Below are 144179 nucleotides of genomic sequence, written 5' to 3'. Positions count from 1 at the left end.
TGGCTTATGCTTACAAAAACAATCTAACAATGCTTACACCTTTATAGAGAAGCTTCTAAGGTCATACTGACGAAAGGAGAAAAGCATTAAAAGAGAAATTAGAAAAAGGCTTAGAGAAGAGAACATACAAGAATGATTATGCTTACACTGCAATCACAATGCGAGGAAAATTAGCTTTCGATGCATTACACATAGGGAAGCTTTGTGTATATATAGGCCAAAGTCATGCACTGACACTTTATTTGTGGGTACGAGTGAATGTAGGCATGGGTTTTGTTTCAGAGTAAATGGACCTTTATGCTGAATGGTCAGGACCCTGTAATTCCGGGTATCTACTATATTTGTGGACTTAATGCTTATTACCATCTTCCCAGAGGATGGTATGGGACTTGTTAAGATTTACCAGACAGAGGATTTGAAAAAGTTTCCGAAATTGACTGAATTACATCATAATAGACAGAGGAGGGAATCCTCTTCTGAAATAGTGGGAGATATATTTGGTGCAGTGATTCCTTCACTAGAAGTCATCCTAAACTTGATCAAGACTTAAATGTTGTCTACTATTGTGGATAACATATACTCCAAAAGGTGGTGCACTGCAAACTAAATAAGAAACAGTATACAAATAGCCAGAGCCAGTGTGACAATATAAAGAACAAAAGTTTCTAATTTAATACTTCATTGACAGTCCAAGATATTGACATTGTGTCACCCGAAAGGGCAGTGTGAACAATTATTAACCAGAAAATAAGTAGACGATGAGTAGTCTGTGGTGAATTCTTAGGCAGAAGGTAAGTAGACGATGAATAGCCAACGCGTTTCGCCCAACATTGGGCTTCTTCAGGGCTGAAAAGTAACCAGAGAGAACATATATATTCTGTCCCTAGTGCAGAGAGAAGCAGGTGGATGTAGAAGTGTACAGAAGCCATAACCGGAGATGAGAAAAAAATGAGAGTACAGGGAAACCAGTCGAAATTATCAATTAAAAAATCTATAATGTGAACAAACCCATGCATAGTGTATTCAAGATCATGCTTTTTAGATAATATGCAGTGCACGAACCATAATATAGCAGGAAACCAGGTGATGTCGATAGGATATGTATAGCAGGTAGTGAAACGTATACTATAAAACGTAAGTGACAACAGTAAGGAAAAAAACGAAGCAACGTACCCTATAAAAATATTATTGTTTTTAGGTCCAATCAAAAATAACGCAAAATGTGTTAATATATCCGTCACCTGAAAGATAAATTCCAATATAAGTATGATAGTTTGTACAGGCGACAGGACAATGAGATACCAGATCAATATAATCTCATGGTCCAGAAAAAAAGTCCAAGAAAAATAGGTAAAAAATGGGGAGAGAAGAAAAGAGGCTTACCGCTTATGAAAAATGTCAAAAAAGTAACTTTGCAGGAGGAAAATTCCGATAAGGCATGGGGAGAGAAAGTAACCAACCCCACAAGTAGCGCAGATTTGAAATGGTATAAACCTAAAATTAAAAAAACAAGCCCATAAGAAATATGCAGTAAAAGTGAAGGGTACATAGAGTACCCGAGGACCAGTAGAAAAGTATAAACAATGTGGGGTTGAGAAAACGCTTACCGTCCGTTAGTGCAAAGACGAAAAAGTAGCTCCGAATGGGGATACTCTCAAATGCGGTCCAAGCGGCCGCCCGAACGCGCGTGTGTCAGGCAACTCACGAAGTTGCCGGCAGGAATGCCGAAAGTCAAACACCGATCGAAAGCCGGTCCCGGAAGCCACAAATTATGTGTCCGGGACCCGGAAGTGGGAGTACCAGTCTCCCTATCCTAAAAATAAACGACGGACTAAAAAACGCCGCCATATTTGGTGTGGACTCACGGTAAAAAAACACATCAAAATCATGAAAATTAAATAAATAGGTGTGAAAAAGGAAGGTAAAGGCCAAAAATTGTATACCATTGAACCCAAAAAGGGGCAGAAAAGTGAATAAACTAGAAAAAATTATAAATTAAGAAGTAAGATCAAATTGAATAAAATGGAAGCAAAAGTGCATATAAGAAAGAGTTATTGTGAAAACAAAGATAGGTGTAGCCGGAACATAAAAGAAGTGTGTTGTGATAATGTCAAAAGAACAGCTGTACTAGACCCAAGGTTGTTGTAGATAAGGGTAAGATATAAGTGCTAGAAGCAATAAGAGAGAGTGAACCACAAATAGTAATGATAGTAAGAAAGGAGAGAAAAAAAAGGTGACTAGAAAGGAAAAAGAGACCCAACATAGGTGATGTGTTTATATGACCCTAATTTGAAGAAGTGTAATGTGGTACATACACTATATACACAATTAGGTAAAACATGCTGAAAACAGATTCAAAACATTTGAGATAGTGAATGAATCCAAGTACCCACAATAGTACAACATGGTGCATCAATAGAACGAAAAACAATATGCTTGCACAAGGATAGGCAGAGATTGCTTTACAACAAGTACAAAGGAAAATTGAATGAGTATAACCATGAGAACATGAATTATAAAAGAAGTAAACAGGTTATAAAAAGAAATGAAGCTCATGATCCGTATTGTGGCCTCGGTCCACCGCTTGCCGGCGACAGATCCAGGCCGCCTCATTACGGCGTAAAATAATTTCTCTGTTGCCCACTCTTGGATGGGCAGGGACAAATTCAATGCCATGGAACCAGATTCTTGGATCATTAGGATGAACAAGTGTCATGTGTGTAGCAAGTGGATATGTAGAATCTTGATTTTTTATGGCTCGCAATTGTTCTTGTATTCTGAGTTTTAATGGGCGTATGGTGCTACCTACATAGATCTTATTACAAGCGCAACCCAAGATGTAGACAACAAATTTGGTGTTGCAATTAATAAATTGATGAATAGTGAAACTCCTCACATTGTGATAACAAAAGTCCTTAATTTTATCGCAACCATAAATACAAACATTGCAACCAAGACAGACATAAAAACCCTTGGGTTTTGTTGGGAGCCAAGTGGTAGTGCAAGTAGAAGCAACGTAACTAAGACATAAGTGATCTCTAAGGGTAAGTCCTCTTCTGTAGGTGATCCTGGGTGTGTTAGATATTATTCCTTTCAAGCCTGGAACATCAGTTAATAAGGACCAATGACGTTTGAGAATTTTATAAATACCCTGGCTACGGGCAGTGTAACGAGTCACAAAAGATAGAATATTCTTGCCAGTCTGCCTGGGCCCTTGTGTCCTAGTCACCAAAGTGTCCTTCCTGGGGGTGTTCATAATGCGATGAACTGTTTGTATTAGATCATGTGCATCGTAACCCCTGTTGATGAACCAGTGTCGTTTATGTTGGATTTGTGTCCTAAAAATGTCATCGGTACTACAGTTTCGTCTGACACGTACCATTTCCCCATAGGGGATGTTGTGAATAACCGAAGCAGGGTGGGCACTGGTGGCATGGAGAAGACTGTTACATGCAGTGGAATTTCTGAAAAGAGCACTCTGTATACTGTTATTGTGTGTGAAGAAAGTAATATCCAAAAAATCAATGGTATTGTTGTTATGCTGTAAGCTAAGTTGTACATTGTAAGGGTTGTTATTGAGAAAGGCATGGTATTCATTGAGCTGGTCGATGGTCCCATTCCAAATGATAATGATATCATCAATATATCGTCCCCAGAAGACAATCAAGTTGGTCCAGGGCGATGCCAGTTGCCCCCAGGCATGTGTTTTTTCCCACCAGCCCATAAACAGACAGGCATATGATGGGGCAAATTTAGAACCCATCGCTGTCCCTTGTATCTGGTGATACCATTCGTTGTCATGCAGAAAGTAATTCCTGGACAAAATAATGTCAATCATTTGAAGAAGCATCTGATTATGTGCATAACAGTCAGCAGACCTGGTGTTGAGAAACATAGTGACTGCCTGGATTCCAAAAGGTTTACGTATGCACGTGTATAAGCTATGTACATCCATGGTTACAAAGAGGAGGTCCTCGGACCAGGTAAAGTCATCAAATTTATTGAGGATATCTTTACTATCCTGTATATAGGAAGGCAAGTTGGTAACAAATTTCTGTAGATAGAAATCAACATATTCAGCAATTTTTTCTGTAGGGGAGTCAATCCCAGAGATAATAGGTCTTCCAGGGGGGAAAGTGCCACCTTTATGTACTTTGGGAAGTATATAGATACACGGAAATTTAGGGTTAGAGACATGTAAAAATTTAAATTTGTCATCGGAAAGTAATCCTAATTCATGCCATCCCCATAGTTTGTTATTGATAAAATCAATTAAACCACCAATAGGATAGTGTGTAAGATGTTTGTAGCAGGTGGTATCTGCTAGTTGCCTATTAATTTCTTCCATGTACTCCCTGTGGTTCATAACCACCACGTTGCCCCCCTTGTCAGCCTCACGTATAGTAATGGATCGGTCGTTCTTGAGATTCCGAAGAGCTTCCCTCTCTGTAACCGACAAATTGTTCACATGGCGCCAGTTTCGAATACGAGCATTTAATGTATGATGTAAATCAGCAGAGACTCTTTTTGTAAATAGCTCAATATTGCTATGAGTGTTAGCCGGTGTAAATTTGGATTGAGGTTTAAATCTCGTAATTCTTTCAGGTTTTTCGGAGATCCCTAGGTCAATCCTGATGTCTTCTATTGCCCTGCTGTCATCATCTAGGGACATAAGTAACTGCACATCGTGTAGATCAGAGACTGACTGAATCGAGGAACCAGTTTCAGAAATGGGAGTTGCTGAGTCATCTGTCACTAAATGGAGTGTACCTTTGTCAATAGTAGGTACGGATGAAAAGTGGTTTCGAAGTTTGAGAAGACGTGTAAATTTAAACAAATCAACGAATACTTCAACGGGGTCATTGGTCTGGGTGGGGCAGAAACCAAGGCCCTTACTCAAGAGCTTGCAGTCGGTAGCACTCAGAATTCGATCAGATAAATTGATAATAGTCAAGTCACCCTCAGTAGGATTAAGCACAGACATAGTGGGTGCTAGTCTTTCTTGGATCTGGTTCTGACCCCGAACTGGCAGTATCTTTGTTTCCATCGTTTCCCACCCCTTCTAGTCTTGTGTCTTTGCGGATCATTTTTGTACCCTGGCGTAACCGTTCCATTTCTACTAAAAAATTGCTCTTAGAAGTGTTATGAGTGGGCTGTATTGCTTTTGAGGTACGACTATCAATTGAAGAGGTGGAGCTCCCACTGGATATATCAGTATCATCAGTATCACGTCCCCTGGTTGTTGAGGGTTCAGGGAATTTCACATTGTCATATTTACGGGCAAAGGTGTATATCCTGCCTAATTTGTAATCTAGATCATCACGTTTTACTTTCCGTAATTTTGTATCCCTTAAATACATTTGGTAATCATCAATTATTTTGTCAAGAATCTCATAGTTCTTTTTTACTAGGTCTGTTTGAGTAATGTCATCAATTTCTCTTTCTAAAGTTTCAATATCATTCTGAAGTTTAGCAACCTTCTTATCGGTGTGACGAATTAATATACGCATCATGTTAAAGGATGCATTTTGAAGATTGGCCTCCCATTCCTTCAATGAGTCATCATCAAGATCCTCATATGTGGGTAAAATCAGGATTCTAAGACCTCTAGGTATTTTTTGATTGTCCAGGTATTTTTGTAGTGTAATCCCGTCCCACCATCTTGCTAATTCTTGTTTCTTAAGCTTCTCCAACCTATGGAATTTAGCTTTCAAACTGTGTGTCCTCAATGTTGGTGCATCAGAAGAACCAATATTTGGTGATAGACTGAACAGATCTTTTGCTAATTCCTTGCGTTTGTCCTTAGAACGTGACATAGTATTGGGAGTAGGGAGTGCGTTCGAGCCTTAATATACTGTACAAAAACGGTATGCAGTAAGCTCATCAGCGACGCACCTACCCAAAAAGTACCCACTAGTACAAGGCAATATGTCAGTAAGTGAGCAGAGACAGTTCACAAGTATCAGAGAGCGTGCAACAACACCATAGTTCCTACTGCAACAAGGAACTCAACGAGGCTGAAAGGACAGCTCCACTAAGAAATACTCCAAAAGGTGGTGCACTGCAAACTAAATAAGAAACAGTATACAAATAGCCAGAGCCAGTGTGACAATATAAAGAACAAAAGTTTCTAATTTAATACTTCATTGACAGTCCAAGATATTGACAATGTGTCACCCAAAAGGTCAGTGTGAACAATTATTAACCAGAAAATAAGTAGACGATGAGTAGTCTGTGGTGAATTCTTAGGCAGAAGGTAAGTAGACGATGAATAGCCAACGCGTTTCGCCCAACATTGGGCTTCTTCAGGGCTGAAAAGTAACCAGAGAGAACATATATATTCTGTCCCTAGTGCAGAGAGAAGCAGGTGGATGTAGAAGTGTACAGAAGCCATAACCGGAGATGAGAAAAAAATGAGAGTACAGGGAAACCAGTCGAAATTATCAATTAAAAAATCTATAATATGAACAAACCCATGCATAGCGTATTCAAGATCCTGCTTTTTAGAAAATATGCAGTGTATGAACCGTAATATAGCAGGAAACCAGGTGATGTCGATAGGATATGTATAGCAGGTAGTGAAACGTATACTATAAAACGTAAGTGACAACAGTAAGGAAAAAACGAAGCAACGTACCCTATAAAAATATTATTGTTTTTTGTCCAATCAAAAGTAACGCAAAATGTGTTAATATATCCGTCACCTGAAAGATAAATTCCAATATAAGTATGATAGTTTGTACAGGCGACAGGACAATGAGATACCAGATCAATATAATCTCATGGTCCAGAAAAAAAGTCCAAGAAAAATAGGTAAAAAATGGGGAGAGAAGAAAAGAGGCTTACCGCTTATGAAAAATGTCAAAAAAGTAACTTTGCAGAAGGAAAATTCCGAAAAGGCGTGGGGAGAGAAAGTAACCAACCCCACAAGTAGCGCAGATTTGAAATGGTATAAACCTAAAATTCAAAAAACAAGCCCATAAGAAATGTGCAGTAAAAGTGAAGGGTACATAGAGTAACCGAGGACCAGTAGAAAAGTATAAACAATGTGGGGTTGAGAAAACGCTTACCGTCTGTTAGTGCAAAGACGAAAAAGTAGCTCCGAATGGGGATACTCTCAAATGCGGTCCAAGCGGCCGCCCGAACGTGCGTATGTCAGGCAACTCCCGAAGTTGCCGGAAGGAATGCCGAAAGTCAAACACCGATCAAAAGCCGGTCCGGGACCCGGAAGTGGGAGTACCAGTCTCCCTATCCTAAAAATAAGCGACGGACTAAAAAACGCCGCCATATTTGGTGTGGACTCACGGTAAAAAAACACATCAAAATCATGAAAATGAAATAAATAGGTGTGAAAAAGGAAGGTAAAGGCCAAAAATTGTATACCATTGAACCCAAAAAGGGGCAGAAAAGTGAATAAACTAGAAAAAAATAATAAATTAAGAAGTAAGATCAAATTGAATAAAATGGAAGCAAAAGTGCATATAAGAAAGAGTTATTGTGAAAACAAAGATAGGTGTAGCCGGAACATAAAAGAAGTGTGTTGTGATAATGTCAAAAGAACAGCTGTACTAGACCCAAGGTTGTTGTAGATAAGGGTAAGATATAAGTGCTAGAAGCAATAAGTGAGAGTGAACCACAAATAGTAATGATAGTAAGAAAGGAGAGAAAAAAAAGGTGACTAGAAAGGAAAAAGAGACCCAACATAGGTGATGTGTTCATATGACCCTAATTTGAAGAAGTGTAATGCGGTACATACACTATATACACAATTAGGTAAAGCATGCTGAAAACAGATTCAAAACATTTGAGATAGTGAATGAATCCAAGTATCCACAATAGTGCAACATGGTGCATCAATAGAACGAAAAACAATCTGCTTGCACAAGGATAGGCAGAGATTGCTTTACAACAAGTACAAAGGAAAATTGAATGCCTGCTCGGGCCATGCTACGAGGTGGTGAGCCCAGGCTAGTTAAAAGTGTGTTTGTGACTTACCTTGACTAGGATTGTGGTTCCTGCTTGGGCAGGGTGCATGCCCCTGCCAACCAGAAACCCATTTTCTAACACTGGTGATCAGTAGTGAGGATAGGACTTGTGTATGTGCAGTTCCATACAGTAAATTGGTGTTCACTACCATTTCATACATAAGATCAGTTTGAGTAAATTCTTCCTGATTGGCCTTTTTGATTTTTCCACATTCATTCTCTCCCTAGCTGCCTGTTGAGACTGGAACTACCAGAAACAAAACAGAGAGGGCTAGTGTGTTGGGAGTTTTAGAACAAAACAAATGGCCCTGTGTACAGTACTCCTATCAAGCGTGAACAAAAAAGAAAGTACACAGTTCCAGAATGAAAAAGGATAATAACACAACAAATAAAGAGATGTTCCTGTGAGACTGGAACTACACCTGGAAAAGATGGAGTTTGAGCTGGGCAACCAGGAGAGTTACACTGTGGCCCAGATCAAGGAATTTTGCCAGGATAGAGGGTTGCCTGCCAAGAGGATAATAAAGAAGTCAGAGCCCAAAGAGGCTGTGAAGGTATAGACAGAGGCTCACCAGGCTCCAACAGAAGATGAGGAGGAAGAGTTGGACAAGGAAAAATTGGACCAGGATCAGCCGGAGAACATTGGAATATAGCCTGTTGAGGAGGGGGGCAAACTACTCGCAGGATTGAAAGTTCCCTTCTGTGCAGGGAGCAGTGTATCTTTCAGGGGGCTCACCCCAAATTAACTGGAGGGCAGAAGGGAAGAAAGGAAACAGGTGAAGCTGGTCAAACTGAAGATGTAAATAGAGGTCAAGCAGGCTGAAGGACCATGTCTGAGAAAAAAAACTACTTTTGGAGCATAAGAAACACATGAGAGAGCTGGAGCTAAAACATAGGAAAACAAAGGACCCATCAGTGATGGTGGCAGCATACCAACAGTGTCTGCTGGTGAGATGATGGTGTGCATACCCCGGGAGCTGGTGCCTAACTATGTGATGAGAGATGATAGAGACAAGTGGTTTGGTGCTTATGAAGTCGCACTCAGGGTACATAAGGTTTCAGAGGAGTACTGGGAGGGTACTATAGTCTATGGAAATACATGCCCACGGTGGGGAAGAACACACTCTTAACACTAGAGGCAGAGGATCAGACAAGGTACACCCACAGGAATGCAATCCTGGTTGTTAAGTGTGGGCTTACCCCTGAAAAGTAACATCAGAGGTTTAAGGACAGCCACAAGCTCGAAGGGCTGGGTGAGGGACAGCAAAGTGGATGATTTTAATGGGCTGTATAACCTATTGCTCATGGAGTACATGCTCAATACTTGTTTTAGAGAGCTGCGTCAACAACTAGTAGATAGCAAGCTTACTGACCCTAGGAACCTTACAGAGGAGGCAGACCTCTAGTTCAGCACCAAAGTGTCTAAGAAGATGTCTGAGGGAGGCTCCCAAAAGGGCGGTCAGTGTTCCCAACAGAAAAAAAGAGGGCGGAGATAAAAATAAAACCAAGGAGATCTCTTAAGGCCCCCCAAACAGTTCACAAGGGAAAGGGTCCAAATCCAATCTGGCCACCAGAAGAAAGGCTTCATAGATAACTAAAATGGAAAGCTTGACCCCAAGTGCTATGAGTGCTATGAGTATGGGCATGTCAAGGGAGATGTCAAGTACTCCAAGAGGGTGCAACCCCCAGTAGTGGGCAGTCACAGGGAATAGCCAGTGTAGCACATGAGGAGGAGGTGGCCCCAGTTAGTGTGGGTAAGACCAGTGAGGTTACCTTTGTGTCACTGTGTCATGCAGAAATGGGCCTCCAACCCCACATGCTTTTCAATACTTCAAAGTATAGGCAGTGGGTCACCATTAATGGGCAGAAGGCAAAAGGCTCTGAGGGACACAGGAGCCAATGTGACTACTGGCAGGTGTCACCTGGTGTACCCAGAGCAGGTGATACCCAATATATCTCACCAGGTTGTAGTAGCAGACAACTGGGAGACTCACTAACTCATGGCTCTTTTCCCTTTGAGTAGGGGCTCTCAGGTCTTCTGAAGGGTTCTGCGAGCCCTGCTTTACCCGTGGACAATCGATTGGGGAATGACTTGGAGCAGACTGCCTGGAAGGAAGTGGCGTTCAGGTCACACCTGGGAATGTTAGGGCTTGCCTGATTGGGTCTGTGCGACCACCAGTTCCATGGCTGCCCAGGAGGGTAGTCAAGAAGGTCTGGAGCCTGGAAGAATTGCCCAGAGAGCTGCCAGGAAAGGGAAGGGCAAAAGGCATGGGAAGCCAGCCCGTGATGGTACCCTAGCCCAGGTGGGTGGGACCCCAGAGGAGGCCACCCTGGAGCCTACTTGGGATGGAATTGCCTCCTTTGGTACCCTACCCAAACTTGATGGATGGCAAGTTGAAGGGGGTCCACCAGGGATAGGTTCTGCAAAGGACAGAAGAAGTGCCAAACCCTGGAGGGCCCGAGGTAGCAAGCTGAAGCGCAGGCTGCTGGTGATACCTTCTGAGATCACCTCTTATACTGGGAGAATGACCTCCTGGATAGTGAGCCTAATGTTCCTCCGTATAGGCAACTTGTGTGTTGGTAATTCCCCAGTGCTACAAGGCCTTCCTACTGGGGCTGGCTCATGAGATACCCTTGGCAGGAACTCTGGGGCAGGACAAGACCTTTGCCAGGCTTTTCACCCATTTCTATTGGCCCTAGATAAGGGCAGTCTCTGATACATTCTAGAAGACTTGTCTTACCTGCCAGGCTAATGGGAAGACTTGGAAAAAGCTGAATGCTCTCCTGACTCGCATGCCTGTTGTTGCCACACCTTTTGAAAGGGTGGGAATTGATATTATAGGACCTGTGGACCCCAAGACAGCCTTAGACAATAGGTTTATCCTAGACTTGGTGGACAATGCCTCTAGGTACCCAGAGGCAATCTGTCTGAGGACTGTTACTACACCTGTAGTGGCCAGGGTCCTAATGGGGATTTTCATCAGAGTGGGTTTCCCCAAAGAAGGGGCACCAACTTTATGTCTTCCTAAATTAAGTTCATGTGTAAGGAATGTGGGGTTACTTATAGGTTCTCCCCTCCCCATCATTCACAAAAATATGCTTTTTGAGAGGTTCAACAAGACCCCTAAAGGCATGATTGTTGGCCTACCTGAGCCCATGAGGCAGAAGTGGGATATCCTCTTTCCATGCCAGCTCTTCGCTTACAGAGATGTGCCACAGAAGGGACTGGACTTTAGTCCATTTGAACTTCTGTATGGTCATCCTGTTGGGGGACCTCAGTCTGGTGAAAGAAGGGTGGGAGCAAGCTCCCAAGATGCCCTCCAGGGTGTGGTCAGCTATATGCTTGCCCTCTGGAACCAGATGGCCAAGTTCTGGAAGAAAGCTTCAAAGAATCTAGAGTCTAGCCAGGAGTGTACGAAGCAGTGGTACGACCATATGGCTACCCCTTTGGAATTAGATGTGACTGATCCAACTTGAGATTTCATTGACAACTGTTTGTTAATGACGATTCCTAGGATTTTCACTGATTGCTTAGGTTGGGGAGAAGTACCCATCGACAATGGCCAGAAGGAAGGAATCCACCTCTCAATTTTATTTTGAGTTATAACAATCTCTGTTTTATCACTGTCCAACTTCAGCTGATTGCTATTTATCCAATCTCTGATAAACAGCATAGTGTTTTGGAGCATTTCCTTGGCTTCACTGGAATTATTAATGATGAAAAGAAGCTGCATGTCATTAGCATGGTTATAGATTCTGACATTCATCTTCTTGAGTGAACAAATTAAGGGTCGAATGTACATATTGAAAAGATAAGGGGCATAGCAGACCCTTGAGGAACTCCACACAATAGCTTGACCTAAGAAGATTTGAAAGGAAACAGCTGGAAAGATTGCCTGTGATTCTTCAAAAAAGGTCAAATCCATGTCATTGCTGAATCCTGAAAGCCAGCTGCCTTGACACGGCCCACCAATAACTCATGGTCGACTGTGTCGAATGCCGCAGAGGGATCTAAAAGAACTAGTACCTGAGTAGTGTCATTATACGCCGTCTCCCGCATATGGTCTACAAATGAAAGAATGATGGCTTCAGTTGAGTGGGCTGGCTGAAAACACGCCTGATGGGAGTCAAGAAAGTTTGATTCTTTCAAGAAAGAAAACATAGATGATTGGCAACGTGTGCTTCAAGTACCTTCGCCAGCTATGGTAGCAGGGAAACGGGGTGGTAATTTTTTAAAAAGAGAGGATTCACACCAGAATTTTTCAAAGCAGGATCACAGATGCCTCCTTAAATGTATCAGGAACTACACCTTGACTGAGAGATTGATTGACGAGAGATAGCGCTACCTCAGGAAAAGGTGAAAAAACTGTTGTTTGTATTTTAGGAGGACAGACGTCATTGGGGGAACCTGATTTGATCTTTAAGAACAATTCTGTAAGGCAATCATTGGTGAGGACAGGACATTCAGATAGGATACATGAATTCCTAATATCAGAATAGATGAATTCTAATAGGATAGATTAATTCTTAATATCAGATAGACAAATTCTTAATCGTGGCGTTTTGAAGCAAGCTTTCGAGCCTGTCAATAAAGGGATGAGACAGAGAGATAATGTAAAGCTGCAGGAACTGCTGGCTGAAGTACCGCCAATGTGATAACTCCTGCCAGTCTCTGCCCTGCCCTTGTTGCCTGCCGCCAGTGGTGTAAAATAGGCCCCTGCATCCTCCACGGTGCATGTGGCCGTGCTTCAGGGGGCCCTCTCAGCACAGTACTCTGCCCTGGGAGAGCCTGATTGATTCTGGCGGAGGAGCTCCTCCGTGTACTTTGCTGGGGGACCCCCTCAAGTTTCGTTACACCACTGCTTGCCACCCGTGCTGCTTGTAGCCCTGTCCTTGTTGCATCTCCCCCGGCCCCTGTTCTGCTCCTGTGTTGCTTGCCCAACTTCCCTCCACCAACCTTCCCCCCCTCAGTCCACCAAAAAACCCTCCCCCAGGTTAATATCCCAGTTCAACCATGTCTTGTGTGCATGACTGGTTTCAACATGGCGGGTATTAGGTTCAGAACCTCTTTTTTACACTTTAAATATTGAGAATTTACATCCTTATTGCTTTGCCTTTCTACTTATTTGATTAATATGTTTTTGTGGGGGGTTGTCTTTTTTAGACTGTTGACTCTAAGTGTGCTTCTCCCTCGGCTGCTGTGGAAAGGAGTCTGAGTACCTTAGTGGATTGACGCACCTGCTGCACACATTGGTGGGCATTTTGCACTGGGTAAGAAGTCCAGCTTGATCGTGTAACTTTGAGCCTCGGGTTGAGCAGCAATAGCAGTGTGTGAACACTGAACAATAGTTTGTTTTGGCGAAGCTGTACTATCAATCAGGGGCATCATTAAGCCCCCATATTAGCAGCTTGAGCAGGAGGTGGGTGTCATTGGGCAGTTTTGGTTAAGTGGCTCCTTTGGCTGATCGGATAGTCTGGTCTCCATGCGTCTCATAAACGTGAACTCTTGCATTTGAAGGGAAGATGGGAGGGATAGAGGAATGAAGAGAAGTAGGGCTGAAGAGAGTATGGATGGTTAGATGAATCCAAAGATGGACGGGTAGAGTGATGGATTGAGAGAAGGATGGAAAAACGGGATTCGCCAAGTCTGGAGAGGAGGATTTAAGGATAGATAAACAATAGATGGAGAGAGGGATAGGTGAGGGTTGGATGGAGAGAAGGATGGTGAGAAACAACAGAGTGACTGATGGACAGAAAGAAGGATGGGTGGATGATGAGAAGGAAGGAAGGAGGATGGATGAAAAAGGAAGGGAAAAGACAAAGATGAGAAGAGCAAAGGATAAATAAAAAGATGGATGGATGGATGGGAACAGAAAGATGGGTGGATGGATGGATGGTTGCTATATGGGTGGATAGATGAATGGTTTAAAAATGTATAGAAAGGATAGAAAGAAAAAAGGAAAGCAAGCAGGAAAAAGACAGAAAGAAGGAATGAGAGAGGGAAGAACTTTTAGGAATGTCAGAATTCCTTCTGGGTAAGCAACCCCTAACTTGCCTTCACTTGCCTCATCCACTTGCGTTGAGCAATGTGGGACATGGTTCAAAGTGAGGCGGGGGTGTTTACTTTCTCTGGTAATTCCCTTGCAAACAAGTGTCACTATTCTGGAGTGCGTTTGTATGCGATGTAGTAGAAACTTCAACAGAACCATGACAATCCTCCAAACTGAAGGCACTAGGAACAGGGTGGTGAGTTTGAACCACCACTTTAATGTAATCTCCCCAGGGGAAAATTGGGAACGAGTACAGGGATCACTGACAGAATATCAGAAAAAAAATATTGTGTGGGCAAAATATTGTGTCAAAAATATTGGGGCCCAAAATATTGAGGTGGTTAGTCGAAATAGGTAATAGAGTTACTATTCTTAACTCCACATCTACGTTCCTTGAAGATATATGTATCGTCAAGGGACATATAAGTGGAGTTATATATAGAACTTTGCTTACTGATTATCTTCACAATATTTTTGTCCTCGATATTCTTGACACAATATTTTGTCCCACAAACACTTCATTTAGTTATGTAGACTTTTTTGGTGGTTTGTCTATGTGACATATACAATGGATATCTCTGTGAATATAGGCTTTGATCATATATACACCTCAATTCTCTTTCCCGGAGTAAAGTCTTACATGATGCACTGATGAAAATAGCCCATAACGATCCCATAGGGTACAGGAAAGCCAGCTGGTTTCAGGAGCGCCAACATGCTAAAATTGAGGAAGTGCCAGGAGTCAATGAATTCAGGTGAGAAGATTTGCTAGGTAAACACAAGTAGCAAAAGGTTGAAGAGTCAGAAGAGGAAATGTAAAGGAAAGCACAACAGGCCAGGAAGAGAAAAGCAGCAAAGGTGCAGGAATTGGCTGGTGAATGAACTAACACCAGCGGGAACCTTACAATCACGAAAATTATGAGGCAACGAGGTTCAGGGAGTGATACCTCCTATACTTCGCTGGAAGCATTGGCCTCATTACTCTGCTATTCCGATTGTCCTGATTCTCCCTTTAACCCTACCAACCCACCTTCTACTCAGTCACAGCCTCCATAAACTGTTATTGCACACTTTCCAGGTTTTCCAGATAACTCAGATAGAAAAAACCCTCACGCAGTAGTAGACATGAGCCCCTACCCTGACTGCCTCATCTGCAGTGCTATCTGGCTCCTTGGTAACAAAGTGTTGGCCATTGATCATGTGTATGTGCCATGACCTAGGCTTGTTTTCACAGATTGTGGTGTTGTTAGACCAGGAGGAGCTCATCACGTGTTACCCTGATAGTGGTGGAGGGCCACGGCCCTTATCAGGAGCTGAGTAACACAAGCCAAATGGTGGCAGCATATAGGCACTCATTACGACTTCGCCGGTCTTGTCAAAAGACCGCTGAAGCCGTGGGCGCCACAATACCGCCAGTGCTGGCAGTATGCGTGGCACCCTATTTTGACTTTTCCGCTGGGCCAGCGGACGGAAACAACGTAATAATAGAGCCAGCAGCAGGTACAGTAGCACCTGTCGCACATTTCACTGCCTGAAATTCAGGCAGTGAAATGCGCGATGGGGCTATGCCTGGGGGCCACTGCACTGCCCATGCCAAGTGCATGGGCAGTGCAGGGGCCCCCGAGTCCCCCTTAGAGTCAGTCTTTCCATGGCTGTGTTTACCGATATGGACAGGCTGGCGGTTGGGGATTATGACCGCCCAGCAGAAGCCTGGCGGTATAGTGGAGGGGCCGGTGGCATGGCCGTGGATAATGCACCACCGTCATAATACACTGGCGGAACACCGCCAGCCTGTTGGCGGTATTACTGCCAGTGTTCCACCGGCCGCCAGGGTCGTAATGACCCCCATGATTTTTATAGTAAGTAATCAAATAATGATGCTGGGGCTTCTGACCAGTGTCTTCTGAGTGGGCCTAATAGCCCTCTCATAGTAAGTTCCATGGCTGTGTGCTTATCTCATCCTTGCCTACATCAGAACGGATGTGGGAGACAGCTTGTGCATGTTTGAGTGCATCACGCTGGGACATACATGAGCCAGTGTGTGCTACAGTACATGGAGAGAGCATGTACCTGTTTGAGTGCCCCGCACTGGTATGTACATAAGTCAGTGTGTGCTACAGTACTCGTAGATAGAGATGCATGTTGGAGTGCACCGCACTGGTATGTACATGAGCCAATGTGTGCTAAAGTACATGGAAACAGCACATGCATGTAAAGGTGCATCGCTCTGGTGTGTACGTTGTCCTATGAAGTGGAAAATACATCGCCCTAGTATCACTGCAGCCTGAATTGGCCAGGACTTTTTGGAGTGGGCCAGGGTGAAGTGAAAGGGCCATTGCCCTGAAGCAGAGTACCGCTGTAAACAAGGAATAAGCCATGACCCATGAAGGAAGAGTATCACCTGGCACCTCAACTGGAGCATCCCACATTCTGCTCACTGCCAAGTCACCAATAGGCACCCAAGGACCGTCACTAACCAGGAACCACCACTCATGCAAGCAAGGATAATAATGAATACCAGGCCACCGGACCTCTGTGGGAACTTGCTGTGACTGACGCACTATGGCACGGGTAAGCTATTACTTTTGCAAAGTCATAGAAGAACTTCTAAGAATGGCACTCACTAATCTCACATAAATGGGGAATAACCACATTTTTAGAATGGGAAGTGGGACTCAAGAGCTGACCCAGTTAACACTAGCATGCTTGCCTTATGGAAACTGTGTATTTTTGGTGTGCCATATACTTTTAGTTAGTAGACAAATTGTCCTTTTTTCATGAAGGCAAATACTGAACTGGACAATCATTTATTGGGGGTGCTGGATGTATTTTGAGTTGTGAGCCTACGTTTACCCTACACCTACCTCCTCCCTGACAAGCCTTGGACTTCTCAACCTGCACTACCACTGAGAGTCAAATGCTGAAAATGTTGGCACAGTTGCTCAGAGCCCATAGTAGATCGGGGCCCAAGACATCAGGATTGTAGGACCTCAACTGCCTTGGTTGAGCCTGGTAATGCCTGCTTGCCCCGTGGCCCTCTGAAAAAGGTTCAGACACAGCTGCTCCGTTGTGTCTGTGCCAACCTTATGAATGCATGCTGTTTCTTCCAATCCTCAGGTTTTGTCTGCAAACCCTGTTACCAACACTGGGCAACTATTCCATTGGCCTTACAAGAAGAGGGAGAAGGGCCAGCAGGGAAAGATATATGCTTCTTTTTATGACTCTATGGAACCACTTTTGCTGTTGTGCGTTTGAAGCATTCTATATTTGTTTACATATGCTGTAGTGATTAAACATTACATAGAAAATCTGGAATGGAAGAAGTGTGGGCAAGGGTTTATGGCCTTTCAGCTTTACTCACCCATCCTGAATGTTCAAAACAACCTACCTCTGTGAGGCTTTAGGGCAAGCTATGAACAGACCCCATGGCTGGGGCCTTCAAGCTCCATTGCTACAGTTGAGGTAAGAGGGGGGACTCCATTTGGTGGCTTATATTGAACCTTGGCTCACAACACAGTGCATGGACCTTATGGCTGAGACTAAGGGCCTTAAATCTTTTTTAGATCGAAGCCTACCAGGCAACACAGCTGTCTGATTTGTTAACAACATCTTGAGGACCTTTGGAAAGTCTCCATGGGAACACATTTCACTCATTGCTTTGTGGTTTGTAATTCACATTTGCTTTATTTCAATTTGCTAGCTTTATTTGTTTTAGGTTGTCCAGCTTGAGTTTGTCCATTCCATTGCCCAAACCCTATTTACTGTATTCTTCCACAACTAATGGATTTCCATAAACAGGCCATTACATCTTGTTTTTATCTTGTCACATTTGCTGTTCATTCAAAGACAGGGGTAAAAATCAGGCTCTGTATTCCAGGGAGCTTGATTTTTACTTTTCTTTCTCTGACTTCTAATTGAGAGAATTTATGTGACAATCATGCTGGCTACTGGGAATGTGCTTGAAGAAAGCTGCACAAAGGTATGCTTTTCTAGCACACAACACAATTTCTGTAAATGAACTATGCAGATATTTCAGAATGTATCAATATTAGGACAGCACAAATGAAGTACATTTTTGTTAATTCTGAAGTGTGGTAGAAACAAATATTTTAATACGATCAAAACAAATCAATACACTAAGTGATGACTTCTCCATGGACATTGATGGCCACCTAATTTGTGAGCTCCTCTGAGCCATTCGACCTCAGGGGACCCAGCATCGGTATCCAGTGGTTTCCTCCTACTTCGGCGATGGCGATGCCCTATACATACCAGAGGTCTAGATACCCAGCCCTACTGTACAGCTAACAGCACCTGGTAACAGTAGGCCAGAGATCGAGGTCAGTCTGGAGGCCCAGTGCACCGCGGTGGCCACAGGGGACCAGAGGAGTGCTCCGGGCCTGCAAAGTGGCAGAGTGCCCTGACCAGCTGGCTGCACTGGGTTAGGAGGTGCCCTGGGCATATTGCACCTCCCCATGCATACGGGTCGCTTCCCCGTTTGGGGGAGACACATGGGGCCAGCAACACTGCCCACCCTTGTCCCCCACATGGTGGGGCCTGTCTCAAGCCTGTTTTCTGGGCCTGGGGCCCCCCTCCCCTGTGGCCTCCACAGCCTAATTGGTCGCATTGGCACTTCCCAGCCATGTTACAACAGGGCCAAATCCTTGCCACTCTCCCTCCTCAGGATTCATCCACCAAGAGGGCCTGCAGTGCGAGGGCCACCTTTGTGACAAATGCACCAAAAAGCAGAGCAGCAGAGTGGATGGTGAGGTAGCCCAACACATTCCCCTACCTAGGCAGAGCATCAGACTACTCACCCCATAGACTGACAGAGATCTGGACCTACAGAGGACATTTGGCTCTTGCCTCTTTGTTCTCCTTCCTCCTCTGCTACCCCACATGCCCCCTTGTCATCAATGCAGCCCTCCAAGTGTGGACAAGTGCATTGGGAGGCCCCCTCGGCCCTCTATCTGGACCACAAGTGTTGTCTGTGGTCCCCACTGGGTGTGCACCAAGGATCGATCACATCTCGGACAGGGCCCATGAACTTCGGGTCTTGCTCAACAAGATTACCAACCTCGAGGATAGGAGCTGCAGGGACAACATAAGCTTCTTTGGAATTCCGGAAATGGCAGAGGAGCCCGGCATCCATGGCTTCCTTCAAGATTGGCTACCCACACTCCTGAGGCTCACCTCGTTCCTGCTGGAAATGCAGAGAGCCCACAAAATCCAGCCACTCCAACCTCAAACATCGATGGGGTGAGGTCTATCATTTCTTGATTGCTCCGAACAGGCATGAAAGATACTCACAGCAGTTGCATGAACCCTATGACATTGAAGACCTCAAGATCCGCCTTTTGGCTGATTTCTCTATGGAGATGTACAGAAAAATGGCAGTTGTTCCCAACCCTTGGGGCCCAGCTATGCAAGTGGAACATAAGCTTTAGCCTCTTTGAGCTGGGGAGCTTGTGGATCATGATAGATGGCAAATCCACAACTCTCCACGATTGTGGAGGAGCTGCAATATTTCTTGGATGATTTGCATGACTAGAACATGGATATGCCTGTGGTTCCCCTCACCTCATCCATCCCCATCCTGGCCATGCCACTACCATTGACAGAGGACTTGCCACCATGCAGAGCCAGACACAAGGACAGGTCGCACTGAATGCAGAGTGGCAGAGACAAGGTGATTAAGGCTGTGATGGGGCCAATGCAAGATAGGGGCCACAACAAGTCCAGCTCTCCACAGAAGACAAGGCCATCCAATGACTAACTTGCCCAGAAATTGATATGCATCATTGATTGGGACCGGCACCTGAGAATGGCATGTCTGCTCGCCGTTTACTGTTTAATGTTCAAAGCTAGGTCCCTGCACGTTCGCTACTATTTGCCCAGTTCCCTCTCCTGGCCTCCGGGCCCTCCATGTGGCCCCTACCAAGTGGGTGTGACTAGCAGGCATCAAAACCACGATGACCTGCGGAGGGTGAGTCCCCTAATGTCCCTCAACCCACCCCCTGACATGACCTGACCATTTGGGCCCCACGCCCCTAGGACGAGGCTTTTGCCCACTCATTGCTTTCACTCCCCACCAGTTAGGCCAGTGTTACCTACCACCTCTTACCCCTCTCCACGACCCTCCACTCTCCAAGGCCCTTCCGTAGTTACCATTGTCCACTCTGATGTGCTCCCCTCTCTTATCCCTCTGTGCGCCTATCTACTCTTGTGGCATTTGTAGCTAGCACTCTTTGCCCTTCCTCTTTGACTATTTTGACCATATTGTAGCCATTCCTACTCCTCTCTCCCTCACCGAGTAACATGATCGAGGAGAGTATCCTCTCTCGCCTCTCCACCCTCTCCTGATCACCATGATTGATTCACTCATTGCTGCTACAAGTATCAGCATCATCCTCAGGACCCCAGCTGGTTGTCTCCTTCCTACCTGCTCGGGTCTCCCCAGCATCTATGAATCCATAGGTTTGTAACCGCTGATTACAGTTCTAGTGTTTTTTATACTGAGCCATAGCAAATGTTGTCAGATTTGCTTGTTCTTCTTCGCCATTTTACTTCTCCAACCAGTCCCTGGCTCTGCAATGTCCTCACCCTCATTGTCAATCTTCCCCTCTGCTCTTTCGACCATCGCCACTCCAGGTCCACGGGTAGGTCATTAGGTATAGTTCCTACCTTGTCCCCTTCCCCACCTCCCCCATTGGGCCTGCATGCACTTCTGAGTAGGTGATCCTCTTTTGCCCCTTCTTTCCTCCCCCCAATCCACATTGCACTCTATCATTTGTTAGCTGCGTCATGAATTTCTCCCTGCTCTGCTTTGGCGTGGGTCTGCATGCCATGATTAGTAAGTCGAGCTGCAACCTCCCTGTACTTCTCCTACCTCTGCCCTCCTTTTGACGTAGAACTCCATGATGTCACTGCAGGGAGCACTGAATGCCATCTCTTGGAATGTGAACAACGTTACACACTGTATCGAACGCAAAAAGGTGTTTGCATACTACAACTCTAAACATGAGTATGTAGCCTTGCTTTAGGAGACACAACTTACGAGCGTGGAGGCTGAGAACCTCTGACAAGAATGGGTGGGTAAGGAAATCCATAGTTTGTACCACCTCACTGCAGGATGATGGACTGGCAGCACCAAAGAAGTGTGGCGTGGCTACACTTCTATGCAAGACTCTCCTGCAACATGGCTCAAGTCGTGGATAGACACTAGGGTTGGTACTGGTTGTCAATCTTTGGGCCTCTGACAGGTTGTTTTGTGTGGCTGCTGTCAATTGTGATGTGTCAGAAATGCAAGTTTCTCTTATGGCTTAACCACTTATTGACAGAGATCGACGCCATCCATCTGCTCTTAGGGGTCGGCTGCAACCTGGCTTGGGAAGTGATATTGGACCACCCCGGCCCGGTCGATATATTTAATAATGCGGATGGACCTTTTGGGTGACCTCCAGGCCGATCATTGCCTTCTAGATGCATGGCACCTCTTTCATCCCAGAGACAAAGAACACACCTATATTTCACCAGTGCACGGCACTCAATCGAGGGTTGACTTCTTCTTTGTTGCCCAGCCCATGCTTCCTATTGTGAGTGACGCCACTATCATTGAGAGCACTCTCTCGGACCACTCACTGATCCATTTGTCAGTTGACCTGGGACTCACAAAGCTGATTCGCAAGCCCTGGCACCTAAACCTTTCCCATTTCAAACAGCCCAAGGATAAGGAATGGCTTACATCTCACGTCGGTAGCTATTTCAAGCATAGCAAACATTTGTGGTCTTGCCTGAAACCCAGCTGATGAGAGATGCAGCTGTGTTTAACAAAGGGTGGCACATCAACAAACGCTGGAGGGGGGCATAGCTGACCTCACGTGTCTCCACAAGGACCACCCTTCAACCCCCACTAGACACAGCCTCAGGCGTGCATGGAGCTCAATATTCTCTTTATCTCCAAAGCTGAATACCTGCTCTAAAAATTTAAGTTCTCGCATTATGAGCATGGAGAAAAGGTGAGCAAGCTTCTAGCAACACAACTGCGGTTGAACGATGTGGGGATTGCCAGCCACGTCATTAAAATCAACTCCGGGGGCATTGTTAGCTGCTTGCAAGAAATCGCAGATGCATTTGCATCCTAGTAGTGCTTCCTCTACACCCTGATGTAGTTGTGGATCCAAAACAGATTATTCCTTCTTTGAGACTATCCAATTACCTAGCTTCACAGATAAGGGCAGGGAGTTACTCCAGGGAGAGATCACTAAGGAGGAGACAGTACAAGCTATTTCTAACCTCCCATAACACAAAGCCTCTGGGCAGGATGGCTTCCCGGAGAGTTTTGTAAGTGGGTGAAGGTTGAGGAGATGGATTCCTTCTATGATGCCTTCAGGGAGGTTGACCAGGCATGTTCTCTTGGCCGCTTCTCCTACAGGGTCCTTATCATGTTTCCCTCCAAGCTTGGGAAGGATACCCTCCTATGTGGAAGCTACTGCCCTACATCCTTCCATAATGGAGACATCAAGACCTTGGCTGGTATTCCGGCGACCCATCTTAAATGGGTTATTCCTTCCCTGGTCCCTCATACCCAAGTTTGGTTTGTCCCGGGTTGTTCATTCCATAATCATCTGCGCATGTGGCTCATGCAGTGTGGCTGGCTAAGGATCTGGGGGAGGAGGCTTTAGCCTTACCTCTGGAAGCAGAGACGGATTTCAACAGAATAGAGTGGGAATACCTATTTGCTGCACCCCACAAATTATGTCTAGGCGTGGGCTTTACCACTGAGGTCTGCTGGCTTTAGGACTCCCCCTCAGCACAGATCAATTGTGGCGGTTTTCTCTCTGAACCTTTACCAGTCTGCAGTGGAACTCAGCAAGGGTGCCTGTTGTCTCCTTTGATCTTCCTTCTCGCCATGGAACCCCTGACTGCAGCAATATGCCAGTCAGGATGAATAGTGGTGATCTTCATTCTGGGTGACCCCTCAAAGCTCTAGTTATGCACACTCAGCACTCTCTTCCTCCATCCCGGTGCTGCTGGAGAGTATTGCTGCTTTTGGTGCCATATCTGGATGCAAGGTTAACTGGCAGAAGAGCAAAGCCCTGCTACTCTCGAGAGTGACTACCTGACCCACCATAGACAGCTATCTGTTCCAGTGGAAGGCCTTGTCTCTTAAGTATGTGAGTATGTCAATCGGGGTCTTGAGCTCATGGTGGCGGACAAATTAGAACTGCTCTTACAGCTGATGTGGCTTGCCTTTGAGAAATGGATGTACCTAAACCTTTTGTTGTGGGTGAGAGCGCAGACAATGAAGAAGGTGATCCTCCCCAGATTTACCTATGTGCTGGGCATGCACCCTCTGTTGATGCCATTTAAGATCCTGCTGTTGGTTGACTGGGTATTAAGTCCTTCATCTGGGGAATGGTGAGGCACCGTCTGGCCATTGGGAAACTTATCACCCCATATCTTTTGGTGGCCTTGATCTTCCCTCTGTCGAGCACTAATGCAGGGCCTTGTTTCTGGTGTAACTGGCTTATATGCAACCTCATGTTTGGGATCCCTAATGTCCGTTGCAATAGCAAACTGTGCAGTGCTGCAGCTCAGGAGGGCTCAGCAGGGCTGCGCTCCCTGTATATGCCCAACTCCCCACCTTCTGCGCCACCCAATCCCTTGATCCAGGCAACGTCCAGAACATGGGCGCAGGCATAGAGGCTCCTCTCGATGGATGCTAATCTTCAGAAAAAGGTGCCCATATGGTGTAAGGCCAGTATTCACATAGGGGGAGAAGTGCTCAATTGAAGCTCATAGCGTGAGGCAGAGATTCTTACTCTGACTCTCTGAATCACTTGACCTCCTGAAGAGAGCTGAAATCATTTGCAATGCTCTGGGCCAAATTTGGTCTTTCCCCTAACCAGCAGAAGAGATACACTCAACTGATACACTCATCTGCACCATTATCTCACATGATGAACAGCCACCTAACCTTGGAACATCACCCCACGCTGATGCTCACTTATCTCACCACCTGGGATCAGGTCAAAGGCGTAATTCCTGCCATGTATAATCTTCTGATTCATCAGCTGTACTCTCAGCCACAGGCAGAGCACTTGCTAGAAAAATAGCAGCTTCGACTTCAGTTAGAGTGAGAGGTGGAGGACTGGGTCCAGATCCTGGATAACTTTATCCAGAGTATGTAGGAGGCCAGGATGAAATTCTGTCTTTTTAAAATCCTGCAGGAGTGGCACTAGAAGCCCACGAGACTCAAGTTGGTGGGGATGCTACCCCACTCCTCTTACTGGAGGTGTAGCCATGAACACTGTGAAGCTATGCATTTTACACAACTGGCACTCCACATGGTTACTGATGCAGGAGGAATAACTCATTGAAATCTATAAAACCACCTCCTATGAGAGAATCATTTACAATATGCAAGATAAGGCAGTTACATTTCTTATCATAGGGTCTCCTTTCTTGACAGATGGTTGATGGCGTGTTCTTGACGTGGAGGTAGCAACCTCAGCCTACTGTATCCCGCTGCCCTGCTGTGCAAAAGGTAGCACTGGCTTGGCAGACCCTCAGTCCAGTCCTGTCCTGCTCTGCCTCTGGGGAACTTCTCCCCGGGTGCATCCCCATGTGGGGAGTCTTATCCTCCTCCTTGGGTCACCGTGGACCCTCCTCTCTTTCTCTCACTTCCTCCCCTATGTCCATCCTGCAGCCACTCACTCCTCTCCCCGTGGTCCCTTCATCACCTCATTTTCCCCTCTCCATTCCTCCGTTAATCCCTTTCCTCCTTCTTCAATCCCCTCTGCTCCTTTCCCCCACCTTTATTGGAAACATACATCACCTCACCCCCGATTTCTACCTTTATTTTGGTTCTTCTCTTATGCATTTGCTCAAAGCATATATCTGCTGTTATAAATTTGTGTAACTGTGACTATCCTAGAGAGCAACCGTGTTATCACATTCAACCACTTTTTGTATTTCTGTATCACTGTACAGTATTATTCGCTTTGCTCATCCCTGAGGAATCCAAACAATACATTACAAAAAAAATTTGTTTTCTGTAATGGCAGTTCACTATCACACCATGCATACTCTACTTTACCCTAACCACTCTACTCCACATGCACTGCACTCCACTTTGCACCATTCCATTACACGCCATTCCACACTGCGCCACTGCACTTTACTTTGTACCACTCCACTCTGTGCCATTTCTCTCTATGCCACTCTACTCTACACCTCACTACTCTATGCCAATGCACTTTACCCCACAGTACTCTACTATGCACCACTGCACTCTTTGCCACTGCACTCTACACCACTCAACTCTGTACCATTCCATTCTATGCCAATTTACTCTGCAACACTGCACTATATGCCTCTGCACCATCCCATTCTATGCCAGTGCATTCTTTGCCAATCCACTCTATGCCATGCTAATCTACTCTGCACCCCTGCACTCTACAGTGCACCACTCAGCTCTGTTTTCCTCTATGCCACTGCACTCAGCACCACTGCACTCAGTGCTACTCCACTCTATTCTGCGCCACTCTACTCTACGCTATTACATTCTACTCTAACAACTGCACTGTACAGCACGTTACTCAAAACCAATGCACTCTACACCACTGCGCTCTATGCCAATCTATTCTGTACACTATCTACTCCTCAATACTCTAGGCTACCACACCCTACACTATTGTACTCTATGCAACTCTATTCTACACTGCAACACTGTACTCTGTGTCACTGCTCTCTGTGCCACCCTACTCTGCACCACTCTGTTTATGCCACTGCATTCCACTCTAAGCCCCTCTGTTCTATTTTATTGCACTCTACTTTGCACCACTCCACTCTATGCCACTTCACTCTATGCCTCTCTACTCCACACTACTTTACTCAAAACCAATGCACCCTACGGCCATCTCCTCTGCATCACTGCACTCTATGTCACTATATTCTGCTCTGCAACACAGTACACCACTGCACTCTACTCTATTCCACTCTACATCACTCTACTCTGCACCACTCTACTCTACGCCACTGTGCTCTACACCAGTGCACTCTATGCCACCACTTTACTTAATCACAGTGCACACCACTGCATTCTGTGCCACTACACTCTACTCTGCAGCACTCTATACCACTGCACTCTACACCACTGCACGCTACTCCACTCAACACAATTGCACTCTATGTCACTGCACTCTATGCTACTCTATTCTACACTGCACCTCTGTACTCTATGCCACTGCTCTCCACACCACTCTACCCGGTACCACTCTACTCTGCACCACTGAACTCCATAGCACTCTACTCTACGTTAATGCACTCTATGCCATTGCACTTCACCACACTGTACTCTACGACACTCTACTCTGCAAGACTGCACACTTTGCCACTGAACTCAATGCCACTCTACTCTGCATCACTGCATTCTATGCCACTGCACTCTATTCTGCACCCCTCAACTCATTCCACTTTGCTGCCCTCTACAGCAATGCACTCTATGCAACTACATGCTATGCCAGTCTACTCTGCATCCCTCCACTCTACGCCACTCTAATCTATTGTGCACCACTGCGCACCATGCCACTGTACTGTACACCACTCTACTTTATGCCACTGCACTCTAAGCCACTCTACTCTACACCCCTACACTCTACTCTGTACCGTTCCACCCTACACTGCACCACTCCACTGTATTCTGAAACAATCTACTCTATGTCACTACCCTCTATGCCACTCCACTCTAAGCCATTGCACTCTAAGCCACTGCAATCTACTCTGCACCACTCTACTCGATGCCACTGCACTCTCTGCCACTCTATTCTATGTCACTGCACTCTACACCTATGCTCTCTACACCACTTTATTCAAAGCAACGCACTCTACACCATTGCACACAATACCAATCTACTTTAAACCACTGTACTTTACATTAATTCACTCTAGGCCACTCTACAACACTCTACTCTGCGATACTCCACTATATGATGCTCTTCTCCATTAAATTCTACTCCACTACATGGCACTCCACTCTACAAAACTCTTTTCCGCTCCATGCCACTTTACGACACTACTCCACTCAACAACACTCTACAAAACTCCCTCTATTCAATCCATGCCACTTTCGACTATTCTATTCTACAACATAGTACTCCATTCAGTTCCACTTCACTACTCCACTCTACACCACTCTACTCTATGCAATTCCACTCGATGCCACTCTATACCACTCCATTGTATGCCACTCAAATCTACTACAACACTCTATGACTCTCTATGCCACCCCACTCTCCTCCAATACTACACTCAAAAGCCACTCCACTCTATGACAATCTACTTGACTCTCCGCCACTCTACTCTACAACACTGTACTTGGGTCTACTCAAAACCCTCTGCGACACTCCACTCTCTTCTACACCACTCAACAACACTGTATAACACTCCACCCTATGACACTCTACTTCACTCAACTCTACTCCACTCTACACCCTTCCACTTTATGACATTCTACTCCCTCTATGACACTCCACTCTATGCTACTCAATAGCACTCCAAGCCACTCTACGTCACTCTATACCACTCCGCCACTCTCTACACCACTTCATAACACTCCACTCTACTCCACATTATGACACTCCACACCACTCATCTTTACCCTGCTAACTTTTAACCATGCTGAACAGCAGCCATGCTGGTATACAACATGGCTAAAACATATTGGCAAAGCCAATAGCTCTTGCAAAGGCAAGATTTATTGGCTTTGCTGATGCTTGCTAAGTCTTCTCAAATTGACTGTTATCTCTAGTTAACAGAGAAGCTTTCTCTTAATCACCTCCACTGGTTTGTACTTCCCAGGGGCACAACTAGACTCGACATTTGTGGATGCTGAAATTGTGAACAGTGGGATGGGCCCATATTAAGAGCTTGAGTCAAAACTACTTAACTACATATTATGGAGAATTATATGTTGGACAATTTGTACTAAATTGTGTCATTATGTCTCAAGTACACCATTTACAGGAGTACAGAATTCTGCCTCAAGGAATTTTAGCAGGAAAAATAACAGGTGTTTGATGTTAATGCACATTACACCTGGAAACCTGGCAGGATGCAGAATTTTGGGTTCAACGCTACTGGGTTCATATATATATATATATATCTCTCTCTCTCTCTCTCTCTCTCTCTCTCTCTCGATCTCTCTTTCTTTTATGCAAGTGATCAGGATCAATGGTTCCCTAAAAAGAAGTGCTGTTGTTTTGAGTAACTTGATGAGGATGTGCTGTTGGGATAGCAATTAGTGCCTAATTTGTAAAGATTCAGTTCCGGTGCCCAGCTCTGCTCTGCTCAGAAGCCCGCTGCTGGTACAATCAAATGCTGGTGTGCCACATGTAGTGCTTAATTTCAGCGGGTGGTTTCCGGTGAGGGGCACCAGCACTTATTTTTGAGGGCTGGCACTTAGTTTTCTGTGTCAAAAAACACATATGGGAAAGGTGGAGTTAGAGAAAAACTAAAACTGTCACAATGGGAGAAAGCAGAACGGTGCATGAGTGAGCTGAAAGTACAGAGAGTGGCTGTAAATGGATTAAAGAGGCCCGAGGTGGCTTTAGGATTACGCTGCCTCAGCATTCAGGGCTCGCACATTTAACTGCAGCTGCCGCGTGTTTCACAGGAGAGCTTTGGGCAAATGAAAAACTGGCCAAATGGTAAGGTTGTGGAGTCCTAAATCCATTTCATGCCTCTTTATTTCAGTACCAGGCACTCCCTGCCCTTTTTTCTTACTCATGCAGGTTCCTAGTTTCTCCATTTGTGACAGTTTTTCCGTCATTCACTTGGTCCGTCTTTCCATTTTGTGACTCTGTCCCTTCTCTTGCTAATGGCAAATCTCTGATGAGGTAAAATAAGTGCTGTCCCCCTATTAGTAAGTGCTGTGGCTCCTACCGGCAACCACTGGTTCAAATTAAGCACTGGTAGCAATGCTTAACCTACAAAATGGCTTTGATACCATTTTCTGCAAGTGATAATCCAGGTTTTCCAAAAGGAGTTGCAAACATTAGAAAAGATACAGTATTTACGGGTCACCATCCAGGTACATTATAGAATGAAAAGTGAAGAATAGTCACTTTAAAACAAATCTGAACAGTGTGCAATCATAACATAAGATTTTTTAAAACATGCAGAAGAGATTTGGGGATATTCCCCAAGCAAATTGTCCAAGATTTGTTATGTTACGGTATGTCAATTTAATTTGTAATGCGCACAAATCACCCCAGAAAGGGTATCTCAGCACAGCACATCTCATAGACCAATAATCAGACTGAGTTAAGCCTAAAATAATGAAGATTTTAGAAGTTTTCTAAATTTGTAGTGGTCTATGCATTGCCATAAATAAAATGGGAGCTTACTCCAAAGCAAGGGGGCAAGATAGGAAACAGATCTAAATCCTGAACGGGACTTGCTGATCCGTGGTACTGCGAGCAAGGCTTTACCGCTGGATCTTAAAGATTTGCTTGGGCAATAAGGACAAGCTTTGCGGAAAGGTAACTTGGGCCTTTTCCATGCAAGGACTTGTGAGTCAGGCAACATACCCTGATAAAGATTCTTTCACTAATCGGCAACTAATGGAGTTCCTGCAGAAGAGGTGCAGATGCCGTCCAGCATAAGAAAGCAGGTGCCGGTGGTGAAAGGAACCTGTGGGTGAGTGCTTGGTCGAGATGAACACTCAAGTTTTTTACAAATAGTTTGGGATATGGACCTTGGCCGAGTTCAGAGGGACAGCAGTGATATGTTCAAAACTGTTGTGCCTTGTCAAACAGCATAATTTGAGTGTTGTTGGCATTTAGCTGGAGACAATTCCCTGTCATGTAAGCTGCAATGGCTGACATACTGTGGAGAGACGCACTTTAGCATTGATCAAGTCTTGGTCAAATGTAAAGATTTGCTGTGTGTCATCACCACATGACAGTGGTTGAAAGCCATACTTTTTTAACAAGGCTGGCAAGGGGGGCCTCTTAGATGTTAAAAAGTGTAGGGCTCAGACAAGTGCCCTTTAGCACCACCTTATCGAGTTTTAAGGTGTGTGATTTATAAGCTCCCAAATTGATAGCCTGGGATCAATTAGTTAAGAAGTCTTTGAACCAAGCTAGTGCTGTGCAGTGGATTTCGATCCTCTGAAGTCTTTGCAGCACTCTAGTATGAGAAACAGTATCAAATGCTGCAGAGAGGTCCTACAGCACAAGCAATGAAGGAATGTATTTATCTAAGGAGCATCTGGTTAATTCGGTCAAAACGATCAATGCAGTCTTAGTGCTATGCATGGGTCTAAAATACGACAGAGACGGGCCCAACAGCTTGTTAGATCCAAGCTGTTCCCAAAGTTGGATATTCATTTGACCTTCCAATAGCTTACCTAATAGAGGGAGAACAATGAGACTATAGTTGGTAAGGTCCATGGATGACAGATTAGTCTTTTTTTTTTTTTTAAAGGAATGACCAGTGCTGCTTTCCAGGCAGAAGGACATTTTCCAGTAGAGATGTATAAGTTAAATAATGAGCAAAATGCTGGAGCAAGCTGAAATTATAAAGATGCGGGAATGGGGGGTGAGTAAATATCTGATGGCGAACCCGATCGAGCTGTTGTCCATATTTTCTGAACAGAGTCAGGCGAGAGTGGCTGATAATTGTGTAAGGTGGAACCATTAAGGGTAGGCGAGGAATATGAATTGAATGTGTCTCTATCCTGCTTAGTTATTATGGGTACTGGTAAAAAAAAAAAGATTTTACCTTCAAAATGATTCACAAGGGAGTTAAGGAGAGCTTGCGATGGTACGATCTCCTGAGAACAGGCTCAAGGTTTTAAGAAGGAGTTCATAAGTATAAAGAGTACTTTGGAAGAGTTGCCTGCCTGATTAATTTAAAGGTAAATGTGTGCTTTGTGGGTTTTTTATGTTGCAATGACAATTCATTAAGGCTAATTTATATGTTAACACAATTATTGAAGAGACGTCATAGTCTTTTTAGCTTTTCACTCTGAGCTTTTTCAATGCACTGTTTTGGTGTATAGAAGGGTGCGTGTGTACCATGGTTGGAGTAGGAACAAGGTTTTATAGGGGCAATCTTGTTAAACGTTATCTTAAAAGCAGAGTTTTAAGCTGTTACAGCTGAAATAGGTGTGAGTTTGAATTAATTAGAAAAGTCATCCTGAGTACATTTTCCCCAATGTCTTCAACTATTCAGTGAGATCCTCTATTTATGTTCAAACACCTTGGGATTGGTGATCTGAAAGCATATTAGGAATTGGTCTGTCCAGGGAAGGGGCTGCGGAGGGTCTCAGGCCAGAGCGGGAGAGTTTGTAAGAATGAGATCTCAAATGTGGCAAGCCAGATAGGTGGGACCTGTTGAAGGCCTAACTCAGTTAGGACATAAATAAGTTGAATTACTTTGGGATTGTCAGAATCCTCACCATGAAAGTTGGAATCACCCAATAGAAGAAAACGTTGGGTTGCGAGAACATGGAGAGCAATATGTTCTGTAAGAACCTGGCTAAAATCTCTTTTTGGTCCCGGAGGGCAATACACTAGGGCACCCCTCCAGCAGGGCTTGGGAGAGGCTTAAACTCTAAAGGCACATATCTCTGCTTAATCTGTGTGTAAAGTATCAATAAGCGAGACTATAATGGTGTCTTTAAAAATGATGATAATTCCACCACCTGTCCTCTCTCCTCTGTCTAGTCTGAACATTCAGTAGTTGTCTGAGAGAGCTGGCGATATGGCTGGTGAGGTGGTGTAAAGGTCAGCCAGGTTTCGGTGAGGAAACCAATGTTAGGTGTAAGTGAAGATACTCAACCGCAAGTTTAGGAAGGGACCTGATGTTGCAAAGGAAGACTAATGTGAGAGGAGGTAGGAGAAGGCACTGGTGTAGAACAGAAATGTAGGGAGTCTGTGAAGAGGATTGTATTAGAGGGAACTCTTGAGTTGCAGGCAGCAGCCTCAGAAGCTGCTCTGTGTGTCTGCCCCAGCCTCATCTTAAATATAGAACTGAGGCAGACAGCTATAAGGCTAATCCCTGGAACAGAAGGCCAACAGGAAGCGAGGTCACAGCAGGCTTTCTCCACTCAAACAACACAAGTTGGGGTGGACCGGAGAGGAGGTTAAAGAAACGGTATTTCTATAAAAATAGTGCAAGTTAAAACAAATAAATACGGCAGTAATAGACCTACCATAAATTAAGGGTCTATGAGGAAGCAATGTGCATCTGCTCCAGCCTCATCTTAAATAGAGGACTGCGCGGACAACTAGGCTGCTAACCCCTGGGACAGCAGTCAAATAGGAAGTGAGGTCACAGCGGGCTCTCTCCACTTAAACGGCACAAGTAGCGGTGGACCAGAGAGGAGGTAAAAGGAACAGCATACATTTTTAAATAGTGCAAGTTAAAACAAATAAATGTGGCAGTAAGTGCAAAATGGCCTAATGTTGTGCCAGAACTGGGCTACAACACATATAAAATTCTTAAAGAATATAAAGATTTTCAGCACTTGCGTGTAATAAATACCAGCCAATGTATAACCACATTTAAGTGTGATCTGAATTTCCTCTGGCTATACTGGCTTGTTTGTGAGGTTCAAGGCCTATACCTATTTTCCAGTTTGTACTTGTCTTCCCTTTCTTCATTCACTAGCACTGCCTCACTCTCCTGTCACTTAATTTTCCATCTACGTCGAAATTCCTTTAAGGCAGAGCTTAGAATTGATTTACCATGAGCAAAAGGAGCACACAAAGGGGGTCATTCTGACCCCGGCGGTCAGAGACCGCCGGGGCCAGGGTCGGCGGGAGCACCGCCGACAGACCGGCGATGCCCCGCAGGGCATTCTGACCGCGGCGGTTCGGCCGCGGTCAGATGCGGGAAACCGGCGGTCTCCTGCCGGTTTCCCGCTGCCCTGCAGAATCCTCCATGGCGGCGGAGCGCGCTCCGCCGCCATGGCGGTAGGGGGTGCCGTGGGGCCCCTGGGGGCCCCTGCAGTGCCCATGCCAATGGCATGGGCACTGCAGGGGCCCCCGTAAGAGGGCCCCACAAAGTATTTCAGTGTCTGCTTTGCAGACACTGAAATACGCGACGGGTGCCACTGCACCCGTCGCACCTTCCCACTACGCCGGCTCAATTCTGAGCCGGCGTCCTCGTGGGAAGGTTGATTTGCCCTGGGCTGGCGGGCGGCCTTTTGGCGGCCGCCCGCCAGCCCAGGGCAAATCCCAAAATACCCTCAGCGGTCTTTCGACCGCGGAGCGGTATTTTGGTGGGGGAACTTTGGCGGGCGGCCTCCGCCGCCCGCCGAAGTTAGAATCACCCCCAAACTTTGAATCCAAAGCATCATTCTTCAGAATGGAGATAAACATGGAAAAATCCAAGTCGGTAAAATTTTACGATCGTGCAAAAGTCCACAAACACCCCAGTAAGCAATAGGTATCTCGAGCACCATAAAGAACGTCTATAAATTCTCCCACTATCACAAATTCTACCTCTCAAAATCATTCCCCTGCTCACAAGGCTTCAACAATCAAGAAATTATTATAATTCAAGAAGATAACTCTTGCTGGCCTTGTGAACAGAATCTCTGAATTTGAGATTTCCTCTCAGTTGCCAGATCCTATTCCTGCAAAATAGTGTAAGGGATGACATAAGTGTGTCCTTCTCTCCCTATTCAAGCAATGCAATCTTCCTCAAGGAGTAGTTACAGAATCAGACTTCTACTCAAGAAGTCCAGTGCAGATCCAGAGGATATCAACAATTTCCCCACAATATCAAACATACCCTTCCTAACAAAAGTACTTGATAGCTTTGTAACAAAACAACTAAAAATCCACATTGAAGGCAACCAGCCCCTCTGTGATCTCCAGTAAGGATTTAGCCCGTAGAGAGGTTGAGAGTCTGCAATGTTACACCAAGTAAAAGAGAATGAGGAGATTTTCCTTGTCATTCTTCTTGGCCTTTCTGCAGCACTCAACAGGGTCAATCTTGCTGCCCTCCTGAAAATCATGGAAGAGTGGATGTGGATTAGAGATATGGTTCTGAGATGATTTGAGTCCTAGGTTGCCGGCTGCTCACAAGTGAAACTGTTGATCCCTCTATTCAACAGTTTGCCATTTTAAAAGGTGTTCCTCTAGGCTCTATTCACCCAAGCTCTTCATCCTTTACACAGTCCTTAGTTCACTCCTGAGATTATACACTTCTTTTGTCTACATGCATAGCAAAGTTGGCAGAAAACCTAGAAGACCTCTAGTCATGGATGGCAACATCATCGTAAACTGGACCAACAAAAAACAAAGTTTATCTTGATATCCCTCCCCTCAATACCTGACTAGACACAATTAATGTGAAAAGCCACAAATGTCAAGCATTCTTTATCACTGAGCTTATAGCTCGGCAATAACCTGAATGTTCACACTGATATCAGCATATGATTTCAAAACTAGTTCCTTCAATGTTGGACTATATCAATTCCTTACCAATTGGCATTCACAGAATCTACTTGGCCCAGTTAAAATATGTCCTCAGCATGCCAGCTAGACTTGCCTCTTCAACCTTGAAGCTCTCCTTTTAAAAAAAACCAGAAGGATTTCTCAAGAAACACTCCAAAAATCTAACAACTCACTCCACCAATTGTTGGGTCTAACCCTACTTATTTAAATTGAACCACTAATGTTTGAGTGACCTATCAATTGTGACAAGATACAAACCAGCCTCTGAAGGCTGTCAAGAGTTGAAGTATTATAAAAGAATGAGTATCCTTGCTGCTGGCAACTCCCCGGGGCAGTGACTGTGTCTAATGCCTGCCACAGGCACAGAGGGACACGTACCCCAGCCTGTATCAGCCATCAGAAAGATTTGTAGGTGCTGGTGACATCCCAGTCGTACCCTCGAGGGCTTGGCATTCCCAGGTGCCACCTCATTACTGACGTGCTGCAGCACCCCCTGTGTAGTCTTTCCCATGCATTTTAGACGGATGCCTGTCAGTGCCTAGGGCTACATACCGATCAGGCTGTCTCCACACCCCTCCCACTTGTATACAGGTAGGGTCAGGAAGAGGGTGGGGTGAAAAGGGAAGAAGTTGAAAGCTTGAGGCTCTGTAAACCATCAGCTTGGTCTATGTGCTGCACAAGCCTGAGCTCCCAGTTTCTTGCCTGAGTGCCTAAGATGAAAAGGATCTGTGTTCATGCACTAAGGGTCGTGGAGTGCCCAGTAGATGAGGAGTGATGCCAACACCCTAAGGGAGGTTAAAAATATACATATATTGCAAATAAAATATGCATGTGGTGGAGCGTGTGTACGAGAGCCTGTATATCTGTGAGCATGTGTGCTTTTGTGTCCCTGTGTATGAGTGAAAGTGAATGAATGCGAGTGAGTGGCCGAGAACTGAGAAAAAGTGAGAGTGAAAAAAGTAAGTAAAGTGTGGATAAGAGAGTGAGAGTGTGACTGTGGGAATGAATGAATGCAAATGTTTGAATGTGACAAAGAATGAATGTATGTGAGTGAATGTATGTGAGCATAAGTGCACATGTCTGATTGTATTACGAGTGAGAGTGACTGAGAAGCAATGTGAGTGAATGTAAGTGAGCATATGTGAGGGAAAGTATGTGAACCTACCACTAGTACCTGCATACATGCCGGCACTAGCATACCTAGATGTGATTCTTGGCATAGGGGACACCCATGGCAAAATACTGGCATATTTGTGGTAAAATGATTGTAATGGCATACTGGAGGTAATTCTTGGGATAAGAAGGACCAGAGGCAAAAAGTTGGTTCTAGCACTCTAGAAGTAATTGGCATAAGAGACAAACACAGCGAAAGGCTGCTTGGCTTAAGGGACACCCATGGTATAATGCTGGTGCTGGCACACTGGAGGTAATTATTAGTATTAGAGGTACCCATTGCAAAATGCTTGCATACTGAACAAAGGTCTTAGCATTATGGGGTACCCATAGCTAAATGTAGCCATATGAAAGCGTGAAGTAATTCTTCAGATAAGGCACGCTCATGGCAAAATACTTACACTGACACTCTAGAAATAATCCTTAGCATAAGGCATTGATACTCAAAGTACGGGCCAGATGCTGAATGAGGCGGACCTGACCATTACATGCTGCCTCCTGGCCCACCGCAGCACTATTCTGCTGTTCCCTTGACTGGGCACTGTAGGAGGCTGGCCTGGCTTGTAGTGGGTACCAGAGGTACTTACACCTTGTGCCAGGTCCAGTTATCCCTTATTAGTGTAGAAGAGGTGTTTCTAGCAGCTTAGGCTGACAGAAGGTAGCTAGGGCAAAGCAGCTTAGGCTGAACTAGGAGACATGTAAAGCTCCTACTATACCACTGGTGTCATATGCACAATATCATAAGAAAACACAATACACAGAAGTACTAAAAATAAAGGTACTTTATTTTTATGACAATATGCCAAAAGTATCTCAGTGAGTACCCTCAGTATGAGGATAAGATATATACACAAGATATATGTACACAAACCAAAATTATGCAGGTAATAGCAAGAAAAGTAATGCAAGCAGTGTAAAGTTACAATAGATTGCAATAGGAGCACATAGGTATAGGGGCAACACAAACCATATACTCCAAAAGTGGAATGCGAACCACGAATGGACCCCAAAACTATGTGAGCTTGTAGAGGGTCGCTGGGATTGTAAGAAAACAGTGAGGGTTAGGAAAATAGCACACCCCAAGACCCTGAAAGGTAGGTGTAAAGTGCACCTACTACCCCCAGAGAGCACAGAAGTTGTGATAGGGTGATTCTGCAGGAAGAACAAACACCAGCAATGCAACAACAGTGGATTTCCGGACCTGAGTACCTGTAAGACAAGGGGACCAAGTCCAATAGTCACGACAGTATCGAGAGTGGGCAGGAGCCCAGGAAATGCCAGCTGAGGGTGCAAGGAAGCTGCCACCTGTTGGATGAAGCTTGGAGTTCTGCAAGAACGAAGAGGACTAGGAACTCTCCCCTTCCCCTTTGGAGGATGGATGTCCCACATCGTGAAGAAGCTTGCAGAGGTGTTCCCATGCAGAAAGACCACAAACAAGCCTTGCTAGCTGCAAGGGTCGCGGTTAGGGTTTTTGGATGCTGCTGTGGCCCAGGAGGGACCAGGATGTCGCCACTTGGATGAGGAGACAGAGGGGGCGCCCAGCAAGTAAGGGAGCCCTCACAGAAGCAGGCAGCACCCGCAGAAGTACTTGAACAGGCACTTGGAAGAAAAGTGAACCGGAGTCCACCCGAAGTCACAAAAGGGAGTCCCACGACGCCGGTGGACAACTCAGAAGGTTGTGCACTGCAGGTTAGAGTGTCGGGGACCCAGGCTTGGCTGTGCACAAAGGAAATCCTGGACGAGTGCACAGGAGCCAGAGCAGCTGCAAATCACGCGGTACCCAGCAATGCAGTCTAGCGTGGGGAGGCAAGGACTTACCTCCACCAAACTTGGACTGAAGAGTCACTGGACTGTGGGAGTCACTTGGACAGAGTTGCTGAGTTCCAGGGACCACGCTCGTTGTGCTGAGAGCGGACCCAGAGGACCCGTGATGCAGTTTTTTGTTGCCTGCGGTTGCAGGGGGAAGATTCCATCGACCCACGGGAGATTTCTTCAGAGCTCCTGGTGCAGAAAGGAGGCAGGCTACCCCCAGAGCATGCACCACCTGGAAACAGTCGAGAAAGCAGGCAGGATGAAGCGATACAAGGTTGCTAGTAGTCGTCTTGCTACTTTGTTGCGGTTTTGCAGGCGTCCTGAGCAGTAAGCGGTCGATCCTTTGGCAAAAGGTGAAGAGGGAGATGCAGAGGAACTCTGGTGAGCTCTGGCATTCGTTATCTGAAGAATTCCCCAAAGCAGAGACCCTAAATAGCCAGAAAAGGAGGCTTGGCTACCTAGGAAGGAGGATTGGCTACCAAGAGAGGTAAGAGCCTATCAGAAGGAGCCTCTGACGTCACCTGCTGGCACTGGCCACTCAGAGCAGTCCAGTGTGCCACAGACACCTCTGTTTCCAAGATGGCAGAGGTCTGGGACACACAGGAGGAGCTCTGGGCACCTCCCCTGGGAGGTGCAGGTCAGGGGAGTGGTCACTCCCCTTTCCTTTGTCCAGTTTCGCGCCAGAGCAGGGCTGGGGGATCCCTGAACCGGTGTAGACTGGCTTATGCAGAGATGGGCACCATCTGTGCCCATCAAAGCATTTCCAGAGGCTGGGGGAGGCTACTCCTCCCCAGCCTTCACACATATTTCCAAAGGGAGAGGGTGTTACACCCTCTCTCAGAGGAAGTCCTTTGTTCTGCCTTCCTGGGCCCGGGATGCCTGGACCCCAGGAGGGCAGAAACCTGTCTGAGGGGTTGGCAGCAGCAGCAGCTGCAGTGGAGACCCCGGAAAGGCAGTTTGGCAGTACCCGGGTTCTGTGCTAGAGACCCGGGGGATCATGGAATTGTCACCCCAATGCCAGAATGGCATTGGGGTGACAATTCCATGATCTTAGGCATGTTACATGGCCATGTTCGGAGTTACCATTGTGACGCTGTACATAGGTAGGGACCTATGTACAGTGCACGCGTGTAATGGTGTCCCCGCACTCACAAAGTCCGGGGAATTTGCCCTGAACGATGTGGGGGCACCTTGGCTAGTGCCAGGGTGCCCACACACTAAGTAACTTTGCACCCAACCTTCACCAGGTCAAGGTTAGACATATAGGTGACTTATAAGTTACTTAAGTGCAGTGGTAAATGGCTGTGAAATAATGTGGACGTTATTTCACTCAGGCTGAACTGGCAGGCCTGTGTAAGAATTGTCAGAGCTCCCTATGGGTGGCAAAAGAAATGCTGCAGCCAATAGGGATCTCCTGAAACCCCAATACCCTGTGTACCTCAGTACCATATACTAGGGAATTATATGGGTGTACCAGTATGCCAATGTGAATTGGTAAAATTGGTCACTAGCCTGTTAGTGACAAATTTGTTAAGCAGAGAGAGCATAACCACTGAGGTTCTGGTTAGCAGAGCCTCAGTGAGACAGTTAGGCATCACACAGGGAACACACACAGGGCACATACTTATGAGCACTGGGGCCCTGCCTGGCAGGGTCCCAGTGACATAGACTAAAACAACATATATACAGTGAAATATGGGGGTAACATGCCACGCAAGATGGTACTTTCCTACAGGCACAAACAATAAAAATACATTAAAAAACTAGCAAGCATTTAATCATAGGTTACCTGGTGTTAAAGAAAGCAAGTGACTACAGAGTCCTCGACCTCTTAACTTTAGAAAGACCTTCATTTTTAAACATGTCTCGCAACAAAAGTGTAAAAATCTAACAGTCTATTAAAAATTCGAAAAGTGTATTTAATTAACATGCAGAACCTTTCACCTTTGTGCAATTGATTATATCAGTGCATTGAGAAGTATTAATTTAAAAGTGATAGTTTTCAAACATGAATTTTGAAACACTAATACCTCCCCCTACCCTGACAACAATAGTGAACTAAAGAGGCAGTCAGTTGTTATGTGCACTCTGGTTGGCCTGAGTTCTTATTATACATGTACAACATTATAGTTAATCAAATCAAACACAGGAGAAGGTTTCCTGCAGTTCACATCCTGAATTCATGTATTTCGAGGTCCTCCTATATGTGATAATGAAGAAAAAGGAAGTAAAGTGAAATAAAACAATTCTCCAGGATCACACAATTTGGTAAGGTGGGTAAGCCGGGATAAATCCCATTTTTTTTGGTTTTACATTGTTCATTTCAGCCACTAGAAGTGCGTGCTTTGATTCTCCTACACCTATGTTACTGCCAACCACCCAACTCCCAGAGGCATAGCGTCAGTGGGGGTGTTTGGGGTGTTACATCCCTCTAATAAATATAATATTTAACAAATAGTTGGGTACAGGAGCTTTCAGTCAGTAATGGTAAGGTGTCTTTTGAATTTCACCTGGCATTTTTAAATACTAATTCAGACAAATACCCACTCTCTCTCTCTCCTCTCTTGTCTCCACTTTGAAGGTCAGGTCTTAAAACATGGTTATTTTACAAAACAGTGTTTTAAGTACCCCCTCACAATCTGCACTCTTTTTCCTTTCCACTGAAGTCCCCCTTCATGCCCACCTAAATGACAGAAAATCTGAATCTTACACACACCCAGGCCAACTAACCTAGCAGCGCCCCTGCTAAACTCCTTGCCTGACAGCCACCCCTACTGGCATCAATGCAGCCCTTGGGCCCATCACAGATCAAACTTTTTGGCCTCTGGGAAAATGTTTGCTAGTATCCGTAGCATAAGGAATACCGGTCAAAAAATTCTGGTATAATAGAATTGATTCTTGGCATGAGGGAAGCATATGAGGTAGTGGAGTAACCAAAACAAAATGCTGGCCCTGACATACAATTTATATTTTTTTATATAAGGGTTTTTCATGGTATATGGATAGTATCAACAGCACAATTCTTTCACAATATATTGTAGGTAATTCTTAGCCTTTGGGGCACCTGTGTAAAACTACTACCACTGGCACAACGGAGGTAAACATTAACATCTGATAGGCACCCAGAGCTCATTTTGAATAAAAACGTGTTACCTCATTGAGAGAATCAGGCTTGCCACAACATGAAAATACTTGAATATTTAATTATTGCCGTTACAGAGCTGATAGCTCTTTAACAAATGTAATTGAAAATGATGCTTGAAATTGTTCCATTTGACCCATTGTTTTTCCAAAATGTTATTGCGGGTTTGGGGTCCTGAACCCTTTCAGAATAAGTCAGACGGTTTAATGCTGGATTTCAGGCAAGGATTATACCTACCACGTTTAAAGAGCATTACCTTCCAACGGGAAGCAGTGCTCTTGATCCAGATCCAGACATCATTTCCAGAAATTCTTGCAACCCTTTTAGCGCCCAAAATGACAACCCGCACGATTACACTTTTTCTCAGACATGGATGCTCCACCTAAATTGTATAAGTAAAAAGACCTGCCTCCTTCAATACGTCTCTGTCAGCCTAAATGTGAACTCCGCATGAATAGTACAGTGTTTTATATAATGCATAAATCTCACATTGCCTAATTCGACAAGTTAGGACATCAACTGGATACAAGTTTTGGCCAAAGGGATATAATCTGAGGTATGCAGAATTCTTAAAAGAATGGAAAGTAAGACCAAACTTTGGCATGAGTGAATTGGGAAGAGTTATTGGCCCCTGGAACCAGATGTACTAATCATCCAAAATGCGAACAGATTAGCAGCGATTTATGAAAACTAAAAGAACATATTATTTGACACCTATGCAAATGTAGTATCAGCCAGGCATTGAAAAATCGTGGGCTTAAAAAAATGCTTATGTGATAACAGCTGAATTCATCCCTGCTATTTTTTGTTCCCATTTCCAGAATGCCAAATAGCAGAGAGGATGGGAGTATTGTTGACAAATAAGGTGAACTCATTAAACAGACAAAGCATGGAGGCTGGGGGCGCTCTACAAGCAATAGGTAACACGTATTTATAATACAATAGGTCTCACATTTGCTTGAGTTAGAGCTCTTGACATTGTAAATGCATAACTACTTTTCTTGGCACATAAATTGGTCAACCCTGACGCATTATTTGATCCTCTCAGCTACATAATTCCAGCTGATAGGTTCAAAAGTGGGAAAGGGAAATGTTTTCTGGAAGGTTACATAGCTCAAAAATATAGTAAGCGATTTTATCCATAAATGCATCGGGCGAAAAAAATAAATAAGTACATGGCTGGAAATTAAAGAAAACATAAGTCGTTTCCTCCCTCTCAGAAATCATAGCTTTACAAGTTTCGTTTTTATTAAAATCAATCCCCCAGAAACGTCAATGTTTATAGTTTATTAAATAAATCATTTTCACGGATTTTGTAAATTGGCCTGGTCATAAAAAAATAAAGAGCAACTTAAACGCAAAAGAAATTCTACTTTCTATAAAGCTTTATAAAAAGAAAATACATGTCGGGGTGTGCAAGTAAAATAAAATGAGTTAGAGCTATTAGTGCTGTAAATTCCTAACTGGACTTTTCTTGCCATTTAGGGGGTGGAGGGCAGGAAAGAAAACGTGACAGGGTAAAACGATGGAAAGGAAAGGAGAACAGGTTTTGTGCGGCATGCAATCCCACTGTTTGAAACTTGAAAGAGCCATGAGCGGGACTGAAATACAAAACAAACAATGGCAAGTAACTACAAGTTACTTGCCAAACAACTACAAGTAACTACAAGTTTGTTTTGTTTTTCAGTCGCACTCATTGTACATTGGTAACTTGAAAGCGCCATAAGCACAACTGAAAAACAAAACAAACAATGACATGTAACTGGCAGTTACTTGTCATTGTTTGTTTTGTTTTTCAGTTACGCTCATGGCGCTTCTAAGTTTTATACAGTGGTAACTCGATTGGCAGTTCTACTGTATAAAACTTGAAAGAGCCATAGAGGCAGGAAACAAAAAAATAGTTTGTCCAAACAACAGAAAAACAATCCAGGTGTAATTAAACTGCACTGTACTTGGCCGGAGGTAGCAAAACAAGAGCGACACTGCCTTCAACCTACAGTAAGCAGCAGGCAGTGGCAGGTGGGTGCAAAGTCCTTTACTCAGTCCAACAGGTTTTACAGACACCACATGTGCACAGTCTAGGCTCGACCTAAAACGCACAACTGAAGTCCACCTCTCTAACTTTAAATGGGCTCTGGAACACAAGGGGATAATTTGGAAGAGTATGATGTAGTGGGTGGCAGCCCCAGCTCAGCCAACCCAGGATAAGGCAGCTGATTCATGGCTGTTGCCTCATGCTTCAAAAATGTGGGTGTCATCTAGCATTTAAGAGGGTGATTCCATTAAGGTCAATAGGGAATTAACTCTTTTTCGGGGGTGGATATATGTGTGACAAGTGGATGACTCCATTAAAGTCTGTAGAGGCATTTTGTTTTTAGTTTATGGGGTGGGAGCTAAGAAATGAAAAGCGGGCAACACCTGTCAATTACGGGTGACCGCTATGCTGATTGGGTAATGTCATTTTAGACCAATGGGCGTTGCACTCCTGCAAGGAAGCATGTGGTTTCATATTTCCATAAGGACCCTAGAAGCATCATCAGAGGTATGAGGCGCTGTACAAATGCGCTACAACACAATACAATGCAAGCGCAACTCAAATTTCTTTCATCTGACACCAGACTAAGGTCCTCATTATGAAATTGGCGGCAAACACCGCCGACCGCCATACTACAGCCAGCAAAAGACCACCAGTGGCAGTGGATGGCATACCGCTGTATAAAGATGCCAAAAATGAAAATCACCCAAGAATTGGCAACCTCCACCCACAGCGAGGGCCAATAACAGCGGAAACGCAGGACACCTCACCCTGGCACCACCACGCAAACAAACACCCCGCCCACCAAATATTGATGCACAAATCAACTCGGTGGACAGTGAAAGTAGAACGACAATTGGCGGTAGCGACCGCCATGGTCAGCAATGGGAACTGCCAACAACAAATGCACACATTGGCCGATTTGAAAAGCACACACCTGACACACATCCACACCACTATTAAACACACGAACACACCCAAGAATCCTCTTCTACGCCGATAGTACAACACATATTGACACCCCAACACGCATACACTGAACACACCATCACTCAAGTCAAACACACAAAATCACCACTAAAACACAAACACTGCACACCCACCATCACAAACCACACTCCCAATCACACAACAGCACCGTCACCAACTCACCTACAACGCACCACCCACATCACACACCATGGTACCCCCTAAGCACCCCTGCTTCACCGACATGGAGCTAAGGACCATGGTGGACGAGATGCTCAGGGTCGACCCACAGCTATTCAGGGCACAGGTGCAGCAGACGCCCTTGGCCAGGAAGATGGCAGAGGATCGTCGACAAGGTCAATGCAGTGGGAACCCATCCACGCACAAAGGATGACATCAGGAAGAGATGGAACGACCTGCGGGGGAAGGTGCGCTCCATGCCATCACAACACAAAATCGCAGTACAGAAGATTGGAGGAGGTTCCCCACCTCCTCCCCCCAAATATACCGACTGGGAGGAGAAAGTATTGGCTATCCTCCACCCGGAGGGCCTCACTGGAGGACTGGACTCTGGTGAGTCAACGACAATACCCTGACAGCCACAACACCTGTAATGCATGTATTACCCCATCCCTCCCACTACCACCATGCCCCCATCCCCTACCCAGACCACAACACCCAGACACTCCTATCCATGTGTCCAGCATGCCCACAATCCCCCATACAAATCACTATCCAGCCCCCTGTGCACAGTCACCAACCCATACATGTAATGTCAGGAGCACTACAACACCCAGAATGCACCAATACCCCCTCACTAAAAGCTTCAAAAAGAACACGGAGGGACCGTGCATGCTACTACATGGGAATGTAACCACCAATCACTGCTGAGCAGTGCTGCCAGGGACAAGAAAGTGCAGGACACTCACATCTCTATTCTCTCACACACAGGTACCACCACCCATGCTCCCCAGACAGAGATGTCAAGGAGTGCCAGTCCTCCACCTGAAGAGGAAGGCCCCACTCAGGAGAGTGCAGAGGGACGTCTGGACACAGAGGAAATCCCTGGCCTATCCTACAGTCCTGGATAGTCACCTTCCAAAAGCCCCAGCCAGGACACCACTGACACCCCTACCACTCAGCCACCACCATCAGCTCTGGCCCAACGCCCCCACACCAGTGTCTCCAGGCCACGGACTGGCTGCCCACATGTACAGAGACCCGAGGATGATAAAGGGCCCAGTGCAAATAGGACTGCCAGATCTGTGCAGGGGACACAGACACAGGGGGCTAGGACCAGTAGGAGTGTATCAGTGGCCCAGGGGAATGGCCCAAGGAGGGATAGAGCTGTCAGGAGGTCATTGCTGAGGTCCTGGGAGCATACCACTGTTCCCAGGACAGGATGGGCAAGATCCTGGCCACGTTGGAGCAGAATCAGAGCCTGCAGGTAGCACACCACCAGGTGGACATGGAGCAATGGAAACAGCTCAATGCCACCATGGCCTCAATTGCAGAGGTGCTTCAGCACCAGACCAACATCCAGCCTGAGTCCTCCACCCACCTGCAGGACCCTCACACTAGCCATGACACTGCCCTGCCATCAACATCTGCAGCAGCTATTGGAGTGGTGGCACTGCCAGAGAACTCAGAGGACACTGGCACCCCTTCCCCTGCAGCCCAGGTACCCCTTCGCAAATGTGGGCTTAGACCCAGACATCCCAGTCAAACATCAGCCAAGACCAAGCCCACCGCCAGGAATTGACTTTTCCCTGAACTGTCTCCCTTGTGTGCCACTGAGCTACCTTGTTGACATGCCATTGCCATTTCACCATCTTCCAATGGCCCCATGGACTTTGCCCCTGTGCTACCAACAGCTGTGGAAATGTACCTGAGTATATTGTTCAGCATGTGCACACTCCCTTCCACTGTCCCATCACTCATGTATGTTTTATCTTCAAATATATACACTTGCACACACAAAAAATCTGACTTCATTGTCAGCAAACAAATGTTAATGTGTATGCATTAGCCTATTTCCATCATAATGCTGCTTTAATTGCATGAGAGGGTCTAACAGACTGTCATGTTTGAAGGATGTCACACTGTACATTCCATTGCTGTAACACACATCTGTTTCTTCATTCATAAAGTAGCAACATCTCTGGTAAGGGACACCACAGCACTTAGTACATACGTCTCCCAGAAACAATTCAGGAAACCCATTTGCAGAATAGGATATGTACCAAAGAGTCACTGGAAGTATAGCCAGATTGGCTGGGTTCTGGAGTTGATGTCTTCCCCCTCTTCTTCTTCATCACTCTCATCCATCCTCTGAGGTGGCAGGGGTGGTTGAACAACATCCTCCTCTTCCAGAAGTGGGATAGCTTTCCTCAAAGCCAAGTTGTGTAGCATGCAGCAGGCCACCACTATCTGTCATACCTTGTCAGGGCCATAGCACAGGGATCCTTCAGAGAGATGGAGGCAACAAAAGCTTGCCTTCAGGAGTCCTATGGTCCACTCTGTCACCATCCTAGTGCGACCATGTGCTTCATTATAATGGAGTTCAGCACCTGTCCTGGGATTTCTCACAGGTGTCAGGAGCCATTGCATGTTTGGGTAGCCAGAATCCCCTGGAAAAGTGGGAGAAAGAGGGTTAATACACACACTTACTACTTGCATGCAGCCTCCCTGTCAGGAATGTCACTAGTACAGTGTCATACACACTCACCTATGAGCCAAGCTCTGTGCCCCTGTGTTTGCCCCATCATGTGTGGCACACTGCTGTTTCTCAGGACATCGGAATCATGGACTGATCCTGGGAACCTTGCATTGACATGAGAAATGTACTGATCAGCAGAACACACCAATTGGACATTCATGGAGTAAAAGTTTTTATGATTTCTGAACACCTGTTCATTTACTCTTGGGGTATGAGGGCTATGTCGGTACCATCAATGGCACCTATCACATGGGGGATATTTGCAAAAGCATAGAATCCTGATTTGATGGTGGTGAGATCAGCCCTTTGGGGGAACTGGACATAACTTTGCAGGTTTTGCACGAATGCATTCAAAAATTTGGACAGGATGTGGCTGAACATTGTCTGAGAAACACTGGCTGCCATGCCCACTGTCACTTGGAATGAGCCTGCGGCTAAGAAATGTAGCACAGATAGTACCTGCACAGTTGTAGGTATGGCATGGGGATTCCTATTCGCTAGCATCAGAACAGGCTCCATTTGTGCACAGAGTTCCAGGATTTTGGCTTGATTCAGGCAGTGAGTGATGATGATGTGACGTTCCTCCATGGTGGCCAGATCTACCAGGGGTCTGTACACAAATGGGGCCCTCCCTCGCCACATGAGTCTGTACCTATGGGGGAGGAAGAGAGACACATTGAGTTGGGACATACACTTCCATAACAAGGTACCACTATTCATGTTGTACATGCACCACAATTATCCCTCACACAGACACAAAGAATGTGTTAATCCTGGCAGGGCAATGTGTAATAAAGTGTGTATGTTTTATTGCATCACAGTTTAGGCACAATTCCCAACATGATACCATGAAGAGGACCAGTAATCATAACATTACTCGACGAAGGGGAGTCATGGACTAGAACCCCGGCCAGACTATGAAGGTGTGGTGGATGCAAAATGGCAGCCCCCTGCCCTACAGGTAGTGTAGTGTAGGAAGTGACCTCATTCCGTTGGCGTTAGTCGTCATGGCAGTAGGCGGTGCACCTGATCATTGGATAACATTATTGACGATGGGGAAGCAGGGCCAATCATGAGCAGTATATACTGTCATTTTGCCATGCCCTTGCCACTTGACTCCTGCACCTCAAGTAGGGAAGAACTCCACTGCGTGTGCTGCTGTGTCCTGACTCTGGTCCTTGAGATGGCACATGCTATAGGGGAACGGGTCCCGGCCTTCATCATGGAGGAGCTGGAGAAGCTGGTGGATGGGGTCCTACCCCTGTATGCAAAGCTTTATGGGCGACCAGAGGAACGGGGGAGTTACTATTTGTCCTCCTTGAATGGGTGTAAATGTGGGGGATTCTTGTAGGCATTTTTGTTGGCTATGTGAATGCTTACCTGTTCTGTGTCTGGCAGTTTTGGGCTTGGCTATTGTCTATATGTATGTCTCCTTGGGCTATGTCAGGTTGGACTGGCATGGCATTTGTGTATGGGGCACCCACACTGACATCTGTTTCTTTACTCTTTGTCCCCCATGCAGGTCAACTCCCATCAGAAGAAAGGATGATGGCAAGCCATAGCAAACAAATTGCGGACCCTAGGGGTCTACAACCGGCGGAGCATCCACTGCAGGAAGTGGTGGGACGACCTGAGAGGCTGGGCCTGGAAAACCGGAGAGGACCAGCTAGGGACGGCCTCCCAACGAGGGAGGGGTGCACGTCGGACCCTAACCCCCCTAGTGGCCTGCATTCTGGCTGTGGCCTATCTGGATGGGCGCTTGAAGGCAGCACAGCAGCCACAAAGGGGTGAGTCCCAACACTGTTGTGATGCTATTATGATGAGTGTAGATCGTTGCTATGGAGTCCATGCATTGTGGTGCCAGGCCAATTGACAGGTGTGTCCCTGCAGTCCTGCCCCCTCTATGTCCCTGGGATAGTGTCCTTAGGTAGATATGGCTGGGAATGTAGGCCTGTGAGCGGTCCCCTGTTTGGGCTATTGGTTTAATGTGGCCTTATGGATTTGCAGATTTGTTGTCTTGGCATTGTCTCTCATTGTTTCCCATTTCAAAGTGTAGCAGATTAGAGGGTCAGGATGGTAATGTAGTGTACTGTGGCATCATGCCTACCAGTCAGGGGCACATTCATATCATATAATAATGTGTCTGCTGAGGGTTGGTGCCTGAGATGGGTGGGAGTGTATGTGTTCCAACATGAATATTTTTCCTGGATTTGACATACTTCTTTCTTCTTTTGTTCCCCCGTGCTCTTGTGCCTTGTGTGGCTTAGCATCATCTGGCGAGGGAGATGAGACACCGGCGAGTGGGGATGCTGCAGCCCACGGGACCCAAGATGCAGAATCCACTGACGCCAAGGGGACCAGTGGGTTGGAGGGCAAGGGGAGTACCACAGGGGAGGCGACTACCACTGAAGGTAGTGACTCAGACACCTCCTCTGATGGCAGCTCCCTGGTGGTGGTGGACCCTACTGGGCCAACCCATTCTTTGCCACCTGCCACCCCCATACCATCACTGCCCTCCCAGTAGCTCCCCACCAAGTTGCCCGTGCCCACTCACCCAGGAGGGTGTGCGTCTCCTTCGCCCCAGGCAGCTCTTATCCTGCCCCAGTCAGCCCTGCTGCCATCACTGAGGAGGCTATTGACCTCCTGAGAACCATCTCTGTAGGGCAGACAACCATCGTGAATGCCATCCAGGGGCTGGCATTATAGATGCAGCAATACAATGCACTCATGGAAAGCATTCACAGTGCCATGTCTGGCCTTCAGAAATCTTTTCAGGCTCTGGCCTCCTCTTTGACGTCAGCCAGTGTCCCTGGTCTGTCTGTCCCACCTCCCACCACCTCTACCCCTTCTAGCACCCCACTCCCTTCACCCATCCCACGCACACATACAGACAGCCATGCACCCAAATCAACACACATGAAGCACACTGAGAAGCACAAGCACCACACGTTCCCCCACATTCAACCACATACCCAACATACCAAAGCAGACACAACAACATCCACCTACCCCGCTGTGTCCACCCACCCTCCTTCCAAAACACACAAACGCTCACACTCATCCACTCCACATACATCCACCACACATAAGCATACTAAACAGCCACCTGCATCCACGTCCAGCACACTTACACCTCGTACCACCACTCCCTCTACCTCCACTCGCAAACCTGTCTTCAAAACCCTTTCTGCTGCACCTAGAAAGCTTTTCCTCTCCTGTGTTGACCTGTTTGAACTCAATGGCCCACCCCGTCTTATCCCTAAACGTTCCCTTGGGCTCACCAAGACTACTCCTTCCTCTTCAAAGTCCTCCCGAGTCTGCCCTTCCCATTCCTGTGCCCCTTCCCCAGGAAGGAAGAAGGCCCGTGTTGCCCCTGGTCCCTCTGCCACCCCCCAGTCCAGGCCCACTCCTCTTCCTTCCAAGGGGAATTCCAAACCCTCCCCACCTCCAGAACCTACGCCCAAGAACCCCCCTTCCAAACCTGAGTCCCCACCCCACCACCCCCTGTCCCTGATCCCTGAGGTGCCTGGCTGCCCAATTGATGCCCCTTTCTCAGTGGAGGAGTTTTCCATCGTAGGAGACAAGTGTGGCCTATATTTGCCCTTCCAGGACTTCTATATGGACTGGCCTGAGGCCTTGTTTGGACAGATATTTTTGTTTCTATACAATAAATTTTAGTGAACAGCAGATCTGTTGTTGCAATACTGTCCCGTTATGCAGAGTTTCACTGTGGGGGAGTGGTGTACACAGGTGTGGGCACTGGTTCTGACATATGTTTGCATGTTTTTGGTAAGTATATTTTGGTAGGGTATTTATGGCTTGGGGCGGTGGGAGGGGCTGGGAGTGCGTTGCGGTGTGGATGGGTGTGTAATTGTGCACTTTCCTCCCATGTGTGCTAGGCTGCGGTACTTACCGTCGTCATCTTCGTCGGTGGTCACGGTCCTGGAGAAATATGGCAAGGAGAAGCACTGTCATTATTTCCAACTCTCACTCCATGTCGGTGTTGGCCTGTTCTGTGTGTCTCCGCAGAGTGTTTCCCTTTATAGGGGTCATTTCCATCAGGCTTTGCATGGCGGTTGTTCCCGCCCCCTGAACTGATGGCAGTGTGGTGGTTCATAATATGGTGGCCGTGTAGGTCCTTTCCTCCAGTCTGAAGATGGCCTCCGCCATCGTTGGCGCTCCCAAAATGGCCTGAGTGGATGGGCTGCTGGCTGTTTCTCATGTGCTTCATTATGTGGCAGACTGGACCGCCAGCCTGCTGGCGGTAGTTACCGCGACAGCCGACGGTGCGGTCTTTACTGCCAGGTTCAAAATGATCACCTAAACCTTTCAGTGGGGGAAGCAAAAGGGACAGAGTGTACTGTAAAAGTGGTGTGTTTTAAATAAATACAGGATTCAAAGAGAAGTGTGTGATCTCTGAGCGCTGTTCTCCCGCCTGGGCGATAGGGGCTTAGTAATGACCAATGGGGCCCAGTGCAAGCTTGCGAAAATTGGTCCATTGGTCCCGTGATCACTGTTTAAAAGGTACTACTCAGACAGAATTCTAAATGCTAAATCTGCAACTAAAGAATTTCTTAAAATTCTCAATGAATTTCAAAAACCTAAATGCATGGAAGGAAGTCATCCCACTACTCCAGATTTCACAAACAAACTGGCAATTCATTACACAACCAAGGCAGACAAAATGGACTCCTATTTAAAACATAAGGAATCCATCAGCACCACCACGTTTCCTAAAATCCTCTCCAAAAGTAAACCAACACAGCCTCTACACTCCTTCAAACAATTATCAAAAGGTGAATTTATGGATTTGGTCAAAACAGCAGGCCTTCCGGCTGAATTTCTGACCCTTGTCCACCACTCATCATCAAGAACCTTCTTTTATCTACTGTCACACCTGTAAGAAGAATCTTCAATAACTCTTTAACTTCTGGAACTGTACCTGAGGACCTGAAAAAGGCATACATACCTCCGCTTTTAAAGAAAACAAATCTAGACCCGCATGACCCCAACAACTACAGACCAATTACAATGGACCTTTCCTGGGAAAACTGATAGAAAGAGCAGTATTCGCCCAGATGTCACAATTCATTGAAGACAACTCAATACTTTCAAACTACCAAACTGGATTCCACCCAGAAAGAGGAACTGAATCGGCCCTCATAGCTATCTGGGATGATCTTAAAAACACAGTCGACCACAATGGAGTAGCTGCACTACTTCTCTTGGACCTCACAGCTGCCTTTGATACTGTTGACCATGACACGCTAATTCAAAGACTCCACAAAGCCAGCATAGAAGGGACTGCTCTCGACTGGATTACATTCTACTTTCAAAACAGAGCTAATATTATGTATTCTCCCCCATTCTCGTCCAAACCCTACCTCACAAAAGCAGCGGTCCCCAAGGATCAATCATCTTACCTATGTTTTTCAACATCTACATAATGTCATTACCAGAATTGATCAATGATTTTTAACTCACATGCTACAACAATGCAGATGACACACAAATACTACTTAAATTGGAATACCCTGACGACATTGAAAACTGGCAGATATTCAGTTGCCTCACAGCTGTTGATCAGTGAATGACTTGGAGCCATCTCAAACTGAATGCTTCCAAAACAGAAACACTCACATGTGGTGACTGGAATAATTATGACCCACTGTGCGCCTGGCCTGACGATCTGGGTCCATGGTAATCTTGGAATTACCATGGACTCCAAGTTAACAATGAATGCCCAAGTGGACAAATTAGAACGATCAAGCTTCATCACCTTGAAGACTCTGCAGCGCATCTTCCCCGTCTCGGATTTCCACACAAGGTGCAGGCTACTATCTCTCTTATACTATCCACACTGGATTATGCCAATGGCCTCAACGATGGATCATCTCTATCTATTATGAAAAAGCTACAACGTATTCAGAACTCAGCTGCCATGCTGTCTTATCCAGGTGACTGGTTGACACCTGTTCGGTATAAGTCAATAAGGACGCTCAGTGAAGGACCACACGCCGATTATAAATACAATTTAGCTATACTAGAATTGGAGGTAAAATGTAGGCATTTAGCACATTAACAATAGTAGAATAAGAATAGCAATGAAAAGCATCTATTTATATATAAGTACACTACAAGGAGCATCTATGTATATATATATATATATAGGCAAAGAGTTCATTGACAGATATAAGTTTTGATTAACTGTATACTAAAATGCATCACACTACGATATTCAGTAAGCAGAATATAAATGAGTTGAATTCTTCAGATAAGCTTTGATTTACCGCACACCAAAATGCATGTTTCAATTACTGCAGCAGGCTCTCACTACGATGTTCAGGAGGCAAAATATAAACTAACTTAATACTTCAGATAAGCTTTGATTTACTGCACACCAAAATGCATGTTTCAGTTATTGTAGCAGTTCACACTAAGAGGTTTAGAAAGCAAAATATAAACGAGCTGAATACTTCAGGTTATAAACACAGTGCAAGCATAAATAATCAGTCATAATAATGGAGCAGAGAAACAAAGGCCTTTCATCCCTGTATGGAAACTTAACTCAGTCCACGACATGCTGGGAAGCCCTCTACCGCCTGCTTGGACCTCTCTCCCCCTCAAGCATCACGGTCAGCAAACAGGGAGGCAGCGCTGGGCCATGGCAGCTTTCACACTCCATCTGCGAGCTTCCAAATCCCTCACCCACACTTCAGTGCTTAAATAACTCGAAACTTGGATTCTATCTCATTCTGGCATTTTCTAGCTATGTTATCAGTACTTGGCTGCTCTGCCCTTCTCCAGCCTTTGTTTTCATTCCATCTTCTCCCTGTACTCTCGTTCTCAAGGTTGAGACGAGTCTTCTACACAAACAAGCTTGAAAATAATATCATGAACTTTTCCATGATGTTTGGGAGGGGGTTTCAACAGGCATTACACTCATCTACACTGCTCAAGCTAATTAACCCTTTGCGTCACGTCTTCCGCACCTTTCCCTATACTGATCACAGGCTAATATTTCATGGAAAGCCACAAGCCCACATCTCCCCTGCCTTTAGAGCATTACACTGGTTACCAGTTGCCAGAAGATCCACCTTCAAGCTGCTTTGTATCACCCCAAACCTATCCATGGAACAGGACCGCTTTTCATCAGAAACAAATCAACCAAATACATTCAACAAAGAAACCTCTGCTCAGGATTGGCACCCCGCCTTAAAACACCACCATACAAGAAAAATACAATAGGTGGTACATCCTTCTCTGTTCAAGCAGCCAAACTATGGAATTCATTACCCCCAAATATAAGATCCATGGATAACTATCTTGTCTTCATAGTCTTCTGAGACAGAATTGGCTCTTTCCTTACTAACCACCATATTAAAAGAGCAATTGACTGCATGTAGGAGGCTGGACTGGCTTGTAGTGAGTACCAAGGGGTACTTGCACCCTGCACCAGGCCCAGTTATCCCTTATTAGTGTATAGGGTGTCTAGCAGCTTAGGCTGATAGATAATGGTAGCTTAGCAGAGCAGCTTAGGCTGAACTAGGAGACGAGTGAAGCTCCTACAGTACCACTTAGTGTCATATGCACAATATCATAAGAAAACACAATACACAGTTATACTAAAAATAAAGGTACTTTATTTTTATGACAATATGCCAAAGTATCTTAGAGTGTACCCTCAGTGAGAGGATAGGAAATATACACAAGATATATATACACAATACCAGAAATATGCAGTATAGTCTTAGAAAACAGTGCAAACAATCTATAGTTACAATAGGATGCAATGGGGACACATAGGGATAGGGGCAACACAAACCATATACTCCAAAAGTGGAATGCGAACCACGAATGGACCCCAAACCTATGTGGCCTTGTAGAGGGTCGCTGGGACTATTAGAAAATAGTGAGGGTTAGAAAAATAGCCCACCCCAAGACCCTGAAAAGTGAGTGCAAAGTGCACTAAAGTTCCCCAAAGGACAAAGAAGTCGTGATAGGGGAATAAGGCAGGAAAGACACAAACCAACAATGCAACAACGCTGGATTTCCAATCTGGGGTACCTGTGGAACAAGGGGACCAAGTCCAAAAGTCACAAGCAAGTCGGAGATGGGCAGATGCCCAGGAAATGCCAGCTGCGGGTGCAAAGAAGCTTCGACTGGACTGAAGAAGCTGCGGTTTCTGCAGGAACGCAAAGGGCTAGAGACTTCCCCTTTGGAGGACGGATCCCTCTCGCCTTGTAGAGTCGTGCAGAAGTGTTTTCCCGCCGAAAGAACGCCAACAAGCCTTGCTAGATGCAAATCGTGCTGTTAGCGTTTTTGGACGCTGCTGCAGCCCAGGAGGGACCAGGAGGTCGCAAATTGGACCAGGAGGTAGAGGGGACGTCAAGCAAGACAAGGAGCCCTCTTAGCAGCAGGTAGCACCCAGAGAAGTGCCAGAAACAGGCACTACAAGGATGCGTGAAACAGTGCTCACCTGAAGTTACACAAAGGAGTCCCACGTCGCCGGAGACCAACTTAGAAAGTCGTGCAATGCAGGTTAGAGTGCTGTGGACCCAGGCTTGGCTGTGCACGAAGGATTTCCGCCGGAAGTGCACAGGGGCCGGAGTAGCTGCAAAAGTCGCGGTTCCCAGCAATGCAGTCTAGCGAGGTGAGGCAAGGACTTACCTCCACCAAACTTGGACTGAAGAGTCACTGGACTGTGGGAGTCACTTGGACAGAGTTGCTGGATTCGAGGGACCTCGCTCGTCGTGCTGAGAGGAGACCCAAGGGACCGGTAATGCAGCTTTTTGGTGCCTGCGGTTGCAGGGGGACGATTCCGTCGACCCACGGGAGATTTCTTCGGAGCTTCTAGTGCAGAGAGGAGGCAGACTACCCCCACAGCATGCACCACCAGGAAAACAGTCGAGAAGGCGGCAGGATCAGCGTTACAGAGTTGCAGTAGTCGTCTTTGCTACTATGTTGCAGGTTTGCAGGCTTCCAGCGCGGTCAGCAGTCGATTCCTTGGCAGAAGGTGAAGAGAGAGATGCAGAGGAACTCGGATGAGCTCTTGCATTCGTTATCTAAGGAATCCCAAGAGACAGAGACCCTAAATAGCCAGAAAAGAGGGTTTGGCTACCTAGGAGAGAGGATAGGCTAGCAACACCTGAAGGAGCCTATCACAAGGAGTCTCTGACGTCACCTGGTGGCACTGGCCACTCAGAGCAGTCCAGTGTGCCAGCAGCACCTCTGTTTCCAAGATGGCAGAGGTCTGGAGCACACTGGAGGAGCTCTGGGCCCCTCCCAGGGGAGGTACAGGTCAGGGGAGTGGTCACTCCCCTTTCCTTTGTCCAGTTTCGCGCCAGAGCAGGGCTAAAGGGTCCCCTGAACCGGTGTAGACTGGCTTATGCAGAATTGGGCACATCTGTGCCCAACAAAGCATTTCCAGAGGCTGGGGGAGGCTACTCCTCCCCTGCCTTCACACCATTTTCCAAAGGGAGAGGGTGTCACACCCTCTCTCAGAGGAAGTCCTTTGTTCTGCCATCCTGGGCCAGGCCTGGCTGGACCCCAGGAGGGCAGCTGCCTGTCTGAGGGGTTGGCAGCAGCAGCAGCAGCAGCAGTGAAACCCCGGGAAAAGCAGTTTGGCAGTACCAGGGTCTGTGCTACAGACCACTGGGATCATGGGATTGTGCCAACTATGCCAGGATGGTATAGAGGGGGCAATTCCATGATCATAGACATATTACATGGCCATATTCGGAGTTACCATTGTGAAGCTACATATAGGTAGTGACCTATATGTAGTGCATGCGTGTAATGGTGTCCCCGCACTCACAAAGTCCGGGGAATTGGCCCTGAACAATGTGGGGGCACCTTGGCTAGTGCCATGGTGCCCTCACACTAAGTAACTTAGCACCCAACCTTTACCAGGTAAAGGTTAGACATATAGGTGACTTATAAGTTACTTAAGTGCAGTGTAAAATGGCTGTGAAATAACGTGGACGTTATTTCACTCAGGCTGCAGTGGCAGGCCTGTGTAAGAATTGTCAGAGCTCCCTATGGGTGGCAAAAGAAATGCTGCAGCCCATAGGGATCTCCTGGAACCCCAATACCCTGGGTACCTCAGTACCATATACTAGGGAATTATAAGGGTGTTCCAGTAAGCCAATGTAAATTGGTAAAATTGGTCACTAGCCTGTCAGTGACAATTTGAAAGAAATGAGAGAGCATAATCACTGAGGTTCTGATTAGCAGAGCCTTAGTGAGACAGTTAGTCACTACACAGGTAACACATTCAGGCATACTTATGAGCACTGGGGCCCTGGTGAACAGGGTCCCAGTGACACATACAACTAAAACAACATATATACAGTGAAAAATGGGGGTAACATGCCAGGCAAGATGGTACTTTCCTACACAAACCCCCCCCACAAACGAAGGACAGACTAGCCATGACCTGATGAGTCTTCATTGTCTAAGTGGAAATATCTGGAGAGTCCATCTGCATTGGAGTGGCTACTCCCAGGTCTATGTTCCACTGTATAGTCCATTCCCTGTAGGGATATGGACCACCTCAACAATTTAGGATTTTCACCTTTCATTTGTTTTAGCCAAAGTAGAGGTTTGTGGTCTGTCTGAACAATGAAGTGAGTGCCAAACAGGTATGGCCTCAACTTCTTCAGAGCCCAGACCACAGCAAAGGCCTCCCTCTCAATGGCAGACCAACGCTTTTCTCTAGGGATCAACCTCCTACTAATAAAAGCAACAGGTTGATCCTGGCCCTCAGAATTAAGTTGTGATAGGACTGCCCCTACTCCTAATTCAGATGCATCAGTTTGCACATAGAATTTTTTAGAGTAACAAGGGCTTTTCAGGACAGGTGCAGAGCACATGGCCTGCTTCAGCTCCTCAAAAGCTTTCTGACAGTTTGCTGTCCATAATACCTTTTTAGGCATTTTCTTGGATGTGAGGTCATTAAGAGGGGCTGCAATGGAGCCATAGTTCTTAATGAACCTCCTGTAATACCCTGTGAGGCCTAGGAAGGCTCTCACCTGAGTCTGAGTGGTAGGGGGAATCCAATCAATAATTGTTTGGATTTTCCCCTGAAGTGGTGCAATCTGTTCCCCACCAACAAGGTGTCCCAGATAAACCACCTTACCCTGCCCTATCTGGCACTTTGAAGCCTTGATAGTGAGGCCTGCCTTTTGCAGGGCCTCTAAAACTTTCCATAGGTGGACCAGGTGATCATCCCAGCTGGAGCTAAAGACAGCTATATCGTCCAAATATGCTGCACTAAAAGCTTCCAGCCCTTGCAGGACTGTGTTCACCAACCTTTGAAAAGTGGCAGGTGCATTTTTCAAACCAAAAGGCATTACTGTAAATTGGTAATGGCCTCCAATGGTTGAAAATGCAGTTTTAGGTTTAGCATCTTCTGACAAATTGATCTGCCAATACCCTGCAGTCAAATCAAAAGTGCTTAGATACTTGGCAGATGCCAGTGTATCTATGAGCTCATCTGCCCTGGGTATAGGGTGAGCATCAGTTTTGGTTACAAGGTTGAGACCTCTATAGTCTACACAAAACCACATTTCTTTCTTTCCATCTTTGGAATGGGGTTTTGGTACAAGTACCACAGGAGAAGCCCATGGACTTTCAGAGTGCTCAACCACTCCCAGCTCTAACATTTTCTGCACCTCTTGCTTTATGCAGTCCCTGACATGGTCAGGCTGCCTATAGATCTTACTTTTGACAGGTAAACTGTCTCCAGTATCTATAGTGTGCTCACACCAAGAAGTGGTACCTGGCACAGTAGAGAAGAGTTCAGAGAATTGATCTAGGAGGTTTATGCAATGGTCTTTCTGCTCAGCAGTAAGACAATCAGCCAAAACTACACCTTCCACAAGAGCATCTTGTTCTGTGGAAGAGAAGAGATCAGGTAGAGGATCACTGTCTTCTTCCTGTCCCTCATCAGTTGCCATGAGCAGGGTGAGATCAGCCCTGTCATAGTAGGGTTTCAGGCGATTGACATGGAGCACCCTAAGGGGACTCCTGGCAGTGCCTAAGTCAACTAAGTAGGTGACTTCACCCTTCTTTTCAACAATTATGTGGGGTCCACTCCATTTATCTTGGAGTGCTCTTGGGGCCACAGGCTCCAAGACCCACACTTTCTGCCCTGGTTGGTACTGAACCAAAACAGCCTTCTGATCATGCCATTGCTTCTGGAGCTCTTGGCTGGCCTGAAGGTTTTTACTGGCCTTTTTCATATACTCAGCCATCCTTGATCTGAGGCCAAGTACATAATCCACAATATCTTGCTTAGGAGCTTTTAAAGGTTGTTCCCAACCCTCCTTTACAAGTGTGAGTGGACCCCTAACAGGGTGTCCAAAAAGAAGTTCAAAGGGGCTGAAGCCCACTCCTTTCTGGGGTACCTCCCTGTAGGCAAAAAGGAGGCATGGTAACAGGATATCCCATCTCCTGCGGAGTTTTTCAGGGAGACCCATAATCATGCCTTTGAGAGTTTTATTAAATCTCTCCACCAGTCCATTTGTTTGTGGATGATAGGGTGTAGTGAACTTGTAAGTCACACCACACTCCTTCCACGTGGCCTTTAAGTATGCAGACATGAAATTGCTTCCTCTGTCTGATACTACTTCCTTTGGGAAGTCCACCCTAGAAAATATTCCCAGGAGGGCCTTTGCCACTGCAGGTGCTGTAGTGGTCCTTAAAGGAATTGCTTCAGGATATCTTGTGGCATGGTCCACTACCACCAAGATAAACCTATTGCCTGAAGCAGTAGGAGGGTCAAGGGGGCCAACTATGTCAACCCCTACCCTTTCAAAGGGAACCCCAACCACAGGCAGTGGAATAAGGGGTGCCTTTGGAGTGCCACCTGTCTTGCCACTGGCTTGACAGGTTTCACAGGACTTACAAAAATCTTTTGTGTCCTCAGACATCCTAGGCCAATGAAACAATGGAACCAGTCTGTCCCAAGTTTTCATTTGTCCCAGGTGCCCAGCTAGGGGAATGTCGTGTGCAAGAGTTAGGAGGAACTTTCTGTACTCCTGAGGGATCACTAATCTCCTGGCAGTTCCAGGTTTAGGATCCCTTGCCTCAGTGTACAAGAGGTTGTCCTCCCAGTAAACTCTGTGAGAGTCACTGACATCCCCATTAGCCTGTTTGACAGCTTGCTGTCTGAGACCCTCTAATGTGGGACAGGTTTGCTGTGCCACACTCAGCTCCTCCCTGGCAGGCCCCCCTTCACCCAAAAGTTCAGCAGTGTCTGCTTGAAGCTCCTCTGGTGTAGGTTCTGCACAGGGAGGGAATTCTTCTTCCTCAGAAGTTGAATCCACTGTAGAGGGAGGGATAGTAGGAAGTGGTTTGCTTCTACTAGCCCTAGCTTTAGGGAGCACTTGGTCCATTGTTCCAGGATCCAAGCTTCCCTGTCCTTTTTGCTTTTTGGCCTGAGCCCTTGTCAAAGCAAAAATATGCCCTGGGATGCCCAGCATTGCTGCATGGGCCTCCAACTCCACATCTGACCAAGCTGATGTCTCCAAATCATTCCCTAATAGACAGTCTACAGGTAAATCTGAAGCTACCACAACTTTCTTTGGACCAGTAACCCCCCCCCCCCCCAGTTGAGATTTACAACAGCCATGGGGTGGCTAAGTGTGTTGTTGTGAGCATTGGTTACTTGGTACTGGTGACCAAGTAGGTGTTGTTCAGGGTGGACCAGTTTCTCTATGACCATAGTCACACTGGCACCAGTGTCCCTGTAGGCCTGAACCTCAACACCATTTATTAGGGGTAGCTGCTTGTACTTATCCATATTAAGGGGACAAGCAACTAAGGTGGCTAAATCAATAGCCCCCTCAGAGACTAACACAGCCTCTGTGGCCTCCCTAACAAGGCCAACCCCAACTAAGTTACCAATAGTGAGCCCAGCTACTCCCTTGGATTGGCTATTAGTAGGTTTGCTCCCACCACCACTGCTATTAGTAGGGACACTAGGTGTAGCAGTAGGGGTTGTAGTGGTAGGAGGCTTGGTGCCTTTCTTTGGACAACTGGGATCTGTTGTCCAATGGCCTTTTATTTTACATAAATAGCACCATGGTTTATTTTCCTTGTTTTGATTAGAAGAGGATTTGGGCCCACCACCCCCACCAGAGTGTTTTTGTGGGCCTGATGAAGACTCATTTTTAGATTTGTCCCCACCCTTGTCAGAAGACTTACCATCCTTCTTCTTGTTGCCATCTTTGTCACCCCCTGTATGAACTTTTCTGTTCACCCTTGTTCTGACCCATTTGTCTGCCTTCTTTCCCAATTCTTGGGGAGAGGTCAGATCAGAGTCCACCAAGTACTGGTGCAACAAATCAGACACACAATTATTAAGAATATGCTCTCTCAGGATCAAGTTATACAGGCTGTCATAATCAGTAACTTTACTGCCATGTAACCACCCCTCCAAGGCCTTCACTGAATGGTCAATGAAATCAACCCAGTCTTGTGAAGACTCCTTTTTGGTCTCTCTGAACTTTATCCTATATTGTTCAGTGGTTAAGCCATAACCATCCAGGAGTGCATTCTTAAGAACTTTGTAATCATTCGCTTCATTTTCTTTTACAGTAAGGAGCCCATCCCTACCTTTTCCACTAAATGATAGCCATAGGATAGCAGCCCACTGCCTTTGAGGGACATCCTGTACAGCACAGGCCCTCTCAAGTGCAGCAAACCACTTGTTAATGTCATCCCCCTCCTTGTAAGGGGGAACTATCTTGTGCAGATTCCTGGAATCATGCTCTTTTGCAGGATGACTATGGGGAATACTGCTGCTGCCACCATGGGTTTCTAAACCCAGTTTCTGTCTCTCCTTCTCTACTTCTAAAGTCTGTCTATCCAAATCCAGCTGTTGCTTCTTGAGCTTCAGTCTGGTTTGTTCCACTCTCAATCTATTGAGCTCCCTTTCTAACAATCTGTCATCAGGGTGGGTGGGAGGGACATGCCTTGAAACAGAAGTATGGTGAGAATGGACAGAAGGAGACCTGTCCCTTACAGAGGGCACCCTAACAGCTTGGCTAACAGAAACATCAGTACCACTGTGGTGTGAATAAATGCTTTTGCTATGATGTGAGACAACACTATTTGTATGGTGTGGCTCTTCATCATTACCAACTATGCTAGACTGTCTAGTAATGGGCAGGCTAGGAAGTTTCTTTCCTGAATCTTTTCCTGGGGGAGTCCCTGGATCAGATTGGGAACCATTAGCTACTTTTTCTACAGATGGGGCACTTCTAGCCTTATCCTGTTCTCTAAGCATGTTAAGTAACAGTTCCAAGGAAGGATTCTTCCCTACACTCAAACCTCTCTCTACACAGAGACTCCTTGCTCCTTTCCAGCTAAGGTGGTCATATGCAAGTTTGGACAGATCAACATTTTGGCCTGTGTCAGACATTTTTTTAGAGAGAGTTAAAGTGATAGAAAAAGAGAAAAAAGTTTGTCAGAGCTTTTAGAAAGACAGAGAAAAAAACTTTTTTAACTTTTTAGAACTTTTTAGAAAGTTAGAAGTACTTTTCAGCACTTAGAAAAGAGTGAAAAGAGGAAATGCAAAACTTTTTGGCAATGTGTATATACACTGAACTTGTTTTGTATATTTTTCTCTTATGAAAAGTACAATGACAAGAGTGGTAAGTAGTCTCAAAGCACTTATCCCACTGCTGCACAACCAATGTAGGAGGCTGGACTGGCTTGTAGTGAGTACAAGGGGTACTTGCACCTTGCACCAGGCCCAGTTATCCCTTATTAGTGTATAGGGTGTCTAGCAGCTTAGGCTGATAGATAATGGTAGCTTAGCAGAGCAGCTTAGGCTGAACTAGGAGACGAGTGAAGCTCCTACAGTACCACTTAGTGTCATATGCACAATATCATAAGAAAACACAATACACAGTTATACTAAAAATAAAGGTACTTTATTTTTATGACCATATGCCAAAGTATCTCAGAGTGTACCCTCAGTGAGAGGATAGGAAATATACACAAGATATATATACACAATACCAGAAATATGCAGTATAGTCTTAGAAAACAGTGCAAACAATGTATAGTTACAATAGGATGCAATGGGGACACATAGGGATAGGGGCAACACAAACCATATACTCCAAAAGTGGAATGCGAACCACGAATGGACCCCAAACCTATGTGGCCTTGTAGAGGGTCGCTGGGACTATTAGAAAATAGTGAGGGTTAGAAAAATAGCCCACCCCAAGACCCTGAAAAGTGAGTGCAAAGTGCACTAAAGTTCCCCAAAGGACAAAGAAGTCGTGATAGGGGAATAAGGCAGGAAAGACACAAACCAACAATGCAACAACGCTGGATTTCCAATCTGGGGTACCTGTGGAACAAGGGGACCAAGTCCAAAAGTCACAAGCAAGTCGGAGATGGGCAGATGCCCAGGAAATGCCAGCTGCGGGTGCAAAGAAGCTTCGACTGGACTGAAGAAGCTGCGGTTTCTGCAGGAACGCAAATGGCTAGAGACTTCCCCTTTGGAGGACGGATCCCTCTCGCCTTGTAGAGTCGTGCAGAAGTGTTTTCCCGCCGAAAGAACGCCAACAAGCCTTGCTAGCTGCAAATCGTGCGGTTAGCGTTTTTGGACGCTGCTGCGGCCCAGGAGGGACCAGGAGGTCGCAAATTGGACCAGGAGGTAGAGGGGACGTCGAGCAAGACAAGGAGCCCTCTTAGCAGCAGGTTGCACCCAGAGAAGTGCCAGAAACAGGCACTACGAGGATGCGTGAAACGGTGCTCACCCGAAGTTACACAAAGGAGTCCCACGTCGCCGGAGACCAACTTAGAAAGTCGTGCAATGCAGGTTAGAGTGCCGTGGACCCAGGCTTGGCTGTGCACGAAGGATTTCCGCCGGAAGTGCACAGGGGCCGGAGTAGCTGTAAAAGTCATGGTTCCCAGCAATGCAGTCTAGCGAGGTGAGGCAAGGACTTACCTCCACCAAACTTGGACTGAAGAGTCACTGGACTGTGGAAGTCACTTGGACAGAGTTGCTGGATTCGAGGGACCTCGCTCGTCGTGCTGAGAGGAGACCCAAGGGACCGGTAATGCAGCTTTTTGGTGCCTGCGGTTGCAGGGGGACGATTCCGTCGACCCACGGGAGATTTCTTCGGAGCTTCTAGTGCAGAGAGGAGGCAGACTACCCCCACAGCATGCACCACCAGGAAAACAGTCGAGAAGGTGGCAGGATCAGCGTTACAGAGTTGCAGTAGTCGTCTTTGCTACTATGTTGCAGGTTTGCAGGCTTCCAGCGCGGTCAGCAGTCGATTCCTTGGCAGAAGGTGAAGAGAGAGATGCAGAGGAACTCGGATGAGCTCTTGCATTCGTTATCTAAGGAATCCCAAGAGACAGAGACCCTAAATAGCCAGAAAAGAGGGTTTGGCTACCTAGGAGAGAGGATAGGCTAGCAACACCTGAAGGAGCCTATCACAAGGAGTCTCTGATGTCACCTGGTGGCACTGGCCACTCAGAGCAGTCCAGTGTGCCAGCAGCACCTCTGTTTCCAAGATGGCAGAGGTCTGGAGCACACTGGAGGAGCTCTGGGCACCTCCCAGGGGAGGTACAGGTCAGGGGAGTGGTCACTCCCCTTTCCTTTGTCCAGTTTCGCGCCAGAGCAGGGCTAAGGGGTCCCCTGAACCGGTGTAGACTGGCTTATGCAGAATTGGGCACATCTGTGCCCAAGAAAGCATTTCCAGAGGCTGGGGGAGGCTACTCCTCCCCTGCCTTCACACCATTTTCCAAAGGGAGAGGGTGTCACACCCTCTCTCAGAGGAAGTCCTTTGTTCTGCCATCCTGGGCCAGGCCTGGCTGGACCCCAGGAGGGCAGCTGCCTGTCTGAGGGGTTGGCAGCAGCAGCAGCTGCAGTGAAACCCCGGGAAAAGCAGTTTGGCAGTACCAGGGTCTGTGCTACAGACCACTGGGATCATGGGATTGTGCCAACTATGCCAGGATGGTATAGAGGGGGCAATTCCATGATCATAGACATATTACATGGCCATATTCGGAGTTACCATTGTGAAGCTACATATAGGTAGTGACCTATATGTAGTGCACGCGTGTAATGGTGTCCCCGCACTCACAAAGTCTGGGGAATTGGCCCTGAACAATGTGGGGGCACCTTGGCTAGTGCCAGGGTGCCCTCACACTAAGTAACTTAGCACCCAACCTTTACCAGGTAAAGGTTAGACATATAGGTGACTTATAAGTTACTTAAGTGCAGTGTAAAATGGCTGTGAAATAACGTGGACGTTATTTCACTCAGGCTGCAGTGGCAGGCCTGTGTAAGAATTGTCAGAGCTCCCTATGGGTGGCAAAAGAAATGCTGCAGCCCATAGGGATCTCCTGGAACCCCAATACCCTGGGTACCTCAGTACCATATACTAGGGAATTATAAGGGTGTTCCAGTAAGCCAATGTAAATTGGTAAAATTGGTCACTAGCCTGTCAGTGACAATTTGAAAGAAATGAGAGAGCATAACCACTGAGGTTCTGATTAGCAGAGCCTTAGTGAGACAGTTAGTCACTACACAGGTAACACATTCAGGCATACTTATGAGCACTGGGGCCCTGGTGAACAGGGTCCCAGTGACACATACAACTAAAACAACATATATACAGTGAAAAATGGGGGTAACATGCCAGGCAAGATGGTACTTTCCTACACTGCATATGCCTGTGTTGATAAATATTTATAATCTGAGTATGTGTATATTCTAGATATGTTTAGTTCTTTAAGAAATATGTAAGGTTAGTATTTCATGATTAATACATTATACACATACTCTTTAAGCCTGATTAACAAAAGTTTATTTGCTCACGGTTAAATATATATTTATATGTGAGTGTATGCATGTGTGTACATGTGTGTGTATATATATATATATATATATGCGTGTGCATACATATATATGTGTATATTATTCTATACTTAACATGTTCATAGGTCATTGCATAGCTCCTACATAAGTAGTTATATTAGATACTTATGAATCCATCCTTTCTTATCACAATGAGCAAATGTTATCTTAACTATTTAACAGCCAGCATTCCGCTATTAAAAAAGTTAGGGAAGATAAATGAATGTTAGAAAAGTACACTTATTAATTAACACCAAATATTACAAATCTTGAACGTCTGTGTTTATACAATATAACTATACTTCTCAGTTTACTATTATGATCTCCCAAACAACCCTACTAACTTCTCCCTCATTTATCTCACATTTGATTCATCCAAAACCCATCTTGCTACTATGATGTCCCTCACCCCTTTCCATAGACTATTGCCTCCTCCATCTCTCCTTTACTCATCCCAAGCTGCATCCTACTACTATAAATGCCCAATGATCATTTCTGGATTCTTCCCTCTTCTATCCCTCCATTACTCTAGTCCAGTGGTTCCCAACCTTTTGATTTATGTGGACCCCCACTTTAACATTAATGGAACCCAGGGACCCCCACTAAATCATCATTGAAATCTGGGGACCCCCGCCTGAGTCATTACTGGAAGCTGGGGACCTAATTTTTCAATATTTGTTAATATTTTTTTATTCTCTAAGCAGTCGCGGACCCCCTGAGAAGGCTTCGCGGACCCCCAGGGGTCCCCGGACCAAAAGTTGGGAACCACTGCTCTAGTCAATCCAACTAACAAACTCACATATCCTCTGCTCAAATTAATTCATACTAATACTGTGCTCACATTTCCCTACAGTAAACTATCACTAATTCCTCTTTGGTTCCGGAATAGAGCGCTACACGCCGGAAAGCGCTTCGACGCCTGGTCGGGGGTAGTAAGCGCTATATAAATACAATTACAGTTACAAAATACTGCAATGATATGGGTTCAGTCGGCCTCAAGGGACTCTGGAGAGCTGCCACTGAACCAGCTGCACCATTAATGGCTACACCCCTCCTAGGCGAGCACTTTAAAAACATTAGGTGTGGTGTACAGTAACACAGGGGCACCACGTCTGCTAATATAAGATAATAATGCGCCCGCCTACGGCGTTATCTTCTGGCTTAGGGCGGGCTATGTAGTAGGCGGGGCCACGATAAAAGAGGCAGAGCCCCCCTTACATGTTGTGACTCCAGGCGCCTCGTACATGCGGCTTGTGCCGGCAGTAAGATATTTCCATCACGTCACCTGAGAGCGGGAAAGGTGAGTAAACATTGCAAGAACAGCACGCATTTCTGCCGAATGCGTGCTTAACCCGTGCACTCCTCCCAGGGCCCCACGTCCTGCCCCGCTCACACCCCGCCTGGCTGCTCGCCGGAGCATGGCGCCCGCTGCTGCCGAGCCTGACTGAGTGGGGTGAGTTCATAACACCTGGTCCCTGAAAAGAAAGCCCGACATTAGTTTTGTTTTTTATACGAAATTAAGGTGGGCATAGCTGTTCCTGTAGTGGGAGGGGAGAAATGGCGCTGGATTTAGGGCATTCGGTCTATCCGAAGCAGCAACTTACTGTACCTCTTTAGGAGGGAACGGTAAACTCCCAGTCTGTGCCCTTCTCGTCTCGCGCTGGACGCCGCACTCCATACGTTTATATAATAACTTATTTGGAAAAGTGAACAGGGGCGTACGTTTTAATTGAATTGGCTAGAGAATTTTTGTTAGCAGTGGTCTGAGCTTTCAAACATGTACCAAGGAGCCGGTATTTCAAATGAAGAGAAGAACCCACATTCATTCAGCTTAAAGTAAAATATTTACCGATCGAGATGGCCACTGCTTGTATGTCTGAGGTGTATCGTTACAAATTTATAGCTGCCGAGTAGCCCAATGTCATGTGTGCTTCCGTAAATTGCTTCTCATGACCAGCACTGCAGACCGAGGGTTTTAAAGTACTTGCAAAGTTGAAACAAGAAAGTACAGGGCCCAGAATGAAATGGCATAGCTGTCTGCTAAAAAGTCCCACTGTTTGTTGATTGTGGTAGGGCATGGGGTATTTTTTGGGGCAGTCTTATTCTGATATAAAGTCTATTTGATCCTGGATTTGGGGTGCGCGAGTCATAGAAATAATAAAAAGCTATTAAGTATATGAAAAGATTGATTATAGTTTTTGTATGATTGAGACACTACAAACAGGCCTGGCCATAAAACCAGCCCTAGTGTCCAACGTGGGTGCAGGGGAGCTCGGAACGTGACATGCTTTCTGGATGATCAAAGGCTTTGTGAATGATTTTCACTGGGATTCACAGTAGGCAAATTTGTTTTATGTGCTAATCTGGCAGTGTGATTTATCGCCGTCCCATCTGGACTTGGCACTCAGGTGACATTTTGCTCAGATCTGATCTTTTTTTTTTTTTAGCGTCACAGAGTACAGTGGTGGTCTTTTTGACTGCACACTACGCTTAATTTAATGAAGCGGATTGGGGACCCGGGTCCTTCTCTTTAGGACTCAAGCGATCTTTAATTTGGGCGCTGGAACCTTCACAATATGGGGCCCGAACATAACAATTCCCTGCTCTTGCTCGATCGAATATGCTCTAGCGCAGTTTTATTTTTTCCTTTAATGTTCTCATAGCTCTAGAGTTTCCCATGTCTCTGCACAAGTAGATTGCCCATTCCATTTTCCTCATTCATTCTGGAATATGTAGTTCATTTAGTCTCATTATACAATCAGAACTACAAGACCCAGAGTGCAAAAATATATATTTTTAAAACGGACAGTAACTGGACGGTCTCTTTACGCATAGTCCTAGGATGCTTGAGAGCTCTGTGTTTGTCATTGTGCATCAATGGCGCATTACCAGCTGAGATCCGAGAGAAACTGAGACTTGAAGCCGGACTCCACAGTGTATTGGAACCGGTCTTCCTCTCTCTCTTCTGGCTTCGAGACTGTGCCTGCCATGACCTTTGCAGCAGGATTCCTGCCTGCTAGGGGTGTGAAGGGACATGCAGGCATGGTTCAAACTGGTAAAACCTGTTTCTTTTCAGAGAAGTTCTATATTAAAGTTTGATGCTTCCTTGGCTCTGAAGCTTTTCAATAGCATGCGTGAGCAGATCACCCAGGCCGGGATTATTATTGTTTTCAAAGATCGATTGTCCTATTTAGCTCGTTATAAATCCAGTACTGCATGTCCCAGAATGTACCAACAAATACACCTGGACTGGGCGAGGTTCTCACAAATGGTCTTGGGCAACTGGATGGCTCTGACTTTCCTTCGCTTCTTGATATTTCACGCTATTCTACTTAAAGGCTCTGCTCCATTTTTGTAAAAAGCTCCAGAGAGGGGGGTATTTGAAAGAGTGATTATAAACAATCTTATTTCGTATCATTCAGTGGTTCAGGGACAAACTTTCACAGCAGGGAAATCCTCTTTCCCTGCAAGATGTTCATCTGCAAGGCATTGGTCATTTTTGATCTTCTAATACAAATACTTGCAGTGCCCAGACTTAAACAGAAACCTAATTGCTAATTTTCCTTCCCCTAGTGTTTTTTTTTTTTTCTTCCTTTTTTTTTTTTTTTTCTTCTCGAGGGCCCCTTCACAGACCTCGTTTTAAAAATCAGAATTCTACTTCCTTTAATGTCCCCCTAACTTTTGGAGCACATTCCCTTATTTTATGTTGTTCGCAAAACGCATATGAAGTATCTTTGAAATCTATAATATTCTATCTTTCTGTGAGTTTATTTACCGTATTACAGTTAACACTCTCAGTTAAGGGAGTTAACTTGCATGTACGAGTAAGTATTTTAGAAATGTCCATTTGAACAGCCCATTTTCCCCCCTTTTTCATTGAATACCCCCGCCGTACCCTCATTAAATTTGAGCACCTTTCCTTCCGAACCGGAAGGCATATTTTGTTCTTCCTTTTGCAGGAATAGATTTCTGCCAGTTTCTACTGTAAAAATCGCTATGTAATATTTATGTGAATACCCACACAGTTCTGAGTTTGTTGGTGTTCAAATTAGTGTTATTGGCCACCCACTGTGCCCAAAGATTGGCGTAAGGACTTTCAACACTTCGGTCAAAGTACAATTTTGCCAAATAGAGGGCTCCCCATTAAAAAGCCTTCCTTCTGACCAGGCTACGTATGAATCTGGCATGAACCAACAGTGTCGTAGAGTATCGGTTGAGGATTAGAAAACATTGCTAAGCATTTCTACACACTTTAGAGGGGAAAATTGGGTAGCTTAGGAGTAGAAAAGGGTGAACATGTGAAGACATTTGGTTTCTGTGGGAGAGCGATTCATATCACACTTCTGCTGTTTCTAAGCACAGTAATTAACATTTTGTTATTACTGCCCAGTTTAATGGTACTCAATTTACCGATGTCAAAAAAAAAAAGAATTGGTTTTGTTGGCGTTCAAAATTGTGACCTACATTTCACTGCTGATGTCAACAGCATGTATTTAACTCACTGAGCCATCTTGTACATTGGCAATGTAACCTTCAAGCAGTAAGGACGTCAGTGGTGGTAGAAATGCCTAGGGCAGAAAGGTAAGGATCTTTGATGGACTTGAATAGTCGGGTAGAACAGTGTATAGCAAAGCAAGAAAGGCTCTCTAGGGAGAAACTGTAGAAGGTTTAAAAAGTAGCCCGTTTTTTTTATAGATATGTCAGTGAAAGTAAGACAAGGAAGGACTGCAGTATAAGTGAAAGAAGAAATTTCACTACCTTGGCGACGGAGAGAAACTTGACGAAATGAATTGTTTTCCTTAGAAAGGACCTAAACCGCACATATTGTACCTTGAGACAAGTGGGCTGCAGGATTCAGAGCAGCATGGTGTCTCACGGGGAGATCCACACCAGGTGGATACAGTGGAGGTTTTTGACGGGGTTGACCATGGGAATGCGAGGGGAGGACTGGCTAACTTCATTTCAAATGTTTGTACTGATCTTTTCCAGTTAGCTCCCTTCATTTTATTGTTACATTTCTCTACCAGTGACTGACTTTTTACTCTGTTACAGTAATTATAATCGCAACACTGTTTTGATTCACATTTTAGTCAGGATCTAGTCTCCCAGTTACAGTGGTTTGATTGAAGCACACATTCTTTGAAAGGTCTTGAGGAAACTCTTAGCTGTTGCTGTATGCCTTTTTTCACTCTTTGTTGATTTGTCCTTGCCATGGTTTTCTGTCTATTGAAATTACATTGGGTAATTTTCTCATCTTCAGTAGAAATGGTCTGCCCTCAGCAGAGGTCAGCTCCGGTAACATCACCATTTAGTCGGCAATTGTAATCTCTAGAACCATAAAGAAGCAGTGTAATCCTGTAATGATGGCATTGCAGATTGTTGGATTTTTGTAGCATTGATTTCAGCTGATAGTGCCACCTCCTTTAATTTTGAACCCTCAGCCTTGGAATGCGAGTTGGTGTTCACTGGCATGGGGATGTGCAAGCATCATGAAGTGTGAGAGCCACAGAGACCCTTGCTTGTGTCTGTGACGCAGTGGCACTTTGAGTGCACCCTTTTCAGTTGCCTCGATTTGGTTGTGGTTTTCTCTTGGTCTCCATGGATTACATGTGGTGGTCAGAATAAGGTGCACCTTCGTAGTGGAGTACTGTGGATGCTATGACGAGGAGTTTGTCGCAAATTAGCTTTTTCTGCGTGGTGGACACAGATATTTTGCTATTATGGACCCTATTTTTTGCTGGTATTATGCTGCTATGACACTGTTGCCCATTCTCATAGCACATGGGCTTCAAAAACACATATTGTTTTAACTTTACCAACTGGCTTAATTAACTTTCCAGTAAGTGCTGTATTAAAGTCACCAGTAATGTGGATGCTAAATATGTGGTTTGAAGTATGTAGTTAATCCACCCACATACATGACTAGTGTATGCTGAACAGACTACCATAGTGCTTTGGCTGGGCTGTCTTCTGCATAGCTGTCATTGGTGCAGTGGCACTGGGGTTTAGGGATGTTAGGGCCCACTGCACCCTTATTGTGGCTGTCTCATAAACCAGAGTTGGGATAAAGGGGGTTTGGTACTTCAGGCAGTAAGACTCCTAGTATGCCACTATGGGCTGAAACTTAGGGCTGTAGCATCACATTGCATGGAAAAGTGTTGTGAAGTAGAAAACCCTACTTTTTTTATATTAGTAAGTCACACCTAACGTTTGCCTGTAAGCCATCAAAGTTGAGTGGTTACTATATAAAAGTTGTATACACTACATAATAAGGAAAACTATGTCCCTATAGTACATATTGTTCACTTGTTATTAAATATCTATTTCACTAGTGATAGTACGTTTTTGCCCAAGTTTGTGTCAAAGTGTACTGTGTGCTGGCTGAGAGTAAACCAGTTTGCCTCATATCCCTGCTCAAGGTACTGAATACACATCCCTCACTTCCTGTTAATGACTGTCCGTCTGGAGTGCAATAGGTTGGTCTCTGGGAGCAGGAAGCCTAGATCAGGCTGGCTTTAGCGCTGGTGGCACCCTGTGCGACAGTCTTTTTCGGCACCCCCCCACCCCATGGCCTCCTCCTTGGATTCCCTCACTACCATTGGCAAAAGTGCCTCTCATATCTCCATAGCCCCCTCTGTCATACATTTTATTGTTTTAAGGAGCGGGTAAGGGCTGGCTTTACTAATCCACTCAGCTATCCACATAAAACACAAATCTGTTCTTTGCAACAGGTATATTAACACCTAAGCGCTACTTTGACGTCAAAATTGTCACTAGAAAATACTCTAATCCCTCTCTCCCTCTCTCTCCCCACAAGAATTATCTTGACATTTTAATTGCTTCCTGAAGGCTGGACGCACAAGCAACTTTTCTACAGGTGCTTATAAATCGCAAATTTTGTAAGTTATTGCTTAATACAGCACCCCACCATCCACGTCAGCACCTGGTGCGGCCTCACTGGTCGCACTGCTCTAAAGCCGATCCTGGCCTAGATTGCTGTTAAAGGTAGCAGATATTAGCCCTCTCTAAGGAGGATAGAAGCAATTGGCATCACAAATGGCAACGTACGCAGCGCTTCCTTTTGAAGTTTCCAGTGCCAAATTTGTGGGCAGAAGGGTTTCTAAGGACCTGAAACCATTCATGACACACTACACTTTCTGTCTGTGATACCAGCAGGAGGGAAAACTGGTTTCATTGTTGGCAGAGGAGAGGAAACCTCATGTCTATAGGAACGGGTCCAGAAGAAAGGACAAAACTCCTGCAGCTGCAGGACAGCTGGGCCATCTTGGATGAGGGACTTTGGAAAGGCTTTCAGCTAAAATGACAGGGCAGGTGCTGCAAAAGATGTTTTTTGTTGTTGCTAGAAAGATGCCAGGATTGGGAACAGATAACTCTACAGTCACTAACTAGTGGCCAGAATAGGGCTGGTAGCTTTTTTTTTTTTAACCTCCTTAACATATTTCTGGATCTAGGAAGAAACATCTAGAGTAACGAACACTCAGCACAACTATCAACAAAAGACCACTAAAGAATTCATGACTCCTCTTGGGACTGGAACTAGTCTTGATGGGTTAAGTGGGTCGCATTTTTAGTCTGGCACAGGAAGACAGAAGGGCTCCCTGCTCTGAAGAAGTCCACTTGGGACTGGACCCTGAGACAGTGCTGGCTAGAGGGCCCTGAAGCCTGGAAATCTGCCCTGATCAGGATCCATTTTCCAACCATCAAGTAGTCTTTGAGGCTCTTCTTCCTTATAGCAGAAAATGGGGACAGAGAACCCTTTCTCACTGTAGCGTCTGTGACTGGATCGCCCAAGAAGAGCACCAAAAAGACTGAAAGCATTGTAGGGTACCAACATAGAAAATGAACGCCCCCAATCTCCCAGTCTCTGAAAAACATAGTGGCAAATTTTCTTTGCTTTTGTTTAGAGATTGCAGAGACAGCCCAAGAATCCACTGGCCATGGAATGGCAAGTTTCTGACTCCCATCTTAATTTTCCTGGTGTGTCAGAAATCATCTCAAGGAAGTCATGATGACCTTTGGGTTCATGCCTTCACTTTGGATACGTTTTGAGTAACTGTAGCACTGCTCAAATACTAAGCTGGTTTGATGTGGCATATTGGTTGACATAGAATCCTCTAAATAAAGGCCGGATAACCCCTAAATTATAAGTTTCCGTAAGGAGTGAAAAGTAGGTCCTCAACTGTGAAACTTAAAAGATTTGAAAACTTTGCAGAATATCTTCTGATATTGATTACCCCAGGTGTAGGACTTTTTCTATATTCTTTGGGCCAAACTCCTAACTGGCCTAGTTACTTAACAGAGACTTAGACAATGCTTTATTTGGAATTCGAGTCCCCTTTTCTGCTGTCACAAAAGGGCTCGTGGACAATGGCACTTTTAAGAGGTCAAATCCTTTTTTTTAAAACACATTTTTTTTTAAATTTGAATTGCTTTGGCAAAGCTCTGAATATCAACATGCATGTGATATTGATATGTGAAAGTGAAAATACTTAAATTTTTGTAATGATGACTTAAAAGGTAGTCGAAGATGATGTATGCAGCTGATATTTCAGTAGAATGCTTTTCATGAACTGTTTCATTTGGAGTTCTTGAAGCCTGCATGACGGGTGAAAGCCCGTACACAAAATAGTTAAAGCAAAGAAACCTAGTTCTAGCATGCAGTTTGAAATAGGTTTTAAATTGTTTTTGTGAAATTTCTAGGTCTGTTCACATCACTGCATGGGTTTATTGTTTTTTTTTTTTTTTTCTTGTTTTTTTTCTTTCTTGTATTTCCATTTCGGGCAACCCTGCATATTAGAGGGTGGGAATCAAGACATATATGTGCAGCTGGTTTTACTTATAACAACATGGTTGGTGTATAATGGATTTTGAGGGCCATCCTCCGAAAACTGCTGTGGAAAAGAGCAGTTGTTTGTGGGTTCAGTGATGTTTTAGATGTCACTTGTGTAAATTAAGAAGGGCAATGGTATTCCATACTAAATACAAGTGGCACATTTCAGTGTTTTTGTAAGTTTTTGATCCATAATAATTAGGTCCTCAAACTGATCTTTCTGTTCTTTTTTTATAACTGTTGGCTTAATATTGATTAGTTGGTACCTACAGCAGGAGTCTCTAACCTTTCCTGTAGTAAGAGTTACTTATGTTCAATTTAAATCATGCAGAGCTACTCAAATTAATAATGTTGCGCAATTTACCACTTCAGACAAGATTACATTAATTGCCACCCTATGCAAGAGAAGAGAAAGTGTGTGGTGCCTGCTATGTGTATATAAGTTGTCTTCTTTAAACACAACAAAATCTTTGACTGCTGCATCCGGCTTCACCCTAGCACAGAGACATCATTAGTAGTTATCTTTTCTGATATCGATATCCGTGGCCTTGGTATTACTTGATCTTGCGGCAGCCTTTGGTATGGTCTTGCGCAACTCAAGGAATGCTGTAGGGCTCTTCCCTCAGCCAACACTTTCCAATGTCGATGTACAACTGTTAGCTATGCTGATCCGCTCTTTTGGCCTCTTCTTCATGGTCTATGTAAATAAAACACTAATCCTCTTCAATCTGTGCAATTATTCGGGAAATCTGGGTCTAAACTTTCGACATTGCCTTTTGTCTGGTGTCTTTTAGTTGAATAACAACTTTCTAAGATTTAAGGCCAATAAGATCAAAATTTCTTTGCTCGCAAGGAGACCTCCGACTGGTGGTCAAATGTTCCTGGCCACCCTACTGCCACTGTTGCTGAAGTCAAAAATGTGGACTTCTGGCTGGACCACAACCTTGCCCTTTCGAGCCACGTTAGCAAGCTTTTAACTACGTGCTTCTACAAACTGTCTCATCCCCTAAATTATGTTAATTCTTACCCTTTGCTTCATCACCTTAGCACTTTGTTTTATTGGAAATATACTACTGTATTAGACTATTGTAATTCACTTTATTCTCAGATTGCTTTCTTGTCAACAACACATGCAAAATATAGTAGTTTACCTTCTTTTCAATTTGCACCAGGATTTTCACACTTCCTGATTCAGAGATTCTCTTAATTTGTTACACACTACAAAACCTTTTGTCTGGTCCATAGTGAGATGCATATCCCAGATTCAATCTATCTCCACAATAAGTGTGTCTCCTATAAGCCATTGAGAATCCTGAGGTCTTCCTCTGTCACCAGTTGCCTGTTACTCCATTCCAACGCCGAACAGGATAGTTTGCACCTAACCATTGGCACTACCTCGATCTGTTTGTCTATTTCCTGACCACATAGTCTTCTGAACACAGAACACCTAATGTCTTCTGCAAAGTTCTCATCAGCATTTCTTTTTAACATCAGGACACACTGGTGTTTGTGCTGGGCTCTATAAATTGTATTGGATTTGATGCCCCTCGGTCTTACTCAATGTCTGTGTTTAGCCTTTGTTCCACTGCTTCCAGTCCCACAGATTTCACTTTTACATGCAAGGACCTTATCCTGCTAGGTGGGGTCCTGAAAACAGTTGCAGACAGCCTTGGTGCAGCTCATTGAGGATAGCTAGGACTTGTGGAAACCCATTATTTGATCACACAGGTGACAGAGAGGCCTTGAGTTGGTGAAGGGACTAGCATTTTTGTTGTCTGCCTGCTTTTATTAACTTCCTATGCTAATTCAGATCTTTTTCTGCCTGACATATCAGGTGGTACATTGCTATCACTTTATTTATAGACCTGGAGTCGACACAGCAACTTGGTGTAGCTCAGGATCTTAAATCTGAGTGTATGCCCTTGTCCTCAAGGATCACTATGAAGATCCTAATCAGCATTCATTTGTTAGTTTTGAGCAGTCTCCTATTTTTTTGTAGCAAACAACTTCACAAAAAGGTACTACTCAAAACAAGTTCTATTCAAACAGATTCCAAAATGGGCAAATAATTTTATAAAATTCTTTATTACTGAAGTTCATAAACCTAAATCCACAGAAGGCACTCATCCAATTTCTCTAGTACGTACTGACAAATTGGAAATCATTACACAACTAACGCAGACGTTTGGACCCCTACTTAAAACAAAGGAGAACCACCAGCACCAACCCATTTCCAACAATCCTCTCCAAGGGTAGGCCAACCTAGCTTCTGCATTCCTTCAAACAACTATCATAAACTGAATTTATTGATCTTGTCAAAACAAGCAGGCCAGCTGGCTGCCCTTCTGATCCTTTTCCACCACAAATCTCCAAGAACATTCTTTTAACTACCCCTTTTGCCACAAAAAATCAGAACAATCATCAGTATTTCTTTAAGAACAAGAGTCTGTCCAGAAGATGTACAAAAGGCATACATATGCCTATTAATAAAGAACACAAACCATGTTCTGCATGATCCAAACAACTACAGACTGATTATAAATTGACCATTCCTGGGCAAACTGATAGAAAGAACACCATTTACTCAGATGTCACAATTCACTGAAGATAACTCCATTCTTTCCGACTTCCAACAGGTTCTGTCTAGGAAGAGGCACAGAATCTTCTCGTATTGCTATCTTGGATTATATTAAAAACACAGTAGACCAGAACGGAGTCACTGCACTGCTTCTCTTGGACTGCCTCCAACACAGTTGACACTCTAATCCAAAAACTCTACAAACCTGGCATAGATGGGACTACTCTCGACTGGATTACATCCTACTTTCAAAACATAACAAATGTCATCCATGCTCCCCCCCTCTTTTTTTTTTTTTTTTAATCCGCACCATACTACACAAAAGCAGGGGTCCATCCAGGCTCTCATCCCACCCATGATTTTCAATATCTACATAAAGTCTTTACCAGCAATGATCAATAAACTTCACCTCACAGCTTTAACTACACAGATGACACATACATACTTCTTAAACTGGAAAGCCTTATAGACATTGGATACTCAAAAATCTTCAGTTGCTTCCCAACTGTTGATCAAGGAATGACATACAGCCATTTCAAAACAAATGCGTCCAAAACTGAAATACTCGTATGTGGCGACTGGAAAAATGATGACTCACTCTGTGCCCTGACTGATAACTTGGGGCCACCCCCTGAATTATCAAAGAAAGTAAGAAGCTTTGGGATTACCATGGACTCAGAGCTATCAATGAATGCCAAAGTGGATAAGATCAAGCTTCATTACAATAAAAACTCTGACACAATTTTCCCACCTTAGAATTTTCATACAAGGTCAAGGCTGCTATCTATCTTGTTCTGCCTAAACTTGATTACTCCAATGACCCCTACCAAGTATCATCTTTATCAACTATGAAAAGACTACAGCAAATTCAGCATTCTGCTGCCAGACTACTCCTACATGTAAAACCACAAGCTCATTTCTTCCCTCCTTTGAGGGCCCTACATCTGTTACTGGTTGCCAGAAGTACACCATCAAGCTGCTGTGCATCACCCACAAAACAATACATGGAATAGGGCTGCTTTTCATCAGTAATAAAATTAACCAAATACATACAGCAATGGAACCTCTGCTCCAGCTTGGCACTCTGCCTCAAAACTCCAGCATATAAGAAAAAAAACAAGAGTATTACATCTTTCTTTGTTCACGCAGCCAAACTATGGAATTCATCAACCCCAAACATAAGAGCTACAAAAAGGTAGTTATCTTCATAAGACTACTCAAGAATTGGCTCTTAATTAATCTACCACATACTCCAAATACAAATGTACAGCATATGCTTATGTGTGTATGTAAACATGTGCAATTTGATTATATGTATGCATTTAGATTTCTGCAATTCTTTGTACAAATATATACTATTTATGTTAAAAAAATATACTTCATTTTTTAAAATTGTTTTTTTAGCTTTATAATAAAGCTATACAACAACTGTACACAAAATGTACAGATTACCTAAACACATGTAACACATTAAAACAAAAATCCTGCTTGTAATACAACCTTTTAAAAACAATCCCAGAAGCATGATCCCTTAACAGCAGGTCTCCATCCTTCCCTTGAAAATGAATTACAGTAGTTTGTTCACCTAGGTAAACTTGCAGTTTGTCCACATAGCTTCACTAATTAACATAGAGTGCCACCATTTAGAGCTATTAAAAGTGCAGCATTTCTAGAAGGAAGCCCACAGTAGCAAAATAGCAGCATGAAATAAATTGAATCAGAAGTGCACCTCCAAAACGAAAACGGCATGTCCACTTGAGTGATGCAGCCAATTAATTTATTGTGTAATCATTCTTCAGGATAAAAACAAGCTGGTATGGATGTAGTATCTGTGCAGAATCTACGTGTGATTAACAGTTAAGGCGACTGATGATTTAAAATTATTAGACCATCTTAATTACTTTATCTACGCAAAGGCAACTAAAGTGCATCCATGTAAGGCAGGGTCTAGGATGATGTATATCAATGCCAGAGATGAGCATATACTACCATAGACAGCCTAGCAAGGCAGCTATAAGTGCTGATCTGTCGTTCAGATAGAAAAAAAAAAAACATAGGATAACTTAAGTATTCACACTGAGCCTCCTTCATTGCTATTACAAATCAAAGTGCAAGTTTGACCAAGAGCAGTCAATTGTTCCAGACAAAATAACGTGTAAACTGGCTTAATTCCCCAATTTGCTGTAACTGTTACACTCGCCACCCTGTGAATTGACCGGTCGACTTTCCCTCCAAGCAGCGTATTTATAGGATGCCATAAACAATAGGGAGACTGGGAGAAAGAGACGGTCCAATGTACAGTATCTCTAATTATAAATGAAAGCAACAGAGTACACTGTTCCAAAGTGTTTAATTTAGTTTACACCCAATTAGGGGGAGAACTGCCAGATCACCTAGGCATTCAGTTGTTTTGAAGCAAGAGCCCTCACTCACCCATTAGTGGCATGCTTAATCATTTGGCCTGCGCCTTGTCGGGCCGGCATTGCAATGCCTTACGGGCCCCGCGAGGGGGCTCTTTCCCAGAGATCTCTTTTGAAAAGTGCTGATGTCACCTACAGGGCTTTTCTAAAATCTGTAGTTAAATGTGTTGAAGGACTGGAATGTGTGAGGTTTAAAACTCACTATAGGCAGTGAAGAGGTACATTATTATGACCTAAGGTGCCTATGTCATGGTTAAAACAAGGGGAGAGGATCATGGAAAATGATGTTCCTACCCTCTGTGAGTGAAACCCTGAATAAAAATACTACAGTATGCTGGTTGACATGTTTCATGTCTTTTGCGTCCTTGTGGATCGAGCGCTGGTTTTTCAGGACCAACAAAAAGTATTTGAATACCCAGTCCTCACTATTATGCGAGTAAGTGTACTCTGTGTCTAAATATGTCATTCAGGTGTGACTTACAGTAGTGTGTAGATTCCCTAATTGGGATGGCCTGGAATAAAACACAGAGACATGAAAACAATTTTGCATAGTCCCTCAACGCAACTTGTGACACTCCTCAAAATCGATGGCCACATGCACACTTTGTGAGTGAACAATACTAGTGAAAAACATCAAACTCATGCTAAGAAAAGCATAGAAACCGGTGATGTAGCATGCACAGAGAGGTGTTTTTGCCCTCATAAGGTAAGGAAAAGGCCCCTTGAAAATTCGTGAGCTATTGAACTGCGGCAAAACATCAATGGACATCATGTTAATAGGTGCCACAAGCACTCAAATGAGAAATGGATTTTTATGTAGCTAAAAATGAAGGCATAAGGTGACTTCTGTAAGTTAGGGTTCAGTGAGGTGGCACAGTCCAAGTTCAACAAGTAGTGATAGAGAAAAAGACATGATGTCAATAACACCTGAAGTCTCCAAAAAGGACAGACCTACCCAAAAAAAGCTAGATATCAGGAGTTTTGCTAATCTTTAAAAAAACAATTAGCACTGAGATCGAGTAAGGTTGCGCTACTGATGAATATAATCCGTTAATGGAGAAGAGTGTTACATCGGACGCTGAAATAAATTTGAAATCGACTGGGAGTCAAGCGGTATGATTAGGCTTCATGGAACCCCCAGTGTAACAGCCCCCACCAATGATAGAGTAGGTTATAGTGCACATTTGCGGCGTTTAAAGTGCAGTATGGTGCAGCATCACTGTGTTTATCTTAGGACACAAGGTGTGCATGTCTGTCGGTAAGTGCAGTAATGCAATGGGTCTCGTGTTTGCTTGAGTTAGAGCTATTAGTGTTCTAAATTCTTTACTGACTTTTCTTGCCACATAAATTGAAAATGAAAAATAAAACAGTTGACATAAGCGAGCCAATTCAAAGTGCCACAGCCACCATGAACGAGGAGAGCCACAAAAGGAAAAAGAAGTTCGCTCGCAGTCAGACGTATCGGCAATTATCCATGGAACAGGGTTGGTGTCCAAGGCTGTAACAAAACCACCCCAAGGAGGGAGAAACATAAAGCATTTACCAGTGATAACAAAGGATTTTTGAAGGGCAAGCCTATGAACGGTGATAGTGATGGGCATGAGGTGGGTGTGGTTAAAAGCCCACAAATATATTACAACAGGTCTAAGCATCAGAGTGCTCGACCAAAGAAGAAAACATGCTGTAATCAGGGCAAGTCTTGCAGCTTTATATAGGCTACCCCGTCCTTATCTTCCAACTTTTTGCCTAATTCCACTATGTTGCTTCTTATTGTCTGCCTTGGGTTGGCAGCTTGGTGGAGAGATTACTGTTCTCCCCATACATGACTGCACAGTTGCCGGGCAATATCAGCAGGATCCCATCCAAGCTGCTGTTTCACAGGGGTGCTGGGCTCTCTGCCTGGAACCAGTGGAGGATCCGCTGTTGCGGCGTGCTTTGTTGCCACTTGGAATCTTAGATTCTTGAGATTGTCATTTGGTGTGAGGGTATAAGAGGGGACACATGCTCTGTTCAAGATTAAGTATCAGTCAGACTGTTCTTTGTGGTTTGGGCTTTGATGCCTTTTAGGTCCCACCTCAAGCATGGGAGGATATGGTTCTCACCACCTTCGCTGGGTACCGCGCTCCCTGGCACAAGTTATGCATTTATTTATTACTTACTCCCATTGTAGAATTAAAAAAAAAAAAAAAAAAACTTCAAATCTCTCCAATTCACTATTCTGTCTGATCCTATACCTCTTTCAGTATATCCTCTACTTCCACTCTGACTCCTCCCAAACCTCATTTTACTGCTGTGATCTCTCAAATAACCCTTTCTACATTCTTTCCTCCTCTGTTCCTACTTTCTCATCCCAGACATAATTATACTACTATGATCTCGCAAATAACACTTTCTAGACTCTTCCCTCCTTTATCATATTCAATCCAACTAACAGACCCACATGTCCAACGCCCCAGTAAACAACTTGTATATCCCTATACTAATCCACTTTGGGTTCCAGAGTAGCGTGGTACTCAATGAAAAGCACCGGAGTGCCTCGTCAGGGGGACATTTACAGTTACAAATACATTTACATAGCCACTGAAAAAACTTGGATAGAATGATAAATTTGACTGGATTTTTCTGCCTTCTTGTCCATCTTCTATGGACATAGTTGTGTGTTTTTGAGGCATTTGTTTAAAAATTGCTTTTTCAGGTAGGTTTGAAAGGGTTGATTGTGCAAAGCCAAATTTAAAACGAATCTGTCGATGTAGCCGTTTTTCTCAACAGCCAATCCAGGGTTCACAAACATGCAAACAGTACACAGACAAAAATGCTCAAACCACCTAATGTTTGGCTGGTACAGGCTGAAAGTCTTGTTCTGATGCTATTACTCAATGTGAGCGGTTCATTGTACCGTTTGTGAATACCATGTTACTGAAAAAATGAGAATTCAGTGACACCTCGGAGAGTAGGGATGCATTTAAAAAAAAAAAAATCGTGATTGAAGGTGGAAAATAAATAAAATGACTCGCTGTGCAGAAAATGAGTGTGAATGCTAATGGTTTAATTTTTTTTTGGTTGACACAATTGTAATTATTAGTAGTAATGTACAAATATACAACGATCACAAGCAGTATATGAATGCCAATTGCGCTCCATGCTTATAATGACTGATCACACATGTCTGGGGCACCTGTTGGTCTGCAAACTGCTCTTTGTTAGGACAAATAAACAGGTCTTCAACAAAAAATTACCACACACTGTAGAAAAGGGTTCCTAAAGATCCAGGGTAATGTGTGTAGAACTTAAGCAAAGGCCACACCCTGCACACACATTCCACACCGCTCGGTGAGCTGAAGAAGCTGGGAGGCTGAGTGCAGGGCATGTTCACATTGGGGGGGGGGGGGCGGCTGAGCGTGTCTGCTTTCCATGTCCTGTACCTTTTAGCTGGTGTGCAACAGCTTTGAAGAATGCACATCAACAGCATGCTCCATAAGCAGGCCACATAAGGCTTTAAGTGGCCAAAAGCTCTGTGGGCAAAGGTTCTGCAAGAGTGCATGGTTAAAAGCGGCTAAAGCCTAAACCCACTGCTTAGTAGGCTGTGGAGGCAGGCAATGCAAGCAAAGTTCCCACAGTCTGCATGGTAAGGAAGAATAAGTACATGACCTGGTCTTGGGCACTGCTGAAGGCCTTAACCAAGAGGATTTTGGGGCAGATGTAGTGGTTCCATTGCCATGCATTGTACTTGGAACGTGCAGGCTTTTGCCTTAGCCCCACAGCATGAGGTGCAGTCAGAACTGTGACTTAGGAGCCATGTCTAGCACGTACTAGGTTCGTTGATAGTAGAACAAGCAATGGAAGTAGGCCATGCTGTTTCACTAGAGCCCAGTGGGCACAGCTGCAGGCCATACCCAGTGATTACAGGGGTCTAGGGTGCAAGCAGTTAAATTAATTGACAACATTTTTATCAAAGGAAGTTGCATTGCGTACTAAGATGATGAGCTGTGTGTGTGTGTATATGTATGTGTATATCTATAAGTTCCCAGGAAAAAATTCAGTTGAAGAGACATTGCAGTGATATCCATTCTAAAAAAAAAAAAAACAGACTCCAATGCCTGTGTTATAGTTGGCTTCTCAATCACTATTCCCCTCCATTGGCTTGTTTGTGGCTTCCCATACGCCATTAGCAAAGGTGTTGTCACTTAAACCATTTAATTTTTTCAGATCAATCTGTGGACATAAAAATATAGCTAAGTTGTAAGTTAGCTATACCATGAAATGCATTTAAGTATATCTACTACTTAATAGCAGAACTGCAGTAGTCTTTCTTCTGTGTAGTTCACAAATGACATCTAGTTGCTGAGAGTGGAACAATGGCCCTAAACTGTGCATGCATTCTGTGATTATCAGTAGTTGGCCCCTCTGTCATCTCAGGACACTTTGTTGCTTACAGAGGTGCTTCATCAGGCTCGAGTCTCAGTGCATCTGTTTAATACTTTGCAGTCTTTCTTTTATGTTTACTCTCTGTGAAGCTACCTGGTTATTGACCAGTATTGCAGGCTTTACTCTAAATGCAGTCTCGAGAACAACACGTTTCCAGCAGAGCTTCAGCTTCACAAGTATTTGTAACCTCTGTTAACATAAGACGCTGCTAACTGTAGATCTTTGCGTTTGTCCTGTCGTCACTGATAGAATATGTTTTCATGATTAGTGGATTGTTGGCCTCTGTATATGATACCTAACCCTACCAGGATCATTTCAATAGAGGTTAGGTTCTGGCTCCTATTAATACCACTTCATGCAAAGTCTTTCTTAAGCATGTATTTTTGTTAAGTTTGCTTAGTGCACATGTAAGTAAATGATCTTAGCTGAAAAAACCTTATCTCAACAAACTCTGTAAGTTAGCATTGTATGTATACATTCGGTTCTACTGTTGTTGTTTCATTGTAATAATCTGGCGACCCCGGGTGTGTTAAACACAGAAAGCTGGACGTTAAGAGAGTACAGCCTGAGCTTTTGATAGAACATGTGAAGTAACTGCATAGTTTATCAGTGAACGAGGCAAGCTCTGACACTTTGGCAAAGGCTGATAAAGGACTCCTGCAGTGAAGATTAAAAAACCAGTAACTAAGGGTGTGACACATGGGAGTATCTTGGTCCACAACGTTTCACATGTGTGTCTGAATGATCTTTTTCCCATCTGCAGCAATACAATGCTGATGTACTACGACTGAATGAAGTCCCATTACGCAGTATTTTGTTTGCATGCAATTAATTACACTGTCGTTGCAGACTCGATGAATTACTTAGCTACTTCACACATTCGAAAACTGTTTCTTTATAAACAAAAAGATGAGATCTTATAACGCAGATGCTAGTTGGCAAATCTAAACACCTGAAAGGTCATATAAATCCAATTAATTTAGGCTCGCCCATGTGGATCAGTTTGTCTGTTTAGGATTTTGCTTTGATAAGCAAGGAAGGTGGTCAGCTCAGATGCTTCAAAATATCCGGATTCTGTGCCATACATGTAGGAACTAACTGCATGTAATGTAAAATTTAGCAAGGATTTCACATCATCGCCAACTGAAACTCTCCAAACCAACAAGTATTCTCTTTAAGCGGTGGAAGAATGGGGTGTTTTCTTACGCCAGTACCTGCACTTCCTTAAATGGGCACCATTAGTGCATAATGCTTTGAGTTAATTGATAACATCAATGTCATCAAGCTGAACTAAACCTATGATGTATATGCTATTATAAAGTCCAACTGAATGATTAAGTTTTGGAGATGTAATGTATCACACAGGGGTCTAGATCTCACCTGGTTATAGATAGCCAACTTATCCAGAAGAATGAGTTGTTATATCAGGGTAGCTTAATCTGTGATTATTGCTCTATAATACTTTTTTATGAAAATAGACTGAATACAATTTGGTTCTACATGGCTTTTAAGGGCTGTTTAGATCTGGTGTTGTCCAAGACCTTCTAATTTAACCTACAATATTTGTATAATATATTTACTTATAAGTCCCTTTAAGGAGCCCTCTTCATCCATTGGTCTGATATTGTGTGATTCACGTTTTTCGTCCACTCACTAAAGCATATAGTATGGATTAGTGGGTCAGCCCCATTTAATTCACCGGCTGGCTTCACTGTGAGTGATGCCATTCTTCCATTTCACAAGGCGCACATCCACACATAAAGTAGTTGCCTTATGTGTGTGCTTTTTGAGACTAAAGAAATACGTTTGCTTTTAGCCAGTGTTTGTATGTTTCGTTTTTTGTTGTTGTTTAGATTGCCAACTGTCTGACTGCTTTCCCAACAATAACGTTTTGTTAGTACCATGAGAGAACAAAATAATGATTGACAAAGCAAAAGTGCTGGCAGTCATTCCCAGACCTGTTGGCTTTGCCAACGCTAACTTACTATGAGTTTTAACAATTCCTATGTATGTGAGTAGTTATCATTTTATGTGGTTTATTCATTTTCTTCAATTCTATCCGTTGTAGAATGTTGATATTTGGACTGATTTGTTTTATCTACTACTGAATAAAACGAGCATTGTTGATGACGATGGAACTGACAAAAATGAATTATCTTACAGTATAACTGTTTATGAAATCAGGAGGGATGAACAGTTGACCTGCTCCCTAGTGCATCATAATCACCTCTAATGCTATTAGTAGATCATTCTAAAGGAGAGCTGTGCAGGTAGGATGCTTCCTACCATGTGGTTGCTAATTTTCAAATCACAATCGATCTTGAATACAGATTGAGTGGACTCCAAGCCGCAATCAGTAAATCTTACTTGTATTTTCACAAAACAGACACATAACCACACCAAAATGACCAAGATCAGTTTTTTTTGGAATTTTGCTCTGCAGTTCTCAGCAAATGTACTATATTTTATTGCGATCATATTAAAAACATGGGCTTCCCAAACCTTTTAGAACCACAACACAATTGTTAGAATGACAAACTTTCACAATTCACCTAGCTTTAATGGACATAAGGCAGGCATTTTTTTTTTAATGTAACTAAAACTTTGTTTTGTAGTGCATTGCCTTTTACAGTCTTCATATTTTCCATTGAAATAGCCACTAAATTTGCACGAACATACACTTTAACTGCAAAAGCTATTTTGCTCTCGAATTATTATGTGTAGGAATCCAGTTTCAGTGAATATCATTTGTGCATCACCAAGAGTCTTGATTTGTTTTGAGCCTATTAAAATCTTTGTTTCCAAACACTTAACATTTTTGCTCTCGTTGAATGTGTACAGTTCATTTACAGACTTTTACATTTGTTTTTTACAAAAATGACATCCTACAGCCTTTTTTCACGCTTGCTGTATTCCAGCAAGATTGCCACACAATTTACTTTACTTTTTTTTCTGACTGCAAACTGAGAGGAGCTTGCAAACACCAATCCCCATGTAAAAAACAAAAAACTGCAATTTGTCAGAAGACATAGGCTGACATTTGACCTCTGTCTTTCAAGTGCAGCAAATGTGACAAGATAAAAACATATTTTAAAGGCATCTTTATTTTTTGCTTGGACTTTTGTGACCTACGAACAATTGTCTTGTCTCGCCATTGAGTCGTGATCTACCGTTTGGGAAACACTGGTCTAGTTCCAGATGTTACATTCAGTGCTACATTTGCTTTACTTGGTTCTACCATCCTACCATTGAAGTATGGTGCAATATCAGTTATATTGTTCATTCCTTGTATTCAATATTAGCTTAGTAAATTCGGGCTTGCCCCAGGTGGTTTAGTGCTCCCAGAGAGTAAATGCATGCCCAAGAACCTTGAAAGAGCTGCTTCTCATTGAAGCATATAATGCTTTTCATTGGTCCACTGCATCTGGCTTCCGAATTAGTGGGACTGGACATTACACTGTGTGTGCATCCGCCATCAGAGGATTTCTGTTTGCACCTGCTACTTTGGGAGTCCGGCTCATGAACTCAACAATGATGCAAAAATGTTTAGGTTAGTTTGTGTGTCCTATCCCAGGGGCAGAGCTGTGCACTGGGCGGGTAATGATGATCTTATTTTTCTTTTGATTGAAAAACCTATTCTTTGATCCGTGCAACTGAATTAGTGGAGAATTAAGCTCTCTGTGCCACCTTATGATCCTCAAAAGAGCATAGCTCCTAGCAGTACTGAAAATGAGTTTAAAAATGGTGTAAGAGAGAGAGAAAAAAGAAATAAAAAAATATGGTGGCTATACTAGGTTTTTGTAATTCTTGTTGCAACACAATGTACATGTGCATAGCACACCCCCTAAGCTAACGTTCCTATGATGTTTGCAGCCCCTAATCAACCCTCTGTATGAGAATCTCCACATCATCTCCATTCCAGTCTGCCTGCCCACCAGCCCAACACCAGTCCTCATAGCTCATGTGCTGTTCTGATTATGCCACTACAGAAGGTAAGTATTTGTAAAGCACATACTCACCCATTATATTTCCTGACATTACATCATAGATGTTTATTGTTACCCAACTCAAAGATGCTAATTTCATTCACCTCTGGAAGATGAAACGGTGAGGGCCTACCAGGATTCATACCTGTCACCATGGAGTCAAACACAGATCTGTTGAGAAGAAACCATAGCCCAAGGAGACATTGGTACATGTCATTGTAGTTGGTCAGATCTCTTTTTTCTCTGAGCTATATTACTGGGATAAACTCGAGTCCATTTATTACACTAAAACAATCATTCTCACCCTGTGAAATCGTAGAATAAAATAAACCATGTTTTGTATACTACTTTAAAGAATTAGTATTGTCTTTATTCAATTGAATTTATTTTGCAAATACAAGTGGAGAAAAGACTTTTCAAATGTATAATTACAAAAGACGTTCCCTGCATATCTTTAAAAATTTCTCAATTTTTTAAAGTACTGAAGTAAAGTCCAATAATTTCATATATAAAATTAGTGCTGCTTTTTAACACATTTTACAGGATGCAGACATAGAATTAGCAAGATCTGCATATTGTTTAGTAGTCCTAATAAAGTATTTTTTATTACACCATTAAAGGGCACAACGTTTTCCATTTCTAAGCACTAGGTAACCAATGCTGTTTTACCCATTTTAATGGCTCTCAATTTATCATCCTGAAAAGAATAAAATGAGCCGCAACCATCATTTCAGGCATTTGACATGTAGCTGACTTTGGATGAGAACAGTGAGCTTTGTAACTCTGTAAGCGATCTTGCCAGCTATAAAAATGATAACCATTATTATGCGTTGCAGGTGTTTTTAAAAAAAAAAAAAAAAAAACAACAAAAAAAAACCATGCACAATGACTGTTTAAAGCTCTTTTGCTCACGAATGGATCACTTTTTTGCCTCCAATATTTTAACACACCCAGTTCCAAGATGGCTGCTGTGAATGTCTGCCCCTTGGAGTTGGTGCTTTGAACTGGGGCTTGATTTCAACCCCCGCCCCACCCTCTTAAGCTTGGAGTCATAGGCACAGTCCCAACTTCGCTAGCCCAAGGTGTGCAGTCAAGCAGGTGGTGCAGCCTTTCCTTGTGCAGTCCAGGGTTCAGCAGGGCAGTCCTTCTTTTGGTCCTTGTCCCGGTTCCTATGTGGCCTGAGGTTCAGGGTGCAATAACTATCCCAGGAAAGTGCCCTGAGGGGAACAATGCAGTCACTTTCCAACAGACTACCAGGTCCCCTCCCTCTTGGTGATGACTTTCCAGTAATGTGTGGCACCTGACAATCCCAGAGTGCATTATTCTGCCCACTCTTAAGATGTCAGCACCCTCAGTCAGCTGTTAGAAGCTTAGTAAGCCATCCTAGAGGTGTGGCTACCTCTGGGCTACATGCCCATAGAAAACCTGGTTTGGGCACTGGTTTCCCCTCTCTGTCCTTGTTACCAGCCTTTTGGGGTAACAGTCTAAGTGGCTTCTTGCGAAGGGGAAGTAGCACTGCAGCAAGCAGTTACTGACCCTAGGTCTGGGAGTAATTTACACAAATCCCCAGGTTGCAGAAAGCTGTTTGTTGGCCAGTGACTCTGTGAGGCCATAGGACTATCTAGGTCACAGTGGCAACTTTCTAAAAGTTCCATTACTATAATAGTGATGTTAAATTCAGCCTGGGCATCAGATCAGTTTTAATTCCACGATTAATAGGATACCTTAGAGCACGCAATTGTGTAGTCTCCTTAGAATTTAGCCAGACTGGGGTGCCAGCTGATAGCACAGTATTCGCCTATGGGGCTACTAACTTTTTAACAGCAAAATGACAAATTAAATGTGTTGCTGCTTAGACATATAAAAAATGACTTAATACATAGCTACCTGCCTTAGGGGGCTATAGGTCTTTCTTAAGGGAGGCTTGCATCAATTGTTAGTGGGAAGGGTGGCTTTGCCATTAGTTTGAATAGATTAGTCGAATCAGCAGTGTGACCATTGCTCTTCTATTCTGCAGTGGCAGGCTGGGACCCATTTTGTATTTGATGTGCACAAGGTTGTACAATAAGTGCTGCAGCCCTGGGTGAGCACTCTGCCTTACATGCCCTTTGTACCATGGGTGCCATATACTAGTGACTTATAAGTCAGCACTTGCCAATTGGAGCTAGCCAATTCAACATACGGTTTAGAACACTGGAGGAGACCTCCGTGCAACTGGAGTCGAAAATCCAGCAGCATCAGTCCAAAAACGTGGGGTGAACATGCAGAAAGAGGCATGTTCTTGCACTCCTTCATGTCCTTGAGGAGAAAACCTTGTTTTATGAAGCCTTACATTTTGCAGATTAGGTGCAATAAAAAAAAAAATATATATATATATTTATATTTTGATTTGTTGCTTGAGAGATAGATATATATATATATATCTCTATATCTGTCTCTATCTCTATATAATCTATCTCTACATAGATTATATATATAATCTATCTCTATATATATCTCTATCGCTATCTATCTATTCGGTCTAAGAGGAAGTGCTAAACTGGACTTCATCAGCAGAAATGCCAGTTCTTGTTCTGTTCTAGTTTGGGGCCCTTCCATGAAGAATCTTTCTGAGATGGAGAACATGTGCTTCCTAAATGGAGTGACAATCCCGCCACTTGATATTCTACTGGACCTAGACTCTTCCTCACTGACCCCTGGTTCTGCAATGGAGTGACGGCCAAAGACTATGGGTACCTTCTGTTGTCTAGGTGCCCCAGCCCCTCTCATTATATACTTTGCGTTCTAGAATGAGGTCCATTAGGTCTGTGTATGCTGCAGCCAACCAGAGTGCACAGTGTCTTCATTCGGTTGTTCTTTTTTTGGATGGAGAAAAGCCTAAGGCCAGGTCACTGTGCTTGTAGAAGCCTGGATTGCCTAAACCGTGACAAAATACAGCAGCAACTCAGAGTCCTCTTAAACCAGTCAATTGAATGAACATGAATAAAATGGCCGCTTCCCCACCATAGACCCATGTGAAAGAGTTTGCATAGACTCGTTCAATGATTATTTGGTTTAAAAGGGCCAAATGATCTTCCTTCCTTCCTTCCTTCCTTCCTTCCTTCCTTTTTTTTTTTTTTTTTTTTTTTTAAGTGACTGCTTTTTGTTTTTTGAATCCCCCTCCCTATTAGGGTTTGCATTAATTTAATTTATAGTTTGGAGAAGTTGTTTATTTTTCTTGGTCCTGATGAAGCGTCAATGGATCCGGTTGGACCACTAGATGCGAAACATGTAGACCTCACGACTAGAGGCACCAAAACAGGTCTAGTCCTCTTGTGTTTTTGTTGAGAGTATGTGAGCATTATTACTCACCCAGTTACTCCCATCTGGTTTTTAATCTTGGTCTCCATCCTATCAACACTGATTAAATTTATGATGAATGTTCTCGATGGATAACCAATTTTACTCTTCCTCTCTCTCCATTTTGCTCAGGTACTTGAATCTAGGCACCTTACCCATATGATATGATTCCATCTGCTACTTTCAGAGCAACACGGTTAAGAGCCCCCTTCGGGGAGCCCGTTAGGCATTGCAGCACCGGCCTGACGAGGAGCTTTCCCAATGATGAAGCCAGTCATCCAGTGTGATGCATGAGGGTTCTTGTTCCTGTAGAATTAGGACTCCTTTCTTCTTTTTCCAATGGAACACTGATTTGTTTTCATCCTATTAAAATATTTTTTTAGCTCACAGATGTACAAAAAATGACTTAATATCTCATAACCGTTAATGACCACACCTTAGCACCTCCCAGATTGATTGCGTAATCCCTCCCTTGAGTCCCATACAGGGCTCTAGTGCTTGCAGTCCTAAAACACTAGTCACCCTTCATTGTTTATAGTGATGGGGGAAATAAAGAGATTTTTCCCAAAATCACAGGATGTTGAGCTGACGCTTAGACTCCAACTGGGTTCCCCAGGTCCAAAGTCTACAACCGTGGCCCAAACACCACGTTACCAGCGGGGGCAGGCAGCCAGAAGCCACATGAAAGCTTGGGTCATTATGGCTCGAGGTTCCAATATTACCTTGATCTGAGCGGGGCATCCGGCTTCATCCTGGCTCGAGCCGTCCGTGGCTTGCCCTCCTAAGAAAACCTCAAACAAGAGAGAAAGCAGGAGCCTGCAAGAGTGAGTTAATGGGGCAGGATGTGTCTGGCAGTGGATTAAAAAGGCACAAGGTCGACTCTGGACTATCCAGCCTTGGTATTCGGCGGGGAGGCATTTAATAGCACCGACCGCTGTTGTTTGAGCTGTACTTTAAGTACCGACAATCATTATGTTACAAATTAAAGGCTAGTTTTTGGGCTCAGTCTTGCTCTGCCAGCGGCGGCGCCACCTGGGTACATTGAGCAGGGGCAGGTGACACTTCTCTTTAAACTATTGGAAAGTATCTTCCCTGTGCTTGCTCCCAGTTTCCACAGGCCCACCTGCTTGAGGAAAGCAAAAAGGGCACTTATGCACCTTCAGTCACGGGTCGCTGCACACCACATCCTTCAAGCCATCCTCGGAATGGCGGTATGCATTGCATGAACTGAGGGAGGGGCGCTTGGCGAACTCGCTTGCACAAGACCACATGGGGTGTTGATTGCATCGACGGTGGAATTAACCGTAATCCCACACAGTTCAGATTTGTAATGAGTCTATTTACGAGCAGCCCTAACTACTAGCACGAAGATGAATCGAAGCTAAATTAGGAGGGTGCGGCAGGTGCTTCTTAAGGCTGCGTTTGGATGTTTCAGCTCTGTTATTAATGATGTTTTTTGCTGACAAATTCAGTAATCTGATCCCTAAAACGCTGGGTTGAAGTCCCTCGTGACACAATCTGTGGTTGGATATTCTTGGAAACTGATGCTTTTGCTTGCCTGTGGTTGAAGCCACAAATCGTAGAGATATAAGAAAAAAGCGAGGCTGGTGTGGTTCCTGTTTAATCAAGGCTGGGAAGCCGGGGTGCCTCCAGTGCCCGGGCTCCGCCGATGCGTTTAGGTGAAACAAGACTGCAGTATGCCCAAAGGAAGGTCCGTTAATTGACAGGTACGTTTTCACAAGTTGTTATAATTGAAGCAGTGTTTATGAGCAATCGTTCAGGTCAAATAGCATAGCCAGTGGCAGATACTACCCCTGGCACACTCCTTGCTACTCCTTTTCGAGGGTCTTGAAAATAGGGTTAGTAACAGAAAGAAAATGGCACTGTAAGAGCCTTGTGCGTGTGTGTGCGTGCGCGTGTGTACGCGTGCGTGCGCGCGCTAGTTTTGTGGGAAAATATGGTCGGGGAGAGGGTTGATGCGCTTGCGAGCGATCGGGCTAACCCTGTCATCACAGGGTCAGTTAGGGTGTAATGTCACTTCATTACTCCTGGCATTTTGGTCGGTCGACGTCCGTGTAAAATTATATTCAACTCATATTTCGGTTTATGATGCCTTTTGAGCTGCTGTTGAAACTACCAATGGGTTTTCAGTTGTAATTGGAAATACTACTGGGTTAATGCTAACCAGGCATTTCCTCGGTGAGCTATTACCAGGGCCATTGGAATTATGATGCAAGGGAGGACCGAATTAGGCAGTTGACTGAATTATGCGGCAAGAAAGAGCACATTACGTGGCATAGTGTACCACCTTTTGTGTTGGTATGACTTCATTATTTAGGGTTTTTGCACGTTAGCCAAGGTTTCACCTAATTAGTACCAGTTTGACCCCAAAATACAGAAATAAGCAGCAGAAATGTGACCGATCAACCCTTATGAAAGCTGACACGGTTAAAATTTTGTTTTGTAATTTTGATCATTTTGAGCTAGAAACACTTTTTTGGGCTGAAATCTGAAGATCATGTAGCAGATGGTGGATTATGTGCCAAATGCCATATACTTATGCGATTTTGAGACCGCATCCTTTTCTGCATATTTCTAGTGGAGCAGGTTATTACTATATCCAAATATTCTAGAAATTGCAACAGGCAACTTTAGAGGAGAGCAGAGGTATCTGATGTTTTTAACATTGGTTAACCCAAAATAATTATTTGTTACTCATATGAAATGTTACATGCACTTCTGCCCGTAAGCATCTTACATTTTTTGTAGTTTTTTAGGTTGTGTCAGGAGCACAGTTGGTTATTTACTGGGGTTGGAATGTTATTAATTTAAGAGCTGCTCGGTTTGCTTTACAACTTGGCACTGGATCTAGAGAACTAAGCGTGTGGTGGAGATTGGCTGTGCAGTCATTGCTTACTGTGTGTTCGATTATTCGGTTTTAGATGTCGAATATCAACTGAGTGTTCACCTGGCATGTAAGGGGATTGGTATACTGCCAATGAGAAGTCAAGCACTGTCCCACAAAACACTGAACATAAACGATAGCCGGTGCCATTTGTGGTGTCTAGCGGATCCCAGAACCAGCTTCCTTTGAAGTGCCCATAGTCATCCTCTGTGCTTGATGCAAACATGGCTGAATTCCACCTCAAGTCTCCACGCTAACAGAGCTGGTGACTCTTATGTCTGGAATGCCGCCCCCCCCCCCCCCCCCCCTCCAAAAAAAAGCTCATGGCCTAGGTAGGAGAACGAGGCCTGTGCTGCGTGGGCTTGAGGGAGACACGTGACATGGGAGGCCGTCTGGTACAGGGGTTACCTCTGCGCATCCACGTCTGTTAATTTATACCCGTGCTCACATGAGAGCGTGCCAAACCAAAGTGGGCCTTGGGCTTCAGTGTGTGTAGGTGAACACCCCTGCATGGCCTAAAACATTAGTGACCACGTGACGTGTGATTAAAGGAGTTATAATTTTGAACACTGCTGGATACTCGGGGTTCTGGTGCTGCAGTGGAAGTCTTTGGTTGTGCCACTTTTGCTCTCTTTAATTTTATGATGAGTGGCGGGGATGTGGCACACTTCGCTGGCTTTTATCCGTACTGTGTGTAGGCTGAGGTTTTCCTAGTGCTGGTTTACAAGGCCTCATCTGATTTAGCTTATGATTCCATATGCGAAGGGGTTTGGGTTCACCTGATGTGTTCAACCATATCTTATCTCCCCTTCTCCCGAAGAGAAGAAATTGTGGAATATGAACTTGTGACTTTTGAATAAACTGCTTAAAAGTTAAAGACTGTTACATTGTAAACATATTGCTTTCTTTTACCTTCTTTCTTTTAGAGCTATTTTTCTCCCTTACCGCTTTCTTTGGTTTATCTAAATAGCACTTCCATCTATTCTGAGATAAGATAAAGCAGGTTTCTTTACCTACAGCAATAACATCAGGCTGTAAAACAAATAACGACTTCATGCTGAATTAATTCAACAGAATTCTTTGTTTGTGTTTTACGCTGGTGTTTTCTAACTCTCACTTTTATTGAGTAGCTTAAAAAATGCGAAATAATCATAGAGTGAATAAAACTCGTAGGTGCACACAATGTGGAGGTAATTCTTTGGGCAATACAATTTACCAAAACTAGAAGAGACAGTTCGAGATCCAACTGCACGAGTCACTGGCTTTTTTGCAGCACAATTATTCCATATTTTATACAGTTGTGATTCACAAGAATACATTTGCTGTGCGTATGAGGCACTGGATATCTTTCTCAATTATATACTATATGAAGAAAAGGTTAAATTTCACATAGCTAAGACGAAAAAGTTTTGTGCCAAGGGAGCAAATTGCAGTTAAGAATTAGTTTTGCTGCGATTTAAGTTAGCTCCAAAATCTATATCCCACACTGTTCTGTTATCGGGTTACTTCTGGTATTGAAATATCTCCAACGTTTTGCATCAGTGGCGACAAGGCAGTCCTTTCCGCTTAATTAAAGAATGATTTGTATTCAAAACTTATGCAACACTGTACATTTGAAATACTAGATGAGAAACGTAATCCCTCTCTGGGAACTTTTGTTTTTCAACAATTCCTCAAATATGTCCTCTTCATGTTGTAACCAGCACCCACTTGTGCAATCAGCCTGAATTTCATCATTCTGGGACTCCCCTTGGTGATACAAACCTGGGCCAGATCACACAAACGCTGCATATTTACTTTGCAGTTTTCTACGGCTGTTGGTGTAAACCAACCAGTGCAAAAGTGACTTCCCTACAATCTGGTCATTGCAGTTTATATAGTAGTTACAGGATATGATTCAGATGTACTAGCCTATTTTGCAGATATCATTTTATCGTATCTTCACTGGCCTGTCTGAGGTACAAAATGAGCAGAAAAAATCAAAATGATTTTATAATTGTAGAGTTATATTTGGAGACATTGAGATTATGGTACTTGATTGGGTGCCCATAAAATCTAATTTCACATGAGGGTGGCTCAAAGTTTAGAACTCCGGTGTGTGCAGGTACTGCAAGAGCTAGGCTGAGGGAATGTATGGCAAAGATTTGTGGACTACTGAGAATGTTTTTAAGATCAAGGGAGTTGTGGGATCTTCAGTTCTTGGTCATGTGGTGATTGTGTAGTAGTGAAGCCATCAGTGTTTGGCAAATCAACAAGTGGACTGTGCCTGAAAGCTTTTGATGAGTACTTTGTCATTATTTGCTTTCTACTTAGTAGTTGTTTATTTCCTGGTGTGTTGTGGATGTCTGATTAGATTTGTGTTTGTAATTGATATTGGTCTTTAAATTTCATAACAACGTGTATCATTAATAGGGTTGGGATTTGTTACCATTCTGTATTATGTGTGTTTGATTTATGTACACTCCAGTTTGTCAGTTGGCCTGCTACTGCTGTGTTGGCTGATGGGTTGTTGTAGCTGATAACAAAGACGCAATTCTTCACTTTGTGTGCCCTCGCCATTAGATAATGTGCTGAGCAATGTTGTTTCTCGTTGGATGACAACCTTAGGAGAATATTTGTTTTTGAGAATTTCATGCTTATAACTTCTTTGTGTGTCTTCTTTTTATTGCAGTTCAGAGGAATGTCGAAAGGAGACATGGCACAACCACTCTTAAGTAGCAAGAGTGACAAAAACTATGACACCTCTGTAGACTCTCTTGGAACAGCAGTCGTAATCCTTGGAAGCGGAGATTTTGCACGTTCTCTTGCCACACGTCTTGTGTGTTCTGGGTTTCAGGTGGTTATTGGAAGTCGCAATCCAAAGCGCAATGCAAATTTATTTCCTGCATCAGCAAAAGTAACTTCCCGGGAGGAAGCTGTGAAAAAGGCTGATATTGTTTTTGTGGCTGTGTTCAAGGAACATTATTCCACTTTGTGTGATCTGAGCACCGTGCTGGAGGGAAAAGTTCTGGTAGATGTGAGCAACGCAACTGAAATTAACAACCACAAAAAATCTAATGCGGAGTACTTGGCTTCCCTCTTCCCAGGAAGCACTGTGGTCAAAGGATTCAATGTGATATCAGCATGGGCTCTGCAGTCTGGCCCTCAAGATGGAAATAAGCAGGTATTTTATTTATTTATTTATTTATTTATATATATATATATATATAATAATTATTATTATTTTTTTACATTAAATGTAGTACATACTGTAATAAGGTACTCCAGTCTTACTAAAAACGAGTCTCATGCCTTCATTTGCAATTCCTCTACTTGCCAGTATCAATGTTACAATATAACTTAAGGGAGATTCACAACTGTGTTGCATAATGTTTGCTAAAATGTAATATGGTGCCAAACCCTACAATTATACATCATTGTTAGGCTCTAGAGCAGGACTGGGCAAAAACGCTCAAATCAGCCCCACTCACTATATGTCTCCTCCTGCAATCTCTCTTTTCCATCTATCCATCTTCTCTCTTTTCTTCTCTCCTTTCTCTGTCTCTGATCACTTTTTCTGTGCAACTCCCTTCCTTTCTTTCCCAGGCTCTGAAAGACTCCCTGTGCCTGCTCTAGTTACCTTCAGGGAGCTGGGGCTGTAGTTTACCTCGTGGAGCTGGGAAATTGACTGACTGAGGCATAAACCACAAGAAAACCCACCTGAGAAATTATGTTCCTTTTTAAGTAATTGTCCACCTTCAGCCTAACTATGGACACACACATAAATTGTGATGATATGTCCTCACACACCACCAGATGTCATGCTTCATCATAGGACGCCCCCCCTCTCCCCGCTCTTCAAAATCCCTGTTTGATGAAGAGCGGGCCTACACTTTGTGGTCAAGGATGTACTTCTGCCTAACTACTGAACCCTTGATATGAATAGTGTTAGAAAATGTTAGAAATGGGCTCTCTGGTTGGCAGAGGTATACACCCTTGTCCAAATAGGGACCACGATCCTAGTCAAGGTAAGTCGCACACAATCAAAATTATCCAGTGCCCATCCTCTGGTAACTTGGCACTGAGCAGTCAGGCTTAGCTTAGAAGGCAAATGTGTAAAGTATTTGTGCAATAACTCATACAGTAACACAGTGAAAACACCACAAAAATACACCAGACAGCTTAAAAAATAAATAAATAGGATATTTATCTTGTTAAATTGAGGTCCAAACGATCAAGAGTCAATAAGCACAACATAAGCTCACTTTTGCAAGTAAAAAAAAAAAAAAAAAAAGCCTTAAATCTTAAAAACCAGCAGTTGTCTCTTGATTACACAAAGTACCTGGTTTGCGTAAAAAATAACACGCACTGAGGAGATGCGTGAAAAAAATAAGGAGTGCGTCGGATTTCCCAACGCATCACAGACTATGCTTTTGTTTCTTTCCAAGCTGCAAGGTGCTTTCTGTCATTTTTCAGCGAGCAGTCTTAGTTCCTTACTGCGATGAGGGACTATTTTTGGTGCCCAGGGACGATGCAGGAAAATGATGGACATGCGGGAAGGAGTCACAGGTGTTTGGTTGATCCGGTATGGCGATGCATCAAATCTTCTGTTGCACTGCAGGCGCTGCAACGATGTTCCACTTGGGGAATTGACTGTCGTTCCAGTTCAGCTGTGCGTCGATCCAGTAGGGCTGTGCATCAAAATTCCGGCCGCACCACAGATGCTGCATTGAGTCTTCACTCTGGAAGTCTGGCTGCATCATTCTGGCTCAGCTGTGTGGCGATTTCTTGGTCGCAAAACGGCTGTGTGTTGTATACAACAGGCTGTGAGGTGATTTCTGGCGCACAAGGAGTTTCCCGAAGAGATGAAGTATTTTTGGCCCAGAGACTTCAGAAAACAGGAGGCAATCTCAGTCCAAGCCATTGGAGAGCACTTCTCAGCAAAGTCACAGGGCAGAGGGGCAGAAGTCCTTCTCAGCAAAACAGTCTAGATGAGTCCTTTGGGCACCGGGGCAGGTTCTCTTGACAGGTTGCAGGTTCAGGTCCAGAAGTGTTTGAGTTGGTGGGGTCAGGGACCCAATTTGTATACCCAAAAATGCCTTTGAAGTGGGGGAGACTTCAAAGAGTGGTTTTGAAGTGCAAAGTTCCCCTTTCAGTAGAGGTCTGTCTGCCAGGGTCCCAGTAGAGGGCTTGGCAGTCCTTTTTATGAGGGCAGGCCACTAGCCTTTGAAATGTAAGTGTTGGGCCTTCCAGCCCAGGAAGACCCATTCAGTATGCAGATGAGTGCATGTGTGACTGAGTGTCCTGCATTTGTGGTTGGTTGGGTGAAATGCACCAGGAAGCTGTCAAACAGCCCACCCCTGCCCAGACCTTGATTGGAGACGGGCTGTAAGGCACAGAAGGATTTTAAGTGCAAAGAAATGTTACTTTCAAAATGTGGCATTTCTAAAATAGTAATATAAAATCCAACTTCACCAATAAGGAAGACTTTCTATTACTATTCTGGCCATACGAAATATGACCTGGTTACCCCTCTGATCAGAATTTACCACTCAAACAGTATATGAGGGTAGCCCTAATGCCATCATATGAAAGGAGCAGGCCTCGCAGTAGTGGAAAACACGTTTAGTTCTCCACTACCAGGACATATTTACTAGTGACTTACAAGTAAATCAAATATACCAATTGGGAATGAACAAATGTTACCTTGTTTAAGGGAGACAGCATATGCACTATAGCACTAGTTAGCAGTGGTAAAGTGCTCAGTGTCCTAAAAATAGTGTCAGAAAAGTGGAGGGAGGCAGGCAAATGGTTGGGGGATGACCACCCTGAGACTGTCAGGCCTAACAAATAGGTTAAAACTCATTTCAATCAAATTAAAAGGTAGTTTTGATTTATTGCATTATCACTTGGTACTAAAAGCAGTGTGGAGACTACAGGAACAAATACCCCATTCCTACTTACACCATCAAAATGTTTCTGCCTCTTGGTTCACAAGTTTCCGTGGCATTCATCAGGATGGACCACAGGATCATAATGTGGCATGTACCCGTATCAGTGCCACATTAAATTTGGGTTGACCTGTGTCCTTCCGCACTTTTCTAGGTTTTCAGTACCCTAGATGTGGGTCATCTCTGCCCCAAGGAGTAAGGGCTGAAGGACCCCTCAAGTCACACACACACACACTCTAAGGTGTGCCCCTTGTGGATCACCTAGTACTGGTCATTCCTTCCTCCTGATGGTGGTTGTGGTTTGAAAGTGAAAGAGGCACCAGGAGAAGCCCTGAGCTTTCAAAACAGGCCTCAAAGGGCTTCAGCTCACTGGAGAAATGGCTGGTGGAACAAAAGGTCTGACTGGCCCTAACTGAAACCAATCCAATGCCTAAATAGGTAAACAAAATCTATGTTTAGATTTTCAGAATTGGATTCAAATATGCAACATAATCTTTGGTCAGTGCTTGTCAACAAACCTGAGCAGTAAGTGGGCACTACTTGGTAATACAAGTTAGCTGCAATAATGCTGCATCATTCTAGAATGTGACAACCGCCTTTGATTGCTAAGCTGCTGCAGAAATCAGGATTCCTATAGAACGCGGCTAGTCACCCGTTCGGATCTCAAGGTGCTGGGCTGTTCTTGCAGTGCTCTATATGAGTTTACACCCTGAGTCCCATTGCTTAGCAAGTACAATACGCAAAAGTACACACTTCAGTTCATGTTGGCTTTTAATTTCAAGGCTCAAGAGCGGTGCTTTTAACCTCCTGCGTCTTTCAAGTGTTTTGTGATAGTGTTAATAAGCATTTCAATAATCAGATATTTACCATTCCCTTTTGTTTTTGTCACTTTCGGTTTTAACACAAGTGGGATTGTATGCAGTTATGTCTCAGATATTAATGATATATTGAAGTCCTGTTTATATAAACCATCCTGATTGCAGGGTCATTTTTATCGGAACTTGAGGTCGGAGCTGTCTGTGCTAGTTTGGGGATGTAGACATCTGACATCTTGGGCCTAGGACACACACTTGAGCGATATCAGTAGGAAAGTTAGCTCTCTATTCAGTAGTGTGAGGAAAAAGGAATTTGACAGAGAACGTAGTTACACCTTAAAGGTAGGATTTGACTGGCCTCTGGAAATGGCAAACTGTTCTGCAGTCACCCTTGGGTACCCTGCATGCACAACATTCTTGGACAAGTTCATAGCCAAAAAAATACAATTGTCCGCTGTCTTGAATGTGTTAATTCCTGGTAAAGCCCAGACCGACCACAAAAACTTGAGATAGTAATCAAAAGTGCTATATATCAAAAAGCCAACTGCTTTATGGGATGGGTATGTGTAGAAGTGGTACTGCTCCAGGAAAAACGAATCCAGAAGGAGAAGATAGAGATATAATCACTTTCATTAGATGAATGGTACAGAAAGGAAACTTCCTCCACACCTGCACAAAGCTCTCACAGCTCCAACTGTCGCCTGAGAACCATGGAGCATTCTAGATCACACCAACGAGAGCAAGTGCAGGAGGGGAGAGAACATACTATTTATGACAAAAACGACAACAGTTATATAACAAAGAGGAAAATAATAAAGAGAAACTATAAACAGATACTACACTATCTTCCCTCTCAAAAGCAAACAAGTAATAAAAAAAAAAAAAATGTTTTTCAGGAAAGTTTGACAATTCTGTTCAAATTCCAGATACGACCATCGTCAAACTTAACGGCTCCCTTGAACCCTTATGACTTTAAAAAGTTTACTCTAATGTGATTGACCACTGCCAGTTTTTCCCGGCAACTTAATCTTGACAGAATCACCAACATCCACATACATTTCTTTCGCAGACTTACGAACATCATAAGCGCCTTTCCTCTGGTTTTGAATATTCAATTCTTTTTCTAAAGCAATACCTTTTTTGTTTCTCATAATCAAACTGTTCTTTAACATATCCTTTAATCCAAGGAGGACAAATTTTGGTATGAGGAACACACTTTCCACACATAACAAAAGGAGATTGCCTGGTGCTGGAATGAGGGGTAAACCTGTAATCCCCAACTTTAGACTTGATCAGACTATCCCAGTTTACTCCCATTTGTTTTGCCAATTGGATAGTTTTTTAGAGTCCTGTTAAATCGTTCTACCATATCATTGGTTTCAGGATGATACAAAGCGCTTTTTTTGATGAGTTATGCCTCTAGACATAAAAAGTCACACATTAACTTTGACGTAAATTGGACCCCATTATCTGTCAAGATATACTTCGGATTGCCTTCCCGTCCAAACACATCTGACAGAAAACTCACAACAGTCATAGAGGTAATTTTGTGAGTGACCAAAATTTCAGGCCAACGTGATAATACATCCATAATCAGTAATACATACTTGGAAACAGCCCCACAACATATAGGTCGCATAATGTCAAGAGAAACTTCTTCCCACACCTCCTTAGGAATTTCCTTCAATGCCATGGGTTTGCGTCCTAAGTTTCAAAGACATATCAGCCAGTTTGCACTCTACACAGTCTCAGACTTTTCTCTCTAAAGCCAAATCCATATCCATACCTGACCACCAATACGCACTCCTCATTCTTTTGTTTTACAAATCCCATGATGACCAGAATACGCAAGATTAATAAGGCGCTCACGTAAATCAGAACCTGCAACCTCTTAACTCCACTCCATTCTGTACAGAAAGTTCATGCCAATCTTTCTTAAACTGTAAATCAACATCCTCACAGTTCCTCAAAAACTTTCCCAAACTCAACAAATCTCAAATTTTCTGTAATTCAACATCACTGCTCAACTCCTGTAACGACTCATACTCCGCGATACAACCATCAGTAATACTGCAAACCTTCACTTCTTCATCAACCCACCAAGAAACTTCATCACCATCCTCCTCAAAATCCTTCGCTCGCATTCTGGACAAACAATCAGCAGTCCTGTTTTCGCATCCAGGTACGTACTTAACAACTATGTTTAAAGTCTTGAAGACCAACAACCCGTTTACAAATACGAGCAGAAATATTGTCTAACCCCTTTTTCCCAAAAACGTCTCGTAAAGGTTTATGGTCGGTTTGCACTTCAAAGCACATTCCCCAAAGAAACTGCCTAAACTTCTTGATAGCTCCGAATATAGCCCAAGCCTCCTTTTCAATTGTGGAATAGTTAAATTCTGCTCCCCGTAAGCCGCGTGAGGCAAACTCAATAATATTAACTTTGCCATTACTTAATTGCTTCAAAACACAGCCCAAACCTCCTATCTGTGGCATCAGTAGTACTACAACAAGGAACACCTGGTTGAAAGCTGCTGAGAGATTGAGCCGAAGACCAGGCTTGCTTAAAGTCCTCAAATTCCTTTTGACACTCCAGATGAAACCAAATCCGTCCCTTTCCTAAGCAAACTCCTAATGGAACCAGATCTTTTAGCAAAGTTAGGAACAAACCTTGTGTGGAATTTAGCCATCCCTAAAAACATTTGAACAGCCTCTTTTTTCAGGTGGGGACAAATTCACCATGGCTTTAACTAAATCACCTTTTAGGTTTAACATCCTCACTAGATATTGTGTGACTTAAATTCGTAATCTCTGACCTGAAAATCTTACACTTATCACCTTTCAATATGATGCCTTTTAACTGAAATATATGTAAGACTTTTCTAACTCGCTCTTTGTGTTGCTCAAAAGTTTCAGTGTAAATAAGAACATCGTCCTGGAAGTATTTAACACCCTCTACATCACCAAGGAAGCTATTCATAAGCCTTTGAAAGACAAATGCAGTTGAACAAAGGCCAAAGGGCATCCTATTACATTTATCAACTCCAAAGGGTGTAAGGAAAGAAGTGAGCAGTTTACACTCCTCACATAATTGCACTTGATGGTAAGCTGAGCTTAAATCCAATGTAATAAAATACTTAGCATTGCCTAAGGAACTAACCTTCTCAGTTATATTTGGTAAGGGAAACCTACCTTTAACTACTTCCTTGTTCAGATTACGCAAGTCGACACACAACCTGATGTCCCTTGATCTCTTTGTAGCTACCACAATGGGGGCTACCCATTGAGCAGCTTCCACCTTTTCGATTATTCCTTGTGATTGCAACTTCTTAAGTGCTGCCTTCACTTTGTCTTGTAAACTTAAAGGAATATTTCTGACTTTACAAGCTATAGGTAATGCATTTTCCTTCAAGATAATATGATGTTTGTAACCCTTAATACAGCCTACATTAGTATTGAAAACATCTGGAAAATCATGCATTAATTCCTCACCAACATTACAGACGTCCTGTACCTGTGGCACAGAATTAGGATTCAAAGTAATTCCTAACAATTTTTGATGCGGCCAGCTTAATATGGTGTCACCCACCACCGGAGCATACACTTTACCAACAATCCTGTTGCCCTTGAATACAATAGTTGCATCAAAATTTCCCTTAAATTTAATAGGTTGTCCACCATAACTGTATGGTGTAACATCAGGATCCAGAAGAGTTGTTCTCCCTTGAAAGTTCTTCTCATAATAAACTTGTGATACCAAAGTCAACTTTGCTCCTGAGTCCATCATCATCATCATCATCATGGGGATATTGATGCAGTTCACCTCCACCAGATCTGAAGGGTAGTCACATTGAATACTAGATATACAATTCAGATCATTAACAATTTGCAGAATAAAATCATGTTAATCATCATCAACAACACACTCCACTTCATTCACTTTCAATTTTGCTTTTACCAAAGACTTACAACATTTTGCAAAATGACCCCTTTTCCCACATGTGTTACATACAACATTAATAGCTGTACATTCTTTGCTATTAGCTAAGTGTGATGCCGAACCGCATCTGAAGCATAGCAATCTGGACTTATTGACACCTCTCTTGGTTTTGGCATCTAAAGACTGAACCATGTTAACAACGCTCTTAGATTTTTTTCAAGTTTTCAATACAAGACTCCATGTTCAATTTGTTTAGCAATAAGTAAAACTTAATCTAAGGTAGGATCACCCTTTGACCATAGAGCTTCTCTAATTTTATCACTCTTACATTCAAGCATAAACTGATTGCGAATGCGTTCATCCACACAGTTATCAAACTTGCATTGCGCCGCTAATTAATGTAAATTTGTCACAAAGTCTTCAACAGTTTCAGTGTCATTTTGTTTACATTTGCCAAAATATAATCTTTGAAGTATGATGGAAACTTTAGGCAAATAATGTCTATCCAACTTGAGTAGAATAATCTCACATTCCTTCAGAGGAGAGTGCACCTCTGCGCCATCCGGAGAAATAATCGCAGGTAAAGTTTCCAAAACTTCCTGTCCGCAGATAAATTGCTGCCACATACTCTGTGTATGTTAAGACCTTTTTACATTTATGCCACGGAATTGGAGGATCTACAGGTACAGATAAGAAAAATGGAGGTGGCGTAATGTTCTGCATTGTACATCAAATAAGTAGTTATACGCCAACTGCTCCATTAAAGCAGAAGATTTCAAAGTAGCTATTTCTTCATCCATTACAAACGAAGTTTCCAAAAAGAAGTGCACTATAACGCATACGTTGAGTGATTTGATTCCAGAAATAGTACTCCGTACAGTGTTGTAATAAGGAAAGGCAATGCGCAGAAGAAGAGCGTGCGTCTCTACTATTGTTGTTAGTGGCAACAGTTGCCAACACGGCGTAAACAAATGGAAAAGGTAGAGAAAGGCAACGTGCACAAGCCGAGCGTGCGACGTGCGTCTCTACCCAAGTACTCAATGGCAACAGTTGCCTATGGAGCGTGCGAAGGAGCGGCTAAGGACGCTGTAACTAAGGTACCGAAAGATCGCTGAGAAAGGAAAAAAAAAAAACAGACGCGAGCTGTCGCGTGCGGCATATAAACTAAATGGGTATACATAACGAAGCCAAAAATGAAGAAGAAAAAAATGTCACAAACCAGCGTGCACAGATCCAGGGAAAAATACTTGAATACAGTAAATACGATCATACATGTAAGTGTGTTTGAAGTTTCCAGAGTAAGGCAGAAGGGTCCCAGGTCACTAAGTCGTCGCCATAAATGTAGAAGTGCTACTGCTCCAGGAAGAATGAATCCAGAAGGAGAAGGAGAAGGTAGAGATATAGTCACTTTTATTAGATGAATGGTACAGAAAGGGAACTTCGTGCACACCTGCATGAAGCTCTCTCCTCTCCAACTGTTGTCTGAGAACCATGGCTCATTCTAGATCACACCAAGGAGAGCAAGTGCAGGAAGGGAGATAAAACATACCATCTATGTCAAACTACAACTGTTATATAACGAGGAGAAAATTAATAAAGATAAACTATAAACGGATACTACACTATGCCAATTTTGAGTACTGGGCAGTTCTGGAGATTATCTATGATACAATAGAAGTCAGCATTGGGTCAGAATTGGGCCTCTGAAAGTGAATTTGTTTGGGGAGGAATCCTCCTATTTTATTTCAGCATGCAAGCGTGCCCCCTCTTTTTTTTTGTTTTTGTTTTTTTGGTTGAATATAGAAAGTTATTTATGCTTATATGCTGTCATATAATTGTAGAAACAGTTGTGCCATATTAAATACTGTGTTTTCATCTGCCCCAAGAGTAGATGTTTGCCAACAGTCTGTACGTGGTCATAGGCACCATTATCCTTAATTTGTCAAAGATTACATATGATAGCTACAGTGCTTGAGAAGGTGGAAGGTCTGAATACCGCAGTCAGAATATTTTCCGACATTAGTATCTGGTCCTAAATATTGCTAATAAAAATATTACCCACTGGGAGTTAATATTAAAATTTTTTTACCCAATAGGATGCTATTATCGTTATACATATTTAGAAAATTATATTTATGCTAGACAAAAGTAGTTTGTGATTTTCTGACACACAACCAGGAATTTAGCAGTTAGTCCTAGGATAGTCACCCGGACTGATGCACAATCAATAGTCCTACTTTTAATCATTTTTTGTAATGTTTTATTGTGTTTTTCATTTCTCGGTGCTGCCCAGTGTGTGACTGATAATATTATCATTCTTGCCTGTAATGTTCTACATTTACCTCATCCGATTGAATTGAAGAACAGTTTAGAGCTGTCATTCAAAATGTTTTCACTAGCGGTATACCACAGCCCTAATTATAACACCCCTTTATCGTAACTACGAATATGGTGTAAGTAGTAATAATCTGGCATTTTCTTTCTCCGTTTTAGAACACATGCACAATTCTCTTGTTTGGTGTCCTCAGAAATGTAATCTAATCCCCTACAGTAGTAGGACCTTCAAACACTTTGAAAGTTAAGAGAATAATCCAGCTGTGCTGCACATTTCCATGGTCACTGCAATGGTAGAAATGCCTATGTTGTCATACTCCACCACACCAGTTCATTTTCTTCTTTCCACCAACTAAGAACATGAGTGTGACTTTTTGCCTATGGTTTGTGAATTTAAAGCTCTTCCTAGGCTGGAGTCCTCCCAGTACAAATGCCCATATAGTCTCTCCTAGTTTACATTGGGCACTTACTAGATGTATGCCATTTCCTCACGCCTAATGACTTTCACCAAAGATTTTGGGCCAAAGAGCCTCTGAGTCAAAAAAACAGTTGGTGGTCACTTCTCATCCAGAAAATGAACAATGACAGTTAATGATATCTTGTGCCTTAATGGAATTGAAAGGGACAATTTCCTTTGAGAGAGAGAGAGAGAGAGACCACATGAATGAGCACAATTCCTTGGTTTGAAACAGATGACTCAAAGGAGCCACTTCAGGTGCAGACACCCTGTGACCAGTCATTTTTGATCACCTTGCTGAGGTGGTTACACCAAGGTTAACACAGATCATCGGCGGGCACAGCCTGGTCCTCGTACTTGACCCACTTTGCCTCTGGGATTCATGCAACTGAAGGTTCAAAGCTCTAGGGCAACCTCGGGGGGGGGGAGAGAGAGAATCACATTAGCAAGATAAGGTGGCGGTTTTAGATTGTTATCATACACATTGCTCCTAAGCAACCTTGTTTACTATACCCAGATAACCATTCTGGTTGCAGTAGACAAGTTCTTCTTCCAATACCCCTGCAGTCAACATATCGTCATGGTGGATCATCTCTCCTGCTAGAGTTGCTGATGCTGCAATTAAGTCTTATTCAAAGTAATGACCTGCAAGAGCTGTGGTATTAGGAACACAAGATTATCTGACCTGTTCTATCTTAATATGCCAGCTCAGTAGTGCGATACAGTGGCTTAAAAGGAATCCTATAAAAACGAGCATAAACACTGACACCCTCATAGCACTTCTAGTGACTCAACTCCCATAGAGTCAGCGCCTGCCAGTCCTTTTTTTTTTTTTTTTTTTTTTTTTTTTTTTTTTTTTAAGATATTGATGTAGGGAGGTAGTACTGGGTAAGGCTTTCTAAAAGTTATACCACCCTTCCCTTTTCAGTGGGTTTGGACTTACATTTTGTTATTTACTAAATATCCTAAACTTTCTAATCAACATGCTAATTCCACTTAGCTTGCAAGTGAAGCAGTTGTGTGATACAACAGCTCAATGCACAATGGCAAACAATACTGATTTTTCTGTACTTGTGTGCAAAATAGTCTTGATGCTATTAACCATCTGAATGCAGGTACTATGCTTCACTTTTTTACTTTAAAACTCTGCAGCAAAACACTGAAACAAGAAATCCATGGAATGGGGGAAGTCTTAACAATTCTACCTGGCATCGGTGAGCCACTGTGTTGTCAGTAACAGTTTAAACATCCAGTCTTGCCTTAGCTCTTCCTTATTATGTTTCGCCTACATGTTGACAGACCTATTGTGAACAGTTCAAATATTTACATTAGCTTTGGGTCCGCCCTTTGCTGATCATTGTTTGGCTATCTTGACAATCTCATTTTCTTGCTTCTTAAGCTATGGCTTTCTTTCCTCTTCTTTTCTTTTGTTTGTACCTCACCTTGAGCATAGCTTTCTACTGTCCTTTTGTTTTTATCATTTCTATCCTTTCCCAGCTCACGTTTAGGGAACAACATTTTTCTTTTGGTTTTATCACTCCATGGGAGTTTTTTTTTTCTTACCATCTCCCAATCTCCATGTGTGCTGTTACCACCTTCACACCACCATCTCCTGGCTCGTCCGTTCCCTTGTACTACTCATCCTGTTTGTTACTTTTTATTTATTTAACTTTTTAGGATTCTGGCAGTACCAGTGTGCTACTGCGCCACTCCCTTCCGTATATGTGCTTCAGTGCATCTTTATTTTAATTTGCCAGTCCAAGATGAGTGAAAAATAAATAAAAGCCAAAAATGGCTGCTTTTTCATGACATGCACATACAGGTATGGTGACACATGCATGCGTATACGTCATTGTTGAGCTATGATGCATATGCGTGTGTACATCCCCCCGTGCTAGGTCACTTTTATTTATTTTTTTGGGTGCACCTTCCTAGCATGAAAATCAATTTGAACCGTCCAAGCGCTGTGGTACCACAAAAACACTCTAATTTGAAATATGGTGCTTTAACTAGTCTTCCACCATATCATGCATTCTTCTGTTAAGCTCCTATAAGAGAAATAGCAGACAGCCACACTGGGAGACGGGCACAGCACAACCAACAAAAATTGCATTACTAAGAGATAAACTATTGTCAATGTTTTTATACTGAGGGCAAAGCACAGAACGGGAAGTTATCAACTCGTCAACAGATTTAAATTAAAACATCTTCGCTAATTCACCAGGCTAGCTTGGACCTTCTGTGATAACCCAATCCAGCCTTGCCTCAGTGTCTTGAATTAGAGGCTTCTTGTGCCTTTTGAGTCCAACACGGTGACACATCTCCACCTGCCTATTCTAAGTCACCCACCGCACTTGGGGAGTAGAAAAAGCCAGAGCCTAAGTGCTCCTAATCAAGATAAACCACTCCGTTTCAAACTTGCTAAAACTTAGGTCTCATCAGAAAAGTGGTCACCCTGATGCTGGCCTTAGACCTACCGGCTGCCAGAAAGTGAAATTCAATCCTCCGAATTTGAGGCATACACCTAACTTAAGTTTAGAAAATATTTGTTTTAAACTTGGCTGTTTACTCAGCGTTTTTAAGTCCTTTTTTTTTTTTTTTTCCCTTTTACTGCACTCTGTTTTTTGTTGCTTGTTTTTCTAGAGCCATGATACCATTTCTCTCCCTACCCCCACCGGTTGAACGTTGTGCTCAATATAACACAATAAACAGACACTTAATAGGCAAGTGGTGCAGTGCAGCAACATATGCACTGCTATGGCAGCTGAAACTCCACAGCAGAGTATCCCGCAGAATAGCCTCAGAAATTTCCCTGAACGAACAATAAAACACAGTTTTATCTTGCCACTATAAGAACATAACAATGCCATCTTTTGTGCTAGAATTTGAAATGTCAGTGGACTGTGGGCGTTAACTAATGTCCCTCAGGATTAGCATATAAAAGAGTACTCTGTTACTGAGAAGTGTCGGGTAACTCATTGACCAATTAAATTGTTATCTTTATCCGTTCACTCTCCTATAAGCTTTACTTCCTAGAACCTGATCCAACAAGACATTTGAGTCTGTATTCTAAATCTCCACTCCATCAGGTCACCATTTCAATTAGGGCCAATTCAGCCTTTTAGCCTTCTAGTTTTATTTAGTTGGGTAATAGTAGCAGCTCTTGCAACACAATTAACTAGCAACAAATGTATGAAGTGTTACATTAAAAAAACAAACTTTATTTGTATTTGCCGAAGGGGGATAGAAATTGTGTACCACAAGCCAGCCTGGCCACTGCATTCATATTGGTTTGTAAAACTTTGTTTTAGGTCTGAGAGTTTGTGATAAAACCACAGCCTCTCACTTAAAACCCAAGGATCATCAAACGTGCACAAAGGATCATCCAACCACATTAAATTATATATTTGGCAGCAGGGGAAGGTGGGTACCACCGTTCCTAAGGTCCAAGAAGAGGGTCTTGCTCTACGGAAGACCGACTGGAATCGGGCTGAAAGTTCTAGACTAACTAGAAACCATGGTTACACCACCTACAGGGAGCCACTAAAGCCACATTCATTACCTGACCTGGACTGGGACTCTGATTCACCACATAGAATTCAATGTATAAAACAATTCAGTGTTCTAGTCATGAAGAAACACAATTGCTGATTCTGCCCCTCTCTGCAGGGTCAGCCCCCCCCCCAAACCTTTTGCCTTCACCCCTCCTATTTTTGCTGATTTCGTTTTGGTTAACCTTAGGAATCTTCTCTTTATCACTGTTAACCAGTGCTAAAGAGCATGTTCTTTCTCCTTAAAAAAGTAGAATGGGCTTACACCGAAGTGGCATATTTTGAATATACTTGTAAGTCCCTTGTAGAACGGTATACCATATACCCAGAGCCTGTAAATTAAATGTGGGTCTTGAAGCATTTATTGTGCCACCCACTCAGTGGTGTAACATTAGCCCTTGGAGCCCCATGCTGACAACCAATCTTAGACCACACATAAAGACTCAAGACAATTCACATAACACAACAGATAAAACAAATTACAACAAGTCAATACATCCGACGCACATGGAGAATTTGTGTAGATCGTCACAACACTCTTCTTCGACTATATCGTCATCCATGAAGCTCTGATTAAGTATTTCGAATTGGAATTTTTACCAAGATTTGGGTATTGATGCAGAGTCATTAAAGGAGAGACATTATTCCAGCCCATCGGTGCACGATCGTGTGCAGCCCTGAGGAAGGTGGCTTAAAATATCAATATTTAGTGGGATCCACTGAAACGCGCGTCAAAAAATTATTTTTTTGACTTCGATATTATGTGTATGATTTTGCAAGTATTGTGTTTTTGATATATTATGTAAATATTACGTGTTTGTTGTAATTTGTTTTATCTGTTGTGTTATGTGAATTGTCTTGAGTCTTTGTGTGGTCTAAGATTGGTTGTCGGTTCATGTCTTATACTGAGTTTATATAGGTAATTGTTTATTCTTTATGACTATCAAAAATAATTTTCATTTTTCTATGATACACAAATTTTTGACTTATATGTGTATACATATTTTATAATTGAAATAAGAGAGAACTTTTTCTTACTGCACTTCTGAGAGGATCATCTCTCCCATAGGGTAACCTTGGGTTGCCTTATGACATTTAATACGAGCTAATGTTTGATTGGGAACTGGTGAGTGTTAGAAATGGGGTCTTTGGTTGGCAGTCCTGTTACCCTCTACCCAAGGAAGGACTCTCACTCTAGTCAGGGTAAGTCACACACAATCCAAATTATCCTGGGCCCACCCTCTGGTAGCTTGGCACTGAATAGTCAGGCTTAACTTGGAAGGCAATGTGTAAACTATTTGTGCAATAAATCATACAATACCACCATATAGCACCACAAAAATACACCACACCGTGTTTAGAAAAATATATAATATTTAGCTGGATAATTGCAGGTCAAAACGATCAAAGATGCAATAAGTAAATGCAGAGATGTCACTGAAAAGTGATGTAAAGTGTCTTAGGTCTTTTAAAAGCAAACAAAGTCTCTTTCGAGCACAAAGTACTTGGTTCACGTGAAAAATCTCTGCAAAGGGCCGCAGAGGAGGAGATGCGTGGAAACAAAGGGGTGTGCGTTGATTTCTCAGGCCGCACACAGTGATGCGTCATTTAGTTTTCACCCCGGGACGGCTGTGAATCGATTTCCGGTGCTTGGTCGTGGATCCTCTTCGGGTTGCAGGGTTTTCAGACACCCTCGGGATGATGCATCGATTGCCAGCGCTGCTAGGACGAAGTCACAGGAGCTGCGTCGATCCGGTAGGCATTGTGTTGAATTTTCTACTGCATGGCAGATGCTGCGTTGATTCCTCTCAAAGTTGGGCTGTGTTGTTCTGGCTCGGCTATACGTCGATCTAGTGAGGCCGTGCGTTGAAGTTCTAGTCGCTATGCTGGCACTGCATCTATCTTCTCGTTGCAAAGTCAGGCTGCGTCGTTCTGGTTCAGCGTGCGGTTAAATTTTCTCTGCGATGCAGGCTATGCGTTGCTTCTGGCAGGCTGTGCGTCTGATTTCGCCGCACAAGGAGTCCTCCTTGTAGAGATGAAGTCTTTTTTTTGTCCTGAGACTTCAGGGAACAGAAGGCAAGCTCTATCCAAGCCCTTGGAGAGCACTTCTTCACCACAGCCAGAGAGCAGCAAGGCAGCAGTCCTTCACAGAAAGCAGACAGGTGAGTCCTTTGAGCATCCAGGCAGGTCTTCTAGGCAGGATGCAGGTTCCGGTTCAGGTTCTCTTCTCCAGGAAGTGTCTGAGTTGTTAGGGGCAGATGCCCTGTTTTTAATACCCAAATGTGCCTTTGAAGTGGGGGAGACTTCAAAGAGTGGCTTAGAAGTGCACCAGGTCCCATTTCAGTTCAATCCTGTCTGCCAGGGTCCCAGTAGGGGGTGTGGCAGTCCTTTGTGTGAGAGCAGGCCCTCCACCCTCCCATCCCAGGAAGACCCATTCAAAATGCAGATGTATGCAAGTGAGGCTGAATATCCTGTGTTTTGGGTGTGTCTGAGTGAATGCACAAGGAGCTGTCCATTAAACCCAGCCTAAAAGTGGCATTTCTAAAATAGTAATATTAAATCTAACTTCACCAGTCAGCAGGATGTTGTATTACCATTCTGGCCATATTAAATAGGATCTTCCTACACCTTTCAGATCAGCAGCTACCACTCAATGTATGAAGGCGTTCCCAATGTTAGCCTATGAAGGGAGCAGGCCTCACAGCAGTGTAAAAACGAATTTGGGAGTTTTACACTACCAGGACATGTAAACTACACAGGTACATGTCCTGCCCTTTACCTACACAGCACCCTGTCCTAGGGGTTACCCAGGGCACACCTTAGGGGTGACATATGTAGAAAAAGGGGAGTTTTAGGCTTGGCAAGTACTTTTAAATGCCAAGTCAAATTGGCAGTGAAACTGCACACACAGGCCTTGCAATGTCAGGCCTGAGACCAGGTTAAGGGGCTACTTATGTGGGTGGCACGATCAGTGGTGCAGGCCCACTAGTGGTTTTTAATCTACAGTCCCTGGGCACATATAGTGCACTCTACTAGGGACTTATAAGTACATTAAATAGCCCAATTGGATATGATCCAATGTTACCATATTTAAAGGGAGAGAGCATATGCGCTTTAGCACTGGTTAGCAGTGGTAAAGTGCGCAGAGTCTAAAAACCAGCAAAAAACGATATCTCAAAAGTGGAGGGAGGCAGGCAAAAAGTTAGGGGTGACCACCCTAAGGCTGTCAGGTCTAACAGTGAGCATTTCATGTTTGGTGTCTGAGAAATTGTGATGAAAAATTCTCTTTAATGGTAAAGTCAGAATTTGAGTTACAATTTTGAGGATACCACTTTAAGAAAGTTGACATTTTCCTGCCCTAAACTATCTGGTGCCTCAGGCCTCTCCTGGGTCACATGGCTGAGTGTACCTGACGTTTGGATTTTGTTTATTACTCCCAGACAGCCACACAATAGAAGGGATTTGTTGTGCCTAGGTCGGGCATTAACTTGAAGGATGTGTGTGTTGGGGAGGAAGGGGGGGGGGAGAGCAGGGGTGGAGCTGGCCCAGCCCCACTTGCAACTGAATAGGTTGTGCTCTACCTTCACACTACACTAAGGACTTGTCACCACTGCATTTTCTATGCAGCCAAGTTGAAGTCCGGGCACGGGAATCGGGAAGTTCCAAGCACTTTGTAGGAGCATTACTAGAAACTTCTACTTCTTCAAAGAAGGCACCAGGCATAAAAATAGGACCCTTCGACCTACTCTTGAGTTCTTTCTGGACCTGTGGAAGAGCTCTCGGAGGACTGCCTGCTGCTGTGGCCTGCTATGTACTCCACAAGGCTGCTTTGCTGCCTGCCTTGAACCCTCACAGATCTGCTCTGCTGCTTGAGCCCTGTTTCCTCACTTGAACCCAGGACTACCAGAGTGACACCAAAGGTTAGGATGCTGGCTTCCTTTTCAGAGCCACATGCTCCTACCATCTAGAACATGCACTTAGACACGGCCTGAGGGAGTCCTAAGCCCCCAAGTGGTGACCCTCTAGAGCTGGACTCAGTGATGGTGCCAAGATAGCCAAAATCCAAAATATGGGATTTTTCTTTTTTGTTGTTGCTAAAAACTGCTCTGAGAACCAGCATGCTCATCTATCCGCCCAAGGTGCATCACCAGCCTGCCTGACTTTGCTACAGCTCCTGCTATGTTCTTTTCTGCAGTAGCAAATCCTCTTCAGTGGCCCTTTGTTAATGGGATATCTGGTCTGGAACTCTCTTCTGCTACAGCCATCTGCCTCGTCCCACTTGACATTTTCTACTTCCAAAAAAGAGGCTAAATTTGAATGTAGAAATCTTCACTGCAACTTTGTCCAACAGCACCCCGACCACAAAGCTCTGCCCTCAGACACAGCCTTTTTCCACTGAACCTTACCTTCTCAGAACTTTTTCTCCAGAATTCCTTTTAAGTCAGGAGGCAAACGTTGACTGGGCCCATTCCACTTCTTGTATCCAACCTGCGCGTCATTGAAGTCAGACATATTTTTAATCTTTGACCTAGTTCAGGGTTCTGCAAAGTCTGTCCTGGAGAGCTGGGTCCATTCCAGGTTTTTAGCATATCCACATTTAGAAAAATGTAGATTTCTGAAACACCTTGTTTCTAAATGTGGATATGCAAAACATCTGTCAGGGCCCCAGCTCTCCAGGTCTTACTTTGCAGAACCCTGACCTAGTTAAATGTGAATAGATGTCTGCAGTTGGCGCTTTGATCTTTTTAGTTGTTAGTTTTTACTAAAAACTTTAATAATTCATAACTCTACTGATAGACTTGGTGTTGTTTTTGTTGTCCATTTATTAAAATGCTCTTTTTCGAAATAGGTGTGGGATTTTTGTGTGTTGTGATTTCACTTTATTACGGTTTGTGTGCTCTATAAACACATTGCTACTAAGTTAAGACTGACTACTTCTACTTTTATGCCAATCTGCGAGAGGGAATTGATGCTGTTGTTAGAACAGGGATCACCCCCCCCCCCTTACTTAAAGTCCAATCTCCTATGAAAGAAATCTGAAAAGGTGGCCATTCAGTATGCAGTAGACTAATTTAGGTGATATGTGTCTTAAAGCATTTTTAAAGATAAAGACAGTACAGGTTCATCCTCTGATCACTGTAATCTTTCAATTATCAAAAATTAAATAAAGCTGCTACAATTCATACAGCATTATGTCAATTAAGACCATAATGATGTTCTTTGCCAGCTCCTTGAGTACCTGGGATCTTGTTTCTATCAAGTGGCTGATCTGGAGAAGGCTAGATGACAGATCCCCAACCTTTTGAGTTCTATGGACCCCCACTTAATCATTACTGGAACCCGGGGACCCCCACTGAATCATTACTGAAAGCTGGGGACCTAATCTGTTAACATTATTTAATTTTCTAAGCAGTCGCAGAGCCCCCAGGGGTACCTGTACCACAGGCTGGGAACCACTGGGCTAAACCATAGGACTTTTTCTCTAGCTAGGCATTTTACCACAAAAGAACCTAAAGTAAACTCTAGACAGTTGATGTGGACATTCTCTGATGATAGCTTGTCTTTTCCAGGCATCTATCTGGCCACCCACCACTCCACATAAAGCTTACCCAACTGAGGAAATCTTCTTGATATATGAGCGCCCCCTACAAGGGTGCCCAATATTTAATCTCCTAAAGGCCCTGCAATGGAGCTTGTCCTGGAAAATTGCCTAAATTGATAATGTTAGAGGAAGGCCTGTTATCCATTTCAGCTCCTGGAGAGAGATCAGCGCCCTTTGCTCAAGGCAATGTGTATTTCCTTATTGCATTGACTTTTGGGGCACTCTGTAAATTGAACACAAAAGATACATTTGGGGGGAACGTGCATTGTTAAAAATAGGGATATCTGAGCATTCAAACACTTCTTTAGGGCAGTGCACTGAAACGGGCATCAGGCTATCCGTTAATAAATGTCCACACAAAAAATTAAATACTCGTTTTTGCAATTTATTTTTTCCAGCTCATCCACCTTGACATACTTTTCATTTGTGTGTTCAAAAGCTTTGTAAAATGGTCCAATGTCACTCATTTTTCATGGGTAATGTCATTGTCCTGCAATTCCTAATGCTTAGAGATTTGCATTTTTGTTAAGTTTGGTACTGTGCAACAATTGTGTCATGTGGTGAGTAGCAAGAAATGTAAATCCACCACACACCCCAAAAGGAGAGAAGAGTGCAAAACAAACTGTGGTGAAGTGGCTTCTGGTAGGCTTGATTAGTCCTAGGGGACCGGAGGTGCAAGATTGATCTTATCGCATGGAATCCTCCTTAACCAAGGGTATAAAAAGTGCTAACATAAACCAGCTGTACCTATAATAATTCTAAGGTAAGAAAGCATGCGTAATATTGAGTTTACCCTCTGTGATTAATCTTGGAGAGTACCGGGAGACTGCCCAGAACTGGAATAGTGCTGAGAGGTGCGTAAATCCATGTTTTATGTCTGGAAGGTAGACAACTTGAAGCCAGAGACTGCCCAAAGGCAGAGGAGTGTACAAGAAATCAACAGTAGCCAGTATGAAGTGGAGCAGGAGAGGATAGCCTTAACAACTGCTGTTGCCAAGCCTTGCCCTTGAAGTGATCTGGCTTCTTAACCTCTGATGCTGTGGCTACTACACCTGCTCCAGTAGCATTATGCGCTGGAACCAGTCCTACATAAGTACAAAAAGGACTTAATACCCTACATGTATTAGCATTGAAAACTAAAACCTGTACACCACTTTAAATATGAAGGGGAAAAGAATACGTTAAAAGGCATATAGATATTTGCCCATGAGTAGGATGGTGGTAATACTGAAGAAGATGGAACCTGGTCGAAGGAAGGACTTGCTCAGGTATAAAACGTTACACCTTTTATTCAGTGACAGGAAAAAAACTAGACGCACAACCAAAAAGAAGCTTGCAGCTTCCTTGCTCAGCCACTGGCCACCTGTCAGCTCCAAGGCCTTTCAGCCAACTTTCCACTGTACATTATCAAACTCACTCCTAAGTAGAGAAGCACCAGACATACAGTAGTACAAGATACAGTGGAAAACACTCACTGAAATACAGTTGTACAATGTATTATTTACATTTGTAAAGGGCTAAGCAGAAGGTACTGGAGAGCTTTCCAGTAGAATGTATATGCAATCATAGAATAAAACAATACAAGTCTGTTGCTGCCAGAAATTAAAATAAATACCAATCTCCAGAAAAGAAGTAAAAATAAACCTAACAAACACAGTTGCCTTTTAATAAGCAGAGTAAAAGCTTTCAGAGATGTCATGGATTGTAAATAAACAGTGGTACATTATGCTGTCCTCCAGAAATAGATTGCAAAATGACAATGGTTCAGGTTTGTGCTCAGAGTGAGAGGCTGAGTAGAGAGTTGGATGTGGACATCCACGTGGAACTATGTTGTATCCTGTGTTGCGATTTGCTGTGTGTGTCTAAGCTAAAGCAGTGTATTGCAATGTAATTGCATTTATTTATATATTGCTTACTACCCCTGAAGAGGCATTGAAATGCTACGTGAAACAAATGGAATGGTTCTGACTTCTTTTTTAGGGCCTAGATTTGGCATCTTTATCTTAGCTTCAGGCCTGCGCCTTGTGCCCTTTTACCTGTATAGACATTTTCATTTGTTGATTCATTTTATTATATTTTAGCAAAGCTTACTTTTCTGTAGGGTTGTTTTTATATTCTAATCAGCTGCCTTTTTGCAAAAGTATTTTTGTCAGTTTCTTTGCACAACATTTCATTCTGTTCTCTGCTTAAGACTGACGTCGCACATGAACGTTTACTTGGTATTTCCAGTCCAAGAGTGAAGCAGTCAACCTTCTAATCATAGACTTATCACGTCAGGCCTGTTCTCAGAACATAACAAGTTTTATCATATAAACACCACACAGGCTGAAGAAGATGATTTTTGGCTGCCCCAAATCACCTTTATTTTTCCAGGTTTGGGTAGTAGCTGGCTAGCAGATAGTCAGGCCCACGGCTTCCAGTCAGTATAGGACTGACTCAGCCACCCACATGCGGTGGTGTTGCTTCCCGAAATAAAGCAGTCTTACCCCCCCATGATAAGGGCCCTACGACAACAGGTGTAGAAAAGGAGAACACTGTCACCTCTGTTTATAGCAAAAAAACTGCTGATCAACTAAGACAGAGCGCCAAAGGCATTCAATAAGACTGGGCTAGACCAAGGATCCCCAGGGTTGGCAACATGAAGAGAACTTCAGAGTCTTGGCTGAAACTGTCAGATGTGTGACCTTAGTCACCTAATGTAATTTTGGTCTGGCTCATCCAGGAGCTAATGTTGAGGAACACCATGTAGAGAGAGCTCATGCACTTTCCCTTGTACCCGCAGCCATTTATACGCCAATCAGTGGTGGGTGGTGTTTGGTCATTTTCTGATTCCAGGTTTAGATGCTGTTTGCATTTAATCCCCACTGATGCTCATCTTGTTTTTTCATGAAGGCAACTGATTGAATTTTAAAGGTGGTGCTCCTCTTTACTTTCCTGAGTGGAGCTCCCTCACATACAGACATGAAAATGTGTTGAGTATTTGTGTTGTACTCCTAAACTTTAGTGAAAGTGTCACAGATGAAACCCTTCAAGTGTCAACTGCATGCTCTGTACCGTCATTACATCATTTTCCCTCCGAGATTGTTATTGGTTAAATGCCCATTTCTAATTGTATCTTTTTGTTTGTGTTTAATTTGTAGGTCTTGATTTGTTCTGATAGTCCAGAAGCAAAGAATGCTATTTCAACGATTGCTCGCAGCATGGGATTCATCCCAGTGGACATGGGCTCCTTGTGTGCAGCACGTGAAATCGAGAACGTTCCCTTGCGGCTCCTCCCACTCTGGAAAATACCTGTCCTGCTGGCTTTGTGTTTGTTCGTAGGCTTTTATGTTTACAACTTTACAAGAAGTGTCCTACATCCTTACCTACAGGAGAACAAAAACAAATTTTATAAGATTCCGATGGAGTTGGTCAACGTCACGCTGCCTTGCGTGGCCTATGTCATGCTCTCACTAGTTTACTTGCCCGGAGTCCTTGCAGCGTTTCTTCAGCTACACCATGGTACGAAATACAGACGCTTTCCTGACTGGCTCGATCAGTGGCTTATTCACAGGAAGCAGATCGGGCTTGTAAGCTTCTACTGTGCAGCCTTGCACGCGGTGTACAGCTTCTGTTTGCCAATGCGCCGCTCTAGTCGGTACCAGATGCTGAATGATGCTTTCAAACAGGTAAATTCATAGCAAATTACACTTGCAAGTTGTGCTAATTTGGGTTTTACTCCGTTTTACTGCAATACTGAGGACTCCTCAGTCTCACAACTTACTTGCACCTACTAATTATGAAGAATTTATATGTAAGGTGGCTGTTGTTTTTTTATAGGTGCATTTTTTTCATTTTATTCTGGTATTTTTAATTGTGCACTATAAATTCAGGTTAAATGGTGTTTCTGGAATGTGAAGGCAAAACCAGGACTGGATGACCTGCTCACACCTGCCGTTGGTAATATAACGTTTATGTATAAAGTGGACGATCATCCATGGCGGTCTTCTGGGCAAGTGAATAGTTGACTTGACCTGCCACATTTCGAACTTGTGACCACGAGGTCAATTACGGAGTTCTGTAGTGCTACATTAGTGCACCCAGCCACCAGTCCTAAGTTAGCATCCTATAACTAGATCACTTTATTAACCCACATCCAACACTTTACCGTTCAAACCATACATTTAATACCGAAAGTTCAATGTTAGTGTAGCACGGTGTAGTACCATGACGTCTAGTTCTATATTGTGTATGCACCTCACAAATGGAGGTAAGGTTTAAGCCACGAAACAGCAGTTCGTGTTTTAAGCATCTTTGAGATACTGTGGATTGCTGCCTTCTTTTCCCATGTGCTAAGCACTGGATCCGCATAATGACACATTCATCAACTAGCGTCCAGTGTAATGGAGACAGTTTTTGTGAGCTGAAACATGAACCTGGCTATTGCGTTGTCTTAAAAGGAGGTACATACTTTTGATCCTGATGCATTTCTTTAATTTGTGCACAGATGTAAATGTTTTAGCACAGGTGCATCATTGATTACCAAGTACTTGGGTGGATGACAGTCATTCTTAGGGATGGCTTCATAGTACAGTAGTCCATAAGACCTCTTGCTACCAGTTCTTTAACATATACATAGGGGCTTTGGCTCCTCCCAGAGGAGTAATTCCCTCAACTCATGCTATAGGCTGTGTGGTGCATCATTCCACCTCTTATGAAGTGCTTGGATTCCAATGCAGGAGGAACTGTTTTACATCTACACCAAATGCCTACACGTTACATTTTTCCTCGCATATACACTTTATTGCAAAAACAATCAGTTTTATTTTGTTTCCACATTAGCAGTGTTTTTTAATGTTTATATCCGGACTCAAAAATGCACGCTAGACCTAGTAGCTCTGCCAATGCTTGTTTAGTCTGCTTCACCACCATGGTAGGGTGGAAACAGTGACAAAGCCAATAGCGTGGTCTTTATGTTTAAAGGTAATATGTATTTTACTATGTATTTTACTTTGAGCAGCAATAGGAGTCCCAGTAGCTACTGGCAGGGACAAATGGGATAATGCAACACTTATTTACCTAGGGGAGATGGCGAGAGCAAAATCCATCAGATTTAGCAGAAGTGCTAAAAGGGGCATCGGGCAGTCATGCTGCATCTTACTCTAGGAGAGGTGCTTTGGGCAGGTACCATGATACAGCTCATTGAACTACCTGTCAAGCGATGGTGGACCTCTAGAAACTATGCCCAGTCCTAGGACATCTCTAAATGTGTAGTACCTCTTTCTCCAGCAGAGCATTAGGTGGTTGGTGCATCCGTGTATGTGCACAGGTGCTTAGGGATGAACTCATAGTAATTGTGAATGAGTAAATGCTTGCATAGGGAGGGATGGATGGATGGATGGATGGATGGATGGATATGCATTGATGGACATGTGTGAGGACGGATTGAGTATGTCCATACTTGAAATCATGCATGGACTAGATAGAGGATAGTTGTGCATATGAATGCATGAGTATAGGGTGAGTTGATGCACAGGTGGACTGATGGATGAGTGGGTTCAGTTGTATGAATGCATGAACATGTATAGGTTGATGGATATGTAGATTATGCCTCCAAGGGGACGGATGAATGGATTTTGTATGCAGGCGTCTCTATCCTCATGGTGAACATTTGTTGACATGGACGACTGCATGAATCTGTAAATGTTGGTATGTTGATGGCTGAGTGTGGGTTGGCCTACTCCTTGAGTGATTTCTCTAGCAAATGCACACACAGTCCCTGGGTTTTCTAGTATGGCCACATATAGGTAACATAGCAGGCCAAACAAATTGTCCATTCGGCCTTAGTGTCTCTGAAAGATGTCCTTTTTAGGTTGAGCGTAGCAGCGCGCAAGCGCTGTTCTTCAACATGTTGTAATCTATTCTTTGGGTTTTAACCACACACATCTCACACCCATCACTTTCATTGGCTTCTGGGCCTGCCTTTCAAAATTCCCTTGATTTCACAGGTAGATGCTTGACATTTGTTGTGTCTTGAGGCTGCTTTGTTACGCCTTGCAGACTGACCCAGTTACAGGGATTATTACACAATCAGCCATATACTTTAGTGTGTGCACTATATATATATTTTTTTTTTTGGTCTCTCCCCTTCACGTTTCATGGCACTTTGAAGTTGCATATAGCGCAAACTCAATTTGAGGTATTGCAGCACTTTGCATGAGTACCAGTTACGTCACACTGTTACTGAATCAGAGTCGTTTTTAGCAAAGCTTCTCGATTCATTTTCACAGCATTCTTGCTCTCAGCTAATGCAACCATGTTGATCCTGCTTACATTTGACATCCTTTACCTAATCTAGCATCCTGTATGAGTTTGCTTTTTTCAGCCAGCATATTAGTCTTGTCTCCTCTCCCTAATAACGTGAAGGTACAGTGTAAAACATTTCACAAAACGGGTGCCGTGCTTCATATTTCAGCACAGCACCTGAAAGTCACTGGGGATGTGTTCAGTTCGCGATTGCAGGATGCAATACCTTATGTGGCCAAAAGTGGTCCCAAGGGATACCTAGGGGACAGCCTGTCATGCTACGCCCTTTCCCTGCATTGTGCACATTAGAACGGTAAATGTGCCATTTTCTTTTTCCAGCCATTTACTTTTATGACTGTTTTGCTGTTGCATAGGATTGCAAATGATGGCTCATATTTTTCTTGCATTGTTTATTTTGTTTAAATACGCAATTCACACGTTTGGAAACAGTTTTAATATTGGTTTCAGAACGTTTTGTTTTTGCTGTTATTCAGATTCTGTGATTATTTTGCTGGAATTACCAGTCGGGCAGTGCTTGTGTTGCACAGTTGTGACACAGTACTCGTCTTCTGTGCGTGTTTCTTTGATTTGCTTTATTTAATAATTTATGCATTAACCTTCTGCGACACCTTAGCATAGTCAAAATTTCCACTGGGCAGATTGCCGATCTCTCTTAAAGAATAGTTATTTTGACATTTTTATTGTTGCCTAAAAATAGCTGGTGGCAAGAAAAGCCAACAGCAGGTGCATTCAACATTTTAATACACTTACAAAAACTGCACCCCCTCCCGAAGTCAACACCCAGTGCGGTGGCACCGGTCGCACCTTCATTCTTTGCAGCAGGCATATTAACCCTCTGCACTACCTTACCATAGCTTCAAAACTTCAACTAGACCGACTTCTTTTTTTTTTTTTTTTCTCTCCCCTCTCCCTCTCTCCAGGAAGAATATTAATCACAGAGTTATGTTTCCATTTTTATTCTTGCCTAAAAATAGATGGTGGCATGACCTTCATCGTATAGGTTTATTTGGATTCAGAAAACCTGCAGACATCATAATAAATTTCCTCATAAATACACAGAATAAAAAAATATATAATAAAACAGTGCATTTAACTTAAACACAAATATCAGCATCACTTGCAGATCACAAAAAGCCATAAATTAATTTTTATCTTGCAGCACTTAATACAGTCATTAAAAACATTCGGATAAAAAAAGTTAACTTTTTCTGTAGCTAAAAATTGTAGATACAAAAAGGCATGCCTCACCTGACTAAAATGCTCAGTTAAAAAAAAAAAAGGGGGGGTTTAATATATTTATGCTTGAGGAAGATATAAAAAGGGCACAACAGTACAACATGCATAGTATTGTTAATGGAGACAACATCACAAGAACAAGTTGGGAAAGCAGAACTTTCATAACATGTACCCGTAGAAGCAATCAACTGATGAAATAATCCCAACATCAAATAAGTAAATACACAACGTGAGCAACTGGATATGCCCAAAAGAAGATGTGGTTCAATACTCAGAACAGTTTTTATCATAGCAAATTCCTGGAAGGGTACTTTTTGTAGAGCAGAAGCTTCCCACTCTACAGACTTTTTCTTAAAATAGGCTTCTCTGAACAAAGTTAGATCCTTCTTGGGAATGACTCTAGGATTTGAAAAAAGCTCTGGCGTCCCCAAAATCTTAAAATTGTCCTTAACATATGACAGACAGGGTATATTTGCCATGCCATCTGAATACATATAATCCTCATTAACTACCCTGTTAAGACTTAATTCAGCCTTCCGCCAAATAGAGCACCTGAACAAAAATGGACGCAGGCAAATATAATCACCAATATAACCCACTCCCAATTCTTCATGTAGGATCTCCACTGCTGTGCCATGCCCACCACCCAAAAGCCCCCTTAAAATGTATTTTATGCCACCCCAAAGCATCTATATTCACACTACTCCAGATGTTGCCGCCAATTGTGGAAATGTGTGAACCCAGTCTCCAAAAGTGCACTCTCCAATCTGTTAACATACAAGATTAAAAAGAAAATGGGCCAGTATGCACCCATGCCGGATTCCTCTACCAAGAGAAAAGTGCCTAGTACATTCCCCATTATTCCCATAACGAACAGAGGCCGTCAGGCACTGATGAAGGTCCCTCAAAGTTTATCAGATTCGCATCCACCCCTATGGAGCCCAGCTCTGCCCAAATTTTCTCTCTATTCACTTTATCAAAGGCAGAGCTGAGGTCCATGAAGGCAAGATGCAGAGAGCTCCTCTTTGCCCTAATGTACTTATTAACAATGAGGTGGAGATTCAAATTCTGTTTGACTGTGCACCAACCTGGGTGAAAAACATATTGAATATCAGAATATTTTTCTCTTCCGCCCATTGAGTAAGTCTGTTCAGCACGACCCTGCCAATAATCTTGACCTCAACTTCTATTAAAGAAATGGGCCTATAACAAGAGGGGGTCACTTCTACTGCCCTTCTTAAAGATCGGTACAATAATAGAGTGACTCCACAAAGCAGGAATGGGACAACTAATGGCAGCATTAACATAAATAGTAAAGGTGCCCAAAATCCAATAAGGGACTTGGAAAAAGTCCCGGGAACACCATCTGCGCCAGGGGCCTTTCTCAATGGGAGGGATCCGATAGCATCTCTGACTTCCCATGGCAAACTAATGTAAGATTCCTGAGCCGGAAGAGGGGATGAGGAGGTGGGCTCAAGCCCATTATATAAATAAGAAAAATGTGTCTCCCACACCTAGGCAGGCTCTAATGTAGCCTGCTCCACAATGTTATCCTAAAAAGAATGGTTGGCACTTTAAAAAACAATGTGCTGGACATCTGACAACTAGCCTCAAGCAGATATTCTGTTTTCAAATCCATCTTCCTTGATTTTAGCACTTCTCTATATAGATTCCTACAATGTATTTCCACCCCCCGCCCGTGTGCAGAAATTATTAAACCAACCACAGAAAGTCGAGGGGGCCGACCTAGATGGCTTGGTCAACACCTCATTATTATTCTTACAGATCTTGTCATATGCTGCTAAAATACTATGTTTGGGGGCGTCCGTATCTAAGCAGGTCTGAAATTCCTGAGGACAACATGCAATTAACCTAGCAAAGAAAAAAGCTGCTCAGGAATTATTTTGCCCCACTTGAGTTTACGACCCTGATCAGAAGATCTCACTTGAGGGACATAATGGCTGGATTCCCCCGACTCAAAATCCCAGTGAAAACTCACAATAAGTGGGCTGTGATCACTAGGGATATTCCAACTCACAGAGAAAGAGATTAATAAGGGGAGCAAAACCTCAGAATATAGTCTATAATGGACCTTCTCCTGTGACCCTTAAAAGTGGGGACAAGATGACCATCTTGCAGGGTCATTAGATCCAAAAGGTTAACCAAATTTCAGTCAGCCGCCAAATCATTCATTATTTCTCCTTGCCTCAAATGATGAAGGTGAGCTTGATTCTGAAAATCCGCAGTCTCCTCACCTTCATCTTCATTAAGAGAAGAACCTTTACACGAGTGAAGATTGAAATCACCAAGAACCATAATTACTGTGTTAGAACTAAAATGGGCTAAATGACTTATGAACTAAACAAGGTCATAACATCCTCTGATTAATTCTCATGAACTGCATTATTGACATTAACACATAAAACCCCAATATTATTTTAACACACCCAAAATATGAGGAGAAGTTCACACAATCTCTTCCTATACAATAGGATAGGTCTACCTTAACCAATGTCAGCAGTCCCCCGGTTAGAGCCCACGTTTCCTGGAAATATAGAAAATCAAAAGAAGTGAGCAGTTTAAGCCATTCGGTGTCGTCAGACTTCGCCCTCAAACCTGTTATATTCCAGGACATAATTCTAAGAGCCCTAGGGGAGGCTGCTACTTGTGACCCAGTTCTAAGGCTATTGTCCATCCCCAGTCAATCTTGCTCTTTCAAATCCGAAAGAGGTTCAAACCGATTTGTCAGGACAAGATTTGACACTGCTTTCCCAACACCAAATCTGTGGACTCAGCTTGTTGCCCTATGAAAATTAGATTAAGGAGCCATAGGAGCTGGCCTCAATGAATACGGATAAAAAAAAAAAAGCCTAGCGGTAGAACCTAGCTCAAACCTCCTAATTAAATCCCCCCCCCTCCAATTGTTTGAGAAATTGACAACCATATAATCCCCACCAATAGATTTAACTGCTTGGGTGCCGCAGACGAGGTGGTCTTCTCTGGGTATGGGCCCCCGGGGGGAGAGAGAGTGCTCCCCCCGATGGCCGAGCACCCCCCTCCCCTGGGCAGAGATGGAAGGGGAATCTCTCCCGATTTCTCCTCCGATCACGTGGAGGGGGCAGAGAGGCATGAAAGGAGCGGAAAGGCCTTTCCTCTCCTTTCATGTCTCTCTGAGCATTTCTGCTGCTCGATCGCGATATTTTTGTTAGGCCAATCGCCCCCAAAGGATTGGTGTGTGTGTATGTACACGTGTGTTTTGTTTTGGGGGCAGCCCCTTGGGCAAGGGTTGCTCCCCATGGGGGCACATTACTGTTGGCCATAACTTCCATCTTTGGAAGGCCCCCCAAGGGAGACAGAGAGCCCACCGGATACCAGGGAAGATTTTTATTTTTTTTCCCCAAAATAAGAGGTTGGGGGTATGGCCATACCCCCACCCCAAATAGATGGGGCCAAAGTTGTTCTGCCCACCAGTGGGCAGATTGGGCAATTACCCCCTGATCCACACCCCGGGGAACAGAAAGTCTACTAGATGGCAGGAAATAAAAACAATAAAAGAAAATAGTGGGGTGGTGGCTACCAACCAGTATGGGCCTGGTTATGCCCCCACCCGAACTGAAGGGGCTAACAGTCATTCAGCTCTCCCCGACACTAAAACATCTTATCCCATGGCAAGCAAGAGGACATTTCATTATTTTCGGTTCTTGTTTCTCATTTGGGCAATGAGAGCTTGATAACTCTCAAAATCGTCCCACTTGGAATGGTGAGGGCTGCACTTCTTCCTTTTTTTTCTTACTTTGGGAAGCTGCCATGTATAAAAATCCACAAGACCTAGACACCTCGGAAAACTAAACATCTAGTTGATTCCAGGGTGGTGTGCTTCACATGCACCTTGCACCATTGCCTTACCCACAATGCCCTACAAACCTGCAACTTTGCTGGAAAGCACACATTTTTCCCACATTTTTGTGATGGAACCTTCCGGAATCTGCACGAATCCACAAAATCACAACCACCCAGCATTGTCTCATCCATACCGATAAAATTTCTGCTGCACTTGTCAGCCTAAAAATGTTTTTTTTTTTCCAAACTTCCCTTTTGGACCCACTTTGGTTCTCCCTCAATTTCGACGTGTTTTTGGCTCTTCCAAGTCACAAACACTTGGCCCACCCACACAAGTGAGGTACCATTTTTATCGGGAGACTTGGGAACACTGGGTGGAAGGAAATTTGTGGCTTCTCTCAGATTCCAGAACTTTCTGTCACCGAAATGTGAGGAAAAAGTGTTTTTTTTTTTTGTTTGTTTTTTTTTTTTTAGCCACATTTTGAGGTTTGCAAAGGATTCTGGGTAACAACCTGGTGAGAGCCCCACAAGTCACCCCGTCTTGGATTCCCCTAGGTCTCTAGTTTTTAAAAATGCACAGGTTTGGTAGGTTTCTCAAGGTGGCGGCTGAGCTAGAGGCCAAAATCCACAGGTAGGCACTTTGCAAAAAACACCTCTGTTTTCTTTGAGAAAATGTGATGTGTCCACTTTGTGTTTTGGAGCATTTCCTGTCTCGGGCACTAGGCCTACCCACACAAGTGAGGTACCATTTTTATTGGTACACTTGGGAGAACATAGAATAGTAAAACAAGTGTTATTGCCGCTTGTCTTTCTCTACATTTTTTCCTTCCAAATATAAGACCGTGTGTAAAAAAAAGACGTCTATTTGAGAAATGCCCTGTAATTCACATGCTAGTATGAGCACCCAGGAATTCAGATATGTGCAAATAACCACTGCTCCTCAACACCTTATCTTGTGCCCATTTTGGAAATACAAAGGTTTTCTTGATACCTATTTTTCACTTTTTATATTTCAGCAAATGAATTGCTGTATACCCGGTATAGAATGAAAACCCACTGCAAGGTGCAGCTCATTTATTGGCTCTGGGTACCTAGGGTTCTTGATGAACCTATAAGCCCTATATATCCCGCAACCAGAAGAGTCCAGCAGACATAACGGTATATTGCTTTAAAAAAATCTGACATCGCAGGAAAAAGTTAGAGTAAAACGTAGAGAAATTTTTTTTTTTCACCTCAGTTTCAATATCTTTTTATTTCAGTTGTTATTTTCTGTAGGATCTACACAAATTACCCATTGCTGAATTTAGAATTGTGTCTACTTTTCAGAAATGATTAGGTTTCTGAGATCCAGCATTGGTTTCACACCCATTTCTGTCACTGACTGGAAGGAGGCTGAAAGCACAACAAATCGTAAAAATGGGGTATGTCCCAGTGAAATGCCAAAATGGTGTTGAAAAATTGGGTTTTCGGATTCAAGTCTGCCTGTTCCTGAAAGCTGGGAAGCTGGTGATTTTAGTACTGCAAACCCTATGTTGATCCCAATTTCAGGGAAAAAAACACAAGCCGCCTTCTGCAGCCCTTTTTTCCATTTTTTTGTTGTTTTTTTTTTAATCTAATTTTCACTGTATTTTGGCACATTTCTTGGTCTCCATCAGGGGAACCCACAAATTCTGGGTACCTCTAGAATCCCTCGGATGTTGGAAAAATAAGGATGCAAATTTGGCGTGGGTAGCTTATGTGGACAAAAAGTTATGAGGGCCTAAGCGTGCCCTGCCCCAAATAGCCCAAAAAAGGCCTGGCACCTGAGGGGGAAAAGGCCTGGCAGTGAAAGGGTTAATAGAAGGGCCAATCCATCTCACCCTTTGTTCATGATTATTTTATCGTACAGCTGTGGACAACAGTCTATTAGCAACCAGTGGGTAACTTTTTATTTTTACAATTATCAATATCCTCTCTTGCTGCCAGCACTGCAGGCAGATCATTGACCGATATTAATACATATGACGTAGGGGCAGGAAGGAGATGCAAAATATCAGAGCACCCCTTAGAAAGTAATGGGGCCTCAAGCATTGAGGTTGCAGGCATAGCTTTTGGAGCACCCAACCTAGGGCTGCCCCTTGCATTTGACAGAACAGTCCCCTCAACATGAGGACCCTGCACAACAGAGCATGTCACCTGCTGTGAAACTTCATTTGAAATGGGCAAGTGCTGATTAGAAGGAGGTTGTATTGCAATACTCTGTCCAGCCAGGGTAGCAACATTGACTGGAGCAGTTTGGAATCTTTAAAGATGGAAATAGATTTGTTGGTCAGTAAACTACCTTGATCTCTCATATGACCAATTTAGCATAACAAAGAATCCATCTTATCTTCCAGTGTAGCCAGTCTGGAAGTTATTGTCTCTAAAACTGGTAATACTTTGACTTCTAGCGCATTAAGGATAGTCTGTACAATAGACTTGCTAGTGTTGATTGGCTTCCCCTTTTTGGGTTTCCTCACATTACTAACAATAAGGTGCAGATCTGGTACAAACATACTCCTACCATCAGGCCCTTTCACAGGCTAGCCCCTCCCACCACAAATCATCACTCAGCTGGGGGGGACCATGTCCCACCCCAGCTGGATAGTCACCTGGTGAGGGTGAGTACAAGCAAACAAAAGCACATCCACTAGACAGATTTCCGATCTCTCCCCAAAAAGAACATTAATCATGGAGTTATGTTGACATTTTTCTTGTTGCCTGAAAATAGATGGTAGCAAGAAGCACCAACAGAAGGTGCTTTCAGTATTAAAATACACTTGCAAAAACTGCACCCCACCCGAAGACAACACATGGTGCGGTGGCACCTGTTGCACCGCACTAGAGCTGGCATTTACAGCCTAGTCACTGACGTAAATTTAGCAGTCTCTGGCTCAGCTTCATATCATACATTTTTCCATCGCATGTTAAGCTAATTAGGCTTTTTTTTTTTTTCTTCAAAACTCACGTTGCTGTACTTAGAACTTCCTGCTTGTGTTGTATATGTGTTTTTTAGCCTGAATTTATTTTTTAACACTATCACTGTTGTTTCATTTTTCAAGTTTTGCAAATAAACACTACTTTTTTTTTTTTTTTTTTTTTAATATAAATATATATATATATATATATATATATATATATATATAACCTTCAACACTCCCCTAAATATCAGGAGAACCAGGACACCTCCAATATGAAAATTCAATTTATTTCAGCCCAGACATCCAACGCGTTTCGGCAACAGCCTTACTCATAGATACATCATTGCTGGACTGCTCCAAATAAAGAACCCAAGTTAATCGTAAACATAAAAAACAGACAAATCCTAAATTCATCCACCATGGAGCACATATTGCAGCGGCCATCTTTAAAGTGCACATTCAATCCTAATACACAGTAGTTAGTATCATATTAGTCTCTGATATTTATTCCAAATCTCTCAGAGTTTTTATATCAAAAAAATTAATCAAAAAATTGATCAAAAAATTCATCATGATGTTACTGTCCAACAGGTAAAAGCTCATTGCAAAAGTACAAAATTATAAAATCAAGAAATTATTAATTATGACATTAGGGTAAAATATCTATATATGTTTTCAAATTAAAATCCAATATATTTCTTATAAACATTTAATACTTGTACCCATGTCTAAATTACTAACATTGAATCTGCTAACGCCCGGATGGGCATACATACTTGCAAGAGGCTTCTCTGGAGGATATCATATTGTTTCAGATGTTATTCACAGATAATTTCATCCTACTCATATATTGAGACTGATGTAGAACACAAGCAGGAAGTTCTAAGTACAGCAACATGAGTTTTGAAGAAAAAAAAAAAAAAGCCGAATTAGCTTAACACGCGATGGAAACTTTTATGAAATGAAGCTGAGCCAGAGACTGCTAAATTTACGTCAGTGAATAGGCTGTAAGTGCCAGCTCTAGTGCGGTGCAACAGGTGCCACCGCACCATGTGTTGACTTCGGGTGGGGTGCAGTTTTTGCAAGTGTATTTTAATACTGAAAGCACTTTCTGTTGGTGTTTTTTTGCTACCATCTATTTTCAGGCAACAAGAAAAATGTCAACATAACTCCATGATTAATGTTCTTTTTGGGGAGCGATCGGAAATCTGTCTAGTGGATGTGCTTTTGTTTGCTTGTACTCACCCTCACCAGGTGACTATCCAGCTGGGGTGGGACATGGTCCCCCCCCCCCAGCAGAGTGATGATTTGTGGTGGGAGGGGCTAGCCTGTGAAAGGGCCTGATGGTAGGAGTACGTTTGTACCAGATCTGCACCTTGTCACATAAGAGCCTCTCGGAGCCCATCCAGGACCGCTGTGTGGAGCACCTGTATTCCGGGACTTTTGTACGAACTATTTATTTGTAAATGCGGGAGCCCCTGTATCTGATCTGCAACGGGATGAATGATTACACACGCAAGGCTATGTAAACACGGAAGAAGTGGGGAATTCGAAATATGTATGTTCCAAATGAGGCGTCACTAAAAAGGATACGCGGGACGGTGTGGCAGTGACAATACTGGAGAGCTGCATCGCTCTGGCGCTGGTCCCAGGAGGAGCCCCACGAGTAAGGTTTTTTTTTTTTTTCAATATTGAAGTCGTGAATCTACGGCGTGGTTGCACGCTACATTTCAACTGCAAAACACGGGTGGCAGTTCAAAAGCGAGTGCGTCCGTCCCCCGAAGAGTTTGGAAGCATACATACCGTTTGTGAAACATATTGTTTCTGGAGCTGAATGGTAACTGTCTTTGATTTTGAGAACAGTCGCGCAGCCACGGTGTACTGCTGGTGAATTGCTGAAATAAAAGTAAAACTTCACGAGTGAGGGCGTCCGCCTTCTATTAGCAATGCGTTTGGGGGTGTAACCACAGCGCGTCATTTTGTTTGTGTACGCTAACGATCAGCGGATCCCGGCTGTGAATATATTAACATATCAGTTCACGTGGAGGACCGGGTAACTGAGTAACGCTTATACCGACCCGGTAGTAACGTATGTGGTCTGGATGAGTCAATGGAGCCTCTGCAGGAGGAAGGAATCGAACGAAGGGGGCATCGACTCAGTTAGTCAATAGATGTTGTAAACAGATAAGCCATACATTCTCTTATAAAGTTTTTGCTTTGCCCACGCTCAACCGATTTATGAATGATTGGAGATTTTAAAATTGCCTAGTTGTGAACCAATTCCTGATTGCAGTAGGGTGCAGGAACAGAGTGGTAAATACATCAGATTCGATGTTGTATTGTCCACATCCATAATATTAGTAGAGACATTGGTGTTTGTTTTGAGGAAACTATTCAACTTGTCTCAGCAATTATGGCTTCAGGATGGGAAGCACGACGAAAGGAGAAATCAAATAAGTTATTTTTTGCCCAGATGGATGAGGGACTTGGTACTCAGCCCGTTCGTGGTAATATGAAGGTGGAAGTTAACCTCCAAACTTTATATGACAAAATGGAAAAATTGCATAGAAAAGAATTGTCTAAATGGTGGGAGGTTGAATCACTACAAAGATACATTGAGGTAGAGCGTGTCCCTGGAGGATTGAGGATTTATACTATACCAACTTACAATGATCCTGATCCAGAAATGCTCGAGGAGTGGGCTGAAAATTCGAAACCGAGCTCATTGAATATAATGCGTATATTAACTAAATATGCAACAAAGAATAGGAGTAAAATCTTGGAAGAGATGGAAAAAGTGAGATTGGAGCTACTGTCGTTAGTCACACAGGAAAATTTTGACGAGTATATGAAGAATCTTGACAAAAAACTCTGCTAATTAGAGGAAGAGATCCCTGGAAAGAAGCAGAGGAAATTCATACGGGACTTTAAGGACTACCAAGCTGGTCGTATTCTAACATTTCAATGGAAATACGACTATATGTACAATGAGGAAATCACTGAGTTAAACGTGATGGATACTGAACGAGTAAGTCAGCCAGTTGAGGAACAGGAGGAAAGTGATATTTCGGATGGAAACCTTTCGGATGTACCAGACACGGTTTTGTCTGGGGCTTCGATGCCAGACAGAGAAGTGGACAGATTGAATTTTTTATAGCAATTCAGACTGTTGAACCAGGGAAGGATGGAACAACACAAAGGAGCTCACCCCCAGAGGGGCAGAGGACGAGGAGTCCGAGGAAGAGGAATAGACAGGCCAAGGGGAGGGGGCGCAGGAGACGATACAAGGCCCTTGGGAGTGGTAACTCGTGCACGCAAGTAAAAACTATGAATGTTGTGAATCTCTCCAGCAGAGTGTTGTCTGCTGTTGAAGAGGACCTCTTATCTCTGGGCCTGTCCTTCTGCCCAACTGGCTGTTTTAACTATCCTCAAACTAGGATTGATACCTTCAAGTTCATAAGGAAATTGAAATTAAAAAAGTGGCACCACACTAAGGTCAAATGTGATGAGAAAGGTGGGGGTAAGAGAAAGTGTGAGCAATTTATGCTTTTCTGATATCGATGTGTTACATACAGCAATGGACTTATGTGAGGGGGTGGATACCCATGATGATCCTATTTTGAATTTGATGGGAACAGGTATTGCGCTGGATGGCATGTCCAAGCAATTTTAAACCAAAATCTACCTTTCTACCTGCCATTCATTGTGATGGTCTTGATGTTTTTGAACGGGAAATGACTAAGCAATTGAAGAAGCTGAGATATGGTGTGATGAATGTGAAAAACAGTAACTTAGCGGGCGAACAGTGGCAAGCTCTCCAAGAATTGAAAAAAGACCATACTATTGTCATTAGGCAATCTGACAAGGGGGGGGCAATGTAGTTATTCAGGACACCATCAAATATGTGGCAGAGGGAGTGAGACAGCTCAGCAATACTCAGTGTTATGAAGAAGTGAGTTGGGTAGATGTTAAATCAATGAATGAGAAATATTACGGCATGCTTATCGACTGTAGGGATCAGGGAATGATAGAATGGGATGAATTCCTGTTTCTCAAGTGTGATCATCCGAAGATTCCAGTACTATATCTCCTTCCCAAGATTCACAAGGATATAGTTAGTCCACCAGGGAGACCTATAGTTTCAGCTATGGAGTCCCTTTTGGAGAATACATCGAAATATATTGATTATTTTCTACGCCCCTTTGTTGAGTCAATACCTTCCTATGTGAGAGATACCACACATTTCTTAAAAATCATTGAGAACATCCAATGGGAAGATGATTTCCTACTATTAACCCTATATGTGACCAGCCTCTATACAAGTATAGATCATGACTTGGGGGTAAAAGCTATTAGACACTTCCTTAGAGTGAGGTCATTGTCTTTCTTTTTTTCATTCAGAAATGCTGTGCACCATGATTGAGTTCTGTCTTGAGAACAACTTGTTCATCTTTGATAATCCTTTGTACAAGCAGCTGCAAGCGACAGCTATGGGCACCTGTTTTGCCCCCAGCTATGCAAATCTGTTTATGGGCTGGTGGGAGGAACAGGTGTCTGAAGGGATCACTCAATTCGATACCAATGGTCTTATGGTGTTGTTTTATTGACTACATTTTTGTAATTTGGAGGGGTGATGAGAAAGCAGCTATGCAATTTGTGTGTGATATGAATGCAATTTAAGATTTACCGACAATTTGGATTCGAGTTGCATTGAGTTACTTGATGTAGAAATTTCTGTGAGGGACAGCAGATTGGTGTCCAAATTGGTTAGGAAAGCAACGGACGGTAATAGCCTGTTATGCGCCCACAGTGCACACCCGGGGTCTCTGATACGTAGCATTCCGTTTGGAGAGCTGTTGAGAGCCCGGAGAACTGTAGTGAGGTAGCTGATTTTCAACAGGAGTGTGAAGTGATGTGTGAAAGGTTTAGGAACAGAGGTTATGGGGTTAGAGCTATTGACCAAGCTAGATGGAAAGTGGAGACTTTAAATAGAGATGATGTCTTGTATGGGACTAATAAGAGTCAGAAAAAGGACAATGACTCCATCAGATTCATTACAACTTACAGTAATCAGTCTTATAAAATACGATCCATTCTGAGTAAGAGTTGGCATATTTTGCAGACTGACCCTATTCTGAACAACTGGATCGGTGAAAATCCCCAAATAACTTTCAGGAGGAATAGATCTCTTAAGGACAATTTGTCGTAATGATGTAACATTGAAAGGACACATGAAGAGTACCAGAGTGGAGGGTTTTGCTTGTTGTATGAAATGTAAAGCTTGCAAAACCAGTAACAGTTGTACAACATTGAATGTTCCAGGAAGGACAGATAGTTTTGCAATTAGAGGAAATTACAATTGCAACACAACTTATTGTGTTTATTGTCTGATATGCCCATGTGATAAGCTATACGTGGGTAGTACAATACACAGTGCTAAGAAAAGAGTTCTGGAACAGACGAGCTATTAAGAACTATGACAAAAACTACCCGGTAGCTAGGCATTTCTTTACTCAACATTTTGGCAATGAGAATTTGTTGAAGTTTGTAGTTATTGATCAAGTGAAGATCAGTAGAAGGGGCGGCAATAGAGAAAGGTTGCTGCGGATTTTGGAGTCTAAATATATAATAGATTTTGAGTCATTGGAACCTGTGGGGCTGAACTCGAGTGAAGAGCTGAGTATCCATTTAGGGTAATTGATATATTTTCAAGTATGTTGGGGGAATTTGGCGGCCTTTTGTTAGAATAGCACTTTTGAGTGTTGGTGATATTTATTTATTTAAGGAATTAGGTGTTGGGTTCTTAGTGGGTTTTTACAGTAGAAGATTTTGTATGTCTACCCACTTGGGTTAAGAAGTCTCAATATATGAGTAGGATGAAATTATCTGTGAATAACATCTGAAACAATATGATATCCTCCAGAGAAGCATCTTGCAAGTATGTATGTCCATTTGGGCGTTAGCAGATTCAATGTTAGTAATTTAGACATGGGTACAAGTATTAAATGTTTATAAGAAATATATTGGATTTTAATTTGAAAACATATATAGATATTTTAACCTAATGTCATAATTAATAATTTAATGATTTTATAATTTTGTACTTTTGCAATGAGCTTTTACCTGTTGGACAGTAACATCATGATGAATTTTTTGATTAATTATTTTGATATAAAAAAAAAACTCAGATTTTGAATAAATATCAGAGACTAATATGATACTAACTACTGTGTATTAGGATTGACTGTGCACTTTAAAGATGGCCGCTGCAATATGTGCTTCATGGTGGATGAATTTAGAATTTGTCTGTTTTTTTTTATGTTTATGATTTAACTTGGGTTATTTATTTGGAGCACTCCAGCAATGATGTATCCATGAGTAAGGCTGTTGCCGAAACGCGTTGGATGTCTGTGCTGAAATAAATTGAATTTTCATATTGGAGGTGTCCTGGTTCCCTTGATATTTAAGGGAGTGTTGAAGGTCACATAAGGGCCTCTCTGAGCCCATCAGGACAGCCTGTGGCACTCCACCCTTTCCCTGCTTCGTGCAGATTATAACAGTAAATTGTTCAGAATTATTTTTTTCCAGTTAGTATATTATAAATGCAAAAGCGTTAACGTGACCATGTTGTTCCTGCTTACATTTCACATGTTTTACTTAATCTGCTTTTGCAAGAATATTGTTACATACCTCTCCTCTCCCTCATAACCTATGTCCCATTTTCTTGTTTTCCAGTGCCGTAAGGTCATACAAATGGCAGTAGCGCTATGCAAATATCATCACTCCACTGCATACAAAACGTTTTTAAAAATGTCATTTTCAACACCAAGAGCTTTAACTTTCACAAATGTGGGACCAATTGCATTGTGAATGATTGTCCTACCTTAGGTTTTCTCATTGATAACTGGTGGCTGTCAATAGCATTTTCCCTTTATTCGAAGGTGAAATAAAACATACTAGTATTTTCAGATGTTAAGTGATTATTTAGAAAGCCAGTATAAATGAAGGTGACATAACTGATGATATCCTTCCTTACTTTACTGCTCTTTGTTTTCTTTTCGTAATAGGTTGCAGAAAAAAAAAACAGTGCCTGGGTAGAGGAGGAAGTCTGGCGAATGGAAATTTATGTATCATTTGGAATAATGGCCCTTGGAGTGATGTCACTGCTTGCTGTTTCCTCGTTGCCTTCTGTTGGGAATTCCCTGAACTGGAGAGAATTCAGTTTCATTCAGGTACAGCATGCATGGTGTTCCAAATGTTGCATAGTTTAACACTGCACCGTTCTTCTCTTCTCCTACAACAAAATAGACTGAAGAGTGCCTCTGACAATCCCGAGTTCTCTCAATGTCTACAATCTTCGTTGTGCTTTTGTGAGGAGATGGAGCAAATCTGATCAGCTTTCATCCACCAATGAGGCAATATTCTGTTACATACTGTGTAACTTATATTAGAATATTTATAGGCCATTGATTTTTGAGAACTTCACAAAGTTTGGAGCAGTGTCAAGTAGCTTTCAGCTGGTGACCGATTCCTTGAGCAAAGATCCTTAATGGTACCAAATATGGTGCTTTAGCAGTGTCACTTGGTTATCCTAGAATTCTCTCACTGTGTCCTAGTTTGGCCAAAAAGTGAGAAATTGCTTAGGGCCTATGGGATACCACTGTAGGCACATACTTCCAGTTGGGCTATCTGGGCTTCTATGAGCCATCAATTCAAGCAAGCACTCCAGTTTCTTTCCACTGGATCATAAAATTCCAGTCAGAGCCTTGGTAAAAATCTACTAGATTATGCTAAGGATTGTACCTAGCTTCCATGTCTAGCGTATCTGGCATTTGCAGTGCATAAATAAATGTGCAGTACATAGCATATCTCATCATCAAACAAAGTTGCATTTATTTATTTATTTTGTGTAGATCTTTGCACTGGTTTCCTGCAGCAAATGGATTGAATGCAAATCATTCAACTTAATGTTACAAAGTATGACACATTTACAGGCTGCCAAACTTGTGCCACATATTCTGCGGTCATAGCTTTCTGCAGAATTGGTTGTTTTGGAATTTACCAAATAATATGTACAATTCAATGCGTTTCTTGGTCCAAGCACGAAGGAACGCATTTGCTTACCTTGGAGATTAATTTCAAACTCTTATTCAGACAAGCGTTGGAGACCTTTCTTTATATTTATAATTCCCCTATATTTTAAGTTTCGCTCTGAGCTGTTGCCGTTGAGTTTTAGGGTGTTCTTATAGTTCTTTGGAGCTGAGAGTTGGTCCAGGGTTTTGCACCTTGTCCTGGTATCTGCTTACCAGCACCTAGCAGTATGTTCAGATACTTAAGACATTTTCTACAGGCAACACCACCACCTTTTCTTAATAGAGAGGCAGAACAAGCTCACTGGTAAACAGCACAGATAAGTTATGACAATTTAACATGAGCAAAATCTTTTGTTGATGAAGTCTTGAACTAAGTCTCAAAAGTTCCAGCATTTTGCACATTCCAAAGCTATCCTAGCATAAAGCGAGAAGCCTAGCACTGGTGAAAACAAAGCTCACACGTTTTTTGAAACTTGCAATCCATACTGTGATCCGACAACAAACGGAAATATGGTCCATGTTCTCCCTGGTGTTCAGTGGTGTGTGCTCAACTCGTGAAGTAAACCACCACAGTCAAAAAATGGTTAGTGCTGGACCACTTACACGTCGCCAAGTGCGTACTTCCTGTCCGAGGTAACAAGCAGACTCTTCACTTAAACTCTGTGGCATTCTAAGGGATGAGAGATCTTTTGCAGGCCCTAATGTTAGAAGAAATGCTCAATGCAGTATTTTTCTTTGCTACACTCATAGCCTGTTAACATTTGAGGCGGACATGAGTTTTCTCTGCGCACGTGGTAAAGGGCAAACCATTTAGCCCAGCTTACCACCAAGTAGAAATCAGACTACAACCCTCTCAAATGGCTCGAAGTTAAGCTCGTGGATGCTGCTGGTGACATTACGAATGATGTAAACATGATGCCCTTAAATAATGCCCTAAAATGTATCTGACTAGGTGTAGCATGGTACATTTTCAATGTTGGTAGAGAAATGGAATATTCTGTCAAAAATTAAAAAGGAAGCAGCATGATATTTAAATGTTACATGCACTGTTTTTGACTACATAGTGATTGCATTTTGTAATTTAATTAAAAGCATGTGCAGCATTTTGTAAATTACATGCCAAATGCGCCTAATTAATAAGGGTTAGGAGTATTGCTTTGATAAAATGTTTAAATCTGATAGATCCCACTAAGGTGGGAACTATTTTAAAGAAAAACCGACTTTGACAAAAAAAAAAATGCCTCCATTCATATAGATATCGAAATAAAAATATTTATCAAAATAAAAAATGGGTTAAAGCAACAATTTAATATTGTTTAACTGTAACAACAATGTTAAGAATCAGATGACAATTACACACTATAGAATCAGTATAAGCCATAAAATGTTAACGTTTATAATTGAACTAAAATTATTTTTATGTTTGTGTTTATGCAGTCGACGCTTGGTTTTGCGGCTCTGGTTATCGCCACAATTCACACTCTTACCTTTGGATGGAAGCGAGCATTTGATGGCAACCAGTACAAGTTCTACCTCCCGCCAACGTTCACCCTCACACTCCTGGTCCCATGTGTAATTATACTGGCCAGGATAGTGCTGTTCATGCCATGCATAAACCGAAAGTTGGTCCGCATTCGTAGGGGTTGGGAAAAAGGACGGTATGTTACGTTTGTATCCTCTAATTCAGCACTACAGTCGAATGAGTATCTGAGTAGGGAGAGCACCAGCAATGTGTAATCATTCCATTCGTCGCAGAGTGTAATTGTGGAATATTAAAGAGTCAACAGTGCAGATTTTTCAAGTTGTCCATTTTGCAGTGTACACAGAGTTGTACAAAAGAAAACTAGTGCACAGTACATAAACCGTGGTGTTGACATTTTTTGGTATAGACCCAAAGGCATCAATTGCATTTTCTGGGCATTGGGTGACAACAACTTTTTAAGGAGGCTGGTCTCTCGCTGAGGTTTACTCCGCCAGCTGAGTTGCTACCTGTACTATAAGCTTTCTTTGACTGATTATTTTTTTTTTTCCCCAGAGATGTATTGGATGGAATCCCTCTGCCTTGAGCACACCTGTGTAGTCCTGGAGGAAGGTGCCTGGCACTATAGGATCATAATCTTAGATGGCAAGCACATTGGTGTAATGGTTATAGAACATGGGGTCCGCCGCTTTAGTAACTGCACTGTAATCTGTATAATGGTACACCATTCAATGAATTATGTTGACTTTTGGTGGTTAATGACTCTGAAATGATGGTGAACAGAAGCATCCTGGATTGTTAATTGTTATATCCTGCTGTACATCAAAGTCATGTGCTTTGGGCTGACTGCAGGATAGTCTTGTTTCTACCTTAAATCCATAATGTTGCCAATAATCTATGCATTTTACCTACGGGTTATTTTGAAAGCTGATTAGGAAAACAAATCCAGGTTATGGGTTTGCTGTCTGGTTAAGCCTTAACGTTGTTGTACAAGCTTCCAGTGAAAATCTGACATTTTGGTCCCACCTTTAACACAAGTAAAGTATACCAAAGTTGTAACAGCGTCATTTAATAAAATGTTTTTCTAAATGCAGAATTGTATAGGACGAAAAGAACCAAATGAGTGCCTTTGCTTTTGTGAAAAAAGTATCAAATGTGTCTCTAAAATACATAATTAGAAGAACCTACTTGCCTTCAAAGCCAGCAGCAACCTGAAGCTGTTGTGCCAGTCTGTTGATATGGATTGTAGGTGATGATCTCAAAACATCCCCATGAGAAGATTTCAAGGCGTGTCATGTTTGTGAATTAACAGTCAAGGCATTGGTTAAAAAATGCTTAAAAATAAATCCCAAGTTCTGTGTATTGTGTGTGGTGTGTGTGTGTGTGTGTCTTAATATGTAAAACAAAGTTGTCCTCCGGACAAAAGCGCATTCTCACCAGGTTGCAGTTTATCTTGGAAAGCAGCAAAGCCAGTAACATTCAAAGAATTATTTACACATTTTCCAGGCCTTGCGCGTTTCAGACATCTCATCCTTGGTCACAGGCCAAATGCTTGGGTTGAACAAATGATGGCAGGCACAATGTTACACAATGCATTCTGGTAGTTGTAGTCCTGCACATTTATATTACATCTTTAGTAGACAATAATTTATGCGTTGGTTGGTTGCTGCAGCCAAACACACATTAAAGCACATTTAAAAACATAAGTAGGTGAATTCAAAGCACAGTTACCAAGTTTTGCTGAAATTATTCCATCCTGATGCTCTTTGTCTGACGATGTAGTAAAGTCACACAGACCTGCCTTCTATCTGCAATGATGCTACTTTCACGGCTGGACAGACTGTTAATTATGTGCAAAACAAAATTGTTCTCCAGACAAAAATGCACAATCAACAGGCTGCTGTTTATTTTGGAAAGCAGCAAAACCAGTAACATTCAAATAATTCTTTACAAATTTTCCAGGCCTTACGCGTTTAACAAATCAGTCAGGACCTATCGCGCTTTCACTCACTGGTGATGGTGTCAGAGATTGACATTTCTCTGCTGATATTGTTTAACTAAAAAGGACGCTGCACTCCAGTAGTCTCATTAAATTCAAAATACTTCAATCAGCACAGTTCCACACAATGAGTTTCGACACCACGTCTTGCTCACGGTCTGTGAGTTCCTTTTCAATTTCCACTTAATTACATAACACTAATCCTGGAGTGCAGCGTCCTTTGTTAGCCTATACATTATATATATAATATATATATACACACACACACACACACACACACAATTTACTTAAAAGTTCTCGTTCAGTAGCTGCTTTCAGATAAGGTTATGCACTTATTAGGTAAAATGTTACATGTGCTATCATTGACTTCAGTTTTGGCTTTTCAGTAAATAAAGTGATGCAAATATGCCTTATTTGCATATCAACATCATTTTATTAGTAAAATATTGCTAAGTAGATTAATGAGGGAGGAAAAATAATTAGACCAAATTAAATAGGAAATTGCTGTTGTGAAAAAAGAAGCATTTAGAACATTGGTGAAGTTTTAAAGAAAGCAGGTCAAGCAAGAAGCCTTAATGTTAGTTTCCAGCTCCTCCATGATGCCACATGACTTGAAATAAGCTGTTTTTGATACCGGCAGAGAATGATCTGAAGCACAAGATACCCAATGCTGGGATCTCTGAAGTTGGTTGTGGTTCAAGACTGAGGATTAAGAGGCCTTATTTTTTTGTGTTATTATTGTGGGGCATATATTTAACAGGATGAGCCCATTGTATTCTAAAACGAAAAAATGTACTTTCATGGTAGAATTCTTTTAGCAACAAATTATCAGTAATAGGTTTCTTGCTTTAAATTCTGAAACCAATATCCTGAAATGGAAACCTTTTAATATGCAATTTCTAGCACTTATTTATTGTATTATTTTTAGAGGGACTTGTGTTAAAAATATTATGCCACATTACATTTAAGAACAAAGAAATATAATTTCACTAGCACTATATAGTGTTCTGTATTCCAGATGGAGCCACAAAGGACCCCAATTTGCATAGTGTTCCTGTCACAGTTTCGGAGTCTGTGATCGTGCTTGCACATTTTCCCCCTCCGTAGGGTTTGAAAAATGCTTCCTTTTCCCTTGAGTCGATGGATCTTTTCGCTCAGTGAAGGGTGTGGTAACCATTAACAATCAATTCAACCTAAATAACAAATTTAAATACCATGACCTATGTGGCCATGGAAGAATACTTCAATCAATGGAAAGTTTCAACGTTTTTTTTGTTAATTTTTTTTAAAAATTATTATTATATATAATCACAGTCACATAAATTGTACACAGAATCAAATTCTGAAGATAAATGAACACCACAGGCTGACCAAATCTAAGGAATAAGTTTAATCTACTCAATATCAACACCATTAGGCATTTTAGAAGAATAATACATATTAATAAAACAATCACTTGTGAGACAAACACATTTCAGTTCAGACAGTAAATTTATTAGTCAAAACAACTGCACAGATTCAGAATTCAGGGATTTGGACATAGATTTCCTCTACTACTAACCAAATCCAGACAGGCATGTGTGGGAGTGGGCTAACACATGCAGGCAATAGTTTAAAAAAAAAAAAAGTGAAAAATAATTTGGAGAAACATCTATCTCAGACTAAGTTAGGCTAACTAGGAAAAATTAGACCAGTATCAGCATGCAAATTCTAGTAAAAAACACAAAACAAAAACAAAGCAGGTCAGGGAAAATTAACAGTTGCATTAGACTATGGGCCTGATTCTGACCGGCCACGGGAGCACCGCCGACAGACCGGCAGTGCTCCGAAGGGCATTCTGACCGCGGCGGTTCTGCCGCGGCCAGAAAGGGTAAACCGGCGGTCTCCCGCCGGTTTACC

The 144179-nt window shown here is 43.3% G+C and overlaps 1 protein-coding gene across 3 annotated transcripts; it reads left to right on the top strand.

Moving 5' to 3' along the window:
* The first annotated feature begins 66441 nt into the window (after positions 1–66441).
* STEAP3 (STEAP3 metalloreductase) lies at positions 66442–141643 on the top strand. 3 transcript variants are annotated; one of them, XM_069224333.1, is made up of 5 exons: positions 66442–66554; positions 96430–96921; positions 119528–120055; positions 137776–137940; positions 140239–141643. In XM_069224333.1, exons 2-5 carry the CDS (start codon positions 96439–96441, stop codon positions 140536–140538), a joined length of 1476 nt encoding a protein of 491 aa, XP_069080434.1. In that variant the 5' UTR covers positions 66442–66554; positions 96430–96438; the 3' UTR covers positions 140539–141643. The 3 variants fall into 3 exon arrangements, with proteins under 3 accessions (XP_069080434.1, XP_069080435.1, XP_069080436.1); XM_069224334.1 differs by having other exon boundaries at positions 66478–66707; XM_069224335.1 differs by lacking the exon at positions 66442–66554 and adding an exon at positions 92461–92580 and having other exon boundaries at positions 140239–140679.
* Positions 141644–144179: the final 2536 nt, after the last annotated feature.

This window comes from Pleurodeles waltl, chromosome 3_1 (assembly GCF_031143425.1).
Source record: "Pleurodeles waltl isolate 20211129_DDA chromosome 3_1, aPleWal1.hap1.20221129, whole genome shotgun sequence".
Lineage (NCBI taxonomy): Eukaryota > Metazoa > Chordata > Amphibia > Caudata > Salamandridae > Pleurodeles > Pleurodeles waltl.
The sequence above is the reverse complement of the archived record's forward strand: the minus strand, read 5'-3'. Positions and strand labels throughout refer to the sequence as shown.

Bases quoted from the DNA above. Each gene is read 5' to 3' on its own strand.
- STEAP3 (XM_069224333.1), top strand. From the start codon at position 96,439: ATGTCGAAAGGAGACATGGCACAACCACTCTTAAGTAGCAAGAGTGAC. The intron at 96,922-119,527 runs GTATTTTATTTA...TTTAATTTGTAG, and splicing joins CTCAAGATGGAAATAAGCAG to GTCTTGATTTGTTCTGATAG. The intron at 120,056-137,775 runs GTAAATTCATAG...TTTTCGTAATAG, and splicing joins TGAATGATGCTTTCAAACAG to GTTGCAGAAAAAAAAAACAG.